This window comes from Salmo salar, chromosome ssa01 (assembly GCF_905237065.1).
Source record: "Salmo salar chromosome ssa01, Ssal_v3.1, whole genome shotgun sequence".
Taxonomy (NCBI): Eukaryota; Metazoa; Chordata; class Actinopteri; order Salmoniformes; family Salmonidae; genus Salmo; species Salmo salar.
The window spans coordinates 68,550,590-68,674,849 of NC_059442.1; the positions used below are offsets into that span (position 1 = coordinate 68,550,590).

At 42.4% G+C, this 124,260-nt stretch overlaps 2 protein-coding genes, 1 long non-coding RNA gene and 1 other non-coding gene across 5 annotated transcripts; 2 read left to right on the forward strand and 2 right to left on the reverse strand.

Moving 5' to 3' along the window:
• The first annotated feature begins 24,676 nt into the window (after positions 1–24,676).
• Positions 24,677–24,752, forward strand: trnav-uac (transfer RNA valine (anticodon UAC)). The gene has a single exon. It is a non-coding gene; the product is annotated as a tRNA-Val (tRNA).
• Positions 24,753–31,363: 6,611 nt separating this feature from the next.
• Positions 31,364–69,409, forward strand: phyhiplb (phytanoyl-CoA 2-hydroxylase interacting protein-like b). Of its 2 annotated transcripts, none has more exons than XM_014204983.2 (5): positions 31,364–31,649; positions 60,231–60,427; positions 61,506–61,680; positions 61,825–61,942; positions 66,596–69,409. In XM_014204983.2, exons 1-5 carry the CDS (start codon positions 31,544–31,546, stop codon positions 67,140–67,142), a joined length of 1,143 nt encoding a protein of 380 aa, XP_014060458.1. In that variant the 5' UTR covers positions 31,364–31,543; the 3' UTR covers positions 67,143–69,409. The 2 variants fall into 2 exon arrangements, with proteins under 2 accessions (XP_014060458.1, XP_014060467.1); XM_014204992.2 differs by lacking the exon at positions 31,364–31,649 and adding an exon at positions 48,758–50,100.
• LOC106607730 (uncharacterized) lies at positions 46,872–49,462 on the reverse strand. Its single transcript, XR_001329254.2, has 3 exons — positions 49,322–49,462; positions 47,919–48,049; positions 46,872–47,837 (listed from the first exon to the last, which is right to left on the reverse strand). It is a non-coding gene; the product is annotated as an uncharacterized lncRNA (long non-coding RNA).
• fam13c (family with sequence similarity 13 member C) lies at positions 68,022–99,006 on the reverse strand. Its single transcript, XM_045721392.1, has 11 exons — positions 98,789–99,006; positions 95,726–95,897; positions 95,029–95,242; positions 94,691–94,832; positions 92,335–92,416; positions 91,870–92,075; positions 91,592–91,675; positions 91,367–91,474; positions 69,647–69,846; positions 69,431–69,532; positions 68,022–68,931 (listed from the first exon to the last, which is right to left on the reverse strand). Exons 1-11 carry the CDS (start codon positions 98,816–98,818, stop codon positions 68,820–68,822), a joined length of 1,452 nt encoding a protein of 483 aa, XP_045577348.1. The 5' UTR covers positions 98,819–99,006; the 3' UTR covers positions 68,022–68,819.
• Between the last annotated feature and the right edge of the window lie 25,254 nt (positions 99,007–124,260).

Below are 124,260 nucleotides of genomic sequence, written 5' to 3' on the forward strand. Positions count from 1 at the left end.
ATGCATATGCATGTTTCCCATTATAAATCAGACCTGTCGTAAAACTGTGTGAGTGTGAACGAGCATTAAAACTCTTCCTGGGAAATGCTCGCCATTCACCTTTTAAGGTGACAATAACCACGTTTCCATCCAACCATTTCATGCAGATGAATTAACTGACGCATGAAAAACGTCACGACCGAACTGATGGAAACATGAAATCCCGGTATAATTTTATAAATGCCGACAGAGAATTTGTTCGTTAGACATGGTGGGATTTTTTGTGTGTCTGTAAAATGTAATTATGCGAGAAATGCAGTGGAAACTCCTTTATGCGCAAATATTAATAGAATAACCATCATATCGATGTAAACTTGGAGTCACGTGATATGTTGTGTGGTCCTCCCACTACAACTCGGGAAAGCAGCCAGTTTATTAGGCTACAGATTAAATAAATGATGATGAACTTCACAGGGTGGTGAAAGTGCACAGTGATGAGCTTGATGCTCCTTTCAAATAAATAGCGAGGGTCTTATTCTGGTGACATGATGATTTGATGCTTGGCTGCTGGTTGACAAATACAAATAATATAGTTTTTATCCATAATAATCTCAAAATATAGTTTTTTATCTTTAGCAGTAATTTATGCTGTATCTGGTGTCCGAAAAGGACTGTGTCCGTTTCTGAAAGGGAACATTTGAATTCAACAATGTTTTGCATCAACGTTTCCCCCAACCTAAATATGATGGAATGCCAGCGATTTCTTAAAGGGAAAAAAAAAGAAAAGATTACACGAATGTCCCAAAATGCAATTACAGTACTAACAGTAGCATAAATAGGCCTACTTCAATGTAAAATATCAACTGTTCACCTTTTATATTCGACTGCATATTATAAACTGTGCTGCCTATGGGATTGCAAAACTTAAAATACATATAGCCTATCTATTTACTTGGCTACTAAGTCCTATGAAATGAGAGATGCGCATTGTAATTTGTTGTATGGCTACTTCAGGAATATGAACCAATCATGAACAGAAAAGTTGAGGAATTAAATCTGCAATGGTTATGAAAAGAAAATAAAAAGGAAAAAGATTCCTATGTTTAATTATTTTAGATTCTAAAAATAAAACACAGATTTTTTGCTCTCTCTCTGCATTCTTGTTAATGTTTCCCTGTTTTGAGTTTTTTTATGAATAAGCTTGTCATCATATCACCCCAGCTTGCAATATAATAGTTCAACTACTAACCGATGTGTGTACACATGGTCTAAAGTTTGCAGGGAGGTGAGAACTTTCTCACATCAAGTTACATTTTTATAAATGACAACTTTTGTGTGTACTGGCGCGCAAACATTTTGGGCTATATTCTGTACGTACGCACGGTTTATAAATGAGGCCCCAGCTATTTTATGTTGCAAAGGGGGAATTTATTTTGTTATCCCAAAAATGGTATTGTGTGCAGTGACATAATAAACATACTGACTGTGCACATGCACACTTTTTCAGATCGATCTCCAGACCTTCCTCACTCTAACAGACCAGGACCTGAAAGAGCTGGGCATCACCACATTTGGAGCACGCAGGAAAATGCTGCTTGCCATCTCTGGTGTGAATGACTATGGTAATGTCCAAACATTGTGTGTACTTGTGTGTTTGAGTGAACCCAGTTCCAATGACATGTGGGAGATCAGGCTGATCCTGCTGGTCTGTATGTGCTGATAATAGCTCCTGTCAGAAGTCTGTCAGAAGTTTTGAGGGGTGTGTTGGGCGTGCCAGAACCTCTCCTGATGGAGACGGTGTGAAATGGACTTCAATGCTTTTCATTAAATTTCTAATTTCTGGCCACATGCCTGAGTATAGCCACGTACTTCCACTGACCCATAGCTGAACATTAATTACAATCTTCACTGCCATCCATTGGTTTCAGTAGGCTGTGGTGCAAGTCATGTTCCTCTTTTTGGCTGACAGAGAGGAGCTCGGATCCTCTCATACTGTTCCAAGGCAATGAATGCCCGACATCTTTGTTGTTCCATGAACGAATCCTTGTTTATAAATGCATGACTACAGGAGTAATACCTTTTGTCTGCCAGGAGTGAACATGATTCAGAAGGGTGGCATTTTGATTGAATATATACTGAGTGTACTAAACATTAGGATCACCTGCTCTTTCCATGACATACAGTGGCTTGCGAAAGTATTCACCCCCTTGGCATTTGTCCTATTTTGTTGCCTTACAACCTGGAATTAAAATTTATTTTTGGGGGGTTTGTATCATTTGATTTACACAACATGCCTACCACTTTGAAAATGCAAAATACCTTTTATTGCGAAACAAACAAGAAATAAGACACACAAAAAACAGAACTTGAGCGTGCATAACTATTTACCCCCCCAAAGTCAATACTTTGTAGAGCCACCTTTTGCAGCAATTACAGTATGTATGACATTCAGAGGGTGAATGGGCAAAACAAAGGATTTAAGTACCTTTGAACGGGGAATGGTAATAGGTGCCAGGTGCACCGGTTGGTGTTATGAACTGCAACGCTGCTGGGTTTTTCAGCTCAACAGTTTCCTGTGTGTATCAAGAATGGTCCACCACCCAAAGGACATCCAGCCAACTTGACATAACTGTGGGAAGCATTGGAGTCAAAATGGGCCCGCATCCCGGTGGAACGCTTTCGACACCTTGTGGAGTCCATGCCCTGCCAAATTGAGAATGTTCCGAGAGCAAAAGGGTCTGCAACTCAATATTAGGAAGTGTTCTTAATGTTTTGTACACTCAGTGTATATGTATTCCTTTAGTTTTTGGGATGTTACATTTATAACATGTTTTGTCCTTCATCTCATGTATTATGATTTCATGCTTTTGTGGTATTGTTAGAGTGAAGGGATGACATCTAGAAGGGATCATATCCAAGTCAGTTTGCTGTTATTGGTGCAGTAGGGGGTCACATTGAGGTTGGGAGAGGGAGGGCTCTAGGTGTGAGTTAGTTCCACTGATGTGCTCCGTTGCAAAGCTCAGATCAGCTCTAATCTCTGTTGAAGGACTCTAAGGGCTCCAAAACAGAAATACAATCCCGTTCCCCCTTCTTTCTTTCCAAAAGGCAACCCCAACTCATTAAGGTCCACTTCCTGTATTTCTGCCAGTAAAAAGAGCAATTTTGAAGCTACCAGTCTCAATTATCATATGTCAGGTTTTTGCTGACAGAGGGTGATGATTCAGCCATAAAATGAATAATTCAAAGGATGCTGGACTATTTTATTGACGCATTTTGAAAGAATTGTGTCCAATTAGTTTGGTGATCTGCCCGGCAAACTCATGGGTCACAAAGAGGGGCCTTGTTGGTGTGAGCTGTTCTCATTTTTCATTGGCTATTTGAAGCGCATTTTCCTGTCATTGTTGATTTAAGTCTTGACTGCATCGGAACACCAATAAACTGGAATTTCCCTTCATATGGATTACAGTTTGAATTGACTTGTCGGACTTGTGTTTCTTATTGGAAAAACATAGTATGTTATTGAACATTTATATCTGTAAGAATTGCAGTTGATATGCAATATTGTGTTCTTTTATCTTTTCCAGAACTGAACAAGAACCGAAGGAAGCTGTTTGAGGCTCCTATCAGATCCTCCTTCCTGGAAGGGGGAGCCAGCGGTCGTCTGTCTCGTCAGTTCCACGCTGACATGGCTAGTGTCAGCGGTCGGTGGTAGAGCTCCACTCCGCCAGGACCTAACACGACAGAGAACCAGCCTTCAGTGCCTCTCTTTGGGCTTCTGTAGGCCCGTCTCCAGCCTATCTGGGTCTCAGTGGTCCACCCTCCAGCTTATGCTGAACAATGACTATTCAATTCTTTTTTTTTTCCTTTTTTAAGGCCATAACAAGAAGCCATAGTTTAACCAGAAGTGCCAAAAAAGAGAAGAGCCATCTGTGGTATAGAAAGTCCAGTGTTCACTCCACATAGTGGTTAGATGTTTCTGTGGAGTATCTATGCATGAAGGGTATTTTACTAATTATGAAGGACAGGAACTGCCCAGTAGTTGTCCATTTTTGATAAAGGGAACAGGCCAAATGATTAGTACAAAATAATTACATTGATACTGCATTCGTAGTATGCTGTTTTATCAATGACATGCACTTTAACAATTTTGCCTGTGAAAGCCTGATTCCTCATATTGGAATACCTATGCATTTTGTATTAACTCAAAGCACAGATGTATTTGTACCAAGCCAAATGTAAGCACTTAGTGAAATGGGGAAATTAAGTCAATAAAGTGACATCAACAACTAAACGCAGAACCTAGTGGATTGACCTTGGACCCCTCAGTGTTTTGATTGATTGACATCCCACAAAGGTCAGTGTTGTATCCACCAGCAGCTGCTGTAGTTGGGCTGCAGTCTGTATGTCATATGTATTTAGAAAAATATTATTTTGTATTCACATTATTATTTTTTATCTTTCTGGGGTAATAATCAGTTTCATGTATTTTTTTATGTTTTCATTACTTTATACATTCACGAATGAGTTCCTGTGGTTTCTAATTAGTTCATTATTAGTCACTTTGATAATTACGTTTACCCCATAATCTTTGGTGCCGCCAGGCTGTGTCATGAGAATGCAGCAGAGAAAGAGAGCAGTCTGTCAAAACAGCGGGCCCCTCTCTCTGATTCTGTTTGTTGGCCTCCTGTGGTTTTCTTAGTCATTGTCATTATGTCTCCTGTAGTCATGTCAATGGTCTTTGTCAGTTAGTCTTTCTGTGGTCTATTTTCTGTGTTGAATCCCACTTTGTTCCTCTATCTATTCAGGAGACATGTCATTATTCCAAGACTGTGTGCTTTTATCTTTCCTTACACTTTAACCGCTGCGGACAGAGAAGCAACCTACTACAGTGTAGAATGCCTCCACACTACTACGGTGTAGAATGCCTCCACACTACTACGGTGTAGAATGCCTCCACACTACTACGGTGTAGAATGCCTCCACACTACTACGGTGTAGAATGCCTCCACACTACTACGGTGTAGAATGCCTCCACACTACTACGGTGTAGAATGCCTCCACACTACTACGGTGTAGAATGCCTCCACACTACTACGGTGTAGAATGCCTTTACTTCTCTCTCTAAGCTGCTCAGCAGGGAATTGTTTCTATTAGAATGTAGCTATTTGGACTGACACTACCTCTCACCTAGGAGGGAACTCACACCATAGGTGTAAACTCAACTTTATTTCACATGACAGCCCCTAGCCTAGACACATTTCTACATTTACCAAGATTGTGTCCTCATAACATGTATTCTAGCTTAAATTAAGAATAGTGGAAATATACCATTTTTGGTATCAGTTGTGCAATCAGATATCTGGGATTCTTGTAAAGCTATATTTGATGAAGTAACAGGATTAGGTGTGCAGTGGTGCTGCTTATCATCAAAGGATGGAGTAACTCTGATCTCTGTATTATGTTCATGTAAAACAGTATTCTCATACCCTTTTAGTTAATGCTGTCTGACTCTGGAATGTTTTTGCTGTAACTGTTTTAGATTGAACCCCCATATTAAGCCTGGAAGTTGATTAGTCTTTGTGCATTCTATCATATAGACTGTTAGTTTGAAGTACTCATCTTCATTTGCAGAATGTTTGTTGGTAGATGGTACGGTATTTGACAGACAATGCAGTGAACTGTATGTAGAGCCCAAAGTGGAAAAACAACATCTTGAAGCTAAATGACAGTAGGTACAGAATGCTGAAGCAGATCTAGAGAGAACATTTCAAAGCAACTTGCATGCCAAAACATTGTTTCCACTCAACAGCAACATCACTGACAGTCTTAGCATCAACCATTCTGTAATCACGCACAGAGAGAAAGAAGTCACTTGTTTCTCTTTTTGCATTCTTTTTCTCGTGAAGATCTATTGTATCCTGTGTTTACGCCATACCACTTCTCCTAACTGATTTGAGCCAATGTCACTATCGTATCAATAAGATATCCTGACTTGGTTGTCATTTCTGACCAGTAGTGTGTCATTTTCTTTGAAATCTTAAAAAGACAGGATATTAAAAGGGATTTGTTCCACCCAAAAATATGGGTTGTGTTCAACCGTTTATCATGGTACTATATTGAAGTTGTTCAGCATTGATTATGTCAGTGCAGTTATGTTGAGCCATGGTAGCTACCCTGCAAACCAGACAATGTTGTTTTTTTGTTTTTTTTCTTCTGTAAAGTTAAGCCTGCGGTCATTTGTGTGCTTGGAGGGTAATAGAGATGTTGTCTGTCAAGTGAATGTTGTTAGTGAGAATTATTGATGCTTTTTTATCTGGTTTAATGAGTCATTTGCAATCAAAGTTTACCACCAGCCTCCTGTCCCTACACGTATTATGTCTTAAATGTTTATGTTTAGTTCTTGTTATTCCCAAAGGGATACATTTGAAGGGTCTACTTTATACTGAGTTACATGAAATGGTACAACATTTATAATGAATGTAAACCACTAAGGAATTTATGTATGTTTTGCATCTCTTTTGTATCCCGTGCAGCCATTCTTGTTAGCAATTTATCTCCAGTTTTGTGTGAGAGAAAGGTACTGTTTCAAAAAAGGTTCGACAGAAGAATTGAGGAACTTTGCTTATAGCTCTTGTTGATACGATTGTTGAGAAGGACATTGTTTTAGCTATGTTGTTATATCTGTAAATATAGTACAGATGTGTTTGAAGAGTTATCAAATGAGCAAAAAAGTTTGTTCAAAACATTGAAGTGTTATTACAAAGGTAATAAATGTATGCAGTAAGATGTTTCCTTTTGTTTTTGTTCATAGCACATACATTTGACTATTACAGTGAGGAATAATATTCAGTGCAAAAGTGTGAAGAGTGAAATTGAAAGAAAACTCTGGTAACCATAGCTGAGGTAAGCCTGTGTGTGAGACCCACACGTTCCGATAATCAGTTCTTGATGTCCGATTGGTTCCAGAGCTTTCCACTACTTGATCTAATCACAGATAATTGATCCACTCCATAGAGGAACCACACTAACATTAACCCATACCATCCACTCCATAGAGGAACCACACTAACATTAACCCATACCATCCACTCCATAGAGGAACCACACTAACCCATACCATCCACTCCATAGAGGAACCACATTAACCCATACCATCCACTCCATAGAGGAACCACACTAACCTATACCATCCACTCCATAGATGAACCACACTAACACTAACCCATACCATCCACTCCATAGAGGAACCACACTAACACTAACCCATACCATCCACTCCATAGAGGAACCACATTAACACTAACCCATACCATCCACTCCATAGAGGAACCACACTAACCCATACCAACCATCCTGCCTGCATTGACACAGTACTGAACAAGGGTGCTGTACTGTTATCTTTCCACTGTATCTGCCCCTCCTCTCTATTTCCCTCTCTTCCCTCAGATGACCTGTAGAGAGGAGGGAGGGAGAGAGGCACCAGCTGGCAGATGTAATCCAGTCCTGTGTAATAGTGACACAAGGGTCAGCGGTGCACTGAGGGCAGCGACGTGTTCTGCTGAATGCATCATCCTTCCACTCAGGTCACAGCTATTCCCTTTTTCACTTTGACAATCTATTGTATTTCTCTCTCTCGCTCCAACTGATGTGTGATGAGCTCTCCGGCGTAAAATGGCGTCCATGGCATTACCCAGGTGGGTGCTACACATTGGTGGTGGATGTGGGGAGTTTCTGCTGCATGCGATGTAAAGCCCTATCAGCACCTGGTGGAAAAAACACTATGTAAATCCAATCCATCATTGACTGAATGTTTGTTTATCTCCTCCAGGGGGTAGTACAGTAACAAAAACACTCCACTAGGCCTACCAGTATATTGAGCTAAATTACAAAAAAAGCATTTATGTAATAATTCAGCCTTAGTGGTTAATATCAGAACATGCTCCTTTAATTATTTATTAGTCTTTTACAGAAAATAGCTTTTAAGAGGAAATAATAGTTAATCCTTTTTACTGGTGTTAACATTTCAAATTCTTGTATGTAGGACTATGTTTCATGTAGGCCTATTTATAGTATATCTTATTTAGCTTACAGAATGATTTAATTATGTTCATTTTATGAGGTTGCGAAATTTGAGGCCCATTGCCGCCCTCTTTCCCACAGCAGATTTATGGTCTCTGATGTAGAAATCTTTCATCCATTGCAAATGGATCTTCTCCTTTCACCCTAGAAACAGGTGACTTCATTTAACTGTTTTCTAAAGCATAGTGTGTAGACTATAATTCCCCTCATTATCTCATAGAGCATCATTATCTGAATAGGAGCCATGCTGGGGAGAGAAATCTGAATGTGTTTATGTTACACAACATAACACTGCATTTATGTGAATCTATAGTTCATGTCCAATGGATGTGGTGGGAAGAAGAAATACCTCCTGGAATTGTTACTCTGTTTGAAATGTTTGATCTGTCCTGTAAACAGTGCTGCCCTTTTGACATCAACGAAGACGGTGTGATGATATCTAAAAATAACAGTTAAAAATATGGCATCCAAAAATATTTTCTCCTCAGGAAAGGAAAGGCTTTCCAGACAGTGTCATCACCTGACCTCTTGTCACCTTAGTAGCTTCACTGTTTTAATGTATGATTTTGTAGAAGTACTCTGTACTTTCTATTCAACTTCTTGACTTGCCTAGTTAACTAAAGGTTAAATAAAAAAATAAAAAATGCATTGGAATTGACTTCGACCCTGGTCTCTACTGTATATTGCTTTTGAGAGGTTTCATTTTTAGAACACATATGCCTGTTCTTTTGGGCAGCTGCCACATGAATGAAATGTACAGTTGAAGTCGAAAGTTTACAGTTTTTCACAATTCCTGACATTTAATCTGAGTAAAAATTCCCTGTCTTAGGTCAGTTAGGATCACTACTTTATTTTAAGAATGTGAAATGTCAGAATAATAATAGTAGAGAATGATTAATTTCAGCTTTCATTTCTTTCATCACTTTCCCAGTGGGTCAGAAGTTTACATACACTCAATTAGTATTTGGTAGCATTACCTTTAAATTGTTTAACTTGGGTAAAATGTTTCGGGAAGCCTTCTACAAGCTTCCCACTAAAAGTTGGGTGAATTTTGGCCCATTCCTCCTCACAGTGCTGGTGTAACTGAGTCAGATTTATAGGCCTCCTTGCTCGCACACGCTTTTCAGTCCTGCCCACAACTTTTCTATAGGATTGAGGTCAGGGCTTTGTGATGGCCACTCCAATACCTTGACATTGTTGTCCTTTAAAACATTTTGCCACAACTTTGGAAGTATGCTTGAGGTCATTGTCCATTTGGAAGACCCATTTGCGACCAAGCTTTAACTTCCTGACTGATGCCTTGAGATGTTGCTTCAATATATCCACATAATTTCCATTCCTCATGATGCCATCTATTTTGTGAAGTGCACCAGTCCCTCCTGCAGCAAAGCACCCCCACAACATGATGCTGCCACCCCCGTGCTTCACGGTTGGGATGGTGTTCTTCGGCTTGCAAGCCTCCCCCTTTTTCCTCCAAACATAACGATCGTCATTATGGCCAAACAGTTATATTTTTGTTTCATCAGACCAGAGGACATTTCTCCAGAAAGTATGATCTTTGTCCACATGTACAGTTATAAACTGTAGTCTGGCTTTTTTATGGTGGTTTTGGAGCCGTGGCTTCTTCCTTGCTGAGTGGCCTATCAGGTTATGTCGATATAGGACTCGTTTTACTGTGGATATAGATATTTTTGTACCTGTTTCCTCCAGCATCTTCACAAGGTCCTTTGCTGTTGTTCTGGGATTGATTTGCACTTTTCGCACCAAAGTACGTTCATCTCTAGGAGACAGAACGCGTCTCCTTCCTGAGTGGTATGACGGCTGTGTGGTCCCATGGTGTTTATACTTGCGTACTATTGTTTGTACAGATGAATGTGGTACCTTCAGGCATTTGGAAATTGCTCCCAAGGATGAACCAGACTTGTGGAGGTCTACAATATTTTTTCTGAGGTCTTGGCTGATTTATTTTGATTTTCCCATGATGTCAAGCAAAGAGGCACTGAGTTTATAGTTCATCTAGAAGTCTATGCTAGGTAAAGCTCCGTCTTATCTCAGTTCACTGGTCACGATAACAACACCCACCTGTAGCACACGTTCCAGCAGGTATATCTCACTGATCATCCCCAAAGCCAACACCTCATTTCGCCGCCTTTCCTTCCAGTTCTCTGCTGCCAGTGACTGGAACGAATTGCAAAAATCGCTGACGTTGGAGACTCTTATTTCCCTCACCAACTTTAAACATCAGCTACCTGAGCTGCTAACCGATCGCTGCAGCTGTTCATAGTCCATCTGTAAATTGCCCACCCAATCTACCTACCTCATCCCCATACTGTTTTTATTTTCTTTACTTTTCTGCTCTTTTGCACAGCAGTATTTCTACTTGCACATCATCATATGCTCATTTATCACTCCAGTGTTAAGCTGCTAAATTGTAATTATTCGTTCCTATGGCCTATTTATTGCCTACCTCCTCATGCCTTTTGCACACACTGTATATAGACTTTCTTTTTTTCCTACTGTGTCATTGACTTGTTTATTGTGTTATTGGCTTGTTTATTGTTTACTCCATGTGTAACTCTGTGTTGTTGTCTGTGTCACACTGCTTTGCTTTATCTTGGCCAGGTCGCAGTTGTAAATGAGAACTTGTTCTCAACTAGCCTACCTGGTTAAATAAAGGTGAAATAAAAATAAAAAAAGTTTGAAGGTAGGCCTTGAAATACATCCACAGGTACACCTCCAATTGACTCAAATTATGTCAATTAGCTTATCAGAAGATTCTAAAGCCATGACATCATTTTCAGGAATTTTCCAAGCTGTTTAAAGGCACAGTCAACTTAGTGTATATAAACTTCTGACCCACTGGAATTGTGATACAGTGAATGACAAGTGAAATAATCTGTCTGTAAATAATTGTTGGAAAAATGACTTGTGTCATGCACAAAGTAGATGTCCTAACCGACTTGCCAAAGCTATAGTTTTTAACAAGAAATTTGTTGAGTGGTTGAAAAACGAGTTTTAATGACTCCAACCTAAGTGTATGTAAACTTCTAACTTCAACTGTACATCTAAAATTAAATCATAGAGTATAATGTAATGGAGCAGCAGATGTTATTTGTGTGAAAATGTATAATTTAAGTGCTGTTCCAAAGTGAGAGGCTGCTACAGCTAGTACTACAATAGCGTCACAGAATAAACCATGGAGACTAAAAGGTATTTAATTACAAACTAACCATGAGTTCAATGACCCCCCCCCCCCAGCAGTAAACCCACAACAGACCAGTACTCTGTCAGGCAAACATCGCTGGAAGGTGTGGATGACAAAGGATATGGTCATTTGTGTGGTGTTAATTTGAAGTATCATATACACACTAGTCTGTATAGCAGGCTATACAGTGGATTTTAATGTAACATTATTATTATTATTATTATTATTATTATTTATTTTTTTACATAATTCCCCAAATTCTTAGAGCAGATAATCAGATTTGGCAATGATAATGTTTAGTCAGAACATTACAAACACACTTGACTTCACAGAGGTCTGAACACTGTGAAATCACTGTATGTTACGCAACTGTGTTTTCTTTGATTCTATCCTCATCAGCTCTGGCTCACAAAGTCAACCTGTCAGTGTCTAAGGTCACAGTTATTTAGTCTACATTTAGTTTAGTTTAATCAAGACCGTCCTTGTGATTCAGAGTCATGTTTGGGCCTAAGTGAATCGGAAATACTTTCATTTCAGTTTACTCCCACATGACATCCTGCAAGTAAGCATTTCATTGCGCTGTGTACCCCATGTACAGGTAACTGCCAAAGTGTCTTAATAGGGTGTTCGGCCACCAGGAGCTGCCAAAGCAGCTTCAAAGTGTCTGGAAGTCTATTGAAATCAAATCAAGCTTTATTTATACAGCATATTTCAGACATGCAATGTAGTTCACATGAAAAATCTAATAAACAACAAATAAAACTTGAAATATTTACTATGCAACAAACGTAAAACAAAATAATAACACAAACTGAAGAACTAAAAAACACCCTAAGGAAAAGCAAAGCTAAAAAGGTGTAAGATCTATTTTAAATATGTCCACAGTTTCTGGTCTTGGTCAGTACCCGTGCTGCAGCATTCTGCATGTTTTGCAGTTAACCAATGGCTTTCTTGGGTAGTTCAGACAGGAGAGCATTACAGTAGTCAACCCTGCTTGTAATAAAAGCATGGATGAGTCTTTCTGTACCAGCCTGAGAGAGAAACGGTGATAAAAAGCTATTTTGGTCACATTCCTAATGTTTGATTTGAAAATGTGTGGCTGGGTTCTCTCTCGGTGCTTTGGCTCCAATAATAAGTACCACAGTCTTGTCTTGATTTATTTAGCTGGAGGAAGTTTTGAGCCATCCAAGTATTTAAATCACTAATACAGCATAATCATTTATCTGTGGAGCTAAAAATCCTTTGATGACACATTTACACTCTTATCCAGAGCAATGAGGGTTAAGTTCCTTGCTTTAGGGCACATCGGCAGATTTTCACCTTGTTGGCTCTGGGATTTGAACCAGCTGCTTTCTGGTTACTGGCCCAATGCTCTTAGCTGCTAGGCTGGCTACCTGCTGCCACAGAAATGTAAAGTTGTATATCGTCAGCGTATCAGTGAAAATCAATGTTGTGCTTTCTGATAACACTGCCAAGGGGTAACATATATAAACTGAACAATCTAACCTTGTGGAACACCACATGTGATATGTATTTTCTCTGAGTTATGATCACCAAGGGTGACAAAAACTCTTGACCAGTTAATAGGTTCTAAACCAATTTAGAACTGGACTGGAGGCCAACCCACCTCTCCAGTCTATCCAGAAGGACGTCATGGTCAACAGTGTCAAATGCAGCACTTAAATCCAAGAGTACAAGGACAGAGAGCTGTTTGGCATCTGTGCTGGCTCTAAGATCATTTACCACTTTAACTAAGGCTGTCTTTGTGCTGTGGTGGTTACGAAAACCAGATTGAAATTTAAAAAGAAAAGCATTTTTCAAAAATACAAAAATGGACCTGAAGAATCTTGAAGACTTTTCTGCAGTGGGGAAAGTGCCTGTGAACAGGCATTGATTAACAATAGCTTGCACTTCTTCTAAAAACTGTTTTGAAGAAGGTGGTGGGGATAGGATCCAGAAGGAAGGTAGAAGGCGTAAGTTATGATATCACTTTCCTGAGCATGTCTGTGTCAACCAGGGAAAATAAATCCATGAATCCATTTTTGGTGGCTTAGAAAGGCCACCAAAAATTCTGAAATTTCCATCCCCAACTTCAACATTTTTCGTCAAGATAGAACTGCCAAAGGGGGAGGAGTTGCAATCTACTGCAGAGATAGCATGCAAAGTTATGTCATACTTTCCAGGTCTATGCCCAAACAGTTTGAGAATCTAATTTTAAAAATTAATCTCTCCAGAAATGTCTCTCACTGTTGCTGCCTGTTATAGACCCCCCTCAGCTCCCAGCTGTACCCTGGACACCATATGTGAATTGATTGCCCCCATCTACCTTCAGAGTTTGTTCTGTTAGGTGACCAAAACTGGGATATGCTTAACACCCGGTGGTCCTACAATCTAAGCTAGATGCCCTCAATCTCACACAAATTATCAAGGAACCCACCCTACAACCCTAAATCCGTAAACATGGGCACCCTCATAGATATTATCCTGACCAACTTGCCCTCCAAATACACCTCTGCTGTTTTCAATAAGGATCTCAGCGATCACTGCCTCATTGCCTACATCCATTATGGGTCCGTGGTCAAACGACCACCACTCACCACTGTCAAACGCTCCCTAAAAGACTTCTGCGAGCAGGCCTTTCTAATCGACCTGGCCCGGGTATCCTAGAAGGATACTGACCTCATCCCGTCAGTAGAGGATGCCTGGTTGTTCTTTAAAGTAATTTCCTCACCATCTTAAGCATGTCCCTTTCAAAAAATGTAGAACAGATACAGCCCTTGGTTCACTCCAGACCTGACTGCCCTCGACCAGCACAAAAACATCCTGTGGCGTATTGCACTAGCATCGAATAGTCCCCGCGATATGCAACTTTTCAGGGAAGTCAGGAACCAATACACACAGTCAGTTAGGAAAGCAAAGGCTAGATTTTTCAAACATAAATTTGCATCCTGTAGCTCTAACTCCAAAAGGTTTTGGGACACTGTAAAGTCCATGGAGAATAAGAGCACCTCCTCCCAGCTGCCCACTGCACTGAGGCTAGGAAACACTGTCACCACAGATAAATCCACGATAAACAAACATTTCAAAAGGCATTTCTCTACGGCTGGCCATGCTTTCCTCCTGGCTACCCCCACCCCGGCCAACAGCTCCACACCCCCCGCAGCTACTTGCCCAAGCCTCCCCAGCTTCTCCTTCACCCAAATCCAGATAGTTGATGTTCTGAAAGAGCGGCAAAATCTGGACCCCTACAAATCAGCTGGGCTAGACAATCTGGACCCACTATTTCAAAAATTATCCGCCACCATTGTTGCAACCTCTATTACTAGTCTGTTCAACCTCTCTTTCGTATCGTCCGAGATTACTAAAGATTGGAAAGCTGCCGCGGTCATCCCCCTCTTCAAAGGGGGTGACACTCTAGACCCAAACTGTTACAGATCTATATCCATGCTGCCCTGCCTTTCTAAAGTCTTTGAAAGCAAAGTTAACAAACAGATCACTGACCATTTCGAATCCCACCGTACCTTCTCCGCTGTGCAATCCGGTTTCCGAGCTGGTCACGGGTGCACGTCAGCCACACTCAAGGTACTAAACGATATCATAACCTCCATTGATAAAAGACAGTACTGTGCAGCCATCTTAATCGACCTGGCCAAGGCTTTCGACTCTATCAATCACCGTATTCTTATCGGCAGACTCAACAGCCTTGGTTTCTCAAATGAGTGCCTCGCCTGGTTCACCAACTCAGATCGAGTTCAGTGTGTCAAATTGGAGGGCATGTTGTCCGGACCTCTGGCAGTCTCTATGGGGGTACCACAGGGTTCAATTCTCGGGCCGACTCTTTTCTCTGTATATATCAACAATTTCACTCTTGCTGCGGGTGATTCCTTGATCCACCTCTACGCAGACGACACCATTCTGTATACATCTGGCCCTTCTTTGGACACTGTGTTAACAAACCTCCAAACGAGCTTCAATGCCATACAACACTCCTTCCGTGACCTCCAACTGCTCTTAAATGCTAGTAAAACTAAATGTATGCTCTTCAACCATTCGCTGCCCACACTCGCCCGCCCGCCTAGCATCACTACTCTGGACGGTTCTGACTTAGAATATGTGGACAACTTCAAATACCTAGGTGTCTGGCTAGACTGTAAACTCTCCTTCCAGATTCAGTCCCTCCTGCAGCACCCCCACAACATGATGCTGCCACCCCCGTGCTTCACGGTTGGGATGGTGTTCTTCGACTTGCAAGCCTCCTCCCCCTTTTTCCTCCAAACATAACGATGGTCATTATGGCCAAACAGTTATATTTTTGTTTCATCAGACCAGAGGACATTTCTCCAAAAAGTATGATCTTTGTCCTCATGTGTAGTTGCAAACCGTAGTCTGGCTTCTTTATGACGGTTTTGAAGCAGTGGCTTCTTCCTTGCTGAGCGGCCTATCAGGTTATGTCGATATAGAACTTGTTTTACTGTGGATATAGATACTTTTGTACCCGTTTCCTCCAGCATCTTCACAAGGTCCTTTGCTGTTGTTCTGGGATTGATTTGCACTTTTCGCACCAAGGTACGTTCATCTCTAGGAGACAGAACGCGTCTCCTTCCTGAGTGGTATGACGGCTGCGTGGTCCCATGGTGTTTATACTTGCGTACTATTGTTTGTACAGATGAATGTGGTAGCTTCAGGCATTTGGAAATTGCTCCCAAGGATGAACCAGACTTTTGGACGTCTACAATGTTTTTCCTGAGGTCTTGGCTGATTTCTTTAGATTTTCCCATGATGTCAAGCAAAGAGGCACTGAGTTTGAAGGTAGGCCTTGAAATACATCCACAGGTACACCTCCAATTGACTCAAATCATGTCAATTAGCCTATCAGAAGATTCGAAAGCCATGACATCATTTTCTGGAATTTTCCAATCTGTTTAAAGGCACAGTCAACTTAGTGTATGTACACTTCTGACCCACTGGAATTGTGATTAAGTTAAATAATCTGTCTGTAAACAATTGTTGGAAAATGACTTGTGTCATGCACAAATTAGATGTCCTAACCGACTTGCCAAAACTATAGTTTGTTAATTAACAAGAAATTTGTGGAGTGGTTGAAAAACTAGTTTTAGTGACTCTAACCTAAGTGTATGTAAACTTCCGACTTTAACTGTAAGTGTTCAATTGTGACCGACCACCTCGATTCAGACTTATTTTGCAAAATTTGAAATTGTGTTTTTTACATTGAATAAAAGTAGAGACTCAGAGCTATAAAATGGTACATCATACACTGCAGTTGGGAAAGTAATTCTGCTTTTAAAGTTGATAAACTTGTAAACCCACTTTTCAGAAAAAGGACCTTCAATGTTTTGGTACACCTACTGGAGAGCTCTTCTTTGTCTACATTTACATTTTAGTCACTTGACAGATGCACTTATCCAGTGCAACTTACAGTACTGAGTCCATACATTTTCATGTTTTTTTTTATTCTACACCTATTCAGCATCATTCACACCCTCTCAAGCCTTAGCCCCATCCATCTCTTTAAGGATTTACATGTGAGGTCATGTGCTAAACAGAGTGAGTAAGATAGTGTAGTAAAAAAACAACACTTTCAAGACTAAAAGTGGGGAAAGTAGTAACCTGCAGTAAGGCAAAACTAAATGTCAAAATATACTTTATCTAGTCCTTGGCCCATATCCTGGTATGACTTTGGTGCAGGTAATTACACTAAAAATATTGTATACACTGAGTGAACAAAACATTATGAACACCTGCTCTTTCCATGATATAGACTGACCTGGAGAATGCAGGTGAAAGCTTTGATCCCTTATGGATGTCACTTGTTAAATCCACTTAAATCAGTGTAGATGAACGGGTGGATTTTTAAGTGTATGTGTGCCATTCAGAGGGTGAATGGGCAAGACAAAAGATTGAAGTGCCTTTGAACGGGGTATGGTAGTAGGTGCCAGGCACATAGGTTTGTGTCAAGAACTGCAACACTACTGGGTTTTTCACGCGCAACAGTTTGCCGTGTGTACCAAGAATGGTCCACCACCCAAAGGACACCCAGTGTTCTTGGCTCCCGAGAGCGCCGAGTGGCACTACATCTCAGTGCAAGAGGCATCATTACAGTCCCTTGTTTGAATCCAGGCTGTATCACATCCGCCTGTGATTGGGAGTCCCATAGGGCGGCGCACAATTGGCCCAGCGTTTTCCAGGTTTGGCCGGGATAGGCCGTCAATGTAAATACGAATTTCTTAATAAAAACATGTTTTGTATTTTATAATAATTAGATGACGCTAAGCCAGACACATGTGTCACAATTGATGGGTCATGTGAAAGAAATGCTATAACCACCCCCAGCCACATCTAGCTAAGTGGATGGGTCACTGTTGTCTAGACATGTACACATGTTCATGAAATACAATAGATGGCCGTAATCACCCCCAGACACACCTGGCTAACTTGATAGGTCATGTAATCATCTGGCGAAATTGAGTCATTTGTTTAGACATGTAGCTAAACAATTAACCATAATCCCAACCCATACGTTGAAGTACTTTAAATTACTACTTAAGTAATTTCTTTGAGTATCTGTACTTTACTTTACTACTTTTACTTCCCTACATTCCTAACAAAAATAATGTACTTCTTACTCCATACATTTTCCCTGACACCCAAAAGTACTCGTTACATTTTGAATCGTTAGCAGCTGTCACATGTGCTCCCTCTTCGGCCTCTAGGTCACCAGGCTGCTCGTTATGGCGCACACCTGTCACCATCATTACGCGTACCTGCACGTCATGATATTCATTGACTACAACTCAGCGTTCAACACCATAGTACCCTCAAAGCTCATCACTAAGCTAAGGATCCTGGAACTAAACACCTCCCTCTGCAACTGGATCCTGGACTTCCTGACGGGCTGCCCCCAGGTGGTGAGGGTAGGTAGCAACACATCTGCCACGCTGATCCTCAACACTGGAGCTCCACAGGGGTGCGTGCTCAGTCCCCTCCTGTACTCCCTGTTCACCCACGACTGCATGGCCAGGCACGACTCCAACACCATCATTAAGTTTGCAGACGACACAACAGTGGTAGGCCTGATCACCGACAACGACGAGACAGCCTATAGGGAGGAGGTCAGAGACCTGGCCAAGTGGTACCAGAATAACAACCTATCCCTCAAAGTAACCAAGACTAAGGAGATGATTGTGGACTACAGGAAAAGGAGGACCGAGCATGCCCCCATTCTCATCGACGTGGCTGTAGTGGAGCAGGTTGAGAGCTTCAAGTTCCTTGGTGTCCACATCAACAACAAACTAGAATGGTCCAAACACACCAAGACAGTCATGAAGAGGGCACGACAAAGCCTATTCCCCCTCAGGAAACTAAAAGATTTGGCATGGGTCCTGAGATCCTCAAAAGGTTCTACAGCTGCAACATCGAGATCATCCTGACTGGTTACATCACTGCCTGGTACGGCAATTGCTCGGTCTCTGACCGCAAGGCACTACAGAGGGTAGTGCGTACAGCCCAGTACATCACTGGGGCTAAGCTGCCTGCCATCCAGGACCTCTACACCAGGCGGTGTCAGAGGAAGGCTCTAACAATTGTCAAAGACTCCAGCCACCCCAGTCATAGACTGTTCTCTCTACTACCGCATGGCAAGCGGTACCAGAGTGCCAAGTCTAGGACAAAAAGGCTTCTCAACAGTTTTTACCCCCAAGCCATAAGACTCCTGAACAGGTAATCAAATGGCTACCCGGACTATTTGCATTGTGTGTATCTATAAAAAAAAAAAATATATATATTTTTTATTTTTGTAAAAAATTATGCTAATTTTTTAATGCTAATTGGCGATATGATTTTTCGCTGGATTTTGATCCCGCTAACGGGATCAGATGCTCTTTCTAGAGCTCCGACTTTCCGACCTTAAGATCACAGACGTCATGATTTGACCCCGCTGTTTTTCAGAGATCCCAGTTGTTTTGAAATTACATTACAGTTTACCAACACAGTTCATCTCACAGTTAGTAAAGTAACATTAAAACGGAAATACCCAAAACAAGTAAATAAGTAAATTAAATGAATGATGAGAGAATAGTCAGATTAACTCATAATTTACACAGACATGGTGCCATAGCAGGGAGATCGGAATGCCGTGAACGAAGAGGTTGTTCAAATCCCAGTTAGTTGAATAATAATTACTGTATACATGCACAATGTCAATGTGTATCAAATATGTATGTTTAAAACATTGTTAAAAGCACTTTGTGTGGGTGTTCCTAACCAAATTGTTTTCTCAAGTTGGAGTTTGGGCGAACTAAAATTGTTACGTTCAGGTAAAACTTTGACTGAAAAGTTGAGTTAACACAAAAAGGCTGTGAAATCAGTTACAAAATAACGATTAGACGAATCCACTAGATTTTCTTTGCAGTGTAATGGGATGTTAATTGCTTAATTAAGTCAGGAACCACACCTGTTGGGAAGCACCTGCTTTCAATATACTTTGTATCCCTCATTTACTCAAGTGTTTCCTTTATTTTGGCAGTTTCCTGTATATCGTGTATATGATGAATAAACAAACTTGAACTTGAACATGATTACATCCACCAAGGTAGTGAATGACTCATACTGTACACTCATGTGATCAAAGCACTTAAGTGATAACAGCATGGAATCTTCCTTGCAACTGTCTTTTTATGCTTATTTATCTATTATAATTATTAGATTTCCACTCATCACTTGGATGGAACGAACAAGTCTTGGTGAGCAGGCTCTGGTAACTCTCACTTTGTGCATGGCCATTAATCTAACAACAGCAAAGACCGAGTTCAATGCAAATCAAAGGCAAGCTCCATTTCACTCACTGAGACATGCACACACTCAAACACATTACCAATTCAAATCAAAGTGTATTTGTCACGTGCGCCGAATACAACAGGTGTAGTCTTACAGTGAAATGCTTACTTACCAATAGTGCAAAAAAGGTATTAGGTGAACAATAGGTAAGTAAAGAAATAAAACAACAGTAAAAAGACAGGCTATATACAGTAGCGGGGCTATAAAAGTAGCGAGGCTACATACAGACACCGGTTAGTCAGGCTGATTGAGGTAGTATGTACATGTAGATATGGTTAAAGTGACTATGCATATATGATGAACAGAGAGTAGCAGTAGTGTAAAAGAGGGGTTGGCGGGTGGTGGGTGGCGGGACACAATGCAGATAGCCCGGTTAGCCAATATGCGGGAGCACTGGTTGGCCGGCCCAATTGAGGTAGTATGTACATGAATGTATAGTTAAAGTGACTATGCATATATGATAAACAAAGAGTAGCAGCAGCGTAAAAGTTGAACTGTGAGATGAACTGTGTTGGTAAACTGTAATGTAATTTCAAAACAACTGGGATCTCTGAAAAACAGCGGGGTCAAATCATGACGTCTGTGATCTTAAGGTCGGAAAGTCGGAGCTCTAGAAAGAGGCTTGAGTTCGTGGCTTGAAATCACGAGTTGGATAACCGTACAAAAAAAAAATCCTAGTCGGAGCTAGTTTTTCCCAAAGTTCCTAGTTGTCTTGAACGCGCTGAAGTCGGAAGTCAGAGATTTCAGCGGCCCATGACGACTGTGACACCATTGCATGTCCAGTGTTCACCCCAGGGGGGCAGTCATTAGTAAGATAAGTGTTAAGCCCTATAAGAGGACTGCTACTGGGTTTCTGCCAATCTCCACAGTGGCTGTGAAAGGCCAAATTAGCTCTCTGGTCCAGATGAGACCAAGATGAGAGTTGTAGATTAGATGGCAACTAAAGGAGTCCATAGACACATACATGTTTAGATACACATTGAATACACATACCAACACTGGTCTATAAAGGTCACACTCCCCCATTAAACTACCCATGTCAGGCTGCCTAAAGCCAACACGCACACATACACCCTTCAATCTGTAGTAAATTTATTTTAATTTTATTTTGGCTTGTCAAATCACTCCCTTTTCCCCCTGTGTGTTTTTCTCCTCTCTCTCCTTCAATCTCTCACCTTGGTCTCACGTGGGCTCTGTGATCTAAGTGCAACAGAGTGAGCAATATGAGGAAACTGCCAATACAGTATGAAGACATCACACACACACACACACACACACACACACACACACACACAAATGGGCCGCATGTGTGCATTTAGTAAGAGCCTTTGCAATGAGAAGAGAGGGGAAGTAGAGAAATGGACTGGTATGGCCACAGATCAGTGCGGAAGGCGCAGCGACATCCCCTCCCAAGGCGGGCTCTGATGCTAATGCAGGGTGACTCCCCCTAGGGTTGAGCATGGGAGGGGGAGAAGGGATACAGAATCAGTTATCCTTATCTTCCTCCTCCCTAGAACCAGATAAGCACAGAGATAATACTCAAATTGTAAGTGAGGAAAATGATAGAGGTAATAATCATGTTATAATTTATATTCCTGTTAGTTAGCTAGTCGAGGTTATAGAGGTTGTAGAGGTTATAGAGGTTATAATGGCTGTGTGATGACTGTATATGGATTACCTTTCAGTTAATTACATTAAATTGGACTGTAAACAGACCATCCAAAACAGATGCTGTCTTAATCTGTTTTCTCTGTTAATCAAAGCACTGTAATAACACGACAGAGGGTCATTACCAAGTCTGTCTCTCCAACACTGGCCTGATATAACACTGTGTGCAAACATACACAGAAACGACTCATGTTGTCTACAATCCAGAGGCTATTGTGGTAGGTCTACATTTTACATTATACTGTAACAGTTTCCAGACTTTATAAAACATACTGTGTGTATTTGGTTATATTTGGTTTAATAGCTTGGTTTGAGAGTATTATTGCTCTGGTATCTTTTGTCATACAAATAGCTTTAGAGAAAGCAATAAACATATTGACCTTCAATTTTTGTGAGATATATTTTTGGCCAGGAAATCTCACTACTGAAAGTGAGCACTGGCCTTGGTATGGCAACTGCACCGCCCTCGACCGCAAAGCGTTACAGAGGGTGGTCCGGACGGCCCAGTACATCACTGAGGCCGAGCTCCCTGCCATCCAGGACCTCTACAACAGGAGATGTAAGAGGAAGGCCCAAAAAATTGCCAAAGACTTCAGCCACCCAAGCCATAGAGTGTTCTCCCTGCTAGTGTCCGGCAAGCGTTACCGGGGCATCGGGTCTTCGGGACCAACAGGCTCCAAGACAGCTTCTATCCCCAAGCCATAAGACTGCGGAATTTGTTATCGAATGGTTACACAGACTATCTGCATTGACCCCATTTTGCACTGACCCTATGCATACTCACACGACTCTATCCACACACTCACTACACTGACACTCACACGAACCCACACACACAAACAAACATACACTACATACTGTACGTACACACACATACACACACACTCATCATATACGGTGCTGCTATATGACCTTAATCACCATGGCATTCCAAACAGAGCACACTGATCAGATTCTAACTCAAAATCAAATAAAATGTTATTTGTCACATGCGGCTGAATAGAATATTGTATTTGTATTCATTATGGATTCCCATTCGCTGCTGCCAAGGCAGCTATACCATTTTAAAAACATGACATTCATTACAGAATTCACAACACAGTAAGTGTGTGCTGTCAGGCCCATACTCCACTACCTCATATGTACAACATAAAATCCATGTGTATGTGTACGTATGTTATCATGTGTGTGTTTGCATGTGTCTGTGCCTATGTTTGTGTTGCTTCACAGTCCCTGCTGTTCCATAAGGTATATTTTATCTGTTTTTTAAATTGGATTCTACTGCTTGCATCAGTTACCTGATGTGGAATAGAGTTCCATGTAGTCATGGCTCTATGTAGTACTCTCATAGTCTGTCCTGGACTTGGGGACTATGAAGAGACCTCTTGTGGCATGTCTTGTGGGGATTGCATGGGTGTCTGAGCTGTGTACTAGTCGTATAAACAGACAGCTCGGTGCTTTCAACATGTCAATATCTCTCACAAACAGAAGTAGTGATGAAGTCAATCTCTCCTCTACTTTATCAAGGAGAGATTAACATGTAATGTTTGCTCCCTGTGTACATTCAAGGGCCAGCTGTGCTGCCCTATCCTAAGTCCCTCTTTGTGGCACCTGACCACACGACTGAACAGTAGTCCAGGTGCGACAAAACTAGAGCCTGTAGGACCTGCCTTGTTGATAGTGCTGTTTAGGTAGAGCAGTGCTTTATTATAGACTGACTTCTCCCCATCTTAGCTACTGTTGTATCAATATGTTTTGACCATGACAGTTTACAATCCAGGGTTACTCCAAGCAGTTTAGTCACTCCAACTTGCTAAATTTCCACATTAATTTATTACAAGATTTAGTTGAAGTTTAGGGTTTTCATTTTTTAAATATTTAGGACTAACTTTACCCAAAGCTAGTGGCATGTCGTTAGTAAAGATCGAAAAAAGTAAGGGGTCTAGACAGCTGCATTGGGGAATTCCTTATTCTACCTGGATTAAAGAACACCCTATGTGTTCTGTTAGACAGGTAACTCTTTATCCACAATATAGCAGGGGATGTAAAGCCATAACAGATACGTTTTTCCAGCAGCAGACTATTATCGATAATGTCAAAAGCCGCACTAAAGTCTAACAAACATCCCCCACAATATTTTTAGCATCAATTTCTCTCAGCCAATCATCAGTCATTTGCGTAAGTGTTGTGCTTGTTGAATGTCCTTCCCTAAAAGAGTGCTGAAAGTCTATCATCAATTTGTTAACTGTAAAATAGCATTGTATCTGGTCAAATAAAAAAATGTCAACAACTTTACTAAGGGTTGGTGACAGGATGATTGGTCGGCTATTTTAGCCACTGAAGGGGGCTTTACTATTCTTAGGGAGCGGAATGACTTTTTCTTCCAGGCCGGAGGGCACACACTTTCTAGTAGGCTTAAATTGAAGATATGGCAAATAGGAGTGGCAATATCATCCGCTATTATCCTCAGTAATTTTCCATCCAAGTTGTCAGACCCCGGTGGCTTGTCATTGTTGATAGACAACAATCATTTTTTTCACCTCTTCCACACTCACTTTACGGAATTCAAAATGACAATTCTTGTCTTTCATAATTTGGTCAGATATACTTGGATGTGTAGTGTCAGCATTTGTTGCTGGCATGTCATGCCTAAGTTTGCTAATCTTGCCAATGAAAAAATTATTTAAATAGTTGGCAATATCAGTCAGTTTTGTAATGAATGAGCCATCTGATTCAATGAATGATGGAGCTGAGTTTGCATTTTTTACCAAAATTTCATTGAAGGTGCTCCAAAGCTTTTTATTATCATTCTTCATGTCATTTATCTTTGTTTCATAGTGTAGTTTCTTCTTCTTTGTATTGTTTATTCACATAATTGTTTATTCACACACAGGTCCCGTGTGGCTCAGTTGGTAGAGCATGGTGTTTACAACACCAGGGTTGTGGGTTCGATTCCCACGGGGGACCAGTACGGGGGGAAAAAAAATGTATGAAATGTATGCATTCACTACTGTAAGTCATCCAGAGCATCTGCTAAATGGTGTAAATAATTTCTCAATTTGCAGTATGTTTGCCAATCGGTTGTCCAGCCAGACTTATTTGCCATTCCTTTTGCCTCATCCCTCTCAACCATACAATTTGTCAATTCCTCATCAATCCACATGGGTGCATGCTTATTAGTAACTGGGATAAGCAATTTCATAAATGTGTCAAGTTCATCGTCTGTTTGCTCCTCATTACACACCACAGACCAACACATATTATTTACTTCAGCAACATAATAATCACTACAAAACTTACTGTATGACCTCTTATAAACTATATTAGGCCCAGCCTTTGGAACTTTGGTTTTCCTAGATATGGCTACTATACTGTGATCACTACATCTGATAGATCAGGATACTGCTTTCAAGCACATTTCTGCAGTATTAGTAAAGATGTGATCAATACATGTTGATGATTTCATTCCTGTGCTGTTTGTAACTACTCTGGTAGGTTGACAGATAACCTGAACCAGGTTGCAGGCACTGGTTACAGTTTGAAGCTTTTTCTTGAGTGGGCAGCTTGATAAAAAGCCAGTCAATATTTAAATCACCCAGAAAATATACCGCTCTGTTGATATCACATATATTATCAAGCATTTCACACATGTTATCCAGATACTGACGGGTAGCACTTTGTGGTCTGTAGCAGCTTCCCACAAGAAGGGGCTTTAGGTGGAGCAGATGAATATGTAGCCATAGTACTTCAACAGTATTTAACATGAGATCCTCTCTAATCTTTACAGGAATGTGGTTCTGAATATAAACAGCACACCTCCACCACTGGCATTTCTGTATTTTCTGTAAATGTTATAACCTTGTATTGTCACCACTGTATCATCAAATGTATTGTCTAAGTGAATTTCAGAGATAGAATATGAATGTCATCTGTTACTAGCAAGTTATTCATTTCATGAACCCTGTTTCTTAAGCTACATATGAAAACGTGGGCTATTTTGAGCACTTTTCAGGGATGCTTGCTTGTTTTCATTGCTTTACTGGGAAGCTTAGCAGAAGTAGATATTCTCATGTTATTTATGTTAGTGCAGGGTGAGCTGCACACAGTGGACTTCCTACTAGGGCACACTGCCTCAGTGCTAATAGCATACATCTGGTTCATAGACACATGATTGCTGCATACAATAGGCAGCATTGTCAGGGCAGTTAGAGGGACATACATTAGGTTACTTACATTGTGTCTATCAATACCCCTGGTATAATGTACATTTGCTAAAGCATTATGATGACTCAGCGACACAATGGTAGGGATTAACTGAGCTGGGCAATTGATAACTCATCGTCTCAACGAAGCCTTATAATGATGTTAAAGGATCTAGGCACCCAAATGTCTTGGGTGGATCCCATCCTCCAAAAGGAATTGAAATTGTCAACAAAAGTTACACCCATTGAGATGCAATAATCCCATTGCCAGTTGTGAAGAGAAAGAATACTGCTAAAGTGTTCAATGTCACGATTCAGAGAGGGCGCAGGGCCAGATATAATGGGTATTTTATTAGTGTCTCGCAGAGAGTCAATCAACTCTTTTAAATCCAGTTTCAACTGTTCAGAGCTGCCCTTCATGATGTCATTAAAACCCACATGGACTACGATAGAATTGATGTCCATGTCCTGGTGTAGTATACATTTGGGAGCAGCTTAGTGATGTAATTTACTCAAGCTCCGGGATAGGACATTGTATTTGCACCAGGAACAGTCACATTTCTTACCATGGAGCTGCCCAAAATCACGGCTGGCGAGAAGGACGATGGAATCCGCCCACTCCCACAGGATGGTGCAGGCCTCCGATAGATGGAGAAGCCCCTCTCGATCCAGAGCAGGGACGGAAGGTTACAGACGTCAAGTTTGAAATCGTAGGGGAAGTCGTAGGAGTAGCCACAGCAACGAAGGTGCAGGAAGATCAGGATCCAGGGTGGCAAAACTATTTGTTGTTTGTATCCGCTCCGGGCCTCTCGTTGGGAGAGTAGGCTGCTTTGCAGCAGGCTGCTGTCTTCAGCTTCCATGCAGGAGCGGAGCCAGAGGGGTGTCCGGGGTGGCACTGGACACCCCTGACATCTGATTGGCCACCCCGGGTGCCACCCCAAAATATTATTCGCTACTGGCAGTTTGATTCTGTTTGACATCTCATTTCACCTCTTGTTGAAAGAATCATTTATTTTCATGTTTTCAAATCGAGGACAAGGTAGAGAGAATATTAACGTTGGTTGTGAGATACAGAAGAAGAAGAATAAGAAGAACATACAGAAGAAGAAGAGAGTGTTTCCACAGCTCCACAAGCTCTTTTCACAATCAGCGAAAGCGTCATATTTGAAGTAAGTTTTAAGGTTTAGCATCGGGTTTAGGATTCCTGAACAACATTTACGAAAGTAGAGTCGCTGTGTAAGTTAAAGTTAGACCTTAGGCTCCATTAACACACAGTTAATCAGATAAGAGAGATCGGTTCCCAATTTAGCCTAACATTATGTTTACATCTGTGCTAGTAATACACGCATATACAGTGCAGTGTCGTAAGTTACAGTATACGAATGTTTAGCTAATGTGGGGTAACTAGTAGGCTACAGCTGTCAGTGTTCAGCAAGTTAACATTCAGTAACTTGAAATCCATTAAGTCAGTTAGATTTTCATACTTGAACTCAAAACGAACAATTGTTATTATCAATCTGTTAACGTTACTCTAAAGATTACCACAATTTGCAGATAGCCTGTTTGCTATCATAAAGGTGTAAGAAATTATAACTAGCAAAGTTACTTACTGCAGAGTAGGGCTAGCCATGATCTAACTAGTAACTTAGGCTGGTTTGATTTTAAGGTACACTTATGATAATGGGGATTTGTAATTAAGATTGAGATTGGACTAAAATGTGGGTAATTGGATGCTTCGATGTAACCATAGACTGTCTTATTTTTGCATAGGGTCAATTAAATATGAAAAGAAAGGGAAAGATATCAGACTTATTTTTAAAGAAGCACAAACAGGCAGATCAGGTGCAAACAGACCCCAGCCCTTGCATCACCACCGGGCCCCAGAGCAGCTCCCTACCTGAGGCTAGTCAGTCAGGAGCATCAGGAGCATCAGCATCCGGAGTCACCTCTTCATTGTCGACGTTAAGACTGCTGTTTGCGGGTACTATTTAATGAAGCTGCCAGTTGAGAACTTGTGAAGCGTCTGTTTCTCAAACTAGACAATCTAATGTACTTGTCTTCTTGCTCAGTTGTGCACTGGGGCCTTCCACTCCTCTTTCTATTCTAGTTAGAGACAGTTTGCGCTGTTCTGTGAAGGGAGTAGTACACAGCGTTGTACGAGATCTTCAGTTTCTTGGCAATTTCTCGCATGGAATAGCCTTCATTTCTCAGAACAAGAATAGACTGATAAGTTTCAGAAGAAGGTTATTTGTTTCTAGCCATTTTGAGCCTGTAATCGAACCCACAAATGCTGATGCTCTAGATACTCAACTAGTCTAAAGAAGGACAGTTTTATTGCTTCTTTAATCAGCACAACAGTTTTCAGCTGTGCTAACATAATTGCAAAATGGTTTTCTAATGATCAATTAGCATTTTAAAATGATCAACTTAGATTAGCTAACACAACTTGTCATTGGAACATGGGAATGATGGTTGCTGATAATGGGCCTCTGTACGCCTATGTAGATATTCCATTAAAAAAATCAGCCGTTTCCAGCTACAATAGTCATTTACAACATTAACAATGTCTACATTGTATTTTTGGTCAATTTGATGATATTTTAATGGACAAAAAATGGGCTATTCTTTCAAAAACAAGGACATTTCTAAGTGACCCCAAACTTTTGAACAGTAGTGTATATATGAGCATAAATATGATACTGTAAGTTTGTAATATTTATGGGCACCAAAAAAATGTTTGGTTTTTCAAGTCCATTTCTGCTTGATACCTGGTATGACAAATTGCAGTTTTTTTTTTTTTTTTTAATTTAATTATTTGTAAATAACCTATGCAACTTATGTAACACACAAATGCTATCTTATCTTCTTGGTGCTTGAGCTTTATTTTCTGAAAATATTTAGGTTGTTCACCCAGATTATATATTCATGAAAACAGAGTGACCCAAGTCTCTCCAGTATGTGAGTACAGTGCTGTGTGTGTGTGTGTGTGTGTGTGTGTGTGTGTGTGTGTGTGTGTGTGTGTGTGTGTGTGTGTGTGTGTGTGTGTGTGTGTGTGTGTGTGTGTGTGTGTGTGTGTGTGTGTGTGTGTGTGTGTGTGTGTGTGTGTGTGTGTGTGTGTGCGTGTGTGTGTGTGTGTGTGCAAGAGAGAGAGAGAAAGAAATTGAGCTGCAGTAGTATGTTAAAGAATTCTAGTGAAGTAACCCTTTTGTACCACACTATTTGCCACATTGAAGAACTCTGGGTTAAGTGAATTATCACTTCTACCTCTAATCAGCAATCATGGGATTCATTCATGCTCCTTAGATGCCAGGTTAGGGTTGCACACTCATTTTCTGTCATGGTCTATGGACCCCCTGAAGTAGCCTTGGCCACCCCCTGGCCACCCAATGTATAAAACTCTAGTTCCGCCACTGCTTCCACAGCTCGTGACATGCGACCATTGTTGATTTCCATGCTCCTCTTGCTGTGCTCATTTGACTCCGCTTTCAGATGGGGGACGAGAGGCAGGAGATGGCTCCCCTGGCGAATGAACTCCGGGCAACACCGGCCAGTCGGATAACGACAAACGACAAGACGGAGATGTATTCAGCGCCATTGACAAATACAATTTTAGTGTTAGAATCTCATTAGTGTGCTGCATTTGAAATGCCAAGGTGATTAATGTCTTAAGGATGTTCAATTCACCCTTTCCCAACTATGCAGTTTTTTTTAAGACAAAAAAATAATAACACAAGAGGATGAAGCTATATACAGGGAGCACCAGTACCATATCTGTATGGAGGCGTCTTCCTATTTGCCCTGTATTGGACCAAAATGAAGTAGCACACTGATAAAGACACGTAGCCTAATATGAACAGCAACACATTCTTAGTTGACATTGAATATGCTGCAGGAATTTGCATTTGTCATGTTGTGTGTGTGTGTGTGTGTGCGCGCGCGTGTTTACAAGCACTTGCGCGTCCTTTTGTTCGTGCCTGCGTGTGTCTATACAGGCGGGCTTAGGGATTTCCTATTTCCAAGTGTATTAAATCACATATACGCAGCAGTTAGTAACTGCCTCTGCCTTCTCAGCATGATGACTCGGTAGTCCTTTTGGTGCAGTCGCAGACAGAGTGTCGGCCTGCTGAAAAGATAACACACATATTTGTCCAAATACCCTGAGACGCTCAAAACAATGGTGAAATGTAGAGTAACACCTCGTCACTCCAATGTTGCGCTAATGTCGACTGAAGCTGGTTGAATCGTCGTGGTTTCGTTGAATCAATGTGGGAAAATGATTAGATTTGCAAAAAGTAATCAACATTAAGCCATTTCCACTTTTTTTTCATTAACTTTTAACCTAAAACCAATGACATGATGACATTTGATGATTTCAAGTTGAATTCAAGATTAGTTGACAACTCAACCAAATGTAAATCAAAATTAGACATTGAACTGAAGTCTGTGCCCAGTGGGAGGGCATCCCGTTTTCTATTGGAATTAAATATTATCATATTGTTCCATTTTAATCGTATTGCCAATAGCATATTTCGTTTTGCTTCAGCACTGAATAAATATTTGACATAAAAGGAATGGTCATTCATTGTTTTGTCTGTGGGTTTGGTTTGACCCTCATGTTTGGACGATCCTGTCATTGTGGCGGAGTGATTGACTGGGTGTGGGGAGAGATAACTGCGACAGACAGACAGACAGAGAGACAGACAGAGAGACAGAGGACTAACTGGGAGGTCAGTATTAATCATCTCAAGGCAATTTCATGGATAAATACATTTATAGTTTGTAGTCTTTCATACATTTAGAATGAAGCCATCTGTGAAATCCCGCATGTGAATTGACTTTCTGTGTCACTGTTAGACTCAAGAAAAGGCCCATGGCTAAAGGATTGTGGCAGAGATAAGCCACAGCTGTTTAAAATACATTATTCTTCTTGTTATGAAAGGTGAGATGGGTCGTTCCCGCTTCATTAATTCGTGGGCCACTTGCACCTGCGCTCCTGTGGAGAGCGCGAGACGCGCAGAGATCTCTAAATAAGGCAATAGGCCTATGGACCATCTTGTTTGGATGACGTTAGCAGAAACGAAACGCAAAATAAACAATGTGTATATAGGTTAACATTTTGTTAAACCGGTGGGGGTGGAAGGGGTACTGTAGTTGGGCTACATAAATTGTTGCTCAATCTCCGGTATTCATGTTCCACTGTCCTGCGGCAGAATAGGGGAAACACTTGTGGCTTACATGGACGATAGCGCGCGCCTGGGACCTATTGAGTAGAAAAGTGTAATATAGACAATACATTATAAGGACTGGCATATCTTCGCAGTATGTATGCCTCTCACGTTGCAGCGTCAAATCGGCAGTGTGCTATGCGCTCGTGACGATTTGCTGACGCGCCTTCAGCCCCACCACGCTGGAGAGAGATGCTGCGAGGGAGCGAAGGGGCTGGGAACCGGTAACTCTATCTCTCTCTTTCTTGATCGAATGTGAAGGGACCAAGTCCTGCGGCAAAACGAGCGAAATTCCACCGATACCAGGAGAGGCATCCGGCTCTGTTGTAGAAATGGAGGTTCCAAGATTGGGACACAACTTAACCAGCCCGATGAGTCCGTGTGAGGGCATGATAAAGAACCTCAGCTTGGACGGTATACAGTTATGCGAGCGAGAGGGTAAGCGCACAATAAGCTGCATTTTGGATTGTCATGTAGCCCAGGCGTTGAAATTCCATGGATCACCCCCATCCACTCCACCAATTTCATTTTGTGTGCGTTAGAATATTCCCTTCCATCAGTTAATGAAAGATTACAGCCACGCTAGTGGGCTCTACTAGCCATATATAGTGGTGCCAGAATGACTGAATAAGGGTCCAAATAGTGGCTAGGGTTTCTGTTTGTCCCTTATTTTATGATGAAAATGTAATAATACGGCAGGTTTACAGTTAATCCGATTTGGACGGCGACTGGTGCGCTGCTGCGTGCGCGGAATAGCTGAGGGCATCAATGCATTTTCCTCACATAACCTATCTTATATATGCATCATATGCATTTAGGGTTTTCACTATGAAACGGGCATAAATTCCACATGATGGCATTTCAGGAAAATGGGGTTTGACCATTTCAGAACCATGGAAGTGGACAGCAGCCGATGGATCGCTTTTGCACAGGTTTCAATGAATAGGGAACACTAACGTAATTCATGCCTGGTGCAGCTCTGAACAAAGCTTGACATTACACATATATACTATATATTGAAGTAGCCTACAGTTACAGCTGTTTTAAGTCAGAAACCACATCCACAAGCCGATACAAAGATAGATTTGAACTGCATTATTTAACATGCTCTGACTAAGAAAAGCTACTATCTTTGAGAATTCAGCTTCATTTTGAAAATATAACTCTTTTGGTATGCAACAGAGGAATCACTGTACAATGGTTAAAACATTATGGTCTTGATCATTAAAAGGTTTTGTTGAAGTTTACATTTCGATATTAGGCCTATTAAAACATTTGCAACATTAAGATAGTTTTGAGAAATACATGCAAATGGAGACCAGCTGTTGCTAGCCCCAGTCTAGGCTACTCTTTCGATGTATAGCCTATGTTGGCTGATCAGAATGAAAAAATAGCAAGTCATCATCACTGGGGGACTGGGCTCAAAGATGGCTGCACCCATCTGCAGACAGAAGCCCCGTTTATACCTGGTGTTAACATGTGTCCTTTGTCCTAATTGTGCCCACATTTGTAGACAGGTGTGGATGTTCAAAAGACACATTGTGATCAGATTGTGATCAGATCTACTTGCCCCCTCTGGAGGTAGTCAGGCAAACATTGTGTCTGGTTATCTCACAATTGTAGATGGCTCTGGACAGTGAAAATATTTAAATCATCACTATCCATCTTCTAAAATCATTGACAGGTGGTACCATTGACTTATGACATCAATAAGTGGCTTAAAATAAATAAATGAATATTATTTTGAAAGAATATCGATGAAATAATTTGCATACAGGGAGGGACCAGGAAATCTGGTCACAATGTGGAAACAGTCGATGGATAAGAGACACATTTTAATACCAGGTGTAGATGCATATCTGAAAATGTGGGCATAATCAGAATGTGGACAAAATCAGGACCAAAGATGTGCCAGGTATAAACAAAGCTAAAGATGGAGCATCCACACCCTTCACTCTAATTACTCAGATAATTTTACAATAGAGTGAGAGAACATGGACAAATTCATTTGTTACATAATACGCTGATGACACATACTCAGTGCTTTATTGCATTACAGTGCTTTTGGAAAGTATTCAGACCCCTTGACTTTTTTCACATTTTGTTGCGTTACAGCCTTATTCTAAAATTGATTTAAATAAAAAAAAATCCTCAGCAATCTACACACAATACCCCATAATGACAAAGCGAAAACAGGTTTTTAGACATTTTTGCAAATTTATAAAAAAAAATTAAAAACAGAAATAGCTTATTTACATAGGTATTCAGACCCTTTCCTATTAGATTCGAAATTGAGCTCAGGTGCATCCTGTTTCCATTGATCATCCTTGAGATGTTTCTACAACTTGATTGGATTCCACCTGTGGTAAATTCAATTCCTTGGACATGATATGGAAAGGCACACACGTGTCTATATAAGGTCCTACAGTTGACAGTGCATGTCGGAGCAAAAACCAAGCCATGAGGTCGAAGGAATTGTCCGTAGAGCTCAGAGACAGGATTGTGTGAAGGCACAGATCTGGGGAAGGGTACCAAAAAATGTCTGCAGCGTTGAAGGTCCCCAAGAACACAGTGGCCTCCATTCCTAAATAGAAGATGTTTGGAACCACCAAAGCTCTTCCTAGAGCTGGTCGCTCGGCCAAACTGAGCAATCGGGGGAGAAGAGCCTTGGTCAGGAAGGTGACCAAGAACCCGATGGTCACTCTGACAGAGCTCTAGAGTTCCACTGTGTAGATGGGAGAAACTTCCAGAAGGACAACAATCTCTGCAGAACTCCTACAATCAGGCCTTTATTGTAGAGTGCCCAGACGGAAGCCACTCCTCAGTAAAAGGCACATGACAGCCTGCTTGGAGTTTGCCAAAAGGAACCTAATGACTCTCAGACAATGAGAAACAAGATTCTCTGGTCTGATGAAACAAAGATTGAACTCTTTGGCCTGAATGTCAAGCATCACATCTGGAGGAAACCTGGCACCATCCCTACGGTGAAGCATGGTGGTGGCAGCATCATGCAGTGGGGATGTTTTTCAGTGGCAGGGACTGGGAGACTAGTCAGGATCGAGGCAAAGATGAATGGAGCAAAGTACATGGAGATCCTTGATGGAAACCTGCTCCAGAGTGCTCAGGACCTCAGACTTGGGTGAAGGTTCCCCTTCCAACAGGACAGCAACCCTAAACACACAGCCAAGACAGCACAGCAATAGCTTCGGGGCAAGTCTCCGAATGTCCTTGAGTGGCCCAGCCAGAGCCGGGACTTGAACCTAATCGAGCATCTCTGGAGAGACATAAAAATAGCTGTGGAGCGACGCTCCCCATCCAACCTGACAGAGCTTGAGAGGATCTGCAGAGAAGAATGGGAAAAACTCCCCAAATACAGGTGTGCCAAGCATGTAGCGTCATTCCTAGGAAGACTAGATGCTGTAATCGCTAAAATATCACATGTACATAATGAAAAGAACACTCAATGGTGTAATTGTAAAGTGGTTGTTCCACTGGATATCATAAGGTGAATGCACCAATTTGTAAGTCGCTCTGGATAAGAGCGTCTGCTAAATGACTTAAATGTAAATGTAATTGTCATTACGAAGCAATTACAGCATTAAGTCTTCTTGGGTATGACGCTGCAGATCCTCTCAAGCTCTGTCAGGTTGGATGGGGAGCGTCTCTGCACAGCAATTTTCAGGAGAGTATTTGAGAGTATTTAAGTCCACCTGTGGTAAAGGTGCTTCAACAAATGAATGAGTACAGGGTCTGAATACTTATGTAAATGTGATATTTCAGTTTTTTATTTGTAATAAATTAGCAAACATTTCTAAAAACCTGTTTTTGCTTTGTCATTATGGGGTATTGTCTGTAAATTGAAGAAGAAAAAAATTATTTAATCAATTTTAGAATAAGTCTGTAACGTAGCAAAATGTGGAAAAAGTCAAGGGGTCTGAATACTTTCCAAATGCACTGGACATTTTATTGCAAGACAATAATCAACAAACTATAATCTACGGCCTAGTCACAGAAATATTACAGATGTGCATTTAGAAAGATGTTGAAAGTGAATGCTTAAACTGAGCTTGATAATGTGTCTTTTGATTTGTACATAGGGGCTGTTGTCTAGGTCCTAACCAGTCAATGGTGGTCTTCATTAGGCCACACAAGCAGGGCAGTTAGACCCTGCCAACACAGTGCACCAATTGTACCCCTGGTTCTATTTCTCATTTCCTGGGGCGGCTGGCCATAATTTAATGTAGTGGGATGCTCTTTATATCCCCTTACAACTCTGGCCTGATTTTAAAACTCTAATTTTAGTAATGGTATAGGCTGAACTTTCTTATGGATGTGCTGTTGGTGCCAGCTCTGTGCTTTGTACTGTGGGTTTACTGGGCTTGTATTGGCCCCTTTGCAGCAAACAAGCACTCTCCAATTTGTCAGTCAATACTGGGTAAATAAGGGATAAGTGTGCTTGAGCTGCCCACTGTTTGTAGTACAACAGCACAACAATCTCTGTCATTACTTTACAGATCCTGAGGGGAAATGAAATGACAGGGTTATAAAAAGCGCCTGCATTCTTTACCAAACATTATAATTGTATGTTGAGTATGAAGCTCCTTTCCCAAGACAGGCTGATTTGTTCACTAGCTTTGATGATGCTTGATGTAGCCTATGACCATCTGTGTGTGTTTTGGGGTTGAGCACTCCTATTTGTATGTAGATTGCAATATATCTGATCCAGTGTCATTGATGATAGGTCCAACATCATGATAATAATAAAACCATGCCTACTGGACAGCCCATCTAAACATGAAATCAGTTTAAACCACGTTTTTAGAATAAATCAAGTGTAGGACAGGATTATCTCCTGAAAATGCATTCTCACTAACACCACAGACAGTTTACCTCAACTTCACATGTAGGTGTCAGAGGAAGGCCCTAAAAGTTGTCAAAGACTCCAGCCACCCTAGTCAGACGGGTCACTCTGCTACCGCACGGCAAGCGGTACCGGAGCGCCAAGTCTAGGTCCAAGAGGCTTCTAAACAAGCCATAAGACTCCTGAACAGCTAATCAAATGGCTACCCAGACTATTTGCACCCCCCCCCCACACACACACACATTCTATGCTGCTGCTAATCTCTGTTATCATCTATGTATAGCCACTTTAATAACCCTACATAATTACCTCAACTACCTCGACACCGGTGCCCCCGCACATTGACTCTGTACCGGTACCACCTGTATATAGCCCCGCTATTGTTATTTATTGTTGCTCTTTAATTATTTGTTTTTGTTATCTGTTACTTTTTTAATTTTTAGGTATTTTTTTGTATTTTCTTAGAACTGTATTGTTGGTTAAGGTTTACACCTGTTGTATTCGGCGCATGTGACAAATTAATGTTCTCTGTGTTTTACTTTTTACGCTGCTAGGCTTGTCGAAATGTAGGGACTGTGCCCTTTAAGGAATTGTTTGCTGTCTAGGAATACTATACATTTAGTTCTCTTGGAAATGTATTGGATTTTTTCCAATGTATTTATAAAATTGCTAATTTAATGTTAATTTCAGTGTCACAAACCTGTCTAAAAATAGAAAATGTCTTTGTCAGAGGCCCATCAATATTTTAGCATTGTGATGTGTATGAAGTGGTGGTGGTTTTCAGCATTGAGAAGGCACATGTGACTGAGCCTTTCCCCTCTGTCTCAAGAATAGCTCTGGGAACTGCATAGAGAAATAAAATGACTGGAACTGACAACATTTGAAGGACCCATTACAATTTTAGTGTTTAAGACAGACATCCTATTTAAAAACTGTATAAGAAATTCAGCCACACTTCAAATGTGTGCCAACCAGGACTAATCTCAATATACATGTATCACGTCTATGTCCAGTGGTTACCAGTTCAGTTTAGTTACAATGTTGGCAAGATGGTGCAGACAGACATGACAGCTCTGCTTCTAGCTACTAAGCAACTTTGCAGTATTTCGTTTTCTTTGTGTGTTATTTCTGCTTTACTCATCTCATATGTATATACTTTATTCTATTCTACTGTATTTTAATCAATGACACTCCGACGTTGTTCGTCCTAATATTTATATATTTCTTTATTCCATTCTTTTACTTTTAGATTTGTGTATTGTTGTGAACTGTTAGATTCTACTGCACTGTTGGAGATAAGAACTCAAACATTGCGCTACACCTGCATTAACATCTGCTAAATATGTATATGTGACCAATAACATTTGATTTGATAGAATCAAAGTTTATTGCTCGCTTACACAGTTTTGCAGATGTTATAGTGGATGCAGCAAAATGTTTGTTACTAGCTCTTAACAATGCAATGAAATGTCTATACAAGTACACAAAAAATCCAATAAAACAATAATACAAAATCAAGAAATATCAGAACGACTCCAATTAACAACCCAAATAGCACTTCAACAGTAGCTAGGTTTCTATCCAGATTTTCATGGGAATATTCTAAAATCTGCACTAAACAATATGCACATTTTACCACCAGAGATGTGTTTCCAGCAAACTGATTTATTGTGGATAAAAGTCTTTGCATGATGACATAGTACACAGAAAAATGACTTTTGTGGTTACATTTATCTGTACCGAATGAAAAATGCTAGTTAAAAGGGTTTCCATCACATTTTCAACGCTATGATGGTTTTGTCACAAACGTGCCCACTCTGGTCTTGGCACGTGCGCTCTAGCCAACAGCTCGCAGATACAGTGCGGGTAGGCTACCTACATGATGCGATATTATTTTAATTTTCAAACGGCAGCCAAACATCAACATCAAGTGCACTTTCACCACCCTGTGAAGTTGATGACTTATTGAATCTGTTGCCTAATAAACTGCATGGTTTTCCGAGTCGTAGTAGGAGGACGAACCACACTACATGAACTCAGCAAAAAAAGAAACATCCTCTCAATGTCAACTGCGTTTATTTTCAGCAAACTTAACGTGTAAATATTTGTATGAACATAGCAAGATTCAACAACTGAGACATAAACTGAACAAGTTCCACAGACATGTGACTAACAGAAATGGAATAATGTATCCCTGAACAAAGGGGGAGTCAAAATCAAAAGTAACAGTCACTATCTGGTGTGGCATCACCTCCATGTGGACTGCACCAGATTTGACAGTTCTTGCTGTGAAATGTTACCCCACTCTTCCACCAAGGCACCTGCAAGTTCCCGGACATTTCTGGGGGGAATGGCCCTCACCCTCCGATCCAACAGGTCCCAGACGTGCTCAATGGGATTGAGATCCGGGCTCTTCGCTGGCCATGGCAGAACACTGACGTTCCTGTCTTGCAGGAAATCACGCACAGAATGAGCAGTATGGCTGGTGGCATTGTCATGCTGGAGGGTCATGTCAGGATGAGCCTGCAGGAAGGGTACCACATGAGGGAGGAGGATGTCTTGTAACGCACAGCGTTGAGATAGCCTGCAATGACAACAAGCTCAGTCTGATGATGCTGTGACACACCGCCCCAGACCATGACGGACCCTCCACCTCCAAATCGATCCCGCTCCAGAGTACAGGTTTGGTGCAACGCTCATTCCTTCGACGATAAACGCGAATCTGACCATCACTCCTGGTGAGACAAAACCGCAACTCGTCAGTGAAGAGCACTTTTTGCCAGTCCTGTCTGGTCCAGCGACGGTGGGTTTGTGCCCATAGGTGACGTTGTTGCCGGTGATGTCTGGTGAGGACCTGCCTTACAACGTGCCTACAAGCCCTACGTCTAGCCTTTCTCAGCCTACACGTGGTCTGCCACTGCGAGGATGATCAGCTGTCCGTCCTGTCTCCTTGTAGCGCTGTCTTAGGCGTCTCACAGTACGGATATTGCAATTTATTGCCCTGGCCACATCTGCAGTCCTCATGCCTCCTTGCAGCATGCCTACGGCACGTTCACGCAGATGAGCAGGGACCCTGGGCATCTTTCATTTGGTGTTTTTCAGAGTCAGTAGAAAGGCCTCTTTAGTGTCCTAAGTTTTCATAGCTGTGACCTTAATTGCCAACCGTCTGTAAGCTGTTAGTGTCTTAACGACCGTTCCACAGGTGCATGTTCATTAGTTGTTTATGGTTCATTGAACAAGCATGGGAAATAGTGTGTAAACCCTTTACAATGATGATGTGCGAATTTATTTGGATTTTGTATGAATTATCTTTGAAAGACAGGGTCATGAAAATGCGACGTTTCTTTTTATGCTGAGTTTATATTCAGGTGACTCCCAAGTTAACTTTGATATGATGGTTATTATATCCATATATGTGCACAAAGGCGTTTCCACTGCCATTTCTCACATAATACATTTTACCGACACAAAAAGATCCCATCATGTCGAACTAACAAATTGTTTGTCAGTCCCCCCATTTTGCCCTCAGAACAGCCTCAATCTGTCAGGGCATGGACTGTACCAGGTGTCGAAAGCATTCCACAGGGATGCTGGCCCATGTTGACTCCAATGCTTCCCACAGTTGTGTCAAATTGGCTGGATGTCTTTTGGGTGGTGGACCTTTCTTGATACACACAGGAAACTGTTGAGCGTGAAAAACCCAGCAGTGTTACAGTTCTTGACACAAAAACAGTCTTCCCTGTGGCTCAGTTGGTAGAGCATGGTGTGTGCAGGGTTATGGGTTCGATTCCCACGGAGGGCCAGTACAAAATAATTGCATGAAATAAAAATAAAATGTATGCATTCACTACTGTAAGTTGCTCTGGATAAGAGTGTCTGCTAAATTATTAAAATGTAAAAAAAATCAGTACACCTGCTACCATACACTGTTCAAAGGCACTTTCATTTTTTGGCTTGCCTATACCCTCTGAATGATGGCGCCGGAGGGGATGGCTGCCGTTTTATTGGCTCTTTGTTTTTTTCGCATTGTAACTTATTTTGTACATAATGTTGCTGCTACAGTTTCTTATGACCGAAAATAGCTTCTGGACATCAGAACAGCGATTACTCACCTTGAATTGGACGAAGAATTTTTCTTTAACGAGTCGGACGGGAAGGATATACTCCAAACAAGCCCTCATCCCCATCATTCGCTGGAGAAAGAAACTGAGATTTAGTGGAAAGAGATCAGGGTGCCTTGTGAGGATCAGGCGACGAGTGGCTAATCTGCCTTTGCCATCAATACTGTTAGCTAATGTTCAATCGCTGGAAAATAAATGGGACGAACTGAAAGCATGTATATCCTGCCAACAGGACATTAAATACTGTAATATCTTATGTTTCACCGAGTCGTGGCTGAACAACGACATTAATAACATACAGCTGACGGGTTATACACTATCGGCAGGATAGAACAGCTGCCTCTGGTAAGACACGGGGCGGGGGCCTATGCATATTTGTAAACAACAGCTGGTGCATGATATCTAAAGGAGTCTTGAGGTTTTGTTCGCCTGAGGTAGAATATCTCATGATAAGCTGTAGACCACACTATCTACCGAGAGAGTTTTCATCTATATTTTTTGTAGCTGTCTACATACCACCACAAACTGATGCTGGCACTAAAACCGCACTCAATGAGCTGTATACCGCCATAAGCAAACAAGAAAACGCTCATCCAGAGGCGACACTCCTAGTGGCCGGGGACGTTAATGCAGGGAAACTTAAACCAGTTTAACCTATCAGCATGTTAAATGTGCAACCAGAGGGAAAAAAACTCTAGACCACCTTTACTCCACACAGAGAGACATGTACAAAGCTCTACCTTGCCCTCCTTTTGGTAAATCTGACCATAATTCTAACCTCCTGATTCCTGCTGACAAACAAAAATTAAAGCAGGAAGCACCTGTGACTCGGTCTATAAAAAAGTAGTCAGATGAAGCAGATGCTAAACTACAAGACTGTTTTGCTAGCAGAGACTGGAATATGTTCTGGGATTCTTCCGATGGCATTGAGGAGTACACCACATCAGTCACTGGCTTCATCAATAAGTGCATCGATGATGTCGTCCCCACAGTGACTGTATGTACATACCCCAAACAGAAGCCATGGATTACAGGTGACATTCGCACTGAGCTAAAGGGTAGAGCTGCTGCGTTCAAGGTGCGGGACTCTAACCCGGAAGCTTATAAGAAATCCCACTCTGCCCTCCGACAAACCATTAAGATCGAATCGTACTATACTAACTCCGACGCTCGTGGGATGTTGCAGGGCTTGCAAACTATTATAGACTACAAAGGGAAGCATAGCCGAGAGCTACCCAGTGACACGAGCCTACCAGACGAGCTAAATAACTTCTATGCTCGCTTCGAGGCAAGTAACACTGAAACATGCTTGAGAGCATCAGCTGTTCCGGACAACTGTGTGATCACGCTGTCCGCAGCCGATGTGTGTAAAACCTTTAAACAAGTCAACATTCACAAGGCCGCAGGGGCAGACGAATTACCAGAACGTGTACTCCGAGCATGCGCTGACCAACTGGCAAGTGTCTTCACTGACATTTTCAACCTCTCCCTGTCAGAGTCTGTAATAACAACATGTTTCAAGCAGACCACCATAGTCCCTGTGGCCAAGAACACTAAGGTAACCTGCCTAAATGACTACTGGCCCATAGCACTCACGTCTCTAGCCATGAAATGCTTTGAAAGGTTGGTCATGGCTCACATCAACACCATTATCCCAGAAACCCTAGACCCACTCCAATTTGCATACCGTCCCAACAGATCCACAGATGATGCAATCTCTATTTGACTCCACACTGCCCTTTCACCCCTGGACAAAAGGAACACCTATGTGAAAATGCTATTCATTGACTACAGCTCATCGTTCAACACCATAGTTCCTTCAAAGCTCATCATGAAGCTAAGGACCCTGGGACTAAACACCTCCCTCTGCAACTGGATCCTGGACTTCCTAACGGGCCGCCCCCAGGTGGTAAGGGTAGGTAACAACACATCCGCCACGCTGATCCTCAACACGGTCACCCCTCAGGGGTGTGTACTCTGTCCCCTCCTGTACTCCCTGTCCCCTCTGTCACCTCCTGTACTCAAGACTGCCCGGCCATGCACGACTCCACCACCATCATTAAGTTTGCTGATGACACAACAGTGGTAGGCCTGATCACCGACAACGATGAGACAGCCTATAGGGAGGAGGTCAGAGACCTGACCGTGTGGTGCAAGAACAACAACCTCTCCCTCAACGCGATCAAGACAAAGGAGATGATTGTGGACTACAGGAAAAAGAGGACCGCACACATCCCCATTCTCATCAACGGGGCTGTAGTGGAGCAGGTTGAGAGCTTCAAGTTCCTTGGCGTCCACATCACCAACAAACTAACATGGTCCAAGCACACCAAGACAGTTGTGAAGAGGGCATGACAAAACCTATACCCCCTCAGGAGACTGAAAAGATTTGGCATGGGTCCTCAGATCCTCAAAAGGTTTTACAGCTGCACCATTGAGAGCATCCTGACGGGTTGCATCACTGCATGGTATGGCAACTGCTCGACCTCCAACCGCAAGGCACTACAGAAGGTAGTGCGTACAGCCCAGTACATCACAGGGACCAAGTTTCCCGCCATCCAGGACCTTCATACCAGGTGCTGTCATAAGAGGGCCCTAAAAATTGTCAAAGACTCCAGCCACCCTTGTCATAGACTGTTCTCTCTGCTACCACACGGCAAGTGGTACCGGAGCGCCAAGTCTAGGTCCAAGAAGGCTTCTAAACAACTTCTACTGTCACATTGGTATAAATGATTCGAGAGACAGACGCAGGAATGCGTTATAAGGGTTTTTATTGTACCCAAATTACAGCGTGCTGTGTAAAGGCACGGGGACGAAGACCAAACAAAAGCTATACAAAACACAGGGTTGAAACCCAAACAAAATAGCGAGGAGAACCTCGAATAAATAACACATGCGCACAATTATTAATACATGGGACAAGACCCATAATCATCTGCGCAATCCACAAGGGCACAAAAGCCCAAAACACACAGCACAGGTACTCACACGCACCAACGGACACTGTAACAATAAGCAACAGCCCAATGGAAACCAAAGGGCACACTTATACAAGTTCTAATCAGTGGGAATAGGGGACAGGTGTGCGTAATGAAAGAACCGGAGGGATCCGTGACAGTACCCCACTGACGCGTTGCATTAGCAGCGCAACGACACCGGCCTCGGGGGCGATCACAGTAATGCAGTGCAGGTCAATCAGGACCCGATCCAGCTGCCGAAGTTGCGTCGTCGGACGGGCCAGTTGCCGCTGCCAAAGTTGCGGCTGTGTCGGATGGACCAGTTGCAGTGGTGTCGGATGGACTGGTTGTAGTGGTGTCGGACAGGCCAGTTGCAGCTGCAGAAGTTGCGTCATTGGACGGACCCGTTGTAGCGACCTCGGACGGCCCAGTTGCAGCTGCCGAAGTTGCGGCGGTGCTGGACGGACCAGTCGTAGCGTCGTTGGACGGGCCATTCCCACTGTCTCCCAAAAGGGTTGATTATTCTGTCACGTTGGTATGAAGTGGTTGGGAGACTGCACAGGAATGCGTAATAGGGGGTTTTATTTCCCAAATTACAGCGTGCCGTGTAAAGGCACGTGGACGAAGACCAAACAAACACGAATACAAAACACAGGGGAGAAACCCAAACAAAAGAGCAAGGAGTACCTCGAATTAATGATTATCACACGGGACGAGACCCATAATCATCTGCACAATATACGTGGCACGAAAGCCAAAACAACATAGCACAGGTACTAACACGACCAACGGACATTGTAACAATAATCGACAGCCCAATGGAAACCAAAGGGCACACTTATACAAGTACTAATCAGTGGGAATAGGGGACAGGTGTGCGTAATGAAAGTTCCGGAGGGATCCATGACATCTACCCCCAAGCCATAAGACTCCTGAACATCTAATCAAATGCCTACACAGACTATTTGCATTGCCCCCCCCATTCTACGTTGCTGCTAATCTCTGTTATTATCTATGCATAGTCACATTAATAACTCTACCTACATGTACATATTACCTAAATTCCCTCGATACAGGGTGCCCCCGCACATTGACTCTGTACCGGTACCCCCTGTATATAGCCCCGCTATTGTTATTTACTGCTGCTCTTTAATTATTTGTTATTCTTATCTCTTACTTTTTAATGTATTTTCTTAAAACTGCATTGCTGGTTAAGGGCTTGTAAGTAAGCTTTTCACTGTAAGGACTACACCTGTTGTATTCGGAGCATGTGACAAATAACATTTGATTTGATTTGATTGGCAAACATACACTATCCATGTCTCAATTGACTCAAGGTTTAAAAATCCTTCTTTAACCTGTCTCCTCCCCTTCATCTACACTGATTGAAGTGGATTTCACTTGTGACATCAATAAGGGATCATAGCTTTCACCTGGATCCACCTGGTCAGTCTATGTCATTGAATTAGCAGATGTTCTTAATGTTTTGTACACTCAGTGTATATTAGAGTGAGCTATGTCAAGAATCCAGTATATAAATAAATATGCAGTGTGTATAAACAGTGTAACTAAAATACAATGTACAGTAATATAAATATTAGAATGAACTTTGTTGAGAAAACAGTATTTAAATAGACAGTACAAAACCACATGGCAAAATGTATAGAATTGCAGAAAATTAGGTATATAAATATATAGTATATTGTACATATGTGAATGGCGTGTATAGACAGTATGGGCAGTAGGTGAATAGAAAAGGTCTGTACAGCAGTAGATATCTGGATAAGCCATGACTATAATACAGTATATACAAATAAAGTGGGTAAAACAGTATGTAAACATTATTAAAGTGGCTAGTGTTCAATGACTCTATGTAAATATTACAGCAGTCTCTAAGGTGCAGGGTAGAGTGCCGAGTATTAGCCAGCTAGTGACAGTGTCTAAGGTTCAGGGAAGGGTACTGGAAGGTCCATGATGGATGGGTGACATTCATTTAACCAAGTACTGCGTCAGTTTTCTGAGAGACCTCCCAACCGCCATCCCCCATTCCAGCTGTGACACCATCAGAGCCCGCCTCACTGTCGGATACAGGCCGGGTGTGTGAATTGAGCCTACCATCTGTCTTGCAGTAGCAACAACTAAATGAACAGTAACAATAAAGCCCCTCCCCAAGAGCCCAATTTTACCAAACTTTAGCTCAGGCCTGTTGCCAATTGTTTTTCTACAATGTACTAACAAGAGAGGCTTAGACTCAAAACCCCTAAAAGCCAGTGGAAATAATAGAGAAACCTTTTAAGCGATAACTCCAGGAACTTTATGAGGAAATGGAGAGATCAATAGAGATCAATCATACTCTCGATACCATACCAGTGGTGTATGCAAATCATATCAAAGAGGTGATTTGATTCATTATCCTAGCTCTCTGACAACTCAGAGAGACCATATTTTGTGTGGGCAGTTGACCCATGAGTGTGTCTGGCAGGAAGAGTAATCCATGTCAGTTACACTGCTGCTGTCCACCTCATCCAGACCAGACACTGCTCTTAGAGCTCTCTGTGGATTTAACCCTTTCTTGTGAACAGAATGTGTAACCTAGTTGGAGGACAAAATTATGTTGAAATCAAAATGGTTATTTAGGTAAAAAGATATTCTTGATCAAAATGATAAATTATGTATTTCAACAATGCTATGTAAAAAGTTCCATAATGGATTGATTTTTAAGCCAAAGTATTCTGTTGAGGGATTTAACATAGACCTAATTTCATTTCACTCTGGTGTCATTAACAAATTATTATGCTAATGAAACACAATGACACATCTATTTTTTGACAAGTTAAGAATGAACGCTCTTATCGTCCTTCCCCAAAAAACATTTTGGATTGAATTAATTTGTTATGACAGCTGGTTATATTTACAGTTGAATTATTTTGTGATATACATGGTTTTATTTAGTCCATCACTCAGAATTCTTAGACATTGTTTTTTCTCTTTGTTTCTATGTTATTGTTTTCTTTGTTGATCAATTACCCTGTGATTGGAGTAATAGGTAACACACAGTAACTGTATGGAGCTGTATGAACAGAGCTTTGTGTTTCGCTACTAGTAGGATGTTATTTCTCTGGCAACGTCTTTCACTCTCAGCTTGTGCTCTCTTGCCAGTGTATAAGGACAAAACAGTGATTTTCAAAGGCCTGCCCTGAATCCCACTTGGTGTTTGTAGTGTTGTGTTGGAGTCTTTTAGAGTAAGAATGGACCAAAAACAAATGGTCCTAGGCAGCACCTACGGATTTCCAACAGCATTCAGATTTCCAAATGCTTCGAATTTGTATTCATAGCCTATGGGTCATGTCGACACTCAGGAAAACTCCATCACTCAAGTCACAAGACACGCCATGTGTGTTAACTAGGTTGATATTGATTTTGTTTAACTTCACCCTAGTGCTCAAATGAAATTAAACTCGATTAGTTTCATTTGAGAAGGTTAAGGACACATTTGCAGCAAACTGCGATTCTTGGCCATGCTTCCTGGCTCTCCCTGTACCTACTGTAGCTCGTAAATGATGAGATTGTAAGGCATGAATTCAATCATTGAATGAAACCTGCGATGCCAATGTTTATGTACTATATTTACAAAATCTGTTATTTACAGAGCACACACACATTTCATTAGGAAAGCAACTGCATAAAAACGCCAATGCAGATTTAAGTCAGACCTGTATCATGCCAATGTTTCTATTTCAAAATGTGACAAAAGGATAAACACCCTACTGCACCCATGGGATTGTGTGAATAAGCTAGTTACATAACTGTGAGCTCAGTGTCTTTACACACCAGACAGCTGGCTTAGAGCCTGCAGTATGACAAGGCTCATTTCTAATCCTCTGAAATTAAGTTGGAATATATTACATGCCATTTCAGAAATGCAAATAATGTATACAGTATGTACTTCCATGGGCTCCCTGTCTCCCACCCAGGCATAATTCTGTTTTCCACCGCTTCCTTTCTTTTGGGTTTGATGAGCTCATTGGTAAATGTATTTTTAATGACCTAACATTTACCCTGATTATACTCACTATGTTAGCTTACCATAAGTCTGTCAGGGCTATACCTCACAGCCTCCATTACCTAATGGGCATATTGACAACAATGACCTTGAAGCCTATCTAATGGAACAGGCCTTGAACTTGAATTGTCTGTGACTATTGCTTGGTGTTAGTTATGTGAGCCAACACATTCTAGGCCTTAGGCAAGGATCGTCATCACACTATGTTAGCTTGGAAGACCTATGATACCCTGAAAAGCAGTCCTGTCTGACTCATACGCATCTACAGTATCACAAGGCCTGGGCCAAACAGGCCAACAGCTCCATTAATGCGAGGCAAACTTTCTATGACTCATACATTGTTTTATTTTCTATTGTCTGTTTGTGTTCAGTGTTCACTATTAATAACAAAAGTTTGCTCAATTTAATATTTTAATGGCACACCTAATAAAACATAGCCGAGCATTGAACATTCATTGTTTTGTTGTGATCAATCCCTCATCAATCACATCCATAGAATGAAGGTGGAGCATCGGCGGTGAGTAGTGGTTCTTCCGATAGCAAAAAAAGAGAGAACAGGCAGGTGTACCCATCCCTTGGTTCTGCTTACCCCACCATGCCTTTATTACTATCCATGAAGAACACCTGAAACAAAAAAAGTCAGATGCTAAGCAACAGGTCAAGACAGGAAATGAACTACCCATTTATTGACAGATGTGCTCTCACCATGTGATCGCTCACTCTCTTCATGAACCTGATGACCCACAGCAGGAGGCAGACAGGGTCTTGGATTTCCAAAAGCGCAAAGTAGTGTGTCTGGGCCGGTGGCATGAGGCGACAGGAAATACATATTGCCCCTGATAAGACAGAGAGAGACACAGGGAAGATAGAAATTAGATGAGTAATGCCTCTTCCTGATGTATAGACTGATAGACAGAGCATGCTGCTGATCACAAACTTACACAAAACGTATGTTATAGGCCTATTTTAAGTGAGAAGTAGCCATTGGTCTGAAGCCGAAAAATAAAATAAATTCACATGAGCACCGCAATGTGTACTTCACACATGCTCTACCAAGGTTTTCCAGCTCACAGCTTTGACCTACTACAGTAGCTACAGTATACAGTCCTGCTACAGTATAGAGTCCAGTCCATCAAACAATGTGTAGGCAGGTTGCTTAGGATTCAAACCTTCTCAAACAGCACCTTCTCAAACTGCCTAATACTCTTAGAGGTGCTCCCATAATAATGTGATTTGTACCACATACAAGGTAATGTATTGCATTCTTCCCACCCCACACTAAGGCATTACCCAATTTTAGTCACAACATAACAGGTGGTAACAGGTGGTGTGTTCGACAGCCACTCATATAGATAGGTCTACGGAGCCTGTCTGCATTTTTTATTTCTGTAACCGTTAGCTTACCTATGTAATATTGACATAAGCTCAGAAACACTTTTTTGCAAACATGGTCCTGTTTTATCAAGTGGAGGCTCCTCAGAGGTGGACCATTTTTGAGCAATGTACATTCATCAGTAAACTTTGTACATACAATTCAGGGATGGCCATTATATCTCGGGGGGCTACAGGGTTATGCAGGCTCTCCTGTTCAAGCCCAGGTCTACCACACCTACTATATAAGGTCTTGATGAACAGCTGAGGTATTGATGAATAGCTGAGCAGTGAAATCAGGTGTGGTAGCACTGGGCTTGAACAAAAAAAAGCCTGCATAACCCTTCAGCTCATCAATAGCAATTTTGGTAGGTGCTGATACAAACACTGTTACAATTGACAAACTGCTGAGAAACACCTGTAAAATACAAACTAATTCAACAAGTACAAAACACTTTTAAGAATACATTCTTATAAATCTGACATTGGATAGGTGCTCTAAATCCTTTAGGTACCAATGTTCTTAATAAAGCTGTACACAGCTGTCAGACTCCAGGAAAAAAACACATTCCCAAATGTATAAATATGAAAACAGATGGGAGTACTCACAGATTTGGAACAAAACATACATAAGTGCTACTGATAGTGTGCGATGTACTGTGTGCATATGAATAAGCGTAAGTCATAGCTTCTCAAACGACAGAAAGTTGCGTCTGAAAAGGAGAAACGTTTACAACCTGTGCAATTTATCGCATGCATTTGTGATGGCGTGCATTAGGGATGGCGTGCATCTGATGAACGAGGGCAACGTCGTCTTGAGAGTTTGAGAGCTGGTCTCGCCACTGTTCTCTCCTCCGTAGTAGCAAGACGCGCGCACAACTACTAGTACACGTCACACTCCCTGTTCCTTACAACTCAACGATGCCTAATGAACCCAAAGGCTATTTTACATACGTCTAATACATAAAAAAAAAATACGCACACGCAGTGTGTGCATGCGCCGGTGTCTGGAAGGGGAGCGGGTGTCAAAAACTATAGACGAAAGAGAATGGTCAATGTCTTTCAAATCCCAGATACTTCAATTTGACACTATTTAAATGGCCAGCTTGGTGGCCTACCAAGCTGTCCATTCCAAAATATGTTGGTTCATTCACAAAGTACTGATTGAACTTTTATTTATCTTGTTTGGTAAAACATGTTTTTTTAAGGAACAGTTGATATGTTGAAAACAGTTTTAAAAACAATTTTATCACATAGGCAACCAAGTTAGCAAGCAAGGCGCTTTATTTTGACTTGCGCACAGGTCGCGCAAGCAAGCAATGATGGCGTTGTTTTAACGTTACCTGGATGCTTCTTGAGCAACCCTGCTGCTTTTTACTTGTGTATGGCGACTTCAGCTTTTCGGAAACACATTGAAAGGTAACGTGACACTGTTGATCAGAGTCAGCGCAAATGTGGACTATAATGACAAGGAAATTGCATTGACAGAAGGGAGTGTACTGAATTAATGCATAAGGTAAGGGCTAGAATTTTCTCTGGATCTTCTAACAGCGACACGTCTGTTCTGGTGTTTGCATGTATTATACATTAGTAGCGTGGCAGTGTCCCCAAAGTTCGGTGAATCTAACGGGCCCGTAATAGCAGCCAAGGACGTTAGCTAATTTATTAGTTTGTGCTCTGATTACACGCAAGTGTACAGGTCAACAGTTTACGCAGATGACTTCAGCCATATGGAAAACCTTCCATAGCGAAATATACCTAGCTACCTGATATTGCATATTCGGCACATCATTGGTTTTTACTAGGCAAAAATGTGCATGTGAGCGGTAAATTGTGAATGTAATAAAATCTGTTGCACCTACAAACTTATTCTGTCCAAATGGATCTAAATATAAATGGTCACCTAATGGACGCAGTAGCCTGGTTTTAATCCAATGTTTAGAATATGAGCTAGGTTTGGACAAAACATTGAACAACCCTAATGCTAACGACCCTGTCAAAGATCCGGTATAGTGGTTCGCGGTAATGAGAGGCGGGTAGTGTGTTGTGTACCTCCAAATTTATTTGCAAATGTTTATCAACATTGGCGTCACATTGGCTTAGACATGATGGTAGGGAGTTTTTAATTTAAAATTGAGCTTCAACAAATGCATACTATGCGATATAATCAAATCGTATTATTCACATGCACCGAATACGTAAAGTAAAATAATAATAATAATAATTACAGAGCAGCAGTAAAATAACAGTAGTAAGGCTATATACAGTTATCAGCCAAGATAGGCAGGTCTATTATTTGTGGTTCTGAAGAAATCCTAGACAGTGTAGCCTATCTTGTTGCACTTATGGGTCTCTTTACCTGGGCAGGGCCACCTCATTTGGGCAGGTATCCCCAGGTGGATAGAAATCCTCAATGGTGGAAGACTTCACACCCCTCTGCCCATGACATAACCAGAAGGTTTTAAGCTTGATTAATGGCTCCTCTTGCCTGTTGGAGGTAGATAGGCAGCCTGGTCCATCTCTCTCCAGATCTACTCACACCCCAACTGAGATCTTCAGTTTCTTGTTTATTTCTTGTTTCTGGACATGTTGAGCCTGTAGTCGAACCCACAAATCCCGACTCTCCAGATACTCAACTAGTCTAAAGAAGGCCAGTTCTATTGCTTCTTTAATCAGAACAGTTTTCAGCTGTGCTAACATAATTGTAAAAGGGTTTTCTAATGATCAATTAGCCTTTTAAAATGATAAACCTGGATTAGCTAACACAACGTGCCATTGGAACACAATAGTGATGGTTGCTGAAAATGGGCCTCTGTACGCCAATGTACGCCTCTCCATCCAGTTCTAAATTGGTTTCGTCCAGTTCTAAATTGGTTTAGGACCTATTTAACCGGTTAATCGTTTTTTTTGTCACCCTTGGTGAACATAACTCAGAGAAAATAGATATCACATGTGGCGTTCCACAAGGTTAGATTTTGGGTCCGGTACTGTTCAGTTTATATATGTTGCCCCTTGGGAGCGTTATCAGAAAGCACAGCATTGATTTTCACTGCTACGCAGATGATACACAACCTTACATTTCTGTGTCATCAGAGTATTTTAGCTCCACAGATAAATTATACTGTATTAGTGAGTTAAATACTTGGATAGCTCACAACTTCCTCCAGCTAAATCAAGACAAGACGAGGTACTTATTATTGGAGCCAAAGCACAGAGAAAATCTGGCCGCACATTTTAATTCATGGGCAATAAAGATAAAGCACCAGGTAAAAAACCCTGGTGTCATTTTAGATTCTGAACTCAAATTTTGAATCACACATTAGGAATGTGACCAAAATATATTTCTATCTCAGGCTGATACAGAGAGACTCACCCATGCTTTTATTACTACTATAATGCTTTCGTGTCTGGTCTACCCAAGACGGCCATTGGTCAACTGCAAAACACACAGAATGCTGCAGCACGGGTACTGACCAAGACCAAACGGAGAGCACATATTACACCGGTTTTAAAGTCTCTGCACTAGCTGCCTGTGAGTTTTATAATTACTTTTAAGATCCTCCTATTGGTTTTTAAATCAATCCACAAAAGTTATGTACCCAGTAGGTCCCTCAGGTCCTCTGGCACTGGCCTTTTAATTATCCCAAAGCCTAGGACCAAGAGGCATGGAGGCAGCCTTTTGTTATTATGTTGTCCCCCCCCCCTCAGAGAAGGGGGGGGGGACTGTGGACATATTTAAAAGAGATCTTAAAACACACCTTTTTAGCTTTGCTTTTCCTTAGTGCTTTTTTAGTCTTTCAGTTTTTATTGTTATTCTTCTGTTTTTTATCCTCTTATGTTTGTTGTGTAGTAAATATTTCTGTATGTATTTTCATAGTTTATTAGTTTTTTCCTGTGAAGCACATTGCGTTGCATTCATGTCTGAAATGTGCGATATAAATAAAGCTTGATTTGATTGTAATAAACAACGTGGACTCCCTTAGCTTTCCGGATCAATGTTATTGAATGCCAAAGTTTTTTGCTATGAACATGATTGTGCCACAAGCTTGCTAGCTGCGGGGTAAATTACTGCACTTCCCATTAACGGCCTAGCTAATTCAAGTAGCTATGCAGATGTGTACCTGTGCAAGTGCTTCGATAGTGCATGGCTAGCTAGCTAACAGGCCCGAGCTTGTTAGCTACATTTTTGCATTAATCTGGAGGTGAAATGATTAAAGTTTATAGTTAGTGAGACATTGCCCACTAGATAGATTTGTGTAAATGCTGCTGGAAAGAAATCAAATCAAATCAAATACAACAGGTGAAGACCTTACAGTGAAATGCTTACTTACAAACCCTTAACCAACAATGCAGTTTTAAGAAAATACAAAAAAAAGTAAGAGATAAGAATATCACATAATTAAAGCGCAGCAGTAAATAACAACAGCGGGGCTATATACAGGGGGTACCGGTAAAGAGTCAATGTGCGAGGGAACCGGTATCGAGGTAATTTAGGTAATATGTACATGTAAGGAGAGTTATTAAAGTGACTATGCATAGATAATAACAGAGTAGCAGCAGCATATGGGGGGGGGAGGGGGGGTGCAATGCAAATACTCTGGGTAGACATTTGATTTGCTGTTCAGGAGTCTTATGGCTTGGGGGTAGAAGCTGTTTATAAGCCTCTTGGACCTAGACTTGGAGCTCTGGTACCGCTTGCTGTGTGGTAGCAGAGAGAACAGTCTATGACTAGGGTGGCAGGAGTCTTTGACAATTTTTAGGGCCTTCCTCTGACACCACCTGGTATAGAGGTCCTGGATGGCAGGAACTTGACCCCGGTGATGTACTGGGCTCTACGATCTACCCTCTGTAGTGCCTTGCGATCGTAGGCCGAGCAGTTGCCATAACAGGCAGTGATGCAACCCATCAGGATGCTCCCGATGAGGCAGCTGTAAAATCTTTTGAGGATCTGAGGACCCATGGCAAATCTTTTCAGTCTCCTGAGAGGGAATAGGTTTTGTCGTGCCCTCTTCACGACTGTCTTGGTGTGCTTGGACCATGTTAGTTTGTTGGTGATGTGGACGCCAAAGAACTTGCCTTGCCGAGCAGTCATGAGTGAACAAGGAGTACAAGAAGTGACTGACCCCTGAGGGGCCCCTGTGTTGAGGATCAGCGTAGCGGATGTGCTGCTACCTACCCTTACCACTTGTGGGCGGCCTGTCAGGAAGTCCAGGATCCAGTTGCAGAGGGAGGTGTTTAGTCCCAGGGTCCTTAGCTTATTGATGAGCTTTGAGGGCGCTATGGTGTTCAACGCTGAGCTGTAGTCAATGAATAGCATTCTCACATAAGTGTTCCTTTTGTCCAGGTAGGAAAGGGCAGCGTGGAGTGCAATACGGATTGCATCATCTGTGGATCTGTTGATGCGGTATGCAAATTGGAGTGGGTCTAGGGTTTCTGGGATAATGGTGTTGATGTGAGCCATGACCAGCCTCAAAGCATTTCATGGCTACAGACATGAGTGCTACAGGTCGGTAGTCATTTAGGCAGGTTACCTTAGTGTCCTTGGGCACAGGGACTATGGTGGTCTGCTTGAAACATGTTGGTATTACAGACTCATACAGGGAGAGGTTGAAAATGTCAGTGAAGACACTTGCCAGTTGGTCAGCACATGCTCACAGTACACGTCCTGCGGCCTGTTTAAAGGTCTTACTCCCATCGGCTGCAGAGAGCGTGATCACATAGTTGTCTGGAACAGCTGATGCTCTCATGCATGTTTCAGTGTTACTTGCCTCGAAGCGAGCATAGAAGTTATTTAGCTCGTCTGGTAGGCTCATGTCACTGGGCAGCTCTCGTCTGTGCTTCCCTTTGTAGTCTGTAATAGTTTGCAAGCCCTGCCACATCCGACAAGCGTCGAAGCCGGTGTAGTACGATTCGATCTTAGTCCTGTATTGACGCTTTGCCTGCTTGATGGTTCATCGGAGGGCATAGCGGGATTTCTTATAAGCTTCCAGGTTAGAGTCCCGCTCTTGAAACCGGCAGCTCTACCCTTCTGGTTGGGGTATGTACGTACGGTTACTTTGGGGACGACGTCCTCGATGCACTTATTTATAAAGCCAGTGACTGATGTGGTGTACTCCTCAATGCCATCGGAAGAATCACGGAACATATTCCAGTAGTGATGCACCGATATGACATTTTTTGGCCGATTCCGATATCTCATATTTTCCTTGCCAAAATCCCAGTACCGATAACCGATATAAAAAAATGAGCGTCCTTTTAAGCATTCTAGTACAGTTAAATAGTTAACACACACACATGGATGCAGCGGTATAAGGCACTGCATCTCAGTGCCAGAGGCGTCACTAGAGTCCCACCATAGGGCGGTGCACAATTGGCCCAGTGTCAGGGTAAGCCGGGGTAGGCCATCATTGTAAATAAGAATTTGTTCTTAACTGACTTGCCTAGTTAAATAAAGGTTACACACACACACACACACACACACACACACACACACACACACACACACACACACACACACACACACACACACACACACACACACACACACACACACACAGACAGACCAAAATAAGGATTAGCCACAATAGTGGACTTTGTGGTTAGCCTTCAAAATAAAGGTATGGCATAATTCTACTATTTGTATTTATTTGCATCACTGTCAATGACATACTTTTATTTTGAACGCAAACCGCAAATTCTGCTATTGTGCCTAATCCTTATTGTGGCTAGCTTCACAACACATAACCCGGTCCGGTCGAGCCTCACTAGCCAGATGAAGCTAGCTGGCTGCTTATAATGTTAGCTTTGGGAAACAGGGTTAGGTAGCTGGCCAGCTATTTATTTTCATGAACTGAATTTAAATTTTAATAGGCTAACAACAAGTGGCTAACCTAGCTAATACTTACAAGGATTCCAAAATCATTACTAAGAATAATGAAAATTACTGCAGTTTCTACTGGTCATTGTTTTCAGGCTGGTTGTATTGGTTCTAGCTAGGTACCAAGCTAAAGCTAGCTACCCCATAAGTTGCGGTCGAACAAATTATCCTATATTACCAACACGGTATTGTAAACACATCGTTCATGGCGGATGTTTGCTTGTTTGCAGACTTTTTTGTACAGCTTTGACAGAGCTACTGTATCTTTTTTGACACGCAAAGACCCAAACGGCGTTCCATAGTATGTATGTCATGAAGTTAATAGCAGTGACGCTATTACTGTGTAACTCCGGTAGGGCAACATCAGAAAAATAGCGCACTTGGTAGTGTTAACCGGTGCTTGACCAGTCGGCGAAAGCCAACATCACCCACGACAGAGAACGGTTGATTGTCAAGGTCAATGAAAGCCATTATCTTGGCATTAATGGATTTCGCCTTTGCGTTGTCTCGTTGAAATGTTGTTACTCTTTCAAATGACTGCTTGACTTGTTGACGGCTCGATCCACACAGCAGACATTGTGGGCTAGTTTAGGAATGCTGTGTTGCACGTATAGCGCAACATTTTATATGACATCGTTACGTCATGTACCTACGTTATATACTGTAGGTATGCACGTCAGCTTTGACTTTGGTTTTGCCCATCGGCGTTAAACTAGACATCGGCCGAGACCGATGTTTGCATTTTTAGCTAATATCGTCCGATTCCGATATGTTCATCGATATATCATGCATCCCTATATTCCAGTCTGTGCTAGCAAAACAGTTCTGTAGTTTAACATCTGCTTCATCTGACCACTTTTTTATAGACCGAGTCACTGGTGCTTCCTGTTTTAATTTTTGCTTGTAAGCAGGAATCAGGAGGACAGAGTTATGGTCAGATTTGCCAAATGGAGGGCGAGTGAGAGCTTTGTTCGCGTCTCTGTGTGTGAAGTAAAGGTGGTCTAGAGTTTTTTTTCCTCTGGTTGCACAATTAACATGCCGATAGAAACGAGGTAAAACTGATTTAAGTTTCCCTGCATTGAAGTCCCCGGCCACTAGGAGTGTCGCCTCTGGATGAGTGTTTTCCTGTTTGCTTATGGCGGAAAACAGCTCATTGAGTGTGGTTTTAGTGCCAGCCTCGGTATGTGGTGGTATGTAGACAGCTACAAAAAATACAGATGAAAACTCTCTAGGTAGATAGTGTGATCTACAGCTTATCATGAGATACTCTACTTCAGGTGAGCAAAACCTTGAGACTTCCTTAGATATCATGCACCAAATATTGTTTACAAATATGCTTAGGCCCCCGCCCCATATTTTACTGGAGGCTGCTGTTCTGTCTTGCCGATGGAGTGTATAACCCACCAGTTGTATGTTCTTAATATCGTCGTTCAGCCACAACTCGGTGAAACATAAGATATTACAGTTTTAAATGTCCTGTTGGTAGGATATACGTGCTTTCAGTTCGTCCCAATTATTTTCCAGCGATTGAACGTTAGCTAACAGGATGGAAGGCAAGGGCAGATTAGCCACTCGTCACCTGATCATCACAAGGCACCCTGATCTCCTTCAGCGAAACCTCCGTTTCCTTTTCCAGCGAATCACGGGGATCTGGGCCTGGTCGGGTGTCTATAGTAGTATATCCCTCCCGTCCGACTCAATGAAGAAGAACTCTTTGTCCAATTTGAGGTGAGTAATCCCAGTTATGATGTCCAGAAGATCTTTTCGGTCATAAGAGACAGTAGCAGGAACATTATGTACAAAACAAGTTACGAACAACGCAAAAAAACAAACAAAATAGCATGGCAGCCCTCCCCTCCGGCTCCGTTTTCACAGTATATGTGATTAGATTATTTTAACTAAAGCAGTGTGTAAGGCTGTTATGTGGGCAAACATTGGCTGCATTAGTCAGGCATACCATGCCTGTGTCAGTGTAATGCATCTATTTGCAGGTTAATGAGGTGGCATTAGTGTAAACAGCTGACGAGCTAAGTCTGTAATACCAACATTGTCCATTTTCCCAAGAACACTAAGGTAACCTGCCTAAATGACTACTGACGCGTAGCACTCACGTCTGTAGCCATGAAATGCTTTGAAAGGCTGGTCATGGCTCACATCAACACCATTATCCCAGAAGCCTTAGACCCACCCAAATTTGCATACCGCACCAACAGCTCCACATACGATGCAATCTCTATTGCACTCCACACTGCCCTTTCACACCTGGACAAAGGAACACCTATGTGAGAATGCTAGTCATTGACTACAGCTCAGCGTTCTACTTATCTATGCTTTAAGGAATGCGTTTGTATATGACCATTCATTGTGTATCCCTCAACAAGTGTATGTGAGCAGCCTATAGATAGGCTACAGTACATTTTCTGAAAGCACTCATGATCTTAGTCAATAGATGGATCAGGCATCTGTAACACAGCTGATGAGCCAGGCCAATACAGAGCAGTCAGTCAGGCTGCAGTGACAGAGAAGAGTGAAGAATCAGTAGCAACAAGGTTGATGTCAGCAGCCTCTCCCAAGAGGCAATAGAAAAGATAGATTTAGAATCCTCGGATGACACAGAAATGCAAAGTTATGTTTCATCTGCGTAGCAGTAAAAATCACTGCTGTGCTTTCTGATAACGCTGCCAAGGGGTAACATATATAATACTGAACAGTACCGGGCCCAAAATCTAACCTTGTGGAACGCCACTTGATATCTATTTTCTCTGAGTTATGTTCACCAAGGGTGACAAAACTCTTGACCGATTTTAAATAGGTCCTAAACCAATTTAGAACTGGACTGGAGGCCAACCCACCTCTCCAATCTGTCCAGAAGGACAGGTCAACATTCACAAGGCCGCAGGGCCAGACGGATTACCAGGACGTGTACTCCCAGCATGCGCTGACCAACTGGCAGGTGTCTTCACTGACATGTTCAACCTCTCCATGTTTGAGTCTGTAAGTGCCATGGTGAAGGACACCAACAGATTTTTCACCTTGTTGGCTCAAGTATTCAAACCAGCGACTTCTGGCCCAACGCTCTAACCGCTAGGCTACCTGCCACCCACTTTGCTACGTCTACAACCTGTCGCTACTTTACTCTACCTAGGGGCAGGTTCATTCATTTTGTTTGGTACTACTGTACATTATTTTATTGAGCTGCTTAGGCACTAAGGAAAGGAGACCTCTCTGTGAGGTGAAGATCACTGTTCCTGTTAATCAGCTAAACACTCTTTAGGACACAAGTGGGTGGGGCCTATAGGAAAAATAGACAATTGTTTCTACAAGGGTTATTGTGAGTTACACCCCCCTGCTTTCATTTGTCATGGGAGTATGTTGTCCCAGTAGTGTGTCTAAGTTTTATTGCAATATGCTACTTTTCAGGAAAATATCTACTCTTCAACTGGCTTGGCAGAAGTTTGTTTAGCACAGAACAGATGACCTGGGTTGAAAGGTGGCCCTTGGCAGAAACACATTTTTTCATGCCTAGTTCAATAACCTCAGTATAAATGATTCATTTGACATTATTGTAAATACTCCATATAAATGGTCAATATAACATGTTTCACCCATGGTGTGTGTGTATAGGGAGAAAAACCTGACCCAATTTGTGGAAATACTCAATTATCATCCAGCCTCAGAGCTCATGGTCAGAGATAGGAGTTCCATGGTCTGCTGCTTTTCCCATTGTTTATTGTTTCCTGTGCATTACCCCAGAATTCCACATTCTTGCATCTAGTTATTGTATTTAGAGCTTGCACAGAAAACATATTGTTGCCATGCCAAGAGTGTTTCTTTTTTGTGTGTAGTGGATGCTAAGCTCATGGCCATGTCACAAAGCTCTTATTCACTCACTAGTTTTGGTGTATAGGGCTATTTGTATTTGTGTGTGTGTGTGTGTGTGTGTGTGTGTGTGTGTGTGTGTGTGTGTGTGTGTGTGTGTGTGTGTGTGTGTGTGTGTGTGTGTGTGTGTGTGTGTGTGTGTGTGTGTGTGTGTGTGTGTGTGTGTGTGTGTATAAGAGAGGGAGAGTGTGCGCATGCACATCAAATCAAGTATTATTGGTCACATACACACAGTATTTAGCAGATGTTATTGTGGGTGTAGCGAAATGCGTGTGTTCCTAGCTCCAACAGTGCAGTAATATCTAACAATACATACTAAAGAATGGAATTAAGAAATATAGAAGTATTTATGTTATTACATTTTCATAAACACAAACATAGCACCAAAAAGTGTCTGACAATACATTTAATTAGGAAATTATAAATGTATCCAATCCTTGCCACGCACACCTGTGCTGGACTAGAACATGGTCTGACAGACCCTGACTGAAAGGTTTATCAGAGCATCTCCTACTTACATTTTCTTTGTGACAAAATAAAAATGTCCCCCATGAAAGAAAGAAAGCAAGGCTTTATTAAGAGATCCATCTGTGTTGGGTTGAGTCACGATAATCACCAGCATTTGAAATATTTAATACTGTATGTGCTTGTAATCTGAAGAGATTGCAGCATTGCCATGACAACAGATACACGCTGGAGCTCCCTGCTTTATGGTAAGTGCTCCACAGAGCACAGAGGCAGCTGAGTGCTGGAAGTGCACCCTATAGTGCAGGGGACTGTAGGGCCAGCCATATCTGATGTATTTGCTGTCTCAAAAAAATAAATGTCAGTAGTTAAGTAAAATGTGAAAGCATTAAAGCCTAACCACTCCCTTTGTCCCTGAGCCACAGGTAATAAATCCCAGGACAGTGGCATCGTAGAGATGGAGGAGCTTCCTGTCCCTCAGAACATCAAGATCAGCAACATCACATGTGACTCTTTCAAGATTTGCTGGGACATGGAGCCCCGTGTCAAGGAGCGCATCACTCACTACTTCATTGACCTCAATAAGAAGGAGAACAAGAATTCCAACAAGTTCAAACACAAGGTAATCTTTCACACACACAACAACAACAACTAGGCTATTTCAAAGGAATAGCTCAGACATTTCCTAATTCTGTAATACAATCAATCAATCTCCTTTATTTTATAAAGCCCTTTTCACATCAGCATTAGTCACAAAGTGCTTTAGATACCTGGCCTAAAACCCCAAAAAGTGAGCAATGCAGAGGCAGAAGCACAGTGGCTAGGGAAAAACTCCCTAGAGTGGGAAGTTGTCTATCAAATTATTTCTACATGATGAGGCAAGTAATTTAGTTAGAGCTAGAACACCAACCAGTATCTACCCACATCGTAACCTTTCTATTCCAAACAAGAAGTGTATCAGGTGTAACCTTTTACCAGTGCTCAGAACTGACACTCCCACACACTCTCTAACACCAGATAACCGTGTACTCTACTAGCAGTAACAATATCACATAATGCTAGCAGAGACTAATTGCACAAGATGGCTGCTGTTTGAGCCATTAATCGAATAGATCTAATGTAAAATCTTACAGACCTATTTCATCAGTCTCCCAGCTCACATTATGGGTGTAGTGACCATAAAAGCCCCCCTAAAGGAAGTGTTTTTCTTCCCATTCTCTGTGTGAATATAGACCGCATGCAGTTATTATCATTACAGCATGCAGGGACGATGTTGTGCATTAATGTACTGCTGTTGTCGCTACACAGGGGCTGGTGTAATACTGCAGGGTGTGCGGGCCCAATCAATGTCCTGCAGCTAATGCATAGATGGAGGAGATAGGAAGTATAATACTAGGCTCCATAGTATACAGTGAATACATTTTGAGGAGATGGGCATAAGGGAACGCTACAGTCTATACATGTGTCGTTTGAGCAGCTTAACACTGAGAAGTGTATTTATGCTGAGTTTCTGTTTTGGTGTGTATGTGGCATTAAAGTATATATATATCAATAATAAGGAGGCCCCTACTGCCATTGATACATATGATATGTTGCTTGTGCAGCTGAACAGTGAACAATGTGTTAATGCAGAGTTTGTGTGTAGAGTTGTAAGCTTTGTGTATGTTACGTGTAAGCACTCTGTCTGTGTCCCCGTCCAGGATGTCCCCACTAAGCTGGTGGCGAAGGCGGTTCCTCTGCCCATGACGGTGAGGGGTCACTGGTTCCTCAGCCCGCGTACCGAGTACACTGTGGCCGTCCAGACAGCTTCCAAACAGACTGATGGAGACTACGCTGTGTCAGAGTGGAGCGAGATCATAGAGTTCACCACCGCCGGTGAGGCAAGGGGCAGAAGAGGGGCAGGGAAACAAAGCTTTTTGATACATGGATTTTTAAAATATATATCCCTAAAACCTTCTGCCTTTTATATGATGAACATGTTATATTTGTCTAATGGCTAATCCGAACCCCTGTTTCCAGATTATTCCACGGTGCATCTAACCCAACTGCTGGAGAAAGCTGAGGTCATCGCAGGGAGGATGCTGCGCTTCTCTGTGTTCTACAGGAACCAGAACAAAGAGTACTTTGACCAGGCCAAGTACGTATGTCTGCACAACAACCAGCAAATTTATTCTGATGTTATGATACTGTATGTAACATTTTTCAAGCGGAATCACGTAATATGGAGATAAATAGGGATGCACATGATCTTTGCTAATACCACCTTCCCTTTCAACTGAAATTGTCAGATGTTTTCTTCTAAGCTCAAGGGAAAGGGTCCAGATGTTATGGTTTGAAGCATTTTTTTATATGCTCAGATCTGCATGTGCAGGGGACTCCCGAGTGGCACAGCTGTCTAAGGCACTGCATCCCAGTGCTTGAGGTGTTACTACAGACCCGGGTTCGATCCCAGCCTGTGTCACAGCCGGCTGTGACCGGGAGACCATGAGGCGGCGCACAATTGGCCCAGTGTCGTCCGGGATAGGGGAGGGTTTGGCCGGCCGGGATTTCCTTGTCTCATCTCGCTCTAGTGACTCCTTGTGGTGGGCTGAGCGCATGCTAGCTGACTTCGGTCGCCAGCTGGCTTCCGGGTTCAGCGAGCAGTGTGTCAAGAAGCCATGCAGCTTGGCAGGGTTGTGTTTTGGAGGACCCATGGCTTTCGACATTCGCCTCTCCCGAGTCCGTAGTGGAGTTGCAGTGATGGGACAAGACTGTAACTACCAATTGGGGAGAAAAGGGGGTAGAAGTACAACAACAAAAGATATCTGCATGTGTAGGGCTAGTTCTGTATTTGGGGAGTTAGGGGTGGGCAACTAGCAGCCCCCCCTTTTGTAGGCCCATGGATCAATCCCCCTACCCCAAAAATGGTACAATTGAAATTTGATTGTGAATCAGCGTTTTTTTTATTGTTATGTCACTGACAGTCACTAAATTAGCCCATGTCACCAAATCCATTTTTGATTGGTAAGTTAGTTTAGCCATACTGTATATCTAAACTTGTAGTAATCATGTTCGAATTACCGACCAGGGGCCCCCATTGATTTTCTTTGTTACTGTCACTCAGATATCATATTAAAAACTGCAAAATGAATAGAACTGCATTAAATGAGTTATAAAGTTGCAAAATCTTCTCTCCTCCCCATGGCAAAATGCGTAGAATTGCAGGAAATTAACTCTAAATTGTTTTTTTCTCTCCACTGTTAAGAGGGGGGCCGCTAAAATGTTTTGCTTGCAAGGTCCCCAAAAGGCTAAGGCCAGCTCTGACTGCATGTGTGGGTATGCAGACCCGTGAGCCACTGTGGCCCCTCACGATGAGTTCTGATTTTTTGTGGCCCTCATTAAAGTTGCCCAAGCTCAGCAGAAGGGTATTATTGCAAAAAAGTGTTGACAGGAATCGTATTAGTTCTCCAAATCCATTCATAAACTCTGCTACATTGCATTATACAAAAAATAAAGTACCCGGGTTAGCAGATTATAGTTCAGTAACATAACAGTTCTGAAATCTATTTACTTGTAGTTTTTTTCTGCATTCTGAACTAGAAGAGTAACATGGTCACAAAACCTCCAAATTACTATTTTACAAAACAGCAGCTTACACAAGCTAAGTAAAAAACAAAACAAAAAAAATGTTTTCCATTTGCGTATATGCTGGAACAAATTACCTTCCCAATGACCACATGCATTGGACTTGGATTAATTTTTCCAAATAATTTCAAACCTACTGCTGTAATTACTGGAATAAATGAAGAGAAAGCATTGTGCTCGGAGAAGCAAAGCCTTTTAAAGTATATTCTGAAGAAAGAGGAATCAGAGTGTGTAGCAAACACCTGGCAGACTAACATGACTGGAAAGCAAGATAGAGAGAGAGAGAGAAACGGAGTGAATGAGACCGAGAGGAGATGAGTCTGTTGTGTTTTAAAATGTTTGCTGATGTGTCTTAAGTGAATATGTATTTTTTTGGAGGGGGAGTTAAGAGATCTTTCTGCTCTCTAGTTTTATCTTCTCTTATTTTCATTTCTCTGTGGTGTAGCATGGTGAAGGACCGTAAAATGAGGCCTTTGCTATGAAGACCCGGGTGGGACCTGAATAATTTGATAATTACCATGACAGAGACAATTATGGTTATCATGATAACCTTTTAAAGTGTTACCAATGTAATTACACCAATAATTGAAGCATTTGGAGCTCGTATTTGCATCATAGGAGATCTGACTGCCAATTTATACGTTCCTCAGAAGCACTGTGCTTTTTTCAAGTTTCTACTATTAATTTGTTGGCATCCAGAGATCTTTCCGAATGTCACAGCTGTCTTCAGAAATGGACCAAAATGCAGCAGAGTTAGTATTCATCCTTCAATTTAATTAGAACGAACACTATACAAGAACAAAAACAAGGACACTGACAGCCAACAGTCCTGTCAGGTGCAACCACACTAAACAAGAAACAATTACCCACAACCCCAAAGAAAAACACACACTCCTATATAGTACTCCCAATCAAAGGCAACTCAACACACCTGCCTTCAATTGGGAGTCCTAATCACCAACAACCATTCACACACACACACAAAAACCCTGCCACATCCTGACCAAAACTAATCCAATTGCTCCCTCTGCTGGTCAGGATGTGACAGTACCCCCCCTCAAGGTGCAGACCCCGTAATGCACCTTACAAAAAGAAAACACAACAAAAAATCCCCAATACCCCAACAAAACCAATAAACAATAACCCCTAAACAATAAGGGAGGGAAGGGAGGGTGGCTGCCGTCAACGACGGCACTGTGCTACACCCTCCCTCCCCAACCCACCTATCCTGGAGGTGGCTCAGGTGCGGGACGTAAACCTTGCTCCACCTTCGGCGTCGTCCACTTTGGTGGCGCCGATAGCTGCACCGGGCAGATGGGCCACTCGAGCTGACCCTGGCGGACGGACCACTCGGGCTGGGCCGGAGGACAGGTGGGCCACTCGGGCTGGGCCGGAGGACAGGCGGGCCACTCGGGCTGGGCCGGAGGACAGGCGGGCCACTCGGGCTGGGCCGGAGGACAGGCGGGCCACTCGGGCTGGGCCGGAGGACAGGCGGGCCACTCGGGCTGGGCCGGAGGACAGGCGGGCCACTCGAGCTGGGCCGGAGGACAGGCGGGCCACTCGGGCTGGGCCGGAGGACAGGCGGGCCACTCGGGCTGGGCCGGAGGACAGGCGGGCCACTCGGGCTGGGCCGGAGGACAGGCGGGCCACTCGGGCTGGGCCGGAGGACAGGCGGGCCACTCTGGTAGACCCGGAGGGCAGTCGGGCCACTCTGGTAGACCCGGAGGGCAGTCGGGCCACTCTGGCAGACCCGGAGGGCAGTCGGGCCACTCTGGCAGACCCGGAGGGCAGTCGGGCCACTCTGGCAGACCTGGAGGGCAGTCGGGCCACTCTGGCAGACCCGGAGGGCAGTCGGGCCACTCTGGCAGACCCGGAGGGCAGTCGGGCCACTCTGGCAGACCCGGAGGGCAGTCGGGCCACTGGGGCTGGTACTGGACGTGCCAGCCTGAAGACACGCACCTCCATGCTAGTGCGGGGAGCTGGCCTGGGGCTCCATTCTTGCCCCGCAAAACTGCCCTTGTGCCCCCCCCAAAAAAGTTATTGGGGCTGCCTCTCGAGTTTACTAAACTCTTCCATCGCCCTGGAAACGCTCCTCCTTAGCTCTGCCCACGTCCATCCTTGCTCCTCGTTCCTCTGCTGCTTGGTCCTGGTTTGGTGGGTAATTCTGTCACAGCTGTCTTCAGAAATGGACCAAAATGCAGCAGAGTTAGTATTCATCCTTCAATTTAATTAGAACAAACACTATACAAGAACACTGACAGCCAACAGTCCTGTCAGGTGCAACCACACTAAACAAGAAACAATTACCCACAACCCCAAAGAAAAACACACACTCCTATATAGGACACCCAATCAAAGGCAACTCAACACACCTGCCTTCAATTGGGAGTCCTAATCACCAACAACCATTCACACACACACACAAAAACCCTGCCACATCCTGACCAAAACTAATCCAATTGCTCCCTCTGCTGGTCAGGATGTGACACCGAATACAATCCGTGTGTCTGTTGTTTTTTCTGAGTTCTGTCTAGTGCAAAGGAAGGTGTCTGTTTACCAAGCAGAAAACTGAGGAGCAATTTGCATTAACCAGGGGCTGGATTCTATCCGTATCACGGATGTATCGTGGAAGATCTGTGTTAAAATGTAAAGGTATTGTCAATTGAGCTGACATATGCAGTGTTTACTGTGAATGCAGTATCCGCGAACGCAGGAACATTGGCTTTAAATTTAAATTGAGCTATAATGCAGATCTCCCGTGATACTTCTGTGATCAGAATTGAATTCAGCCCTAGATTACATTTACCAGGGGCTCGATTCAATCCGTTGTGCTGAAGATCTGAGCTACAGCGAGATATACATTTTAAGGAGACTGCATTCGGTAAACACAGCATATGTCGGCTTAAATCTGAAATTACCATGAAATTTGAATCGCGCAAGAAACACTGAATTTTTATGATATGGATTGAATCGAGCCCTAGATCTGTCTTTTTACTCATTGTTTCCAAAATGGAGCCTTTCTGAGAACTTGTTTGCATTATCAAGAGACACATTGACAAGCTTTTGATAGGATCCAATTACTACCCTAATCCCTGGTTGTATTGATGATGCATTGTAATCTATAGTATAGTGAATACTCAGACAGTTGTCCATGTTTCCTCTCCAGGGAGGTGCATGGGAACCGCATGCTGCCAGCAGTGAAGGACAACAGTGGAAGCCACGGCTCACCTATCAGCGGAAAGCTGGAGGGCCTCTACTTCAGCTGCAACACAGAGTTCAACACAGGCAAGCCCCCCCAGGATTCCCCCTACGGCCGCACACGCTTTGAGATCCAGGCTGAGACCCTGTTCAACCCCAAGACTAATCTCTACTTCGGGGACTTCTACTGCATGTATACAGCCTACCACTACGTCATACTGGTGCTGGCCCCACAGGGCTCGCCCGGCGATGACTTCTGTAAGGCAAGGCTGCAAGCGCTCGACGTCACCAACAACCACTTCCTGACGTGCACGGTGGACGAGGAGGCGGGCGACGGGGCGCTGGTGTTCCAGCACGCCCAGGATGTAATCCTGGAGGTGATTTACACGGAGCCCGTGGACCTGGCACTGGGCACGGTGTCAGAGATCAGCGGGCACCAGCTTATGAGCCTTTCTACTGTCAACGCCAAGAAGGACCCCAGCTGCAAGACCTGCAACATCAGCGTGGGACGCTAGTGGGAGACTGGACTGGACCTGTGCTACACACACATGCAACCCCAACCTTTACACACCTCTATATCCACAAAGAACCACCCTCCCAAAAGAAGAACAGTGCAAAAGAGGGACCCAGACTGTTAAAGAAATGTAACAACAGGGTGCGGTGCTAGAATTCACAATCCAATAGCATACACACACAAACATAAACAAAACACATCATCCATAACCCTTTACATCCTCAAAGGACCACCCTCCCAAAAGTGTGGAACTCTATTCCAGCCACCCGTCAACCCCATCAGAAGAGAAACAATGCAAAAGAGGGAGGAGCCCCAACTGAAAGATCTACAGCTTAAGTGTGGGACCCTAACAACCCTTTGTCAGCATCATCCAAATCGGCTAGCCAACACTGGCCAATTAACTGACTGATCCCTTTAAATGTTCTAACCAAACAATCATTGTTGCCTGCATTTATTCGCACAGCTTTTCTCATAGATTTTCCCTCCTGTTGTTTTTCAAACATCTCCTTCTCCCTTTGACCTTTCTGTTCACTTCAGTCCAGGTAGACAGGTGGTTGTGTTCCTCTTTTTCTGTCTCTTCTGGAAGGTGTTAGTTTGGTTTCATATCAAACAGATCCAAGTTACTCCATACCTCCCTCCCTCTATTGGCAGAGACTGGTACAGTGTCATCATCTTTATGCCAAAGGTAACACAAATGGAAATAACTTGCTGTAGAATAACAATACTAATGCAACAGCCACTAAAAAGCAAATTAACTCTGAGATCAACTTGGTAACTACTACTTGGTAACCTTTAAGAGCATGATGCTGTCAACTGCATTGTTATGTTTTATTTATTCTAGTTATAATGAAACCATAAACTGTGTTTAGCAAAGTAAATGTGAAAATATGTATTTTTTACTGATATATATAGAAACCAGAAGTGCACAATGTCAAGAGATCTGATAATAGTAAAGAATGGCATTTTGGGATGAAAAACACATTTGACTGCGGGAGTAACTTGCCCTATGCCAACATTCACACATTTTTTTTTCAAGGTAATGTATAACTTGAATTACCACAATGCATCATGTCAACTATTAACTAATACATATCATAGTACAATGTGGGACTAAAAACTGATTGACATACACAAACATTCTACAGGATTGTCGGATTGTATATTTGGATGACATATCCTCCTTGCCAAGATTGCACTTTTCAAAGTGCCACATTTGAACATAGTACACCACCTGTTATACCGAGAATAGTTTTGCGAGAAGAAAATGCAAGTAACAATAGTGTCATAAAATATCTTAGAAATTGATAACGTGTATCTAACATCAACTGCGTTATATTTGTTCTCTTTGTTTCCTTAAAATTAAACTGTTACACTCGCTACATCAGTTGCATAAAATATCATTTGTTATTATAAATAACAAAGTACTTGTTAAGGGACAAAAAAATTCTGGATGTCGCCCAGCAACTCTTGAATCATCTTGCCATCACTCTTAACCAAAGTGAGAGTCAGTCAACATCAAAGTAATTTAAAGTGCATCACCATGTAACCATGACATGAAACATGACAAGAAGTACCGGTATTTCACTTTGAAAATTGTTCAGAAACTAAAGGTCCTATAAATGAGTAAAAAAGTGTTTCAAAATAAAAGTCCCACTGTGAAGGAGGCTTAGACAGTCTTCTAAGTATCCTGTTTACTGAGCAGGGCTTCCAGTAAGTGGAGTTTAGCTTTTAGGTTCTTGTACTCGCAGTACTCCTCTGCCATGGGCCCGCGGTCCTCTTTCTGGGCATTCCTTTAAAGACGAGGAAGAGAAAAATACTAACTTAACATTTTAGACAAGCTGCAGCTTCCTTTACTGGTATAGTCCTTGTGTTGCCTTATTCAGATAACATTGTACAGTGAGTATTGTAATTAAAGCATTGTATTTTAGGGCTCTATTCAATCTGCATCACGGAAATTCAGCTTTACAGCGTGATTGAAATTTAATGGCAATGTTCCCGCTTAAGTGGAGAATGCATTCATGGTAAACGCTGCTTATGTCGGCTCAATCGGAAATTACCTTTACATGTCGTTCAGAGCAGTTCTCTATCTCTCCGTCTCTCTCCTAAGTACTTATTTGTGTCGTATTAACGTGAGTGTGCATCACGCTGTTGTAGCATTCTGCTGAATTCTTTTAGTGGATGTTTTATTTTATTTTTCACAAGGCATTGTTGAACTATGGATACCAAATGTTCCAGTTTGTTAAAAGAAAATTAAAGAAAAAGCAAACAGTGAAGTGTAACGAGTCTTACCTGCCGGTCTGTGTGTAGAAGTGGTCCTCAAAGTCTCGGAGTACTGAATGGAGTCTCTTCTTCTCTGCTCGTGTCACCCTCAGCTGCTCCAGTAACTCTGATCTACAGTACAGTAGGAGGGGTCACAGAGAGGAGTGAGACAAGAATACATACAGCAAGGCCTCACTCCCAAATGAATCTCTATGCACTAGCAAGAGAAGTTAACCAGGGGCATACCTTGATGCCTCGTGCAGTGTTGCTGTGGTGACGCTGGGTGGCTGTAGACTTTTGATCTCCTCCAGAGGTGACACGAGAGGTGTGTTGGCTACCTCGTTATGCGGTAGACACAGTGACTCTTCTGACACACAGTGCAACGCTGTATGAGGTAGCCAGGGGCTGTCCTTCACATACTCTTCATCAGAACACTCCTCTTCCACCTGTAGGGAATCAGAGCACAGAGGCTGTAGACTAATAGTGAAGACATCAAAACTATGAAATAACAAATATGGAATTATGTAGTAACCAAAAAGTGATAAACAAATTCTTCAAAGTAGCCACCCTTTGCCTGATGACAGTTTTGCACACACTTGGCATTCTCTCAACCAGCTTCATGAGGTAGTCACCTGGAATCTATTTCAATTAACACGTGTGCCTTGTTAAGTTAATTTGTGGAATTTCTTTCCTTCTTAATATATTTGAGCCAATCAGTTGTGTTGTGACAAGGTAGGGGTGGTATACAGAAGATAGCCCTATTTCGTAAAACACCAAGTCCATATTATGGCAAGAACAGCTCAAATAAGCAAAAAGAAATGACAGTCCATCATTACTTTAAGACATGAAGGTCAGTCAATTTCAAGAACTTTGAAAGTTTCTTCAAGTGCAGTCGCTAAAACCATCAAGCGCTATGATGAAACTGACTCTCATGAGGACCGCCACAAGAAAGGAAAACCCAGAGTTACCTCTGCTGCAGAGGATAAGTTCATTAGTTACCAGCCTCAGAAATTGCAGCCCAAAAAAATGCTTCACAGAGTTCAAGTAACAGCCACATCTCAACATCAAAGAGGAGACTGCGTGAATCAGGCCTTTATAGTCGAAGAAACCACTACTAAAGGACACCAATAAGAAGAAGAGACTTGCTTGGGCCAAGAAACACGAGCAATGGATATTACACTTGTGGAAATCTGTCCTTTGGTCTGATGAGTCCAAATTTGAGATGTTTAGTTCCAACCGCCATGTCTTTGTGAGACGCAGAGTAGGTGAACGGATGATCTCCGCATATGTGGTTCCCACCATGAAGCATGGAGGAGGAGGTGTGAGGGTGTGGGGATGCTTTGTGGTGACACTGTCTGTGATTTATTTAGAATTCACGGTACACTTAACCTGCATGGCTACCACAGCATTCTGCAGCAATACGCCATCCCATCTGGTTTGGGCTTAGTGGGACTATCATTTGTGTTTCAACAGGACAATGACCCAACACACCTCAAGGTGTGTAAGGACTATTTGACCAAGAAGGAGAGTGATGGAGTGCTGCATCAGATGACCTAGCCTCCACAATCACCCAACCTCAACCCAATTGAGATGGTTTGGGATGAGTTGGACAACAGAGTGAAGAAAAAGCTATCAACAAGTGCTCAGCATATGTGGGAACTCCTTCAAGACTGTTGGAAAATAATTCCTCATGAAGCTGGTTGAGAGAATTCCAAGTGTGCAAAGCTGTCACCAAGGCAAAGGGTGGCTACTTTGAAGATTCACAAATATCAAATATATTTTGATTTGTCTAACACTTCTTTGGTTACTACATGATTCAATATGTGTTATGGAATATAGAAAAACCCTTGAATGAGTTGGTGTGTCCAAACTTGACTGGTACTGTATATCATTTATTATAATTATTTTTTAAATCTTTCACAAAAGTGGAGCACTGGGCCTTTATTATTCCTGTGTTAGGGGACCGATATAGCCTTCTATAGCGTAGCCCAAATGTAAAACACAGCAATAGATCTCAGTTTATTGCATAAATCGTGAATGCATTGGATTGCAATGCTGGTGCGATAAATAATCCAGTCCAGTTTAATGAATTACAGTGTAGACTAATACAAATGTAGGCTACGACAATGTAAATAGGGAAGAATGCTAAAACGTGGTCAGTGGCAGATCAAAATAGCAGGTGAATGGAGGAGTTGTCCATGGTGCTGTCATTCTAGGTCCTTTATTACCATGTTCATAATGGGGCGGTTGCATTTTGGTTTCTGCTCAGATGGATGAAGCCAGCAGGGAACACATACAGACACCACCGGTTACAGACCTACCAAAGATCTTACTTGCAGTGGTGTATTGCCATTATTTTTTAGATGAGGGAGCGCAAAAAAAGATGTAAATGACGTCAACATTTCCTCAATGAAAGTTTGCACTGACAGATGTAGTCTATTGAATAGCCTATCATGGCTCTTCAGCCCTGTTCCTGAAGTGCTACCGTCCTGTAGGGTTTCACTACAACCCCAGATGTAACTAACTCGATTAATCTTATCAACCAGCTAATTATTAGAATCAGGTGCGCTAAATTAGGGTTGAAATGAAAACCTACAGGATGGTAGTACTCCAGGAACAGGGTTGGAGAGCCCTGTTATAAAAAATGATGCCTAAAATGCATCCTCCAATTGCAACGTTCGCCTATGCCCACACTTATTGTCTCAAGAAAATATAATATTTTTAATACCCTCAAACACCAAGTTAGGCATACCTAATTTCTAAATAGGCCATCATCACTGTCAATCGTGAATAAAAATTATTCAAGGTTTACCAGTGAAACTGCATCTCCATGCCAATCATTTGATTGATCTCAATCAGTTTCATGGGAATAGCCAATGCATCTCAATCTTCTTGAATTACTGTTTCGTGAACAAATTATACAAGATGACGTTAACAAACTATTAATCCTTTCTTGTATTTTGTTCCAATCAAAACATATATCCTGCATAGTGGCTCTGCATAGTGACGCATTATACTATTTCTTTTACTATTCAGCTTAAGCTAACCATCCTACAATCTCATTCGAAATTGCAGTTGAAGTCGGGAGTTTACATACACTTAGGTTGGAGTCATTAAAACTCGTTTTTCAACCACTCCACAAATTTCTTGTTAACAAACTATAGTTTTGGCAAGTCGGTTAGGACATCTACTTTGTGCATGACACAAGTAATTTTTTCAACAATTGATTACAGACAGATTATTTCACTGTATCACAATTCCAGTGGGTCAGAAGTTTACATACACTAAGTTGACATTGCCTTTAGCCTCTAGAGGACCCCTTCCCACTCTGATCCCGCTAACGGGATTTATTGACAAGATACCATGGCGGGAAATTCAAAACTGCAAGAATCTAATAATTTCAATTTCTCAAACAATCAACTATTTTTCACCTTTTGAAAGATAAACATCTCCTAAATCCAACCACATTGTCCGATTTCAAAGAGGCTTTACGGCGAAAGCATAAAGTTAGGTTATGTTAGGAGAGTACATTGAAAATAGCTGTGTGTAATGTTTTGTCAATTCAAAGACAGGCGTCACCAAAAGCAGAAATCCAGCTAAAATTATGCACTAACCTTTGACAATCTTCATCAGATGACACTCCTAGGACATTATGTTATACAATACATGCATTTTTTGTTCCATCAAGTTCATATTTATATCCAAAAACAGCATTTTACAGTGGCGGTGAAATTCAGATTTTTTTTCTCCCTCAAATGCTTCCGGTGAATCAGCGTTACAATTTACAAAATTACTATTCGAAAACATTGGTAAATTATAATATTGTCATTCAAAGATTTATAGATTAACATCTCGTAAATGCTACCGCATTGCCAGATTTCAAAATAACTTTACTGGGAAATCACACTTTGCGATAAACGGGGTGCTATGCTAAGAACAATAGGCTAGGATATACAGGTTAGCACCATCTTGTAACTGTCTAAAATCAATAATACTATTGTAAATAATCCCTTACCTTTGATTATCTTCATCAGAAGGCACTTTCAGGAATCCCAGGTCCACAACAAATGTGGTTTCTTTCGACAAAGTTCATAATTTATGTCCAAATAACTCCAAGTTGTTCCATGTTGTTAGCGCGTTCAGTAGGCTCAAAATGTAGGGGGGGGAGTCACGACAAAAAGTTTGAAAAAAAATCTATTTACGTTCGTTCAAACATGTCAAACGTTGTTTAGCATCAATCTTTAGGGACATTTTTAACGTGAAACATCAGTAATATTTCAACCCGACCTCTCCTGTGTCTTGAAAAACATTTTGAAAAATGTCTCGCCTCACATGAACTCACATGAACGCGCAGGTGCGCGCAATAATGAAGTGACGACATCCCAGGACGTCAACTTCTCTTCCTTGTCATCCGGTATCTGTTCATCATAGACGCTTCAAACAACTTTATAAAGATTGTTGACATCTAGTGGAAGCCGTAGGAAGTGCGAAATGAATCCTTTGTCACTGTGTGATCTATTAGCAATGACTCGAAAATAGTACAGCCACAAAATTCTCATTTCCTGCTTGTATTTTTCTCAGGTTTTTGCCTGCCATATGAGTTTTGTTATACTTACAGACACCATTCAAACAGTTTTAGAAAATTCAGATTGTTTTCTATCCAAATCTGTTAATAATATGCATATCCTAGCTTCTGAGTTGGTGTAGGAGGCAGTTAAAAATGGGCACATATTTTTTTCAAAATTCTCAATACTGCCCCCTAGCCCCAAGAGAGGGAGCAGACGTGACATATACAGTTGAAGTCGGAAGTTTACATACACTTCGGTTGGAGTCATTTCAACCCATTTTTCAACCACTCCACAAATTTCTTGTTAACAAACTATAGTTTGGCAAGCCGGTTAGGACATCTACTTTGTGCATGACACAAGTCATTTTTCCAACAATTGTTTAAACACAGATTATTTAATTTATAATTCACTGAATCACAATTCCAGTGGGTCAGACGTTTACATACACTAAGTTGACTGTGTCTTTAAACAGCTTGGAAAATTCCAGAAAATTATGTCATGGTTTAGAAGCTTCTGATAGACTAATTGACATCATTTGAGTCAATTGGAAGTGTACCTGTGGATGTATTTCAAGGCCTACCTTCAAACTTAGTGCCTCTTTGCTTGACATCATAGGAAAATAAATCAGCCAAGACATCAGAAAAACATTTGTAGACCTTCACAAGTCACAAGGTACCACTTTCATCTGTACAAACAATAGTACGCAAGTATAAACACCATGGGACAACGCAGCCATCATACCGCTCAGGAAGGAGACGCGTTCTGTCTCCTAGAGATGAACGTACTTTGGTGCGAAAAGTGCAAATCAATCCCAGAACAATAGCAAAGGACCTTGTGAAGATGCTGGAGGAAACAGGTACAAAAGTATCTATATTCACAGTAAAACAAGTCCTTTATCGACATAACCTGAAAGGCCGCTCAGCAAGGAAGAAGCCACTGCTCCAAAACCGCCAAAAAAAGCCAGACTACGGTTTGAAACTGCACATGGGGACAAAGATCGTATTTTTGGAGAAATTTTCTCTGGTCTGATGAAACAAAAATAGAACTGTTTGGCCATAATGACCATCGTTATGTTTGGAGGAAAAAGGGGGAGGTGTCACGGTTGTCGTAAGGAGAGGACCAAAACGCAGCAGGGACATGAATACTCATCTTCTTTTATTAGGGAAAGAAGGAAAAAACCAAAACAAACACGTATACAAAACACAAACGAACTAGACAGTCTTGTCAGGCACACTCAGCAAAACAAGAAACAATCTCCCACAACACCAAACCAAACAATTACCCATGTATAGGACTCTCAATCAGAGGCAACGAGAAATCACCTGCCTCCAATTGAGAGTCCAACCCCCATCAACCTAAACATAGAAAGACAACAAACCAGAAAGGACATAGAAATACAAAACATAGAACATAGACCAAAACCCGGAAATAATCAATCAAACACCCTACTACATACACCACCACCCCGAACCACATAAAATAAATACCCTCTGCCACGTCCTGACCAAACTACAACAACAAATAATGCTTAATACTGGTCAGGACGTGACAGGAGGCTTGCAAGCCGAAGAACACCATCCCAACTGTGAAGCACGGGGGTGGCAGCATCATGTTGTGGGGGTGCTTTGCTGCAGGAAGGACTGGTGCACTTCACAAAATAGATGGCATCATGATGATGGAAAATGATGTGGATATATTGAAGCAACATCTCAAGACATCAGTCATAAAGTGTCAAGTCCTGGCCAGTATAAGGTTAATTGGTATTGTAGTTTGGTCAGGACGTGGCAGAGGGTATTCGTTTTATGTGGTTCGGGGTGGTGTGTTTTGTTGAAGGGGCATTTGGTTTAAGTATTCCGGGGTTTTTGGGCACTGTTTGGTTTTCAGGTATTCTATGTTTAGTCTAGTATGTCTGTTTCTATGTTTGGTTAATTGGGGTTGGGACTCTCAGTTGAAGGCAGGTGTTGTCTATCTGCCTTTGATTGAGAGTCCCATATATTAGGGTGTGTTTGTGTTTGTTATTTGTGGGTGATTGTTCTGTGTTAGCCTTGTGCCTTGCAGACTGTCAGTCGATCGTTATTTCTGTTTGTTATTTTGGTGTTCATTTTGTATTCATTAAAACGTTGAGATGAGCATTCACATACCTGCTGCGTTTTGGTCCTCTTTAACCGACGACAAGCGTGACATAAAGTTAAAGCTTGGTCGCAAATGGGTCTTCCAAATGGACAATGACCCCAAGCATACTTCCAAAGTTGTGGCAAAATGGCTTAAGGACAACAAATTCAAGGTATTGGAGTGGCCATCACAAAGCCCTGACCTCAATCCTATAGAACATTTGTGGGCAGAACTGAAAAAGCGTGTGTGAGCAAGGAGGCCTATAAACCTGACTCCGTTACACCAGCTCTGTCAGGAGGAAGGGGCCATAATTCACCCAACTTATTGTGGGAAGCTTGTGGAAGACTACCCGACACATTTGACCCAAGATAAACAATTTAAGGGCAATGCTACCAAATACTAATTGAGTGTATGTAAACTTCTGACCCACTGGGAATGTGATGAAAGAAATAAAAGCTGAAATAAATAATTCTCTACTATTATTATTCTGACATTTCACATTCTTAAAATAAAGTGGTGATCCTAACTGCCCTAAGACAGGGAATTTTTACTAGGATTAAATGTCAGGAATTGTGAAAAAACGGAGTTTAAATGTATTTGGCTAAGGTGTATGTAAACTTCCGACTTCAACGGTAGGTGTTTTTGGTAGAGGTGGACCGATTAATCGGAATGGCCGATTAATTAGGGCCGATTTCAAGTTTTTGGACGCCGATTTGGCCGATTGTTTTTTTTTTTTTTACCTTTATTTAACTAGGCAAGTCAGTTAAGAACACATTCTTATTTTCAATGACGGCCTAGGAACGGTGGGTTAACTGCCTTGTTCAGGGGCAGAACGACAGATTTTTACCTTGTCAGCTCGGGGATTCAATCTTGCAACCTTACGGTTAACTAGTCCAACACTCTGACCACCTGCTTTACATTGCACTCCACGAGGAACCTGCCTGTTACGCGAATGCAGTAAGAAGCCAAGGTAAGTTGCTAGCTAGCATTAAACTTATAAAAAACAATCAATCAATCATAATCACTAGTTAACTACACATGGTTGATGATATTACTAGTTTATCTAGCCTGTCCTGCGTTGCATATAATCGCTTAGGTACACGTTGCTCCAACCATAAACATCAATGCCTTTCTTAAAATCAATACACAGGTATATATTTTTAAACCTGCATATTTAGTTAATATTGCCTGCTAACATGAATTTCTTTTAACTAGGGAAAATGTGTCACTTCTCTTGCAAACAGAGTCAGGGTATATCCAGCAGTTTGGGCCGCCTGGCTCGTTGCGAACTGTGAAGATTATTTCTTCCTAACAAAGACAGGCGACTTCACCAAACGGGGGATGATTTAACAAAAGCGCATTTGCGAAAAAAGCACAATCGTTGCACGACTATACCTAACCATAAACATCAATGCCTTTCTTAAAATCAATACACAGAAGAATATATTTTTAAACCTGCATATTTAGCTAAAAGAAATCCAGGTTAGCAGGCAATATTAACCAGGTGAAATTGGGTCATTTTGCATTCATTGCACGCAGTCAGGGTATATGCAACAGTTTGGGCCGCCTGGCTCGTTGAGAACTAATTTCCCAGAATTTTACGTAATTATGACATAACATTGAAGGTTGTGCAATGTAACAGGAATATTTAGACTTAGGGATGCCACCCGTTAGATAAAATAGGGAACGGTTCCGTATTTCACTGATAGGAAAAACGTTTTGTTTTGAGATGATGATAGTTTCCGGAATCGACCATATTAATGACCTAAGGCTCGTATTTCTGTGTGTTATTATGTTATAATTAAGTCTATGATTTGATAGAGCAGTCTGACTGAGCGATGGTAGGCAGCAGCAGGCTCATAAGCATTCATTCAAACAGCCGTTCGCAATGCATTGCACTGTTTATGACTTCAAGCCTGTCAACTCCCAAGATTAGGCTGGTGTAACCGATGTGAAATGGCTAGCTAGTTAGCCGGGTGCGTGCTAATAGCGTTTCAAATGTCACTTGCTCTGAGTCTTGGAGTAGTTGTTTCCCTTGCTCTACATGGGTAACGCTGCTTCGAGGGTGGCTGTTGTCGATGTGTTCCTGGTTTGAGCCCAGGTAGGAGCGAGGAGAGGGACGGAAGATATACTGTTACACTGGCAATACTAAAGTGCCTATAAGAACATCCAATAGTCAAAGGTATATGAAATACAAATCGTATAGAGAGAAATAGTCCTATAATTCCTATAATAACTACAACCTAAAACATCTTACCTGGGAATATTGAAGACTCATGTTAAAAGGAACCACCAGCTTTCATATGTTCTCATGTTCTGAGCAAGGAACTTAAACATTAGCTTTTTTTACATGGCAGATATTGCACTTTTACTTTCTTCTCCAACACTTTGTTTTTGTATTATTTAAACCAAATTGAACATGTTTCATAATTTATTTGAGGCTAAATTGATTTTATTGATGTATTATATTAAGTTAAAATAAGTGTTCATTCAGTATTGTTGTAATTGTCATTATTACAAATAAACAAATAAAATCGGCCGATTAATCGGCATCGGCTTTTTTGGTCTTCCAATAATCGGTATCGGCATTGAAAAATCATAATCGGTCGACCTCTAGTTTTTGGTGTAACAGTAACGTTAAAGGCCTGCTATGTGACTCGGTTCAGCTATATAAAATACAAGACATTGATTCATCTTTGATCTAACTTTACTAAATGAACACCATTGTGAGATGTGATAATTTATAATAATAATAATACTAATGATGAGTAGGACTAACAGATCTTGATAAGTGTTGTGGTAAATGATTGGAGCGCTCTTCGTGGTTGTAAAAGGACAACGCTAAATAAACATTGATTTGATTGTCTTGAACACATGTTTACTCTATTATAGAAGAATAGAAAACAGACGGCTGAACTATCAATTCATATAATTTATTTGCAGAGATTTAATCATCAAATCAATTGACCAAGTAGTGAACATAAATCATTACTACGTAGAATTGCAAGAAGTGTGTCTAAAAACGGCCATACAATCAAGATTTTGGTGTGGTGTATTCATGCATCTCAAACTATACTGCTCAAAAAAATAAAGGGAACACTTAAACAACACAATGTAACTCCAAGTCAATCACACTTCTGTGAAATCAAACTGTCCACTTCGGAAGCAACACTGATTGACAATAAATTTCACATGCTGTGGAAATTATAGGCAATTAGCAAGACACCCCCAATAAAGGAGTGGTTCTGCAGGTGGTGACCACAGACCACTTCTCAGTTCCTATGCTTCCTGGCCTATGTTTTGGTCACTTTTGAATGCCGGTGGTGCTTTCACTCTAGTGGTAGCATGAAACGGAGTCTACAACACACACAAGTGGCTCAGGTAGTGCAGCTCATCCAGGATGGCACATCAATGCGAGCTGTGGCAAGAAGGTTTGCTGTGTCTGTCAACGTAGTGTCCAGAGCATGGAGGCGCTACCAGGAGACAGGCCAGTACATCAGGAGACGTGGAGGAGGCCGTAGGAGGGCAACAACCCAGCAGCAGGACCGCTACCTCCGCCTTTGTGCAAGGAGGAGCAGGAGGAGCACTGCCAGAGCCCTGCAAAATGACCTCCAGCAGGCCACAAATGTGCATGTGTCTGCTCAAACGGTCAGAAACAGACTACATGAGGGTGGTATGAGGGCCCGACGTCCACAGGTGGGGGTTGTGCTTACAGCCCAACACCGTGCAGGACGTTTGGCATTTGCCAGAGAACACCAAGATTGGCAAATTCACCACTGGCGCCCTGTGCTCTTCACAGATGAAAGCAGGTTCACACTGAGCACATGTGACAGACGTGACAGAGTCTGGAGACGCCGTGGAGAACGTTCTGCTGCCTGCAACATCTTCCAGCATGACCGGTTTGGCGGTGGGTCAGTCATGGTGTGGGGTGGCATTTCTTTGGGGGGCCGCACAGCCCTCCATGTGCTCGCCAGAGGTAGCCTGACTGCCATTAGGTACCGAGATGAGATCCTCAGACCCCTTGTGAGACCATATGCTGGTGTGGTTGGCCCTGGGTTCCTCCTAATGCAAGACAATGCTAGACCTCATGTGGCTGGAGTGTGTCAGCAGTTCCTGCAAGAGGAAGGCATTGATGCTATGGACTGGCCAGCCCGTTCCCCAGACCTGAATCCAATTGAGCACATCTGGGACATCATGTCTCGCTCCATCCACCAACGCCACGTTGCACCACAGACTGTCCAGGCGTTGGCGGATGCTTTAGTCCAGGTCTGGGAGGAGATCCCTCAGGAGACCATCCACCACCTCATCAGCATGCCCAGGCGTTGTAGGGAGGTCATACAGGCACGTGGAGGCCACACACACTACTGAGCCTCATTTTGACTTGTTTTAAGGACATTACATCAAAGTTGGATCAGCCTGTAGTGTGGTTTTCCACTTTAATTTTGAGTGTGACTCCAAATCCAGACCTCCATGGGTTGATAAATTGGATTTCCATTGATTATTTTTGTGTGATTTTGTTGTCAGCACATTCAACTATGTAAAGAAAAAAGTATTTAATAAGATTATTTCATTCATTCAGATCTAGGATGTGTTATTTTAGTGTTCCCTTTATTTTTTGAGCAGTGTATATTGAGATGCAATAAACCTAAATGCATTATTACCTCCAACTTGGCCTAATTCACATTTCCAATTTCCCACCATGACATAGCCTACCCTAACAGGCCCTGTGTCTCAACCAATAGTCAACATAGGCTAAAGATCCCAAGCAAGGCTAAAGCAACATCCAGAGAGGGTCAGGCTCTTGGGCTTTACGGTGCCACTCTGGTTTGGGTGTCCTCGGCACAACGGTGTTGCTGTAACCAAGTGGTCACATACAGTGCATTCAGAAAGTATTCAGACCCCTTGACATTTTCTACATTTTGTGACTTTACGGCCTTACTCTTAAATGGATTAAATATTTTTTTCCCTCATCAATCTACACACAATACCCCATAATGACAAAGTCAAAACAGGTTTTTAGACATTTTTGCTAATTTATTAAAAGTAAAAAACAGAAATACCTAATTTACATAAGTATTCAGACCCTTTGCTATGATACTCGAAATTGAGCTCAGGTGCATCCTGTTTCCATTGATCATCCTTTAGATGTTTCTACAACTTGAATGGAGTCCACCTGTGGACAATTCTATTGATTGGACATGATTTGGACATGATTTGGAAAGGCACACACCTGTCTATATAAAGTCCCACAGTTGACAGTGCATGTCAGAACAAAAACCAAGCCATGAGGTCGAAGAAATTGTCCGTAGAGCTCCAAGACAGGATTGTGTCGAGGCACAGATCTGGGGAAGGGTACCAAACAAATTCTGCAGCATTGAAGGTCCCAAGAACACAGAGGCCTCCATCATACTTCAATGGAAGAAGTTTGGAACCACCAAGGCTATTCCTAGAGCTGGCAGCCCTGCCAAACTGAGAAATCGAGGAAGAAGGGCCTTGGTCAGGAAGGTGACCAAGAACCCGATGGTCACTCTGACAGAGCTTCAGAATTCCTCTGTGGAGATGGGAGAACCTTGCAGAAAGACAACCATCTCGGCAGCACTCCACCAATCAGACCTTTATGATAGAGTGACCAGACGGAAGCCACTCCTCAGTAAAAGGCAAATGACAGCCTGCTTGGAGTTTGCCAAAAGGCACCTAAAGGACTCTCAGATCATGAGAAACAAGATTCTCTGGTCTGATGAAACCAAGATTGAACTCTTTGGCCTGAATGCCAAGCGTCACGTCTGGAGGAAACCTGGCACCATCCCTAAGATGAAGCATGGTGGTGGCAGCATCATGCTGTAGGGATGTTTTTCAGCGGCAGGTACTGAGAGACTAGTCAAGATCGAGGGAAAGATGAACGGAGCAAAGTATAGAGAGATCCTTGATGAAAACCTGCACCAGAGTGCTCAGGACCTCAGACTGGGGCAAAGGTCCAACTTTCAACAGGACAACGACCTTAAGCACACAGCCAAGACAACGCAGGAGTGGCTTCGGGACAAGTCTCTGAATGTCCTTGAGTGGCCCAGCCAGAACTTGAACCCGATCGAACATCTCTGGAGAGAACTGAAAATAGCTGTACAGCAACGCTCCCTATCCAACCTGACAGAGCTTCAGGGGATCTGCAGAGAAGAATGGGAGAAACTACCAAAATACTGGTGTGCCAAGCTTGTAGTCTCATACCCAAGAAGACTCGAGGCTGTAATCGCTGCCAAAGGTGCTTTAACAAAGTTTTATTTATTTGTATTTATTTCAACTTTATTTAACCAGGTAGGCCAGTTGAGAACAAGTTCTCATTTACAACTGCGACCAGGCTAAGATAAAGCAAATCAGTGCGACAACGTACAGTCAATAACACAATAGAAAAAATCTATGTACAGCGTGTGCAAATGTAGAAGAGTAGGGAGGTAAGGCTTATAGAGGTGAAATAATTACAATTTAGCGTTAACACTGGAGTGATAGATGTGCAGATGATGATGTGCAAGTACAGATACTGGGGTGCAAAAGAGCAAGAAGATAAATAACAATATGGGGATGAGGTAGTTGGGTGTGCTATTTACAAATTGGCTGTGTACAGGTATAGTGATCGGTAAGCTGCTCTGACAGCTGATGCTTAAAGTTAGAGAGGGAGATATAAGTCTCCAGCTTCAGTGATTTTTGCAATTCGTTCCAGTCATTGGCAACAGAGAACTGGAAGTAAATTCGGCCAAAGTAAGTGTTGGCTTTGGGGATGACCAGTGAAATATACCTGCTGGAGTGCGTCCTACGTGTGAGTGTTGCTATGGTGACCAGTGAGTTGAGATAAGGTGGGGCTTTACCTAGCAAAGACTTATAGATGACCTGGAGCCAGTGGGTTTGGCGACGAATCTGTAGCGAGGCCAGCCAACGAGAGCATGTTTATGTGCTGCTGTGCGTTTTGTTGCCGATCTTACTTTGCTACATGACTATCTCACGGTTTTTACTTTTTCATTACCGTATATTTTTAGTTTTTCCCTCACTCATTCAACTTTTTCACCCCGGAGGTTTTATCTGGACATGGTTCGTCAGGACTTCAAACAGACGAAGCTAAGTAACATTAACATGATGCCTTCTAATTGCAGTCGTTGTACTTATAATATACAGGAGAACGATCGCCTTACGGCAAGGATAGCTGTGCTGCAAGCCCAGCTTCAGACGCAATCGTTAGGCAAGGGTAATTTCAGTGTAGGAAAGGATGAAACAGCGTCTGTGCCACCAGTAAGTACAGATAGTAACGTTAGTTTAAACCCCCTCGCACGGTCCCCGCAGCCGGACAACTTTCTCATGGCTTCTGGAGGGAAACGCTGTAGGAATGCTCAACCGGTGTCGCTTATTCAGCCGACAGAAACTTTCAACCGGTTCTCCCCATTAAGCGAGTCGGAGTCGGAGGCCGAAACTTCTCTGGTCTCTACTCCTCCCGTTGTGGGGTCTGAGACGCCGAAGGCTCCCACCATTAGCTCTGACAAATTGAAAACCCTAGTCATTGGCGACTCCATTACCCGCAGTATTAGACTTAAAACGAATCATCCAGCGATCATACACTGTTTACCAGGGGGCAGGGCTACCGACGTTAAGGCTAATCTAAAGACGGTGCTGGCTAAAGCTAAAACTGGCGAGTGTAGAGAGTATAGAGATATTGTTATCCACGTCGGCACCAACGATGTTAGGATGAAACAGTCAGAGGTCACCAAGCGCAACATAGCTTCAGCGTGTAAATCAGCTAGAAAGATGTGTCGGCATCGATTAATTGTCTCTGGCCCCCTCCCAGTTAGGGGGAGTGATGAGCTCTACAGCAGAGTCTCACAACTCAATCGCTGGTTGAAAACTGTGTTCTGCCCCTCCCAAAAGATAGAATTTGTAGATAATTGGCCCTCTTTCTGGGACTCACCCACAAACAGGACCAAGCCTGGCCTGTTGAGGAGTGACGGACTCCATCCTAGCTGGAGGGGTGCTCTCATCTTATCTACGAACATAACTCCTCTAGCTCCACAATGAAATAGGGTGCAGGCCAGGCAGCAGGCTGTTAGCCAGCCTGCCAGCTTAGTGGAGTCTGCCACTAGCACAGTCAGTGTGGTCAGCTCAGCTTTCCCCATTGAGACCATGTCTGTGCCTCGATCTAGGTTGGGCAAAATTAAAGATGGCGGTGTTCGCTTTAGCAATCTCATTAGTATAAAGACCTCCTCCATTCCTGCCATTATTGAAAGAGATTGTGATACCTCACATTTCAAAATTGGGTTACTTAATGTTAGATCCCTCACTTCCAAGGCAGTTATAGTCAATGAACTAATCACTGATCATAATCTTGATGTGATTGGCCTGACTGAAACATGGCTTAAGCCTGATGAATTTACTGTGTTAAATGAGGCCTCACCCCCTGGTAACACTAGTGACCATACCCCCCGTTCATCCGGAAAAGGCGGAGGTGTTGCTAACATTTACGATAGCAAATTTCAATTTACAAAAAAACAACAATGACGTTTTCGTCTTTTGAGCTTCTAGTCATGAAATCTATGCAGCCTACTCAATCACTTTTTGTAGCTACTGTTTACAGGCCTCCTGGGCCATATGCAGTGTTCCTCACTGAGTTCCCTGAATTCCTATCGGACCTTGTAGTCATAGCAGATAATATTCAAATTTTTGGTGACTTTAACATTCACATGGAAAAGTCCACAGACCCACTCCAAAAGGCTTTCGGAGCAATCATCGACTCAGTGGGTTTTGTCCAACATGTCTCTGGACCTACTCACTGCCACAGTCATACTCTGGACCTAGTTTTGTCCCATGGAATAAATGTTGTGGATCTTAATGTTTTTCCTCATAATCCTCGATTATCGGACCACCATTTTATTGCGTTTGCAATTGCAACAAATAATCTGTTCAGACCCAACCAAGGAGCATTAAAAAAGTCGTGCTATAAATTCTCAGACAACCCAAAGATTCCTTGATGCCCTTCCAGACTCCCTCTGCCTACCCAAGGACGTCAGAGGACAAAAGTCAGTTAAGCACCTAACCGAGGAACTCAATTTAACCTTGCGCAATACCCTAGATGCAGTTGCACCCCTAAAAACTAAAAACATCTGTCATAAGAAACTAGCTCCCTGGTATACAGAAAATACACGAGCTCTGAAGCAAGCTTCCAGAAAATTGGAACGGAAATGGCGCCACACCAAACTGGAAGTCTTCCGACTAGCTTGGAAAGACAGTACCGTGCAGTATCGAAGAGCCCTCACTGCTGCTCGATCATCCTATTTTTCCAACTTAATTGAGGAAAATAAGAACAATCCGAAATTTCTTTTTGATACTGTCGCAAAGCTAACTAAAAAGCAGCATTCGCAAATGGAGGATGGCTTTCACTTTAGCAGTAATAAATGTATGAACTTCTTTGAGGAAAAGATCATGATCATTAGAAAGCAAATTACGGACTCCTCTTTAAATCTGCATATTCCTCCAAAGCTCCATTGTCCTGAGTCTGCACAACTCTGCCAGGACCTAGGATCAAGGGAGATACTAAAGTGTTTTAGCCTTCCCTGTAGCTCAGTTGGTAGAGCATGGTGTTTGCAACGCCAGGGTTGTGGGTTCGATTCCCACGGGGGGCCAGCACAGGAAAAAAAAAAAAAAATGTATGAAATGAAATGTATGCATTCACTACTGTAAATCGCTCTGGATAAGAGCGTCTGCTAAATGACTAAAATGTTGATGTAGTACTATATCTCTTGACACAATGATGAAAATAATCATGGCCTCTAAACCCTCAAGCTGCATACTGGACCCTATTCCAATTAAACTACTGAAAGAGCTGCTTCCTGTGCTCGGCCCTCCTATGTTGAACATAATAAACGGCTCTCTATCCACCGGATGTGTACCAAGCTCACTAAAAGTGGCAGTAATAAAGCCTCTCTAGAAAAAGCCGAATCTTGACCCAGAAATTATAAAAAACTATCGGCCTATATCGAAGCGTCCAAAAAGCAATTGCGCAGCAACTCACTGCCTTCCAGAAGTCAAACAATGTATACGAAACGCTTCAGTCTGGTTTTAGACCCCATCATAGCACTGAGACTGCACTTGTGAAGGTGGTAAATGACCTTTTAATGACGTCAGACTGAGGCTCTGCACCTGTCCTCGTGCTCCTAGATCTTAGTGCCGCTTTTGATACCATCGACCACCACAATCTTTTGGAGAGATTGGAAACCCAAATTGGTCTACATGGACAAGTTCTGGCCTGGTTTAGATCTTATCTGTCGGAAAGATATCAGTTTGTCTCTGTGAATGGTTTGTCCTCTGACAAATCAATTGTAAATGTCGGTGTTCCTCAAGGTTCCGTTTTAGGACCACTATTGTTTTCACTATATATTTTACCTCTTGGGGATGTCATTCGAAAACATAACGTTAAATTTCACTGCTATGCGGACGACACACAGCTGTACATTTCAATGAAACATGGTGAAGCCCCAAAATTGCCCTCGCTAGAAGCCTGTGTTTCAGACATAAAGAAGTGGATGGCTGCAAACTTTCTACTTTTAAACTCGGACAAAACAGAGATGCTTGTTCTAGGTCCCAAGAAACAAAGAGATCTTCTGTTGAATCTGACAATTAATTTGGATGGTTGTACAGTCGTCTCAAATAAAACTATGAAGGACCTCGGCGTTACTCTGGACCCTGATCTCTCTTTTGAAGAACATATCAAGACTGTTTCAAGGACAGCTTTTTTCCATATACGTAACATTGCAAAAATCAGAAACTTTCTGTCCAAAAATGACATAGAAAAATGTATCCATGCTTTTGTTACTTCTAGGCTGGACTACTGCAATGCTCTACTTTCCGGCTACCCGGATAAAGCACTAAACAAACTTCAGTTAGTGCTAAATACGGCTGCTAGAATCCTGACTAGAACCCAAAAATTTGATCATATTACTCCAGTGCTAGCCTCCCTACACTGGCTTCCTGTTAACCTGTTAGGGCTAGGGGGCAGTATTGACACGGCTGGATAAAAAACGTACCCGATTTAATCTGGTTACTACTCCTGCTCAGTAACTAGAATATGCATATAATTATTGGCTTTGGATAGAAAACACCCTAAAGTTTCTAAAACTGTTTGAATGGTGTCTGTGAGTGTAACAGAACTCATATGGCAGGCCAAAACCTGAGAAGATTCCATGCAGGAAGTGGACTGTCTGACAAGTTGTGTTTCATCTGGGCTCTTTTTATTGAAGATTTAGGATCTTTGCAATAACGTGACACTTCCTACGACTCCCATAGGCTCTCAGAGCCCGGGAAAAAGCTGAAGGATATCGAGGCAGGCTCTGGCTGAAACACATTATCGCGTTTGGCAAGTGGCCGCTCAGAGTACTGTGGGCTTAGGCGCGTGCCCGAGTTGACCGAATGCTTTATTTTCTTTCCTCTGTTTACCTAAATGCAGATTCCCGGTCGGAGTATTATCGCTTTTTTACGAGAAAAATTGCATAAAAATGGATTTTAAACAGCGGTTGACATGCTTCGAAGTACGGTAATGGAATATTTAGAATTTTTTTGTCACGAATTGCGCCATGCTCGTCACCCTTATTTACCCTTTCGGATAGTGTCTTGAACGCACGAACAAAACGCCGCTGTTTGGATATAACTATGGATTATTTTGAACCAAACCAACATTTGTTATTGAAGTAGAAGTCCTGGGAGTGCATTCTGACGAAGACAGCAAAGGTAATAACATTTTTCTTATAGTAAATGTGACGTTTCTGAGTGCTAAACTTGCTGGGTGTCTAAATAGCTAGCCCTGTGATGCCGGGCTATCTACTGAGAATATTGCAAAATGTGCTTTCACCGAAAAGCTATTTTAAAATCGGACATATCGAGTGCATAGAGGAGTTCTGTATCTATAATTCTTAAAATAATTGTTATGCTTTTTGTGAACGTTTATCTTGAGTAATTTAGTAAATTCACCGGCAGTGTTCGGTGGGAATGCTAGTCACATGCTAGTCACATGCTAATGTAAAAAGCTGGTTTTTGATATAAATATGAACTTGATTGAACAAAACATGCATGTATTGTATAACATAATGTCCTAGGGTTGTCATCTGATGAAGATCATCAAAGGTTAGTGCTGCATTTAGCTGTGGTTTGGGTTTATGTGACATTATATGCTAGCTTGAAAAATGGGTGTCTGATTATTTCTGGCTGGGTACTCTGCTGACATAATCTAATGTTTTGCTTTCGTTGTAAAGCCTTTTTGAAATCGGACAGTGTGGTTAGATTAACGAGAGTCTTGTCTTAATAATGGTGTAAAATAGTCATATGTTTGAAAAATTGAAATTTTTTCATTTCTAAGGTTTTTGAATAACGCGCCACGGGATTACACTGGCTGTTACGTAGGTGGGACGATTTGGTGCCACCTATCCTAGAGAGGTTAAGGCAAGGGCTGATTTCAAGGTTTTACTGCTAACCTACAAAGCATTACATGGGCTTCCTCCTACCTATCTTTCCGATTTGGTCCTGCCGTACATACCTACACGTACGCTACGGTCACAAGACGCAGGCCTCCTAATTGTCCCTAGAATTTCTAAGCAAACGGCTGGAGGTAGGGCTTTCTCCTATAGAGCTCCATTTTTATGGAATGGTCTGCCTACCCATGTGAGAGACGCAGACTCAGTCTCAACCTTTAAGTCTTTACTGAAGACTTATCCCTTCAGTAGGTCCTATGATTAAGTATAGTCTGGCCCAGGAGTGTGAAGGTGAACGGAAAGGCTGGAGCAACGAACCGCCCTTGCTGTCTCTGCCTTGCCGGTTCCCCTCTCTCCACTGGGATTCTCTGCCTCTAACCCTATTACAGGGGCTGAGTCACTGGCTTATTGGTGTTCTTCCATGCCGCCCATGGGAGGGGTGCGTCACTTGAGTGGGTTGAGTCACTGACGTGGTCTTCCTGTCTGGGTTGGCGCCCCCCCTTGGGTTGTGCCGTGGCGGAGATCTTTGTGGGCTATACTCGGCCTTGTCTTAGGACGGTAAGTTGGTGGTTGGAGACATCCCTCTAGTGGTGTGGGGGCTGTGCTTTGGCAAAGTGGGTGGGGTTATATCCTGCCTGTTTGGTCCTGTCCAGGGGTATCATCGGATTGGGCCACAGTGTCTTCTGATCCCTCCTGTCTCAGCCTCCAGTATTTATGCTGCAGTAGTTTATGTGTCGGGGGGCTAGGGTCAGTCTGTTACATCTGGAGTATTTCTCTTGTCTTATCCGGTGTCCTGTGTGAATTTAAATATGCTCTCTCTAATTCTCTCTTTCTCTCTTTCTTTCTTTCTCTCGGAGGACCTGAGCCCTAGGACCATGCCTCAGGACTACCTGGCATGATGACTCCTTGCTGTCCCCAGTCCACCTGGCCATGCTGCTGCTCCAGTTTCAACTGTTCTGCCTGCGGCTATGGAACCCTGACCTGTTCACCGGACGTGCTTGTTGCACCCTCGACAACTACTATGATTATTATTATTTGACCATGCTGGTCATTTATGAACATTTTAACATCTTGACCATGTTCTGTTATAATATCCACCCGGCACAGCCAGAAGAGGACTGGCCACCCCTCATAGCCTGGTTCCTCTAGGTTTCTTCCTTGGTTTTGGCCTTTCTAGGGAGTTTTTCCTAGGGAGTTTTTCCTAGCCACCGTGCTTCTTTCACGTGCATTGCTTGCTGTTTGGGGTTTTAGGCTGGGTTTCTGTACAGCACTTTGAGATATCAGCTGATGTACGAAGGGCTATATAAATACATTTGATTTGATTTGATTTGATATGGGGCTTTGGTGACAAAACGGATGGCACTGTGATAGACTACATCCAGTTTGCTGATGTTTTGGAAGCTATTTTGTAAATGACATCGCCAAAGTCAAGGATCGGTAGGATAGTCAGTTTTACGAGGTTATGTTTGGCAGCATGAGTGAAGGAGGCTTTGTTGCGAAATAGGAAGCCAATTCTATATTTCATTTTGGATTGGAGATGCTTAATGTGAGTCTGGAAGGAGAGTTTACAGTCTAACCAGACACCTATCTATTTGTAGTTGTCCACATATTCTAAGTCAGAACCGTCCAGAGTAATGATGCTAGTCGGGTGGGCGGGCGCGGGCAGCAATCAGTTGAAGAGCATGCATTTAGTTTTACTTGCATTTAAAAGCAGTTGGAGGCCACGGAAGGAGTGTTGCATGGCATTGTAGCACGTTTGGAGGTTTGTTAACACAGCATCCAAAGAAGGGCTAGATTTATACAGAATGGTGTCATCTGCGTAGAGGTGGATCAGAGAATCACCAGCAGCAAGAGCGACATCATTGATATATACAGAGAAAAGAGTCGGCTCAAGAATTGAACCCTGTGGCACCCCATAGAGACTTCCAGAGGTCCGAACAACAGGCCCTCCGATTTGACACACTGAACTCTATCTGAAAAGTAGCTGGTGAACCAGGCGAGGCAGTCATTTGAGAAACCAAGGCTATTGAGTCTGCCGATAAGAATGCGGTGAAAGTACTGAGTAAAGGGCCTGAATACTTTTGTAAATGTGATGTTTCAGTTTTTTATTTTTAATACATTTGCAAAATGTTCTACAAAACTGTTTTTGCTTTGTCATTATGGGGTATTGTGTGTAGATTAATGAGGGGGAAAAAAACATTTTAATCCAGTTTAGAATACGGCTGTAATGTAACAAAATGTGGAAAAAGTCAAAGGGTCTGAATTCTTTCCGAATGCACTGTATCATTCTGGGTTCCACTGCGCAAGAGCAGGTTGGTGGAGTTTCATGAACATCAAGGCAGACAGGTGATGATTTTTTATTTGTTATGTTCTGAAGTTGACATGCCTCCAATGGGCCTCTGCATTGCACACATGTAGCCTACAGTTCTTCATCATTCGCCAGAGAGAATATAAACCACCATAACCACCATTTACCTACCTGTAGGCTGCTGTAGCCTAGATATTTATTTGGTTTGTCATTCTATCAGTTTCATGCAATTTTTGTGGTAATTAAATATAATTTATTTTAGAATTGATGAGAATACATTTTTCTGTGTATTCTCAAATTGAAAAAAGCTAGGGAGCTCTCCCAGCACAACACACCTGATTACTTGTTTAGTTAAGGCAGCTGCACTGCGCTATTTCATCAACAACAAAAGCCACATCTCCTCACACAACCCCACCCCCAAACTACTTGTGTGTGTGTGTGTGTGTGTGTGTGTGTGTGTGTGTGTGTATGTGTGAGAGAGACTTACTATGGTGGTGATGAAGGGGATGGTGGTGGAGGAACACAGGAGCTGCTGTTTGACCTGGCGGTAGCGATCATAGAAAGGCTTCATCAGAGTCTTCTCCTGCCTGGTGCTCTGAAAACACACACACATACACAGTAAAAAAATAAAAGAATACTATTAAACATTACGGCTACTCATTCAGAAGCTACACAAAAACAGACATTTACAAGGCACACTGGGCAGCCTTACCGGTCGTCCATGCAGGCTCTCAAAGTGGAGCAGACACTTCTGCAGGGTGACCTTCTCCACAGCCATCTGAGCCAGGGTCATCTCCTGGACCAGGAACCAACCAGTGGCAATACAGTCAGACACAAGGCCAAACCAAAGAGTAATAGACCATAGCAGAGTTACACTGACAGTATAACACACTCAACTAATCAAGTGTAATCTTGGTATGAGAATAGGTCCTTTCATAACTATGTACATTTCCATCGCATTACCTGGTAATTCACGATGTGTAGTTTTACCTTGATGTTATCTGGCAGTCCCTCCTGTCGTTTCTCCATCATTCTCTTGTTCAGGCTATCGACGGTCTCCTTCAGTGAGGGTTTGTTGTTACTGTTCTGGTAGTGCTCCATCGCCCCCTGGGGGTCTCTGGTGGACCTGCATGTAGCTGTGTTGCATCCTCTCTGCTGCTCTCTGAGCCCCTCCACACACTGTTTCAGCTTCAGCTCTACACATACAAAGACGTTCCATTTGACAATATAGAACACTCATACAAATATCAATATAGATTCAGAATAAATGTCCCTCCTCCCCAAATATATATATTTTTTAATGGCATAAATAATTATGAACATTTCCTTACAAATAATAATGATACATTATACAGCCACCAAGGTGGTGTCTAGGTGTTACATTCTTTCACTTCAGCTGCAGTTCACACAGTTAAAAAAAAACAAACATCTGATTGCAACAAGTCAAGGACTTACCTTTGAGCTGCTTCCGAGACTTAGTGAGGTCTCGCATCAGTCTAGACATTTCTGGGTGGGCAGTCTTATCATTGTATGCTGGCTGCCACAGAAAAACAACACAAACCTCATGAATATAGGACACGTAGAAAGAGGTACATTCATATATGACAAAATATATCCTATCATTATTATCAGTCCATAAACACTAGGTGGCGCTACACTAAATGCGTGTGTTCCACTGGAACGAGAACTACAGCACTAGAAAACACAGAAGTGTAATGTGGGAAAACATCCAGTAGGAGAACTCTTTGAGTTGGATTATTCTGTTCCCAAACCATCAACTTTTTCCTAAGGCTGTGTGCAGCTGGTACTGGGCTGAGTTGGCACTTTAGAAAAGGAAACGGAAGTCGAGTCTGGTGAGAGAGAGAGCGGTTTGAACCAGTCTAAACTGGCCTGGAAGAGGGAGAGGAGATATGACCGTCTGTGGCCTTGATTCTTTGACTCAGCAGGAGGAAATACATTCCTCCCACTGGGCACACCAGGATGTTTCAATGTGGATAATTGGGTAATATTTGGCTGAGACCTTGATACAACCTATATTCACCCACTCAAAAAGATAGACAAAAGTTAGTTGAATTTACAATGTGTTATTGAATTGCACATTTCTTTCCAGAAAGAACTTCAGTTGTGGCAAATCGGATAAGATAAAGATATATATTGTAAACATATAAACAGCAACATTCACACATGACAGATACAAATGATACCATGACTATGAGGTTAAAGTGCAGACTGTCAGCGTTAATTTGAGGGTATTTTCATCCATATCGGGTGAACCGTTTAGAAATTACAACACGTTTTGTACACAGTCCTCCCATTTTAGGGGACCAAAAGTATTGGGAGAAATGCACTTATATGTGTATTAAACTAGTAAAAGGTTAAGTATTTGGTCCCATATTCATAACACACAATGGCTTCATCAAGCTTGTGACTCTACAAATTTGTTGGATGCATTTGCTGTTTGTTTTGGTTGGGTTTCAGATTATTTTGTGCCCAATAGATATGAATGGTAAATCATGTATTGTGACATTTTGGAGTCACTTTTATTGTAAATAAGAATATGTTTGTAAACACTTCTACATTCATGTGAATGTTACCATGATTACAGATAATCCTGAATGATTTGTGAATAATGATGAGTGAGGAAGTTAGACGCACAAATATCATACACCCCCAAAAATGCTAACTTCCCCTTTTATTGTAACTGTGAGAGGTTAGCTACAGTATTTGTGATATGTTGTATTCACGTCTTCATCTCAACCCAAACAAATCTAAGTAAAGAATAGGACTAAATCAAATCAAAATATAAATGCACTTAAATAATGTTTGATTTGATTTAGTCCTATTCTTTAAGTTACATTTTTGGTTGGGATGGAGACGTGAATCAAACATATCAATTATTATTTTGCAGAAAAACTGTAATTAAAGTCAGACTAAGTCAGTGGCATAGAACTATCCAAGCAGAAGATCCATCTCCTTCAAATGTTGATATTCGGTTGTGTTGACAACTAAACACAATTCAATATCACTAAATATAATTTCATTTGAAATCAACCAGAGCTTGAAACCCTAGGCCTGTTGTATTGTCTATTTTTAGTTGGGTTGAATTGAAACAATAGGTGTTGATGACTTTGCAAATGGTATCTATATAGGCCTAAATAGTATCATTGATGATATGAGTGATAAAGTATAGTGACATTTCATTTGCTCTGTTAAAACTACACTGGAATGACTTCGATAGCAACAATGAATCTATTTAATTTTTAAGTGGAGCTCTCTCAATATTTATTCTCAAGATAGCACATTGGTAATAGTCTGAAAAATAGCTAAGCAGGGTTGGTCTTAGTTAAAATCCTGGATGGGAGACCAAAGGGTAGCTATAGATACATTTTCCAGTAGGAGGTGCTGCCCACCCTATAGTTTTTTTCCTCTGATAGTAGAAGATCTGATGTTGTTTTAATGGTACAAATTCAACATATTTTATACAAGGGTTGTCTATGTTGAAATGTGGTTACCATGATGACACATAATCCTGTGGTTGAAATTTCACCATCAAAACAACAGTTGAGGTTGATTACTTTTTTCAAATGCAATTTATTTTCCACACAGATTTCACGTCACAATATGTTGACAAATTATGTTGATACAACATTTCTCGGCAGTTTGTGTCGAGTGGGCTTTGTCTTTATGAGACACTCTGTACTAAAGCTCTCATCAGTCAAATCATGGATTTATTCAGAAACTAAAAGGTTGGCCTCTGGGCTATAATATGGTTGTAAATAAACGTTGATGTTTGATGGTTTTACTGTCTCACCCTGTAGTGTCTCTCTTGCTCAAAGCGCTCCTCAAAATGTCTGATCCTCTTCCTCAGGTTCTGGATGTGTCTGTTTAGCATTGTGACTGATGGGGTCTTGATAGCTCCCTCTGCTGGTTCAGTCCTGACTGTGTAGTGAGCCCTTGTGAGGGAGGGAGAGCTAGAATGGTAAGTTTCCACATTTATCCATCACATACGCTTCCAAGACACACCCACTAATACACAACACACACTTAACACGCATAAACCTTGGACACACAAAGCTACATACTCTCTCCATCCGAATGCACACACAAAAACCGAACACAAACACACAACACTTGAACACAGTCTCTTACATCCTGATGTATTGTGAGCAGGGTGGGGATGGGGCTGTTTCCGGGTCTGTGTTGAAGCGCTGGCCCTGGCTGAGGTTGTGGCAGCGGGGGGACGGTATGGGACAGTCACCAGCCGCGAGGCGCTGGAGGAGAGGACTAGGACCAGGGGTCAGCAGACACTCACTGCTACTCCCCTCAGAGAGAGACACGGTGGCCCTCTGGACCGGACTGGCTTCTGACAGAGAGCAGAGGGTGGAGGGAGAGAAACAACGGGGTCAAAGTACAGAAATGAAATGAAGACTAACAGGTTTGAAACTATAACAAAGCTAGTGGTGTAGTTGTGCACCTGTCCTACTAGTCAAAAACAACTAACTTCACTTCATATCCAGAACATACTCAAAAGATATCTGCCCTTATACACACACTGCTCCTACTGTATCTCTATAGCATCCTGGCGCATCGTGACTTGATAAGCAAGCATGAGACATACCCACCCAAAGCTAACACTGATAAGAGCTTATATTATCCACTAAACAAAAGACAGATGAAGAGACATATGATTGATTCACAAAAAAAGCACTAAATATCAATCATAGTGTACAAGATATCACACAGTACAAGAATAACCAATTTGCTAACGAGGAGACGAGGGTTGAGAGAGATAGGAGAGGAGGAAGAGAAAAGAAAAGGAGGGATAGGGAAGGTGCTGTTCTCCTACCTGTCAGTGAAGTGCTGATGATGTCCTGGTCCTGTTTTGGGAGGGATTGGAGAGATGGGGTTAGGCTCTTGTAGTCATTGGTAGAAGGGGGGAGTTCCAGGTCCTCCTGGGGGGTTCCGGGGGGCGAGGTGCACACCTCAGCCTCCAGGGCTTGCTGCTTCAGGGAGGGGCTCTGGAAACAGAAGCAGAACATGTCTTCAGAATTAGGGGTCTGGAGAAGGTAAAACAGGGGTGCAGATTCCCTGTCTGGGGTGGAGAGGTTGAAGAAGGTGGGTGGCAAAATCCTGATGATGGCCGTTAAGAGGGCTTGTCCTTAGGGAAAGTGATCTTGTGTTGTGTCCGTGTGCCCCACACCTCAGTTATAAAAGGGTGGCGTAAGACATGACGTTAGCAGTCACATAATGGGTCTTGTCTCGGTTCTGCTCTCCCCTAGGTTTCCTCAAACCTGGATCCACATGTGATCCCATTAGTTAGATCCCTGTGTGTGTGACGGCATACTCAGCTTCCTCAGAACGGTGAAATCCCTGTGTTCTGTAATTCTCATAGTATCACTGTTAGTGATTCAGTAGAATCCATGTGTGTCTGCACATATCTGTGTTTTCCCCGTTTTTCCGGTCTGTCTGCGTTCCCAGTGATGCTTCTGCTGCTCCGACTCACCTCCACATGGATTATTCATAGCGTCAGGGAAACATTCGGGAAAACCATGCGTGTGGGAATATGATGGGGGGGGGGGGTCTCCGTGGTAACGTTGTGAGGCTGAGCATTCTAATTGGAGAGCAGGAAGGCTGACGTTGTTAGCTCAGTGTGAGCCGCAGTAGGGGGTTGACATGGGTTGTTCTGTGAGCGTCCGTACTAGGATAAAATCGGTTTTGATGGATAAATATGGGGTAGTCTGGGGGATAGAGGGTAAAGGGGGGCTCATTCAGTTTCGTTTGACATCATGATTTACTGAGGCTATAGCCCCTCTCTCTCGCTGTTCATTCATTAAAAAAACTGTGTGCGTCAGACAGGAGACAGAGGAAAGGGAGGGGGCTGTTACTCACACACACGCACGTGCACACACACATGCTAACCTGTATGAAAGCACACACTAGCATTTAGCCAATGCAAATGTATTCCACTTTACAAAATATTAAAATCAATACTGCAGTGTCAATAAAAATTACCCATATCTAAAATGAAACCATTGCCCCTGATTGGAATGCAATTAATGACTCACCATCTAATATGAGAGCTGAAGTGAACGGTTCTATTCTGGGCTGTTTATAACACTCATATATTAACATGTTTTTGCTGTTGTATTACAGACAGACAGACAGACAGACAGACAGACAGACAGACAGACAGACAGACAGACAGACAGACAGACAGACAGACAGACAGACAGACAGACAGACAGGCAGGCAGGCAGGCAGGCAGGCAGGCAGGCAGGCAGGCAGGCAGGCAGGACACAGACAGACAGAAATTGACATGTTCCTTGTGCATCTCTGTCTGGCCAGAATGTATTTTCTGTTCCTTTACCTGGACCAGCCCCTGGCCATGGTCCGGATTGGCACCAGCCCTGAGCTTGTCCTGGTGACCCAGAGACCAGACCAAGACCCTGCCCACCTCTTGCTGTGGGTAATCAGGCTGTTCGAGAGAGCAAAGAGCCAAGGTCACATGGTGAGAGCAAATCAGTCTTGGATTACCTGCCATTAGGGGCCTACCTTCCACTGCCCTTATCTCACCTAACAAAACTGTTAACCCCATCATTCAGGTGTCTGCTCTCATGTTCAAGTTGCTACTGTAGGGATATCAAAAAGGTTGTTGTGTCTTTCAGGCCTCTGTACCTCATGGCAGAGGTTTTCAGCCTAAAGATTGTTTCAGTCCAAATCCAAGATGCTACATTTGGATCTGGCCAGAAGAGCAGCAGAAGGATCAGTACAGCCGCCAATTTGATCTCTCCTCGCCATTACAGAACCACTAACACTAGCAGCAGAGTTGCCACCGTTCTGTGGCTGTTGCTGCTGGCATTTTTTGTTTGTTTTCCATGAAGTTGAAAATGTTGTTCAGTTAAGGCTTCTTTCAAAGCACACCAATTAAAACAGAGTGGAGCATTGAAATGTGATTGGTTTAAAAAATATATTTTTACTATTCTATACGAGAGATTAGAGAAGACTTTGATGGGACTGTTGGCATAGGCCATATCCAGCAGTGAGAGAATACATGCTTTGTTTCCTGAATCATTATGAAAATAACTTACTCCCTTAGCCCTTGCTATCATGAAAGTATAGTAATATCTCTGTTGACAAAAATTAAACTGAGTCTTCCCTAAAAGCCTGTCTGTAAGCAAGTCTTGGTTCTGGGTAGCTGACTTAACTCAACTCCATGGTGAAGGAAGTTTTGGATGAACTCCACCAACAGAGTTCATATTTGTCATCTGTAGTAGCGTGCATTTCTTGGTTTGCTGAATTCCATACTTTTCAAGAAACATGAATCAACTATTTGGACCCGTGAAGACCTCTAGTCTCTGCTTAACTGAATCAGAAACTTCCTTCAGCATGGAGTTGAGTTTTGTGACATGCAACGTGGGCCCCTGGGGGTTCTGGACCTGCCAGCTCACTGACACACACCTGGAGCGCTCAGGATCCCTTATGTCCTAAAACTCAATACATACAATATCTTCATCAATAGACTCTGCATACACCGACTCATCAATTGAAACATACTGTACCATGCTGTACTTTGTGAATACTGACATCAATTATTGCTGCAATTCAACTATTGAGACCAATTCATATATTTTAACAAACATATCTTCTGCTCATTAGCTTTTTTCATTTTTATCTGACAACTTCTTCATAGGGGCCCGCGTTGCATGTCACAATAAACATGGTGGTTTAGAAATAGCTCTCGATGTATGATGATGTTAACATCTAGGCTATCACTGAATACAGACACATACACACTTACAGTGCGTTGAGCTGAGGGTGAATCATCATATTGTGACAATTGTGTTTTGCATTGTTAATGAGAAAAGTGATGTTTGCGAGTGAGAGAGAGAGATGGAGAGAGAAAGATCACCTGGTAATAGTCTTCTTTATTGTGGTCCATGAGTCCACAGATGGCTAAAGGGGCCTCTCTCCTCCTCTTTGTCCTCTTCCTACTTTACGCTGAAGGAGGTGACTGGGTCTTCCTCCTGTTGTGACCTTGTCCTGCTCAGGAAGATATATACAAGCTGAACTGCATTCTTCAATACTTTTTCAAAAAGCCTGTCATCTACTATTATGACCCGAGACTTGAGCAGGCAGGTTGGGGTGGATCACCTTGAACTTCTCAATAAGGACATCCCAATGAAGCAGACATAAATAAATAAACTGCATGTTAAGTAAGTGAACAGATGCAGAGGTCATATGGAGCAGGGTGACTAACTGACGTCATCTCCCACCCCCCGGGGACAAAGAGAGGAAAGCTCGGGAAGTATTGAAGGATGACCCACAGCACCCCAGAGAGACCCATCTTTCCCTGGGACATCCAGGATCCTCCTCACCCTGTTGGCTAGGCTCCCCAGCTGATCTAGGATCAGCGGAGCAGCTGAGAACACAGCCAGGTTCGCCATCCACAAATCCTCCAATAGGTCTGGGATCAGGTGCTGTGTGTGGCCAGTGATGTCCGAGCCAAGGTACAAGGTCTCAGGACTACAGAGATGGGGATATAATACAAGTACAATGTAAAAGGTATGAGTAATATTTTTGTTTAGTTGGAGGACATATTGCTCATTATTGTCCCCTATTCCTATTCCTCCAATGGCCAAAATAATATACATTGTGCAAATTTGAGTAACAAGTTCAAGCATGATGCGTTTGATACCGTTCCATTCATTCCATTCCAGCCTTTACAATGAGCCCATCCTCCTATAGCTTCTCCCACCAGCCTCCACTGATTTCTGCAATGCATGCACCTTGCACCTGTTTTGCAACTCAAATGAGTTGAATGAGGTGAAGTCAGACTCCACTGGTAGAAATACTACTAGAATGTCTAGTAAGCATCCTACAACATTTTCAAGAACAGTCGTCTACTCTAATCTAAAAATAGGACAGTAATTAACAAAGCAATTTTTTGGAATGCAGTGTAAAATCACACTTCAGATTACATGTATTTTATAACATGCAATCAAACAAGTTTTATTCAGTGTAAATAGTCAACCCTTACTTGCAAATGACTGTAGCTAGTCTGAGAAGCTGAAGCATAGAAGACAGGAGAACATTTGGGACACTCAACCAAGACCAACCAACCAGCTGATTACACTTGATGTACAGCGTTCACTATGGACAAACAAGAAGGGTAGGCGCAATGACACCAATGCAAATTAGACTGGCACCCTGAGGGCATAGTAGAGTACTGGAACCTTGACAGTCTTCACAGGATGGCTCACTCACCTCCGAGCGGGCTTAGCAATTTCACTTACTTGTTAGATATTACTGCACTGTTGGAACTAGAAGCACAAGCATTTCGCTACACTCGCATTAACATCTGCTAACCATGTGTATGTGACCAATAAAATTTGATTTGATTTTATGTGCTGCTCAGGGTCAGCCAATGGGAGCTTTGAAACCCAGGTGGAAGTAGGTCAGCTGTCAGAGAGAGAGAGAGAACCACCTCTTATCCAGACCCTCAGAAAAATCTCCACTGAGTACCACCCTCAATGCAATGTCACAAGGGACAGAAGAGATAAGACATGTCTCAATATCTAGTCTATAGAGAGATTATCTTAGAGATATTTGATAGATAGGATTCAGACTACATACTGAGCTCAGTGAGCTGCCAAGAAGGAAGTGTCCACATATTTAGACACATCATTATTATGCAAATGACTATGCTCGGAACGAAAACATACAGCGAGGTCTAAAACAAAGGAAAACAAGGTTGACATCTGTGAAATAGTTAACATAGAGATGCGATCTTAAGGGCAGTTATTCAGAAGGAGCCAGAAGGTTCTGGTGCAAAGATGTCCATTTGTATTTTCAGTGTTCAATTTGCAACAGCTGGCAACGAATAAGACAAACCGGATAGACGATAGACTTACTACTCAAACAAAATAACAAACAGCACTAAGCCAAAAACTTGATTACGCTGTAGCTTCCATAGGTTGGGTGTGTACCTGGCTCAACCAGCCTGCTGTCACAACATCGACGGAAGTTGGCACCTGTTTCTTATTAGTTCATTAGTGGGGGGGGGGGGTATTTAGTCGTTCTGTGTAGTGTGTGCTGTGTGCGTGATTGTTTGTTGTCAGGTGTTACGTGTTTGAGGTATAGGTGTTTTTTTTCCCATGTTTTGGGCTGCGTCCCTAAGCTGCGTGCGGGCTGTTTGTTTTGGGCATTTGTTTTGCCTTGCCCTGCCTTACCTGTTTTCTGGGCAACGTGTGGATATCTAATAAATATTTTTCGTGTGTTCACGGACTTGACTCTCCTGAGTCTGACTTCGACCCTCCTGTTTCCTGGTGAACACTGACAGAATCACGCACCACTTATGGAGTCAGCAGGAGCCGCAGCGTCGACACCGTCCATGGAGGAGAGGGTGGCTCAACACTCCGCCATCCTGCATCGTTTGGGCAACGCCATGGACCAAGTCTTGGCGTGCCTGGAGAGCCTGGACAGAAGCGCTCCCACCCTGTCGAACGTGGCTGCTCAACAGCCAGTGCCACCACCAGCGCCGACGTCACCCGGTTCCAGTGGGGTTAAACTCGCGCCCCCGAGGGAGTACGATGAGACAACCGCTGGGTGTAAGGGTTTCCTATTCCAGTTGGAGTTGTACCTGGCGACCGTCCGTCCTCCTCCCTCGGGAGAGGAGAGTGTCAGCGTCCTCGTCTCGTGTCTCACGGGTAGAGCCCTGGCCTGGGCCAACGCAGTTTGGGACAGTACGGACTCGGCCAGGGACCACTACTCGGAGTTCACCCGCCGCTTCCGTGCAGTGTTCGATCATCCTTTGCTTTGGAGTTCCGGACTCTGGCGGCTGGAGCGGGGTGGAATGAGAGGGCCTTGATAGACCACTACCATTGTAGTTTCAGGGAGGACGTCTGCCGGGAGCTAGCTTGTCGGGACACAACAAGCACCCTGGACCAGCTGATAGATATGTCCATCCGACTGGACAACCTGCTGGCCGCCCGCGGGCGTCCGAACCGGGCCCTGCTCGTTCCACCTCCTAACCCTCCTGCTCCCACGCCTATGGAGATAGGGGGGGCTGCAGCCAGGAGGATTGGAGGGGGAGCCCTCTCCTGCACCCACTGTGGTCGCAGAGGGCACACTGCCGACCGGTGCTGGAGGAGCTCGCCCGGAGTCCAGACGGCAGGCAGAGCACTCCTTCGACATCTCAGGTGAGTCGGCACCAGTCTCACCCAGAGCCCCCTGTCAGTCATATGTATGAGTTAGGTTCCTTTCCTGAATTTTCCCCTCACTCTCGGCTTAAGGCGCTAGTCGATTCAGGCGCGGCGGGGAGTTTTATGGACCGTGGGGTCGCCAGTAAGTTAGGGATTCCCCTGGTTCAATTAGACCAACCATTCACCGTGCACGCCTTAGACAGTCGACCACTAGGGTCAGGGCTGGTCAGGGAGGTTATTGTGCCACTGGTCATGGTAATGTGGGGGGGGGGGGGGGCCATAAGGAGAGTAACAGTCTCTTTATTATTGATTCCCCGGAATTTCCGGTGGTGTTACGGATCCCCTGTCAAGCCACTCACAACCCTAAGATTTCGTGGAGACAGAGGGCTCTAAAGGGGTGGTCGAGGGAGAGCTCGGGCAGATGTACAGTGGGGGGAAAAAGTATTTGATCCCCTGTTGATTTTGTACGTTTGCCCACTTACAAAGAAATTATCAGTTTTAATGGTAGGTTTATTTGAACAGTGAGAGACAGAATAACAACAAAAAAATCCAGAAAAACGCATGTCAAAAATGTTATATGGTAGCAAAACCTTTGTTGGCAATCACAGAGGTCAGAGGTTTCTTGTAGTTGGCCACCAGGTTTGCACACATCTCAGGAGGGATTTTGTCCCACTCCTCTTTGCAGATATTCTCCAAGTCATTAAGGTTTCGAGGCTGACGTTTGGCAACTCGAACCTTCAGCTCCTTCCACAGATTTTCTATGGGATTAAGGTCTGGAGACTGGCTAGGCCACTCCAGGACCTTAATGTGTTTCTTCTTGAGCCACTCCTTTGTTGCCTTGGCCGTGTGTTTTGGGTCATTGTCATGCTGGAATACCCATCCACGACCCATTTTCAATGCCCTGGCTGAGGGAAGGAGGTTCTCACCCAAGATTTGACGGTACATGGCCCCATCCATCGTCCCTTTGATGCGGTGAAGTTGTCCTGTCTCCTTAGCAGAAAGACACCCCCAAAGCATAATGTTTCCACCTCCATGTTTGATGGTGGAGATGGTGTTCTTGGGGTCATAGGCAGCATTCCTCCTCCAAGCACGGCGAGTTGAGTTGATGCCAAAGAGCTCCATTTTGGTCTCATCTGACCACAACACTTTCACCAGTTGTCCTCTGAATCATTCAGATGTTCATTGGCAAACTTCAGACGGGCATGTATATGTATTCTTGAGGAGGGGGACCTTGCGGGCGCTGCAGGATTTCAGCCCTTCACGGCGTAGTGTGTTACCAATTGTTTTCTTGTCGACTATGGTCCCAGTTGCCTTGAGATCATTGACAAGATCCTCCCGTGTAGTTCTGGGCTGATTCCTCACCGTTCTCATGATCATTGTAACCCCACGAGGTGAGATCTTGCATGGAGCCCCAGGCCGAGGGATATTGACAGTTCTTTTGTGTTTCTTCCATCTGCGAATAATCGCACCAAATGTTGTCACCTTCTCACCAAGCTGCTTGGCGATGGTCTTGTAGCCCATTCCAGCCCTGTGTAGGTCTACAATCTTGTCTCTGACATCCTTAGAGAGCTCTTTGGTCTTGGCCATGGTGGAGAGTTTGGAATCTGATTGATGGATTGCTTCTGTGGACAGGTGTCTTTTTTACAGGTAACAAGCTGTGGTTAGGAGCACTCCCTCTAAGAGTGTGCTCCTAATCTCAGCTCGTTACCTATGTAAAAGGACACCTGGGAGCCAGAAATCTTTCTGATTGAGAGGGGGTCAAATACTTATTTCCCTCATTAAAATGCAAATCAATTTAAAACATTTTTGACATGCGTTTTTCTGGACATTTTTGTTGTTATTCTGTCTCTCACTGTTCAAATAAGCCTACCATTAAAATTATAGACTGATCCTTTCTTTATCAGTTGGCAAACGTACAAAATCAGCAGGGGATCAAATACTTTTTTTCCCCCACTGTATAGGGGTTTCCATCGGTGTGACGATGGTGGAGAGTCCAGACCAAGTCTCCACCGTGCACATTCCCTCAGAGTATGCCGATTTGGCTATCGCCTTCAGTAAAACGAAGGCGACTCAATTACCACCTCATCGTCAAGGAGACTGTGCGATAAACCTCCAGGTGAACGCTGTACTTCCCAGGAGTCACGTGTATCCTCTGTCTCAGGAGGAGACAGTGGCTATGGAAACATACGTCACTGAGTCCTTGAGGCAGGGATACATTCGGCCATCCAAATCACCCGTCTCCTCGAGCTTCTTTTTCATGAAGAAAAAGGGGGGGGGTTGCGCCCGTGCATTGACTATAGAGGTCTAAATTCCATCACAGTGGGTTTCAGTTACCCGCTACCTCTCATTGCCACGGCGGTGGAGTCATTTCACGGGGCGCGCTTCTTCACAAAACAGGATCTCAGGAGCGCGTACAATTTGGTGCGTATCCGAGATGGGGACGAGTGGAAAACTGCATTTAGTACCACATCTGGCCATTATGAGTACCTCGTCATGCCGTATGGGTTAAAGAATGCTCCCACCGTCTTTCAATCCTTTGTGGACGAGATTCTCCGGGACCTGCCAGATCAGGGTGTGGTGGTGTACATCGATGACATTCTGATCTACTCCCCCACCCGCGCATGTGTCTCTGGTGCGCAAAGTGCTTGGGCGACTGGTGGAGCGTGACCTATACGTCAAGGCTGAGAAATGTGAGTTCTTCAAACAGGCCGTCTATTTCCTTGGGTATCGCATTTCCACATCCGGGGTGGTGATGGAATGTGACCGCATTTCTTCCGTGCGTAATTGGCCGACTCCTACCACGGTGAAGGAGGTGTAGCGGTTCTTGGGGTTTGCCAATTACCGGAGGTTTATCCGGGGCTTTGGGCAGGTGGCGGCTCCCATTACCTCACTGATGAAGGGGGGTCCGGTGCGATTGCGGTGGTCGGCGAAGGCGTACTTGGCTTTTAGTCAGCTGAAGGCTCTGTTTATCAATGATCCAGTGCTGGCGCACCCGGATCCCTCTTTGACATTCATAGTGGAGGTGGACGCATCCGAGGCTGGGGTGGGAGCCTTGCTATCACAGCGCTCGGGCGCGCCCCCGAAGCTTCGCCTCTGTGCTTTCTTCTCTAAGAAGCTGAGCCCGGCGGAGTGTAACTATGATGTGGGGGACAGGGAGTTGCTGGCTGTGGTAAAAGCCCTGAAGGTGTGGAGACATTGGCTTGAGGGGACGCGACACCCTTTTCTCATCTGGACCGACCACCGTAACCTGGAGTACATCCGGGCGGCGAGGAGATTGAACCCTCATCAAGCCAGGTGGGCGATGTTCTTTACGAGATTTCGGTTTACGATCTCGTACGTCCCAGGTTCCAGGAACACTAAGGCTGACGCACTGTCTCGTCTCCATGACACCGAGGAACGGTCCACTGATCCCACTCCCAAATTCCAGAAAATGATGTCATGGCTTTAGAATCTTCTGATAGGCTAATTGACATAATTTGAGTCGATGTATTTCAAGGCCTACCTTCAAACTCAGTGCCTCTTTGCTTGACATCATGGGAAAATCAAAAGAAATCAGCCAAGACCTCAGAAAAACAATTGTAGACCTCCACAAGTCTGGTTCATCCTTGGCAGCAATTTCCAATCGCCTGAAGGTACCACGTTCATCTGTACAAACAATAGTACGCAACTACAAACACCATGGGACCACGCAGCTGTTAAACCGCTCAGGAAGGAGACGAGTTCTGTCTCCTAGAGATTAACATACTTTGGTATGAAAAGTGCAAATCAATCTCAGAATAATAGCAAAGGACCTTGTGAAGATGCTGGAGGAAACATGTACAAAAGTATCTATATCCAGAGTAAAACGAGTCTTATATCAACATAACCTGAAAGGCCGCTCAGCAAGGAAGAAGCCACTGCTCCAAAACCGCCATAAAAAAGCCAGACTACGGCTTGAAACTGCACATAGGGACAAAGATCGTATTTTTGGAGAAATGTCCTCTGGTCTGATGAAACAAAAATAGAACTGTTTGGCAATAACGGCCATCGTTATGTTTGGAGGAAAAAGGGGGAGGCTTGCAAGCCAAAGAACACCATCCCAACCGTGAAGCACGGGGGTGGCAGCATCATGTTGTGGGGGTGCTTTGCTGCAGGAAGGACTGGTGCACTTCACAAAATAGATGGCATCATGAGGAATTAAAATTATGTGGATATATTGAAGCAACATCTCAAGACATCAGTCAGGAAGTTAAAGCTTGGTCGCAAATGGGTCTTCCAAATGGACAATGACCCCAAGCATACTTCCAAAGTTGTGGCAAAATGGCTTAAGGACAACAAAGTCAAGGTATTGGAGTGGCCATCACAAAACCCTGACCTCAATCCAATAGAAGATTTGTGGGCAGAACTGAAAAAGTGTGTGCGAGCAAGGAGGCCTATAAACCTGACTCAGTTACACCAGCTCTGTCAGGAAGATTAGGCCAAATTCACCCAACTTACTGTGGGAAGCTTGTGGAAGGCCACCCGAAACGTTTGACCCATGTTAAACAATTTAAAGGCAATGCTACCAAATACTAATTTAGTGTATGTAAACTTCTGACCCACTGGGAATGTGATGAAATAAATAAAAGCTGAAATAAATCAATCATTCTCTCCACTATTATTCTGACATTTCACATTCTTAAAATAAAGTGGTGATCCTAATTGACCTAAGACAGGGAATTTTTACTAGGATTAAATGTCAGGAATTGTGAAAAACTGAGTTTAAATGTATTAGGCTAAGGTGTATGTAAACCTTCAACTGTATATTCTCTAAGCCCCTCCCTGGGACATAGTTACTTGTCCAATGACAAGTAACCACATAACAGGTATAGAAATTAAACTGTCCTCCTCATAATTACCCAATTACATATATTGAACATAAAATATAAACAAAAATACACACAACATGCAACAATTTCAACGATTTTACTGAGTTACAGTTCATATAAGGAATCAGTCAATTGAAATAAATTCATTAGGCCCTAATCTATAGATTTCACATGACTGGGCAGGGGCGCAGCCATGGTTGAGCCTGGGAGCCCACCCACTTGGGAGCCAGGCCCACCCACTGGGGAGCCAGGTCCAGCCAATCAGAATTAAGTTTTTCCCCATAAAAAGGCTTTTTTACAGACCGAAATACTCCTCAGTTTTATCAGCTTCCAGGTGGCTGGTCTCATACGATCCCGCAGGTTAAGAAGCCGGATGCCAAAGTCCTGGACTTGCATGGTGACATGTGATCTGCAGTTGTGAGGCCCGTTGGATGTACTGCCAAATTCTCTAAAATGATGGAGGCGGCTTATGGTAGAGAAATGAACATTCAATTCTCTGGCAACAGTTCTGGGGGACATACCAGCAGTCAGTATGCCAATTGCTTGACACATCTGTGGCATTGTGTTGTGTGACAAAACTGAACTGAACATTTTAGAATGGCCTTTTAATGTCCCCAGCACAAGGTGCACCTGTGTACTGATCATGCTGTTTAATCAGCTTCTTGATATGCCACACCTGTCAGATGTATGAATTATCTTGGCAAAGGAGAAATGTTCACTAACAGGGATGTAAACAAATTTGTGCACAACATTTTAGAGAAATACGCTTTTTGTGCATGTGCAACATTCTTGGGCTATTTTACTTCAGCTCATGAAACATGGAACCAACACTTTACATGTTGCGTTTATATTTTTATTTGGTATACATGTACACTTTCATGTACACTTTAAATTGGGCACATCTTACATGAATAGAATCGGCGAATGATGGCAACCCAGTAACATATTGCAATGTGCAAAGGCGTGCTCGCTCCTAAAACACAGCCCAAATGACAGGCAAGATAGGACACATGGAGCTCAGTCACAATGTGGGAAGAATGAACAAAGGACAGCATTAACAGAATGAATCAGAGTTTCTAACTCATGAGTGTTACGATGATTCTGTGTACCGAAACAACATTTCACTCATAGGCTAAAGACAGTTAATAGCAGCATTAAATGCATTTGTATATGTGTGGAACAGATTATACAAAAATACCTTCTAGAAATAAATGCATAAGGGAAATAGAATGCGCTATTCTAAAAAAAGGGCCTGGTGGTAGATTAGACAGTCTTTGGGTTCGTGTCGAGTGGGCATAAATCCACATCATCACATCTTATTTGCCACATGTTTTGTCTATTTATAAAATCCCTCTCCGCAGTGTAATGAAGGGCATCTGTGAAATCCTCTAATTTGCCAATAGGAATTACACACACACACACACACACACACACACACACACACACACACACACACACACACACACACACACACACACACACACACACACACACACACACACACACACACACACACACACACACACACACACACACACACACACACACACACACACAAACAAGCAAGCAAGCACAAACACCAGCTCTGAGTCATTCCAGCTAGATCCAGACGGTGTTGTCTGACTCTAAGTTGTCCTTTGACAACCTGATCCCCAACCAGTCAGAGGGTGGCAGGTGGCAGTGGTCGAGAGCTTGGGACTATAAGGGTCTATCTTCAAAAATATTATTCTGATAAAATTGGCTTTAAAAGTTCAGAACCCTCATTGGTTTGAATGGTGTCCGCAATTTTATCTAGTATTCTTTTAATCTTAACAACATGAATTGGGGTATTTAGAGTACTATATAGGTAGAGAGCAATAACAAAACTTGGACAAAAATACAGATAGAACCTTATAGTCCCAAGCTCTCGAAATGTCAAATAAATGGGTAGCACTTTATAATAACTCTACGTAATAAAGCATTTATAATGGATTTGTAAATATTTTATTTATCATTTATTAATCATTACTCCATACATAAGACGTTTAATATTGGTCCTTATAAACCATTTACTTGGTTTATAGTTAAGTCTTTTTGTGTGGCACCATCTAAAATGTGGTCTATTTACACTTTTTAAATACTTTATAAATGTTTTGAGTGACCAGTGTAATCTCTCACAAAAAGATGTGCATGCCATTGGCAGACATTCCAGCAGTACATGATATGTGATTGCCTCATCCATTTGAGGACTTTTAAATTAATTATATATAGCCATTGATTCCGGACCGGACCGTTTTTCTCTAGTGGATTTTTATTCCTTCTTTACTACTGATGTGATTGAGGTAGAATGTTACATGTATAACCTTTAAAAGGCCCCCACCGAGCCGCCCCTATTTCGACGTACAGTAATTCCTGTCCTAGAGAGTAAATTCTCATTTAGGTTCCACCTCCGAAGCGTGTGAATAACTAGGTTAGTAGCATTTACAAATGTGGAAGTAATGATTAATAAATGATTCAACTATTTACTAATCCATTATAAATGCTTTATTAACATGGAGTTATTATAAAGTTCCATAAATAAATGTGTTGTAGCACAAAAAGATTTCTCACAAAAACTGAAGCCAACAGTCATTAGGTAAAGACTTCATATTTAAAGTGCGTTCGGAAAATATTCAGACCCCTTCCCTTTTTCCACATTTTGTTACGTTACAGCCGTATTCTAAAATGGATTGAATTACTTTTTTCCTCATCAATCTACACACAATACCCCATAATGACAAAGCAAAAACAGGTTTTTAGAAATTCTAGCAAATTTATACAAATTTAAAATTGAAAAAAGTATTCAGACCCTTTGCTATGAGAGTCGAAATTGAGCTCAGGTGCATCCTGTTTCCATTGATCATCCTTTAGATGTTTCTAGAACTTGATTGGAGTCCACATCTTGGCAAATGTAATTGATTGGACATGATTTGGAAAGGCACACACCTGTCTATATAAGGTCCCACATTTAACAGTGTATGTCAAAGCAAAAACCAAGCCATGAGGTCAAAGGAAATGTCCGTAGAGCTCGGAGACAGGATTGTATCAAGGCGCAGATCTGGGGAAGGATACCAAAACATTTCTGCATCATTGAAGGTCCTCAAGAACACATCGGCCTCCATCAGTCTTAAATGAAAGAAGTTTGGAACCACCAAGACTCTTCTTCCTAGAGCTGGCTGCCCGGCCAAACTGAGCAATCAGGGGAGAAGGGCCTTGGTCAGGGAGGTGACCAAGGACCCGATGGTCACTCTGATAGAGCTCCAGAGTTCCTCTGTGGAGATGGAAAAACCTTCCAGAAGGAAAACCATCTCTGCAGCACTCCACCTATCAGGCCTTTATGGTAGAGTGGCCAGATCCTCTTCACTGAGCAGGGCTCTGGCGACCAGTTGGCCAGCGCAGGTGTGGACGGGATTGACTACTCTGACTTTGTTTACCCGCCACTCCTCAGTAAAAGGCACATGACAGAGTCTGACTATGAGAAACAAGATTCTCTGGTCTGATGAAACCAAGATTGAACACTTTGGCCTGAATGCCAAGTGTCATGTCTGGAGGAAACCTGGCACCATCCCTACGGTGAAGCACACCTACTCATTCAAGGGTTTTTCTTTATTTTTACTATTGTCTACATTGTAGAATAATAGTGAAGACATCAAAACTATGAAATAACCCATATGGAATCATGTAGTAACCAAAAAAAGTGTTAAACAAATCAAAATATATTTTATATTTCAGATTCCTCAAAGTAGTGACCCATTGCCTTGATGATAGCTTTGCACACTCTTGGTTTTTGGAACTGCACAGAGTGCCGTGTCACTTTCAGCTACCACAGTGACGTGGACTTGAGGACTGACTGTCTGGGATTCTAATAATGGGACACATTGTGGCTAACTTACTGTATGTCTTGAGTCTTGGAACAGTACAGCTGTCCAGACAGAGGCAGTACTCCCATCCCTGCAGGGAGTGTCCTTAATTCCTGACTATCATCTTATATTTGTGCATGACTATCTATTAACAAGGAGATAATCTATTCAGGGATTTTTAACAAGAAGAGAATCTGTTCAGGGATTTCTAAAATGTTCTGTAATGAACGTCAGAGCAAGTCAACTGACACCACACACATGTTTCACTGAGTTTATGTGGCCACAATGTCAGATTGCTCATCAGACATCATAACAAGCTTGGTGATAACATCCAGGAAACTAAAGCCTAACATCCACACACACTCACACACACACAGGCGCACACACACAACGGGTCAGGAGTGGCTTCGGTTTCTGCAGACACTGCACTAATAAAGTTATCAAAACAATCATGAAATTACATAATGTACATAACTGAACTGGGACAAGTCCTCATAAATTGAATCATAACTTCATAAAAGGCTGATAAAAAAAATGTTAACAGTTCGTAGTGTGCATTCAGGTCAGGTCAAAGTTCAGAAATGCTTGTTTACAGTTATTGCTAATAACAATGCTTGAGATTCAGCTGACAAGTGATCACCAATTATATGTTCTAAGAGGTGTGATCTTTACAAGCTATAAGCTTTAATTTACTGCATAACCTGACATGTGACTGAATGATCCAGAACACTGAATAGAGAATGTTGCATGATTGTGCCATACATTACTGCACAAGTGTACATTCCTGGCATGACCATTTAGAGAGGAATTTTGTACATACTGAGTATATGTTGGCCTTGTGTAGACATTCTCAACATATAACCACTTTTGTTGTTGCTGAATGCTTTAATATTATTCCACCTCTCTAATGGTTCCCATATGGGCTCTTTCAGAGACTGTCAGGTGATACCATGCAGGGGACTGCACCTGTTCAGGTTGGATGGAGTCCATGCCTTGCTGGGTGTGTTGGCCGTAAGAGACCAGAGGTCTCTGTGGGTGCTGTGTCCCCCCCGTCTTTGCTACAACCAGAACAACAATGACACGTTACTCCCCAATATCTCTTACCGCAGATACCACAATACATTTATAAGATGCTTCAGCCTTACTATGCTATCAAACATTTTAGATTTAGTGGCGGCAAGGTGACTTGCGGTTAAGAACGTCGGGCAAATAACTGAAAGGTCGCTGGTTCGAATCCCCGAGCCGACTAGGTCAAAAATTCGGTCAATGTGCCCTTGAGCAATGCATGTGTAATTGCTCCTGTAAGTCGCTCTGGATAAGAGCATCTGCTACATAACTAAAATGTCAAATATAATTCCCATAAAAAATGTGGTCATTTAGCAGATGCTTTTGGCCACAGCGACATAGTGCATTCATCTTAAGATAGCTAGGTGGGACAACCACATATCAGTCATAGTAAGTTTGTTTTTCTTCAATAAAGAAGTTATCAGCAACTATACTGAACAAAAATATAAATGCAACATGTAAATTGTTGCATCTGAGCTTAAATAAAATAGGCCAGACATTTTCCAGACGCACAAAGTGTATTTCTCTCAAATTGTGTGCTCAAATTTGTTTACATCCCTGTTAGTGAGCATTTCTCCTTTGCCAAAATAATCCATCCACCTGACAGGTGTGGCATATCAAGAAGCTGATAAAACAGCATGATCATTGCACAGGTGCACCTTGTGCTGAGGACAATAAATGGCCACTCTAAAATGTTCAATTTTGTCACACAACACAATGCCACAGATGTCTCAAGTTTTGAGGAAGCGTGCAATCGGCATGCTGACTGTAGGAATCTCCATCAGAGCGGTTGCCAGAGAATTGAATGTTCATGTCACTACCATAAACCGCCTCCAATGTCGTTTTTGAGAATTTGGCAGTATGTCCAACCGGCCTCACAACTGCAGACCACGTGTAACCACGCCAGCCCAGGACCTCCACATCTGGCTTTTTCACCTGCAAGATCGTCTGAGATCAGCAACCCGGACAGCTGATGAAACTGTTGGTTTGAACAACCGAAGATGTTCTGCACAGTCAAAAACCCTCTCAGGGAAGCTCATCTGTGTGCTCATCGTCCTTACCAGGGTCTTGACCTGACTGCAGTTTGGCGTCGTAACCAACTTCAGTGGGCAAATACTCACCTTCAATAGCCACTGATACACTGGAGAAATGTGCTCTTCACGGATTAATCCCGGTTTCAACTGTACCGGGCAGATGGCAGACAGCGTGTTTGCTGATGTCAGTGTTGTGAACAGAGTGCCCCATGGTGGCGGTGGGGTTATGGTATGGGCAGGCATAAGCTACGGACAACAAACACAATTACATTTTTATCGATGGCCATTTAAATGCACAGAGATACCGTGACGAGATCCTGAGGCCCACTGTCATGCCATTCATCAGCCGCCATCACCTCATGATTCAGCATGATAATGCACGGCCCCATGTTGCAAGGATCTGTACACAATACCTTGAAGCAATAAATGTCCCAGTTCTTCCATGGCCTGCATACTCACCAGACATGTAACCCATTGAGCATGTTTGGAATAGTCTGGATCGACGTGGACAACAGCGTGTTCCAGTTCCCGCCAATATCCAGCAACTTCACACAGCCATTGAAGAGGAGAGAGACAACATTCCACAGGCCACAATCAACAGCCTGATCAACTATATGCGAAGGAGATGTCACACTGCATGAGGCAAATGGTGGTCACACCAGACTGACTGTTTTTCTGATCCTAAAATCTCTTGGTGCTTGATAATGTAGTCCATGATGTAATGTATCCTAACAAGGTTCCCATGGCCTTTGGAAGTAAAACAGCCCCACAACATCACAGATCCACCACCATATTTCACTGTGGGGATTAGGTTATTTTCTGCATGACCATGGCTCTTTTTACGCCAAACCCACCTCTGTTTTTTTGTTGCCAAAAAGCTATATTTTAGTCTCGTCAGACCATAGAACCTGATTCCAGTCAAAGTTCCAATGACAGCAAACTCCAGGCGCTTATGTTCGTGGTTTGGTGTCAGAAGAGGCTTTCTTCTAGCAACCCTTCCCAATAACTTGTTGGCATGGAGGTGGCATCTAATTGTAGTTTTGGAGACTTGATGACCCCAAGGTGTAACCAACTTCTGCATATTTTTTGCCACTTGAACCATCCTTCTCACTGTGCTTTGGGGTCAAATAAAAGTGTGTCCTCTTCCAGGAAGGTTCATCACAGCTTCAGTTGTTTTACATTTTTTAATAAGTGGAGATAGCTACACAACTTAAATGACCTATGCTTTTATAGCCATTGCCTGATTTGTGAAGGTCAACAACCTTTTGTCTAATTTCATTTGCGTGTTCTCTGGCCTTTCCCATGTTGATGGATGAGAAAGGGAGTTTAGCCTGTGTGTCACCTCATATGTACACCCCAGTGAAACAGGAAGTCATGGATGACAACGTAATAGTTCCCAAAGACTCAGATGAACTTTAGAAAGTAAAATCTTAATCGAAAATACATTAATTCGATTTTGTTCGTAAGAATTTCTATTGGTGCCAATAAATGTGACACGTATGTTTTTGAATAAAATCATTATTTCTTGATGCCATTCTTTTTTTTAAACATTTTAACTCAATTAAAGGTTGACATTTTTAGTGTAAGATCAAGCTGATAAACAACAATGCCATTTTTTCACAGCCTTTTTTGTTCATACAGTATTTACTTAGGGTGCCAATAATTCAGGAGGGCACTGTATGTGCTGCTGCAAAGTAAATGGAGTTCACTGGGGTAGAATGATGCATCATGAAACCCACCACAGGGGTCAAGGGAAGCAGGATATCCTGTCATTTCTTAAAGACAACAGCATGTGAATCTGAATAAAGGTTAGATTAGAACTATCAGATGGAATACATCTACAGCACATTACATAATATTTTCAGGGTCAGGACCATGGTCCATTTAGTGAAAACTCAGGACATTATGAACCTCTGTAAGCCTATCCTCAGACGCCAGGGAGAGATGCACAGTGCAAATCACTGTGGGAAGGGAATCAAAGCAAGCTTTATATATACAGCACATTTCAGACATGAAATGCGACACGTGCTTCACAAAAAACAAAAACACCAATGAAAATAAAAACTGAAATATTTACTACACAACAAACATAAGAGGATAAAACAAAAGAATAACAAAAACTTTATTCATTATAACATGTCTCACCTCAAAGTCGGACAGGGCTGAGAGGAGTGGTGACTGGGTGTCCCGGCTAGGAGGGGTGTGTTGGAGATCTGGGGGACGGATAAAGATGACAGATTGGTGCCTCAGGAGGTGGAGCAACAGGGAATTACACACACACACTCTTCTTCTCCAACATCCTGGGCTCTGATGGAACACTGTACAGGGGGAGGGAGACGAAACATCAATACAAATGTTTTCAGTAAAATACTGTGCTGATCAGAGGAAATCAAGACTGAGTTCTAACAGTGATTGCATTCCATTTACAACTATTTCATTCACACCGTTACTATGAAATGTGATTCGCTTCTCTATGCAATTCAATATCGATACTGTAAACTTCATAACTGTAAACAACACAAGGGGACAGATCCGGCGCCAGAACAAATCAGTTGGACGGGCATTTGCTTTCCATAGGCGGCCCGTTTTTTTTTTCACGGGACCACCTATGTGTGCAGGCGCTAGCAACGTCCACAATTTTTTTAATGGGTGTAATTGTAAAGATCATAGGCAGCTCCTGAGTTTTAAGTTTGGGGAAGCTTCCATTTTATCCTACCCTTTTTTCTACCAATCTGTGTGCCCGTTATGATTATTTTAATATGCACATTTTGTGGAACAGTTTAATTTCAATAGCCTAATAATGTTGTCGCGTGGTTAATCATACAAATTTGAAGTCAAATGATAAAAATCTAAAAGTTAAAATTAAACTATTAGCACTAGCCTCTGCCATATGGACACATTGATACACCGTGATCCAAAACTGTAGAAAATATCCTGACGAATATTCAGGTTCTTTCAGTCGCATTCATGTCTTCTCAGCCTGTCTGCCTCCCTTTCTATCTGTCTTGAGCTATTGCTAGTGAAGTTCAACAGGATCTGGCCCGAAGCAGTCACTAACTAACTTGCAACATTGTATCAACTAGCCTATTCCGGGCCCTCAAAGTTTCCTGCGCCAGTGAGCTCAGGACAGAAAGCGCTTTCCAATGGATATATGGGATCATTATATCATATTTTGCCCTTTCACACCGAGGCTTGATGATTATCGAGGCCGGGAGTGTTGAAAGATTTTTCAAATACTGAGGAACTATCATTCGCAATGGATGTTAAAAAAACACTTTGTTGATTTGTGAGGCGAAGAAAAAATGTGTTAAGACAATCAGAAATAAGACATTGACAAAAAGGGAACTTTCCTTCATATGCATGCATTCTACAGACACACCATATCTTCGCCATACCCACCTCCCCTTCTCCTTGATGCAACATTTTACATTATACTCAAGACACATTATCTTCACACATATTTTAGACACTTTTCACTGACAGCCACAACTCAATCAGCTAGACCTATGCCATGCACACTACCCAAATTGCGGGCTTCCCAAACACACTTGTGATTTGAAACAATCCACAGCTATTTTTTTAAATAAGCTAAAGTATTTTGAATGATTTTATTTACACAGGAGTAATTATATAATTTTGGCGAAACATCAATTTACTTTAGGGCAATCAACCATCCTAACAGTGCACCGGCCAACTTTCCTTCCCAATTCGCAAGAGGGTGAAACCAGAGATCAGTATATAATGATGAGATGCTCATGTCTCCGCCCTAACAATGGGAGTCTTTGTCCCAAAGGTGGGAAGGCAGGCGACAAGGTTAGGTCTGCATATTATTCCCATAGAAAAGCATTGGGCTTACCCTGGACAGATTTTGGCGAAGGTGAGCCCTCTCGCTTCACCTCTTCCTCTCTGATGAAACTATATCATTGGAGAAAGCATCAAAGTGAGTGAAACAACGCCCGTCTGTATGTACTGTATCTGATGCTGTCTGGACAGAAATAGTAAGACATGCCATACTCTTTTGGTCCAGACAGCATCAGATCCATGGTGTACACATACTGAGCCAGATGGGTGCTGTTTCACTCACTCAGATGCTTTAACTGAGATTGATGCGTCTTTCTGTCAGCGTGCATCTTGGTCAAATAAATGATCAATATTTCAATATTTTATTTGAACAGGCAAGGAGGTACAGTAGGGCAGGCCAGGCCAGGCCCCCTAAGGCCCGTCAATAACGCTGGCCCTGCAAGGTGTATTGTTGTCTCTACCTTCTTGCCTTTGTGCTGTTGTCTGTGCCCAATAATGTTTGTACCATGTTTTGTGCTGCTACCATGTTGTGCTGCTGCCATCTTGTGTTGCTGCCATGTTGTTGTCATGTGTTGCTACAGTGGTTGCTCAACTAAATGTTTTTGAGATTATGCTGCGGGATTTAGAGGTAATTTGTGGTTTAGTACAGGGTACTCTGCGTCACCACTTCATTGCTCCAGACCAACACAAAGGGGAGTTAGAGCACTGATTATGCTTTTGGGTCCCAAGGCGCTACTGTGTCTCTAACTGACAATGAATGGGCGACATAAACCAAATCGAAACTGATAATTTTGCACGACTTCAAAATTGAATTTCAATAAACTGAATGATGAAGATGAAGGTGATTGAATTTAGAACAATAGTGTAAGAATTACTATTCCTCTGTCCTGCACGCGCACACCCTGAGAAATACACTTCTTTTTTTGTTTCTACTCGTCAGTATTACTTACTAAAACTGTTGTTACACTAAGGTTTTTATTCTAAGAGAAACTAAAATGTTCAATTACATTCCATGATATGCTTAAGATATATGTGTTGACTGAATATAAGCAAGTGATGTCTGCTGAATAATCAAGTTGATGGTGCAGTCATATAGCCCCGGCACCTACATAAAGCTGAGTGACTCACTCATTCATGGCTTTGGATCAAAACAAGTCTTTAATAAAGAAATGTTTTGGTTATCCTGACCTGGACACCATGTATTATAATAGACCGTTATGGGCTATTAGCAGGACAATAGACTCTTGCCAACACCTCTTTGTATTTTGATACTTTGTGCAAGGCAATTGATCAGCATTAAAAAAACTTTGCAGATGGGGCCTCCCGAGTGGCGCAGCGGTCTAAGACACTGCATCACAGTGCAAACTTTGTTACTACGGATGCTGGTTTGATTCCCATGCCGTCCACGACCGGGAGACCCATGAGGCGATGTTGGGCTTTTGGTTTCTCTCCCTCTAAAAACAGATATAAATCATTCTAAATAACAAACTGGCCTTATTTAGAAATTAGTAAGAATGTCTCACCACGTGTTCAATGGCCTTTTTCTCGCTCACTTTAGGTTATTTGAAAACGAAATCATCTCCAAAATATTGTCATTTTTTCAACAAAGCGATTATTATTATTAATTCATTTAAAATTATATAAAAGCCCCGTAGATATTCTCACAGATCAGATTTGCCCTATAGAAAAATGCCCCTAAGATATAAATTTAGAATCTTCCGATTCTCTAAATCGAATTATTGGCGGAGAGTCACGTCATTGAAAGAATATTTTTCAATATACTGTAGGACTTCCAGAGGCGACATGAGTCTCACTAGTGTTGAGTAATGTGCTGTTAAAAGTGATGTAGGTCTTATTTATTTAGAAAGCATATTGAAGTTAGAAGCAATAGGATTTGAAGCAACTTTTGGTCAACTGTTACAGCGTCGTTTCGCACTGCACTGAGACAAGCATGGGGTCTGGTCTTGATAAATCAATGAGATTTTTATTTTCACTGAATCTCCATTTGGGTATTGGTTAGACTACAATTAGAGTGTGGAAATGTTATGCTCTCAGTACTGTAGCCTATTCCCGACCATCACGTTGTACAGCGCCATATTCTCCTAAAAAGAAAAACCCTGATGGTTTCGTTTTTCATTTTTTCTTGGAATAGAAACACTATAATATGAATCTAATTAATTAAGCTACATTTCTTAAAATCAATCCCATATACAATGTTCTTACAAAAAAAAGGGTTTTAAATTCTCTAGTACAGCCAATATTGAAGGCTATCAAATGCTTCTCAAAGAAGCCCTCTGGTGGTCAAACTAGCACTAACTAGCATTAATGGTAACAATGGCTGACAATTAAATAACGTGCCATAGAATTCTGCGTCAGCCCGCAAGGTGTTATATATATTTTTTTATAAAAAAATAAAAGGGGAATGAACCTAGGTAAGCTTCATGTGAATATACTTAATGGTTCCCCCTAGTGAAATTCAACATGTACTGCAGTTTGCAATGAAAAGTGTTTGCACCAAGGTTATTAAAGTAAACAAAAATGTAATAAAAACTAAAATTGTAAAAACTATTTAGTTAACTGAAGTAAAATAATTAAGAAAAACATTTCTAAAATTAAAACTATACTGAAACTATTATATTTGACTGCAAAACAAACTAAAAATGAAACTTCTAAACTTTGGGCATAAATCTAATGGGATTTTCAAGCCCTTTTTCTAATGGGGTTTTCAAGCTTCTGAATCTGGCGGGTAAATGGCAATGTTTCAAATAGGCCTAGCTTCTGTATCACTATCACTAGCTAACAGAGAAGAAATCCAAGGGTGAGCGCAGAGCATGAGCCTAAACCATAGGTGTGAGCAATGGCGGCAGCAAACCCAACACCAACAGTAGTCAGGCGCAAAAGGCAAAGCTCCTCATGAGATTATTTTGAGTACACTGCTGGAATGGACAAAAGCAAATGTATTGTAGTTTCAGAAGATGGCAGTGTGTGTGGAACAGAGATAAAAGGGAAAAACCCAACCAACCTCAAAGTTCATCTGAACAGCACCCACAAAGAATTTCATGATAAAGACAAGGTGAGAACGCTATTATTTTATTTCTGGAATTTGGTCAGGATGAGGTACCATATGAACACACATAAGATGTGGAAAGTTTGTAGAATTGCAAGAAATAAGCTTTAAAATTCCAAAATGTTCTAGTAGCACAATGGCATAATGTTTAGAATTGCAGAAAATGTATTTAAAACTGGTAATTTTTCCCTCTGTCCACAAGAATAGTGTGAACATACCATGAAACTATACGATGGAACAAAGATAAATTATATAAAGAATGATAGTAAAAAGCTCTGGAGTACCATAAATGAAATTCAAGGCAAAAAAGCTAACTCAACTCCATCCTTCATTGAGGCAGATGGCTTGTTCATAACAAAACTCTTTGATATTGCCAACCACTTTAATAACTTTTTTGTTGACAAGATTGGCAAACTTAGGCATGACGTGCAAACAACAAAACGCCGAGCCTTCATATTCATGCATAACAGACCAAATAATGAAAGACAAGCACTGTAGTTTTGAATTCTACAACATTTCTGTGGAAGAGGGGAAAATTATTGCTATCTATAAATACGGACAAACCATCTGGTACTGACAACGTGGATGGTAAATTACTGAGGTTGGTAACGGAATACATTGCAACTCCTATTTGCCACATGTTCAATTTAAGCCTAGAAGACAGTGTGTGTGCATTCAGGCCTGGAGGGAGGCAAAGGCCATTCTACTACCCAATAATAGCAAAGTACCCTTTAAATGGTTCAAACAGCTGACCAATTTGCCTGTTATCGGTGATTAGCAAAAAATGTTAAACAATCATGTTCGACCAAATAAACTAATTTAAAAAATATGTCCCCTTTGTTGGAATCGGCTAAACTTTGAACATTGAGATATTAAATGAATGATAGGAAATGAAAGAGACTGAGTTATGTTAGAAGTGAATGGTTCTCAGAAGAAAGACAGAAGGCTTTGGAATGTGTTTGATGGAGGAGAGGAGAGCGATGTGTTGATACGGGGGAGACAGATGGACATCTGTGTATTGGATGAAAGCGGGGTTGAGGTCAGGAGGTGAGGACAGATTCTCTTAAGAGAATAATAAATGTTTGGAATCCTGTTACCCTCTTTATTAGCTTCCTGTAGAGCCATAAAATGTAAGGATTGGAGAGAAAGGGGAGTGTCTTAAGTAGGATGCATATAAACTGTGAAGTCCAAAATCTTTTGCTGTCTGTTTTCAGCTGTACAGAACCTTTGGGAAGAATAAACTTGGTTAAAGCTTCTCTAGCGTCCGTGGGATATTTACCCTGAAAAATAAGAACCTAACACCTCACTGTCAACTGCTTTATTTTCAGCAAAATTAACATGTGTAAATATTTGTATGAACATAACAAGATTCAACAACTGCGACATAAACTGAACAAGTTCCACAGACATGTGACTAACAGAAATGGAATAATGTGTCCCTGAACAAAGAGGGGGGGGGGTTAAAATCAAAAGTAACAGTCAGTATCTGCTGCATTAATTACTGCAGTGCATCTCCTCCTCATGGACTGCACCAGATTAGCCAGTTCTTGCAATGAGATGTTACCCCATTCTTCCACCAAGGCACCTGCAAGTTCCCGGACATTTCTGGGGGGAATGGCCCTAGCCCTGACAACAATCTCAGTCCAATGATGCTGCAACCCACCCCCCCAGACCATGACGGACCCTCCACCTCCAAATCGATCCCGCTCCAGAGTACAGGCCTGGGTGTAACGCTCATTCCTTCGACGATAAACACGAATCCGACCATCACCCCTGGTGAGACATAACCACGACTGGTCATTGAAGAGCACCTTTTTCCAGTCCTGTCTGGCCCAGTGACGTTGGGTTTGTGCCCATAGGCGATGTTGTTGCCGGTGATGTCTGGTGAGGACCTGCCTTACAACAGGCCTACAAGCCCTCAGTCCCGCCTCTCTCAGCCTATTGCGGACAATCTGAGCACTGATGGAGGGATTGTGCATTCCTGGTGTAACTCGAGCAGTTGTTGTTGCCATCCTGTACCTGTCCCGCAGGTGTGATGTTCGGATGTACCGATCCTGTGCAGGTGTTTTTACTCGTGGTCTGCCGCTGAGAGGATGATCAGCTGTCCGTCCTGTCTCCCTGTAGTGCGGTCTTAAACGTCTCACAGTACAGACATTGCAATTTATTTCCCTGGCCACATCTGCAGTCCTCATGCCTCCTTGCAGCATGCCTAAGGCACGTTCACGCAGATGAGCAGGGACCCTGGGATTCTTTCTTTTGGTGTTTTTCAGAGTAGTAGAAAGGCCTCTTTAGTGTCCTAAGTTTTCATAACTGTGACCTTAATTGCCTACCGTCTGTAAGCTGTTAGCGTCTTAACGAACGTTCCACAGGTGCATGTTCATTAATTGTTTATGGTTCCTTGAACAAGCATGGGAAATAGTGTTTAAACCCTTTACAATGAAGATCTGTGAAGTTATTTGGATTTTTACAAATTATCTTTGAAAGACAGGGTCCTGAAAAAGGGACTTTTCTTTTTTTTGCTGAGTTTACGATGTAATTTGACAGAAAACAAATTAACAATAGACTTTCAGCATGTTTATAGGGAAGACCACTCAACATGCTCAGCACTGACACAAATTACTGATGATTGGCTGAAAGAAATTGATAATAAGAAGATTGTGGGAGCTGTTACAATTCAGCGCAGCTTTTGATATCATTGATCATAACCTATTGCTGAAAAACATAAGTGTTATGGATTTGCATTCTCTGTCTTATCATGGATTGAGAGTTACCAATCTAATAGAACACATAGGGTTTTCTTTAATGGAAGCCCCTCTAATGCAAATTCAGTTGAGTGTGGTGTACCGCAGGGCAGCCGGCTTGGGCCATTATTGTTTTGACTAATGACCTTCCATTGACCTTGAATAAAGCCTCTGTGTCAATGTACGCTGATGGCTAAACAGTATACACGTCGTCTAAGTTCCAAGTTCTGACTGTGACCTTTCATATCCAAAAAACAAGTCCTTTTAATAGCATCCACTTGCCTTACATTTCAGAGATGATTAGCTCGTCCGACCTTTCCAGAACTTGAATGCCGGAAACATCTTCATACATTTATGTGGAAACATTTTCTATTTCGGTGTGTTTTTGTTTTTCTCATAATGTTTTTGCTGTTGCCATCTGTTTGTGTATTTTTTGGGGAGCTGAGGTCCAGCGGAACCATACCGTACGGCACTGTAAAGAGTAAACGGTACATGGAGGGAAGAGAATGTGAAACATTAGGGTATTTATAAGGTTTGTTTGTGTTGAGCCGAAGCAGGTGCAGGTCATGTCGCTAAACTGCTCCTGCTTTCCTGTCTCCTCTTCTCCTGCTCTTTCTCTCTGCCTTTTTCTTAACAGTCCCGCCCTGGCAGGTAGACAGTGCAGGATGTCTGGCCAGGACTTCATACACACCTCCCTTTCCTCCTCATTTCCCTCCCTACTTCAATCAGCTGTAATTTTATTTTGCTTGGCAAAATGTACACTTTGACAACAAACTCTGCTGGCCAGACACATCCCTCTTATTTCCAGTACTCAGACAGACGTAGGAGAGGAAGGAGGGGAGAGTGGGGGGGAAAGGGGGGACGTTAACTGATATAAATAAGTCTTTCCACTGCGTCGGGGCAGAGGCATGACAGGACAGGAAGATCTCCGGGGGTCATGTTTGTTTACACAGACGGCAGAGCTCTGTAAATAGGAGAGGTACAGCTGTACTAGAACTTCTGTCATCCATCGCCTGTCCTGCTCTATCGCCCCACTCCACAACTCTTCCAACTCCCCAACAACACTTCCAGTTACCAATTGCGCAATTGGGAGGATTGGAACTGGCACTCATGTTTAATTATTATACACTAATGTTTACCTCAACTAGGACTGCAGTTGTGTAGGTTACTAACCTATCAAAAACAGTGTAAGAATGTTTAAGTCTCTTTTATTAAGACAGCTATTGTGACTGATAATTTCATCTTTGTAGAGTGACCTGAATATGTCTCTGGGTTGATTTATTATATGATGAATAGGGTTGGCATTGGCAATGACTCACTTGAATATACAGGGTCCAAAGACTGAGGCCAGGTTCTCCACAGGCTGATTTGTGATTTGATTAGCTGTGAGAGGCCACTTTTTTAGTTCGGGTTAACATTTAATGAACTATTTAGTAGTCTTATGGCTATTTAGCATTTTTATGGCTTGTGGGTAGAAGCTGTCTCGGAGCCTGTTGGTCCGAGAACCGATGCTCTGGTACCGTTTTCCAGGCGGTAGCAGAGTGAACAGTTTATGGCTTGGATGGCTGAAGTCTTGGCAATTTTCTGGGCCTTCCTCTGACACCGACAGATATAGAGGTCCTAACATGCCATAATCTTATTTTCAAACTAGTGGTTGAGGTGCATGTAAACACAAGTGTTGCATATTGCGAGTTCTTTAACCCACATCATGAAGCAAAATTTGCAGACAATGGTGGGAAGCATGTTT

Coding starts and splice junctions, on each gene's coding strand:
- phyhiplb (XM_014204983.2), top strand. CDS start 31,544: ATGGAGGTTCCAAGATTGGGACACAACTTAACCAGCCCGATGAGTCCG. Junction 60,428..61,505: donor CCAACAAGTTCAAACACAAG/GTAATCTTTCAC, acceptor GTCCCCGTCCAG/GATGTCCCCACTAAGCTGGT. Junction 61,681..61,824: donor CATAGAGTTCACCACCGCCG/GTGAGGCAAGGG, acceptor CCCTGTTTCCAG/ATTATTCCACGGTGCATCTA.
- fam13c (XM_045721392.1), bottom strand. CDS start 98,818: ATGGACCACAATAAAGAAGACTATTACCAG. Junction 91,475..91,591: donor AGAGCCTGCATGGACGACCG/GTAAGGCTGCCC, acceptor GTGTGTTTTCAG/AGCACCAGGCAGGAGAAGAC. Junction 69,847..91,366: donor TCCCCTTCATCACCACCATA/GTAAGTCTCTCT, acceptor GATTCCCTACAG/GTGGAAGAGGAGTGTTCTGA.